We start from the raw sequence: 144,179 nt of genomic DNA on the forward strand, positions 1-144,179 counted from the left end.
AGCATGGCCCTTTCTCTGTATTTTCTACCACAGCACTCTTCCAAGTCATTTGTATGCGTGGAGACGTTATGTCAGGTTTAGGAACATGAAAGTTTGTTGAACTGTAGAGCCACACAGCAAACATCCTAAAAAATATGTCCTCGGTTTCCATGTTCTTGAGTCTTTTTTACCACCTGGTCTCCAGCCTTTCCCAATGGCCATCTTTCTCCTTGGCTTCCAGCCTCCCACCATCTCATTAGGCCCCTTGATTCATTCTCTCACTGCCTCCTCTCCCTACTTCCCTGCCCAAATTTTTATTTTACTATGCAAAATGAAGTTTTCTATACTTAACCTTTTTTTTAGCATCAAGCCTTCAGGCTCACCTTCCTATATAAAGAGGTTCTAAGTAAAGATAATTCTTTCTCTAAGAGTTGTAATGATATCTATTACAATCATAACTTTTTCATCATCATAATTATCACCTTCTTCCTAGTTTCTCTGGCCCTAAACCTGCTAATCATTTTCAACTCCTTCCTTTTCTTCTCTTACCCCCCTCATCAAATGTCTGATGACAACGCTGATGACTCCTCCATAAAATCGTTTTTTCATGCCCATGGCTCTAGAGCAGGTTCTCCAGGTTATTGCCAGGAGTACTTCAATGACTCCTTGATGAGTTGTTCTCCTTTGATTCCCCTCCCTCTCCTTAGTCATCTTGTACAGAGTTGCCCCTGTAATCCAGACATCATTGGAGTTACTTCTGTCCTCTAATTATTACACTCATTTACTCAACAGACATTTCTGAGATTTTTCCAATAAGCAGAGCTGAGGTAAAAAGACAAAGCCCATTCCTGATTTCAACCTGGTGAAAAAGAAGTGGGGTGACACATTGAGGTCCCTGGCTGTGGCATTCCTTAACTCAAATGTAAATTACTTTGCCAAGTGGAGCTGAACTTGCCTTTCCAGTCCTATTAGCCATGGCCTCTCTCTCTGTCACATGCCTTGTGTACTTCAGTTACAGTGAAGCTGTTATTTGCCAGAAAACTCTTAAATTCAGTCTGTGCCCTTTCAATGCTGACTGGCATTGCCACTCGCCCTTTGATGACAATGCTGGCTCCTTCTCCAAGGTTTTGTAAATGTAACTCCTACTTGCCTTCCAGGACCCACCTCACTCTTCCCGTCCTTCAGTGAACGTAAGCAGTGTCTCTCTCCCACTGTATTTATAATATAGCAATTACCCAGCTTGGCTTCTAGGACAGATACTTGTATATCTGTACTCTAATATTCAGTTTTGCATTACTCTAAAAGTGCCTTTCACATAACAGGCACTCAACACATGCTGAAGTCAACTTAACAAGCACACAAGGCGACAACATTGTGTTCAGCTCCTAATCAGACTGCTGATGTTACAAGAGCCTCTGAGGGGAGCAGAGTCCACTCTGAGAGCACAGCCAGGGACACGTCTGCTCAGTGAAAGTTTGTCAATTTGCTGGAGATGCTTAGTAGCCCTGGGAGTCCCTAGTCGTCCCTTTTCTTCCTCCACTCAGCCATGCGTTAGCCCATTTCCACTCAGCCATGCGTTAGCCCATTAGACCTAGGTGGGGGTCTCTTGAGCAGATTTTTGATCTTTTATATCCCCCACTCTATATCAATATCAATCACTGCTATTTTCAGAAAGGTAGATGGAAAATACTAGAAACCCCAACTCCTCTCACTTTGTATTTATCAATCAGCAAGTGAAAGAAGGCACAGGAGTCTGTAGGACCTGGTGCAGGTAGGGCTTGTCTGTCCACAGAGTCCCCACAGATGGGCACCCCCCCCCCCACTGTGCTGTAACCGTGGGCACTTTCATAAAAAGCAGTCTTACAGGAAGGACTGAAACCAGGGCAGAGGCGCAATATACGACAAACATTGTGTTATTCTTGGCAGGAAGGGCAAACAAGTGGTGGCATCGCAAAGACACTCAGTTGTAGAAAGGGCAATGCCCCAGGGAAGAGGATACCTAAATGTACAGTCACTAATGTCACATACAATGTATCAATTAAGATTCTAGACTGTGTGTTAATTACATGAACAATTTCATTTAACCACCCCAACATAAGAAGCAGTGGTAATGATGATGATGGTAATTCCCTCCACAGAAATGAGGGAAGTGTGATTTGACCAAGGCTACATAGCTACTGTGTCATGGGTTGGAGTTCCTGCCTTCAGAGCTATAAGCTTAGCTAGTTTCTGATGCCTTTTGTATCAAGTGGGGATGAATTAGGAAGTGGTGTCTTTTTTATAATTCTAAAGCAAACTGGCATGGCAAAGGACTTATCACCTGGTACCCCAACTGCAGAAACAAGTATTTATGCTGGCTAAACATTGACTCAGATACCTTTCTCCAGTTGGGGCAATCTCTGCTATGAACTTTTGGGTAAGTATAGCCATGTACTCAGCCAAAAGGCTGGCCTTTCTCTTGTTCGTATCTGTAATTTGTGGCCTGAGGTATGTGCAGTTAGAGACCTGGTGCCCCAGTTGAGCATGCCTAAATGTCACAGATGGCGAAAGTGTGGGAGCCAGGGCTAGCGGGAGGTGATACATCCACAAGAGGCAGGTAGAAATGTTTGGTGAGTTTTCAGTAAGTGTTACAAGAACCTTGCATCTCAAGCACACAACTCCATGCCCCACTGGTGTGGCTAACACTGAGAATCACCCACTGCATTCCCAGAGAACATGAGACAGAACACTGGAGGCTTTATATGGGCAACAGTCAACAGTCAGGAGACACAGCAGGTCACACACAGCAGGGTTTCCACCTGAGGTCTATGTACATATACAATTACACAGAATTATATTTCTGTAATTACTTTGTTTTGAAGTTTTATTTATTTTATTTTATCCATTTAAAGACGCCTTCCTGAGAAGGGTGTCTATATATTTCACCTGGCTGCTAGATGGATCCAAGGTCCAGAAAGCTTTAGAATGCCTGGCAATTAAGAGAAGAGCTTTCTAAATAGTGGAGCCAACCTGAAACACCAAGGTGTAACCATTACCAATGATAATCTTGCCTCTTCAGATAAATCATAATCCAGGTAATAGTCCAGTATCACTGCCGTAACACAACTACCATATGTAGAGCTGCCACTGGGTGATCAGAAGCCAGGGACCACATGGGGCTCTGATTAACTGATGTTGACCACCCTAAAACAGAGCTAAAACAAAAATCTCTAATGAATATGCTCAGATCAGTCAGGTCTTACAACATTACATATATGAAACAATTACTCAGAATCAAAACACTCCTGATAATTTTTATCTTGTTTGACTAGGTTTCCTGAATGTTTCAAAATAATTACTCAATTCTTCCATGTAAAAAAAAAATAGAAAAGAACAATGTGGACCAGGTCTGCTGGGTTTGATTCTTTCTGATTCTTTCCAGGAGAGTAAAGTATACTGACACCAACATGTAAAAAGAGAAAAGAAGAAAACAGAGCTAATCTGTCCTAGTCCCAATCCAAAACGGTGCAAGATAGCAGAACTTGGCTAAATCAAAATAAAAATTCATCCTTAGGTAATTCACATTTTTCTTGGAAATCCATTTTAATACTGTACTAACTCTGAATGTGTCTGACATTCTTAAATTTAATTTCATATTAGATTTACACACACACACAGACACACACCCTCAAAACCCTTTATCAGAAGGAAGGAAGGAAAATGGTCAGCTTTCCTTAATCATTTCTCTTGGCTCATGCTTTAAGATCAAAGTAAGCAATTATATACAAAATCGGCTCCAGAATAATAAATTTAGATTATGAATGAAGTTAGAGACACAAATAACAAAGGCAAGTACAAATTGTTAAATTTCATGAGAGTAGTATTTAAAATACTACATTTTCTGATACTGTCAATTTGACCCTGATGCAAAATAAGAAAATGCATTTCAATTCAAAACACAAAGTATTCTTATAAATTGGAAATAAATCAGGAATACTCAGGGATACCCTAAAAGGTTGAAAGGGCCAAGCGTGTTGACCTCTTGCTCCTCCATTTAAAGGTCCCAGGTGTCTTCCAAGCCTCTGTAGACACCAGACTGATATTTTATAACATCAGATTTATGTTCTGAGTTTCAGCATTTTAAGAATTAGGTTAACAGTGGCTAAAAGTAAATTGAGTATTTTTAAAATTCTGCCAATAATTCTTTTTCAGTAATAATTGATTTTATTAGCATTTTATGAATGTTTTCAGATGCTCTATTACCAAAAATGTATAGCTTTTATTTAAAACTGAAATATGCATTTTTGAAATATTTTTCTAAAAAATATCTTAAATTTCCCACGTTGTTACAAGAATCAAAGGAGATAGGCAATATTTTGCATGATTTTAATGTTTTAATGATTTGATGCTTTGTTTGTCTAACCTTTTTTTAGAGCAATGAATATCCTTGTCAAAAAGGAGGAAAAACTGAGTCACAGAATCCCAATAAAAACTTTCTAGATGGTCTCAGAGAGGTGATAAGAAAGGTTGGTTCCTAAAGTTTCCAAAACCTTTGGCTTCCATACTGATGTCACCAAAGTAAGAAACTGAAAAGGGGGTACGCAAAGAGAATAGCATGGATTTACCTATTCGGATCTTAACAGATTTTGCTTCTTTGATTTTAACAATTTGATCAGGTTGCATAAAGTTCTAAATAGCCTTCTAAAAGTACCAGCATGGGGTAAATGTGAAATATTATGGTGAAAATGTTACACTGTCACAGAATACATGCCACAAGAAAGCATGTGCAAATTATATAAATCCCCTCTATATTTTGATATTTTCTTAAGAACAGGCAGTTCCAGTTAATCCTTGAATGAAAAAAAGTAATGAATAATGTGCCCCAAAAGGTACAATACCAGTGTAAATATTAATAATTTAATATGTAATAAAAGTCATCCTGAAAAAAAATCAATATAGTTCAAAATAATTTTAAGCTGTTACCTTAAAATATGATTTGATTTTAAGGTTGTAATCTCAGAAAATGTATAATTCAAAATAGTTTTTAGTTTTATTAACAGGTTGTGTGTAGCTTCCTGTAATTGATAACTCGTTTTTATCATACTTCAGTTACAAAAACAGTATTGTAATTGAAATTCAGTCCACAAATCATTCTGAACCCCAAATTTTTTTCATATTTTGTGATTGAGAATTCTAACACTGCTATATTAAATAAGGCTAAAAAGATGTTTAAAATATGCATACTTCAAGAAAAGATTATAGTAATGTAAAATCACACAAGAACACACCAGATCATTTTTTCTGAGGTTTAATTTTAACTAATGAATTTATAAATGATGAAGGTAATACCAATCCAAATCTTTACTTATTTGTAATGCACAAACTATTTTTTGTAACTTGTAGGTGAAACAGATTCTTTTCACCATGGCAATGCTTTCACCCTTATTTATGGTCTTTCTTTTTCTTTCTTTTTTTTTTTTCCTTGAGTCTTTTTTCTTCAATAGTTTAACAAGTCACTTCTGGTTTGGCTAAAGTGCGATCCTAGCACAATAATGTTTCAACTTGCAAGGAAGAACACCCTTATTGAGTTGATAGAACTCCACGAGCTGGATTAGATCTGTAAATCTTGTGTGGCCATCATCCAGGGTGTGGAACATTTCACCATCGTCTTCCACCTGCAACAGGAAAAATGACAAACCAGTAAGAATGGCAAAATACCCAGAAAGTCAATCATACTCTATTGCAAACTGCATCTATAATTGCCAAAATTGGCACGTTTATCATACTAAAGGACAGTGAAAAGAATGTTATGGCATGTTCACTTCTTTTTATAACTTCACTTGCATCTAAAAGAAATATCATCAGATCCTAAGGTAAGCAGTGTGGCTCTACTTTCTACTTCTCCTAATGTTCTGGAATCAGAACAGTATGACGATTCTCAATCAATACAGTCTACAGTGAGAAATCTGCACTATTCAGCATAAAAGTAAACCAAAGACGTTAATGCTCCCACCTACAGAAATTGATTTTCATTTCTAATTGTTGTCTAACTAAAGCCTCACTTAGTATATTAAAAGTGAATATTCACCATAATTGAAATCAGTAAATTGATTCTGGAGCAACCAAACATTAGGTTAACAGGATGACAGGGCTTTTTTTTTGCAATGAGATTTTCTGTTATTAACAATTCTTATTTCCCAGGGATATCACTCACAAAATCAGTGAAGTAGGGAAGATACTTCATGTGGACTTGGAATAATTCTAAAAAGAGGCCATTCAAAAAAAAAAACAACAAAAAAAAACACTAGCAATTTAGCAATCTCATGTAATACTTTCCTGAAAGGAGACTGGATCTCGGTTCTACACTATCTGGTTCCAATATACACACACACACAAAAGTAGCAGAAGCAGCAAAAAAAAAAACCCAAAACAAGTTGTTCCAATCAGAAGTAGAATTACAGAAATTTTTAAAGTGTGCTCAGAATAGTTTAAATTATCTCCAGTTCTGCAGCACCTGTGTACCGATCCATAATGATTAAAAACAAAACTACCAAAAAAAAACCGCAAACATTTTGGGGGCAGGAGAGGAGAAAGGGCTCTAAAATAATGGTTTTTAAAGAACCACTAGTAGAATCCAGGAGAAAGAATGTTCTGTGGCCTTTTAACAATAGGTGGCATGGGGTCTATACAATACTACCAAATTATATTTCATGGGAAAAGAGAAATTTAATTTTTACAATTCCTGTATTTATTATATTAATCCAGACTCATAAAGCCATTTCTGTCAAACTTAACTCTAGTCAAAGTACAAGTTCCCAAATTATATTTAATAAAAGAACCAAAGAAAACTAAACTTTCAAAAAGCTTATGCATTAAGACCATCTCTAACATACAAATATGAAATCACAAATTACTTACTGGTATAATTTGAAAGTGCTTTATTTTTTGTCCATGACTCATTGACAGTACGAAAGTTTTGGGATTACTCTGACTATCCCGTACCAAGAAAACTCTAAAGAGAGAGAAGGAATTTCAATGTCTCTACATTTACTCATAGAAATACAGCATGTACCAAGTCTAGGAAGTATATTCATAAATGTAGCCAGTTTCCCTTTACCGTGAATTTAATGATAGGATTATCCAATATGGTAAAAATATAGTATAACATAATCTTATACTATAAAATTGTCATCAGAGCTAATTTAATTTTAACAGGAGAAATATACAGCTATTTGTCAGATCATTTGCTCATGATAACCACTATGCTGGCATCAGTGATTAGTGCTGGTCCTTCTTCCACCGGGAACCTGGGTATTCACATGTAACTCTGTGGTACAGAGCATGGGGCATTAGCATATCGTTACTTTAACTTCTGGGTCATGTTAAGAGTCTGAAAAGAGGAAATTATTTAGAATGAAATCATTTTAACCCCCCCTTCTACACTGGATCCTTTCTTTTGATTCTGGTTCCTACTATTACATACACAACAGAAAGTGAGAAATGAATATATTCTAAAAAATCAATCCTGAAATCATTCATTAAATGTTTGAGCAAAATATTTTAAGTAAAAGAAACACTCAAACAACACGTACTTTAACCTTGAAGAACGCAGCAGAAGAGCCTCTGAAGTAGGCTGGAAAAACGAGACATGGCCTAACAGCCTAAGAGGAAAATGCTGCCAGGCGTGGATTCTTACTTACTGGCAATTCAGTGCAAAACCAGCTTTGTATTAATTGTTGGCAAACAGACTGTGCAAAGAGTCCCCTCTGGTGACTCCAATATGAAACCTCACTGTGCCTGGGCAAAGACACAGCCAAATTTGAGCCATCACAGATGTCTGATGAGATCATCCATTTCATTTGTGGTGTGAGATTCTGACATTACATCACTGGGAGATGTGACAAAAGAGAGTTTCACTGGTAAATCAAGCTAAGTCTCTCCCCATTCCCAAGTAGATCACTAGTGCCACCTAGTGGACTGCCTGGCATCATCGCATCTTTCCAAAAAAATACCAAAATAATTTTTTTAATTAAAAATTTAAAAAATAAAGATACTGTCATTCTTTATGCAATTATTTCATTCAATTTATAAAAACTTGGCCCAGGAATAAGGGAAATTTTAGTCCTCCAAAACATTTTGAAAATTCTTTGTGGTTTGTTTCTTTTCTTGGTTTTACCAAATTGTAATTCTGCTGATTATTCAAATTTACATCTAAAAAGATCATGTTCCACACAGAGAAGTATATGGAAATCTTTTCTTATTTAGAGTCTATTGAAATGCTGACTTGCTATTAATAATCTTCCTGGGGAAGATGCATTTTTATCCAAATGTCAGTATTAAATCACCTTGAAATCTTGTCATCATCTTAAGCCAACTCTTGAAGATATAAGATCCCATCACCACTTGTTTAAATTGTTGCTGGTTTTATTACAACCTCCTTAATTTGAATTCCATTTGGAAAGAGAATTTATCTGGTATTATAGAGAGTATCTGAAGTACTTAGTAATTTGAGAAAAGGAAAATTCATTAGATCATAAATCTTATATATTTCCTATTTCTCCTGTAACTCCCCTGGTATCCCACTAAAAGATAACATGAGAGTAAAAAAGTACTATTTTCATAGGTTTTATTACTTTAAACTGTTAAAATTTAGAGAAAAGAAAATAGCGATGTAAACAGAAAGAAAAAAATAAAAGTCTAAATATATAAGAAACAGTTTTTTACTTTAACATACCCTGTATCAAACTTAAAAAATACATAACACATAAGATGATGTCATGGTCATGGCATAAGCCATACTTTGCAATCGCATTAAATTATATGTTCAAATCAAAATGCTGACACCCAAAAACAAGTTCAATTTCCCCCATCAGTTAATATCTGAGATGCACAAATGGCCAATATTAGCAATTACTGGTTAAAAGAGAGCATCCTACTCAGCTATCTGTTCCTTTTGCACAAATACCAAGCACACACTATGTAGCAGGGATTACATAGGTATTGCTAGGATTCAGTGGCAACCGTCCGACAGAACAAAGTCACTTCTGTTTTATTAAGCCAAAGTCATAACTCTGTCTTGAATAAATAATTGCTGATTATAGAAGAAATCAAAATCACTGCTATTCAGAATCAAACTCACCCATCCACTAGACCTTGCTGAATAATCAGTCGCTGAGCCTCTTCTCTAGAAATTTTGTGGTGAAACCACGGTTGGGACCGGTGGATCGCTGAAGAAATAAAGTGGAGGAATACAAAGATTTGTTTGGAACGACCATGCTTTCATCACGCACCTTCCACCACAACCCCTCAGCGAGTACATCGAAATGCACACCTCCACCCGTTCAGCCTCAGCAAGCGTCCACACACATACCCATGTTCGTGGCAGAGCTCTGTGAAGAGGCAGTGGGGCTACCGTGAGTGCCCAGGCGTAAACATCCTTTTTTCTGTGCAAGGAAGCAAGAAACAAATTTCAGCTTCTGGGATGAAACAAATCCAAATCATACATGTTTTGAAGAACATGAATCTGAAGCGTACCCTCCATGCTAGTCCTTCTTCAACTGCAACTGAAAGGGCTTCAGTGGGATTTTCTATGACTCTGCTTTTCTGGCCTGAGAAGTCCATTGCTACCAGGGAATTTTCTGATATACTTCTCTGGAAAAAAAACACACACACTTTTTTACCATGAAAATATCTTTGAAGTTACCTTTCAGTGCTTTGCTGACAATACATTTCCATTTTAGGATGTGGTTCCAAAGGTGGCTAGCAGGAAATTAAAAAGTTAACAAAACATTTTCAAGAGAAAATGGTGCTTTAAAATATTTTGGTTAAAGTTACACAGTTATTTGTTCAGGTCACTGAATTAAGTGTTGAATAAAGAGATTAAAAGCTTTTAAGGTAAGCATGTCTTTCCCCTGAAACAACCCTATCTCTTCACATTCTCTATTTAAACAGAAAAACACCAGTTTAGAAAGGAATAACTCTTTTTCTGCCTAAGATCCATTACTTCCAAGTTCATCTCTCTATTATGCTTTGAGGTTCATCAATTATCATTTAAATGTCAAATCTATCTACCTATAAAACAGCTATTTATTTAAACTCAACACACTAAAGCTGTAACAGACTGACTCAGTACTTCTTTAAAAAGAAATAGTACTCATATTTTATAAAGGAATGAAACACAATGTGTATTTTGAGTTTATCACATCAACTTTCCTCTTAAAAAATGAAATTTAGTGAAATAATTCAGATACCTCCATAATATTACAATTTCTATGACTTAATATGTGAATATTTTTCCACCTTGTGAGTATGAATGTGGTAAAAATAAGAGCTGCAAAAACAAGTGTGAATGACAAAAGAAGAACTGATATAAAAGGAAGACATTTTAAAACAAATATAATTTTAAACAAGAAATAAAGTCATCTTTTTGCCAATTACTTTCTGTATTCATATTCTCTGAAGGTAAAAAGAAAGCCTCCGAAACCTGAACCTTATTTTTGTATTTTCTTTGTTTAGGGCTCTACTTTGCAACCACCTTTTTAAAAAGTGTACCACCCCAAGTCATGCATCCTAAAAAACAAACAAATAAACAAAACCCAACCAGTTGTCAAAATCTCCAGTCAAGAGTGTCACTCAGCTTATAAGAATTAAAACACTCCCAAAGAAAAACCATCCAAAAACAGCATGGACAATGTTTCATAGTTATTCCCCACTCATCATTAATAGAAGAGCAACACAAAAAACACAGTTCCCATGGTAAAGGATGAGCCAATGTAGACCTGGAGACTTGTGACTTAAGACCATTTTCTCTCCCTTTACGTGGATTCAGCCGTACCCAGCTTGGTCTAACAGCTTCTAGTCAAATGTCTGTTTGAAATAAAATCTGGTCCACACAAAAAAGCTGGCGGGTGAGGGATCATTTATCACTGCATTACACATCCCACTTTATTAGCATTTGCTATTTCCTCTTGAAACCTTACTGTATGTAGTGGTCCACAGTCTTATTACAGTTCATCTTTATTTCTGGAGATCCGGCGTGCAATCTTTCATTTGTTACAGTAGCCTTTATAACTGACAGCTGCTCTTTCCAGCCAGATGCTGTCTCTGTAATCTCTATTTGCTGTCACACCTTACTTTGCCCTTCTCACCCCGTGATCTTCTGTGCCGGGCTGTGGACCAGTTGGATACACTTTTGCTTTGCTGACATTAATGAAAAGCTTCCACCTGCCCACACCACAGAGTAACTAATCTCAATCATAATGATAGCTTTATCCTTATAATATCTCTGCCTTCACATGCCAAGATAGGCTCTGTAATCACGAGGTCCTGATCACATAAAAAAAAATCGTCAGGAAAGAAAAATAAACATAACCAGGTGTTCTTACTCTTTTTTTTCCCCTACGAAATGACAGACTAAAATGTAAAACAAGATCCCATGTTCCATAATTACTTGACATAAGTAGGGAGTCTACAATGCAAATAAGTATTTTCATTAACTACATTAGAGGAAAACACAGGAAAAAATAGCAAATGTTTTCTACTGAATGGCAGGTGGTGGATGAAAAATTAATAGTTTACCTTTGGTGGACAAAGAAATGGAAGTGAAACAAAATCTGACTCGAACTAAAAGGTCATTTTCAGCTCAATTTCTTTCACACAGGAAAGTGATGTTGATAACATTCAGAATCAGTGTATTTCTCAAATATTTGTCCCTTTTTCTAGCTCTTTCTTCTGGTGGGAAAAAACAGAGCAAGCCCTAGAAAAGGGTTCACAATCTAAATGGTATTCCCCGCTTTTTAAGAGAGAAGAGGCCTGGGTACACCCTGCACTATGCAGACCACACCTTGGGATCAGATCCAAACACTTTCTGTGAGGTGGGGACATGAAATGCTTTTCAGGCAGCTTAGCTAAGTGGCTACTAGTAGCCACACACTCCCCATCACCCCATTTGAAAGATCTACATAAATGTGCAATCCAGTCCTTAACAAGAGGGCACAGAATTTCCTCAGATATTGTTCTCTTATCAGCTTCACATGAAACCACTGGACATCAGAGATGTAATTGATTCTTGGGACTATAAACAGTCCCCCTTATTTTATACTGCAGGATGCCAGTGACTCAGCCAAGGTCCCACAAAAAGCTTACGGTAAAAAAAAGAACAGGCCCTATCTAGGGGTCTTTTATGTAACACAGGATGGGAAATACAAGGAAGAAAATGCAGTTTGGAATGTCTAGCTCAGGGTCAAACGTGTGAAATAATAACAACTTGAGTTGACTGGTTTTTCCCATCCTCTTACTCCAGCCAGGGCCATATTAACAGATGCTCCTTTAAGTGAATCCTTTGTTTGCCCTAAAAAGGACCAAACATATTTGGCTTCTTGAAATGTCTGCTGATGTTTCTCATTTCAAAGGCCCATCAGGGGTAGCTATTATGTGCTATATATAGTTAACGATATTCATTATGCTATGGTACTTTTTCTCATTTCCTTTCTCGAAATGAATCCCTGGAGAAGATGATAATGCTGTTCCTTTGAAACTATAACCAAAGTATATTAAGTTTTCCACGTTGCTCCCTAAACATGGTGACTTGATGAAAACCAGCAGAGGTCAGTGAAGGGCACTGGAATCCAGGATACAGGTCACTGATTCTTTCATGATCATCAAGAAATTATCATGGGATTCTGCACAGATACCAAAGTAAACACAAATACCTCCCCAACCTTAGTTTCCTTCGTGAAAATTAAGAAGAGTAGAGAGAAAATTCTCTACGCTGTTCTCTCCGATCACGTCAACTGCCACACAAGGCAGGTCCTCCCCATACGGACACTTAAACCAAGGCCCTCCAATCCCTGATTACAGCCAAATTCACTCAAGGAGTGTCTTCTCCTAAATAAGCTCTTGAACAAGTAAAGCTACATTAACCAAACTGTCATGGAGACAACAATAGGATCACTTTCAACGGAAAAAGGCAAGAATTTTACCATTAATGGCAGCGATGAGACCAGAAAGTACTTAGTTTATAACATTTTTTCCCTATGATTAAGAGGGCCCTAAACAATAATTGCCTCCAAATCACGGCTGCTATTAACATGCTCATCCTAATAACTTCAGACTCTTTTAAAAGAAATTTAGAAGGATTTAGGAAAGGATTAAGATAATAAAATTCATATTCATATATATATATATGAATTAAAAGATTAGGGTAAGCTGACAAACTGTAAAAATTCTCACCTTAAAGCTATTGCTTTTATGAAAATTCATTACATTCCTTAGTTTCTTATTTTAGGGCTAAAAATAATATGACACAAAGATGAAAAATTACTCTTCCATAACTTAAAGCAACCTAACTACAGAATTGGAGTTCTTTTTCCATGTGAGTCTATCAGGCTTCATAATCAGCATTATTTCATGCCTCATTCCTAGAACTGAGCATATCTGCTACGTTACATGTCGGGAAATGTACCTTCCTTGGTCACAGACATGAAACGCGTATTTTTAACCTAAGGGGAAATGCAGCACATTAGCTGATTTGTAACACAGGCACGCACATCTGAATCCCTAATGTACTCAATATTAAGAAGCGTAAGCAAAAATAGCAGAACATAAACTTTAAGTTCAGAAATAAACTTCTTGTGTTCATGCACAGGAAATTAAAATTAGGTCCCAAAGAAGGGAAAAGATGCATCCGTGTGTAAATATCCAAGTGGCACTTAGTATAAATCTGAGAAGCAGTACTAGTCTTATTGCAATGCATGACCTATATTTGGCTTGCGGCTTTTAGGTTTCCTAGAGAGCAGTATGCTTTTCAAGGACCTGGAACTTTAAAAATTTTATTGTTAGAAAGCCAGAATGCAAAAGAGCTCACATGTGTATACTGTAGCTTTTAAAATTCTAAAACAATGGCGTCTTTATGCTAGGCTGTGATAGTCCCAGAATTAATATTTAAAGAAATAAATAAACCTACAATCAAATCAATCATTAAGAAACGTCTACAACCTCAAGGAAAATGTTCTATAAATTATCTCATTAAAATCTAATCCTCAAATGTTTTAATCACACAGAATGACCCTCATAACACTTTCAAATATTTAAAATTTGTTTCTAACATACAGCATGATCTATTTTGATTGAATAGTTCATGTATACTCTACTACTGTGATTTTATCACACAGGCTGCAATCATTTAAAAAAAAGAAATCACAAAATAAATAGTTTAATAAACATGATGACAGGATGATACCAAAAAGTTACTTTACTTGACCAAAAGGAAAGAATGGAAATGTACTGTAATGTACATTTATAATGGAATGTAATTGTAGATTACTGTAATGTAAATATAAAAGAAAATGTAGGTTCAAAAACGTGGTCCTTACCATGGGTGATACACTCTGAGAACTGCAGCCACTTCTACCTTGATATGGATGCATGTAATTCTGGTACAGCTGCATGCCATACTGCAGAGTAAATAAATAAAAACACATGCCCAGCACTTTTACTACACAGAGGACTTAGGAAAATCAACATTTTCATTAATTATATATCATCAATATAAAAAATCAGAATTATAAGCTTTCCTTAAAACAAATAAATGAAACATATAAAATTTTGAAAGATAAACTTTTAGTGCCCTGAATAGTACAGTTTAAAAGACTGGCTTGCTTTCTTTTTTTTTCTCTGGACCCACATTTAAGGTCTAGGTCACAGTATAAAGATCTGGAACTGACATGCCTACTCATTATTCTTAGCATCAATAGCACCAAAGCCTTTTGGAGTGGTATATCACCTCGCGATAAAAAAGCTCACTTGGAAAGGGTGCCTGGCTTTATGGTACAAAGAATCTGAGATTCTTACACATATCCTAAGCAAGCTTGGATAAAATTTACTATAACTCAATGACTTGATTGATGGATTACATTGTCTTTTTTTTTCTTTTGGTATATATATATATACACACACACACATATATATATATTACATTGTCTTTTGTAATCCATAAATTTGACACTATTTTGAAGACCCTCGCACTGTATCATTCTCTGGTAACAGTACTCTTATGGCATTGTTTAATTTTTGGCTTTAAATTCAGAGAAATCAAGACGGTAGGGAATCAGGCTGATTTCAGACAAAGGGTCACGGAACGCAATGTAAAGAGCAGTAGGTAAGAACTGCAGTATCTTTACTTTCAGGAAATAGCATCATAAGAACTTCGGGCTACAGATGGTAAATGGGCCTAGATTATAACTGGATTATGAGTTTGAAAAACATTAAGAATGCCAACTGCCCTGGCCAGAGTTATCTTGCAGGGGACCCCATCTGAAATAAGAAGACAAGCCCCTTAGACTTAAGTCACTTTGTTAAAAAAAAAAAAAAAAAAAAAGAAACCAATGGAACAGATAGGCTTCTTTTTCTCCCTGCTGCCCTCTATAATTTTTTCCATTTCATGGAACCATAATGAACTTGAAAATAGGTCCTATATAAAAGAGACACCATGGAAACCAATCTTACCCTTAGGATGAATTCCATTTAAACATTCCAACAGAGCTGCTTCTCTTCTAAAAACTATTCTTCTTAAAAGCAATTCCAGCAAAGTGGATATATTTGGTAATTAGGCAGAAAATCAGAGGGGGGCGAGGGGAGTCACTGTTTTCAAGATTTTGCTTTTAACATGAATACAAACCCACAGTCATTTAAAATTCTCTGTGTTGACTTCTTTATCCAATTATTTCCCAACTTCTAAAAATTATTTTTTAAGTTAAGGTTTGATTGACATTAATAGGACCTAATGAAATTTATTTTAAATCAACTCTAAGCCTAGAATAACTTTAAAAAGAAGACAGAGGCGCTTAATTCCTAGTCAAGTTCATTTTGGAGAATATACAATAGACTCCAACCAACATTTTCACAAGGTACATGCTGCTTGGCCACCTTTTATTTACCTGCAGTGAAAAGCCTGCTACCTACTAATAAGACTGTTTTCTTCAAAGATGTATTGTCCCTGGTACCCGTGGTGTTAGGTACTTGCTTCTGTGCTGTTGGAAGTCTTTAGTAGGCAGTTAACTCTGGCCAAGGGGTAGGGCATGGGTCACCTTAACATTTCCCTGTCCTATGGAGGGGCAGATAAGGGACTAAAAACTGTTAAGAGAGAAGCTAGCAGAGGTCTAATTGAAGGGAAGGGGAAAAGACAACATGTAACTAGGACACTGTACGTGAGCAAATCTCCCCTTTCCTAAGCCTCTGATTTTCTATGATTCTGTATGTAACTGGAATTTCTCCAAAGAGAATGGGAGTATCTCTAGCTGATGTTGCATGAAGTGTTTACAAGCGTATATGAAAAAGAAAGGAAAATAAAACAAGAGGCCAAATTCTTAGGGGAGGTTATATCTAATAAATAGTATATAATGAAAACATGAGGGGCGCTTCTGGTCCAGCCAACATAACATAGACTAGTCTTTCCCTGCTCCTTGCCACAAAGTACTAAGATAAGACAACCAAAGGAGACGATCAAGATGCCTCTAACACCAGGTGAGCCCAGCTGCACCACCCAGGGGGACCAAACAGGTACCCCACTGACAACCTGCCAGCCTCAGTGTTCGTGCTGGCAGGCCCAGGCTTCCTGTAGCTGATTATGTTAAAGTGTAAAACAGATCACATCACTTTCCTGTTTGAAACTGTTTGGTGGTTTCTCATTGGCTCCAGGATAAAGGACCTCACCTCCCTCTCCAACCTCATCTGGAAAAGCTTTGCCATAATTGAAGCAAACAGGGAAGACAGATGTGGGAGCAGAATAATAGTCCTCATGTATGTACACATCCTAATCCCCAGAACCTGTGAATATATTAGGCTGCCTGGCAAAGGGGAATAAGGTTGCAGATACAACTTCAGGGTGCTAATCAGCTGACTTTGAAATTAGGTAATTAGCTTAGGTTATCCTGCTAGATCCAATGTAATCACAAGGGTCCTTAAGAGAAGCCAGAAGGGAGAACCAGACAAATGGCAGCATGGAAAGGACTCAACCAGATATTGCTGGCTTTAAGGGTGGAGGAAGGGGCCATGAGCAGCCTTCAAGGCTGGAAAGGGCAAGAAAATGGGTACCCCCTACAGCTTCCAAAAGAGAATGAAGCCGTGTTGACACCTTGAATCAGCCTAGCCTGATTTCTAGAGTTCTGATGGAAGGGGAGAAAAAACCCTCAAATTATTTTCTCTACCATAACTGTGATGGAATAAAGTCTTCCAAAGAATGCCAGCTTCTTTATCTGTAAGAGAAGACTGAATGAAGTCAGTGGTGCTTCATCAGCAGACACCTGGAATTCATCCACGAAATCAGGATCCCCTAAGATGGGGCTGGGCACATGGAACTTCAGAAAGCGCCTCAGGTTATTCTGAAGCATATCCCTAGTTACCTGGTTACTAGTCCCTTGACTGGTTGGTTTCCAAGACCCTCTAAAGGGATTTTCTTCATTTTGTTTGTTTGATTTCCATTTTATGATAATTAGAGCAATGCAGAAGCAACTACTTATCATGAGGGTTTCAAAGAATCAGGACTTCTAAGATTTGCTGAAATCAAAATCATAACAGTCATTTTAACAGTAGACTATTTGAGAAACAAACCTCTAACAAAAACGTAACCGTAGTGGCTTTTTGCCATTAACAGCAAAAGGAAGAACATGTCACACTTAATCCAAAAGCTTCCTTTAAATCACTTTCACACCCATTAGGATGGAAAATAAATGTTGGTGAGGATATGGAGAAATTGGAATTTTTTTTTAAATTTTGTTTTGCTCTGGGGGGGTAATTAAGTCTGTCTGTCTGTCTTATCTATCTAGCTATCTAGCTAGCTAGCTAGCTATTTATTTATTTAATGGAGGCGCTGGGGAATGAACCCAGGACCTCATTCATGCTAAGCACACACTCTACCACTGAGCTATACCATCCCCTACCCCAAAATTGGAATTCTTACACATTGCTGGTGGGAATGTAAAATGGTTCACTATCTCTAGAAAACATTTTTGCAATTCACTGAAAAGTTAAACACAGAATTACTATATGACCAGCAATTCCATTTCTAGGTATGTATCAAAATAATTGAAAACTGTTAAATAAATACATGCATAGACATGCTCACAGCAGCACTATTCACAACTGCAAAAAGGTACAAACAATCCAAATATCCATCAATGGATAAATGGATAAACAAATTGTTTATCATACATATATAGACAATGGGATATTATGCAGCCACAAAAAGGAATGAAGTATTGATATATGATACAATGTGGGTGAACCACAACACATTATGCTAGGTCAAAGAAGCCAGACCGGAAAGGTCACATATTGTATGATTCCATTGCTATGAAATATCCAAATTGGTCAATCCACGGAGCCAGAACATGGTTTAGAGGCTGGGTGCAACTGCTTACTGGGTACAGTTTCCTTTTGAGGTGAAGAAAATGTTTTGGAGCCAGATAGAGGTGGTGGTTGCACAGCTTTTTTTGCACAACAATGTACTCAATGTCTCTGAATTTTTCACACTAAAAATAGTTAATTTGGTTAATTTTATGTTATGTGAATTTCACCTCAATTAAAAAAAAAATAAAAGAATAAAAGATAAAACTTTCTTCCAAACCTGGTATGACAACTAATAATTCTGATCAGATTATTCTGCCCTTCTTAAAAGGAAATGGTTGGTAAGTTTTATAATTACAAATTTAAAGTTGTTCTAAATTTGCCAGCATACAAGTTTTGAAAATAAATGTGTTTTACAGACATTCTGGAAGAAATCAACTCTGTGCCTCTCTTCTCTACCTACCTGTAGAACATTCTTACTCCTTTCAAAATGCTTAACAACAAATTTTGCTTATGGAAGCTGCAGTTTTTACTTAGCACAAAGGTAGATGCTTTAATAATTATATCTCCAGTAAAATTTATAAAATAATTTGAGTTAACCTAGAAAGCAATTTACACAACACTTAAATAAAACATAAAACAACTGCACCAAATATATCCAGGTGGGCATGTTTTAAAATACACTTCACATTGGATTCACGGCACTGTTTTTAAAATGTAGACTAAGTCATGGACAGGAGAAATTTTAATCAGCTATATACTGGCTATATGTATAATACTCTTACAAAAAAATAAAAATCAGAACATTTCTAAAAATGGAATACTCCACACACACAAGATAAATGTATTAGATTATTCCACTCTACTCTGCAAATGTTTATCTTTTAGATAAAAAAATAAAATACACACTTATGATAGGGGTGATTTTTCTTCTTTCTCACATACCTACATGGATTCACAGTGAATCTTCTGAGTTTTGAAATAAAGCTATTTTCAAACTTTGATGGTACTCCCAGCATTTAATTGAAAGTCACACCTGCGGCGAGATTACCTTAAGCAATCTAATCGCGGTCACCCAGCACGTCCTACTCTGCTCTTCTTCTGCACAGAGCATTTTCAGGTCTCGGGGCCCTCCCGCTTTGTTAGGCTAGAAGGCCACAGCACATTGTTTATCGTTAATGCATATCTTGAAGGTAACACCTGTTGAAATAAAAGCCACTAAAATTCTCCTATATATAAGAGAAAGCTGTCTCTTTTTAAAAGAAATTAAAAGAAACTCAAGCTTACCTAAAAGGCTGAGGCTTGCTTTATTCATCTATCAAAATATTAAGCCTGTACCTTAAAGCAGAATCCATAGTTAGTCGGTGCTCCATGTTTTTTTTTGCCTGCCAGTGACACATAAATATCACTATTGCCAAATTCGCTGAAAAACTGCAAATGCCGTGGTTCCTTTAAAAAAAATACATATATGTGTGTGTTGAAATGGATACGTATTTTTACACTATCTTTTATATTTCTATTATATTACATAATTTATACCTTGGCAACAGTTATTCCAAATATATGTCACAGAAACAAAAGGAAAGGACAACTAAGTCACTATATCCTTAAATAACCAGGAGCTGGACACAAGATTATTGAATTTGAGAAGCAGTGATTCATTTATAATTTAACTTGCAATATACAAAAAATACATCTTCCTATTTTAAAATTATTCTCTTTAACTACCATTTCAAGGAATCTGAAGGAGAAAAGAGTGTGAAGGATGGCTTTTGAAAATGTTTTCCTTGTCTGAGTCTCAAATAATGGTTCAACAAAGGGAAGAAGGTTAGATTGAGCTTCTGCAGCAAAGGAAAAAAAAAAAAAAGACGATTCCTGCTTCATTCAGGAACCATCACCCCTCGTGTTTGTGTGCTGCCTCACACATCACAGCAAGCGACGAAACAGGCTGCGTGACTACCTTCCTGTACAAAGAAGGAAGCCTGAGCAGAAGAGTTCAGAGAAATTACTGGGCAGTGGATGTGTCTGATTTTCAAGCAAAGGGGAATCATGAGGAGCTATTTCTTCTCCGGGAAATCCATGAGATTTAGAGCCGGTCATGGGAAATGACTGGGTCATACCGTTCTATGACAGGTTAATAACTTGGAGAAATGCTTAATTCTGGAGCTGAATGTATAATCAAAACTGACCAAAATGCATTTGTTCTTTAAAACCTCGCTACTGGCAATGTGGTCCCAGGCCAGCAGTATCAACATCATCTGGGAGCTCATCAGAAATGCAAAATCTCAGGCCCCACCCAAGACTTGCCGATTCAAAATCAAAATCTGCGTTTTAACAAGAACCCGGGTGATTCATATGCACTGAAATTTGAGAAGCAGTGCTCTTAAAAAAAAAAAAAAAGCAGAACACTCAGCAGTTTGAGCTACCCATTCAAATCCAAATCCAAAAAATTCAGTCATTGGCCAGGAGGCTGGCTATTTCACCAGTGAAGATCAGTAGAACAAGAGTTTCTGTGTATGTAACTGTTTCTTTGTGTGACACTGTTCTTTAGGCATTTTGATCTAGTGAATGACTCTGGTTCTCAACTCCATGGGAGAATAAGGCAGAAAAGAAAATTGTTAAAAGAGATCCAGACCAAGGCCCTTGGAACAAGGGAGAAGGAAGGAGAAAGGTACTCTTGTTGGCATGGCCTTTAAAACTTTATTCCTTGATAGAAACTAATTTGCTAGTAAAAATGTCTGACTTCTATGAAGAAGTTACTGATACTGTAAAAATCAAGGTAGTTGAGTCATTTGGACGTGAGAAGAAGGCAGCTCAAGAAATACTGGAGGCCGTAAGAGGCGTGATGAGTTTCCTCTCTCGACTGATTTTTGTTCCATTACTGCAGACACATCAAGGCTTATGACACTATAAGACTACAGGCTGAGTTGGCATGATCAGCAAAAGCTAAGTATGCACATGTCTATATAAGGTGGGAGAGCAGAGTACTTAGACGTTTCTCTGTAAATGTAAGTCATAGCCACATCTCCAAGGCATGCAAGTGTTTAACTCCTATGCAGCGTAAATCTTTAGAAAGTGAAATAAATCAAGTCCCTTCTCATACAAAAAGGGCAGGAAATGGTCACTTTGTCAGGTAGAAATGTCATATTAGACATTATATAACCTATATAATTTGTATCAAGGTCATAATCCCTGAGGTTACCTAATACTGTGAATTTCTTTTTTGAGGGGGAACTTCAAATCATTTCCATGTATAGACTACAGGACACAAGCTCCTTAGGCACAGGCTGGAGAGAAGAACACTATGCATGATGCACAGCAAAGTCAGATACACGGTAAGGAGAGCTAAGGTGCAGCCTGAGTATAGAGGTTTGATGCTTATAATGTTACCTTGCCAAGGTGGGGACCATTGCAGGGAAAAGAGCATGGCTCCACGGACGGAATAAGAGCTATCTTGTTATGTAATAGGTGGGAAAGGAAAGCAGGTGAAGAGTGAAGTAAAAAGACAATGGGCTGTGGATTTTTCATGAGAAATGTGTTAAAACAGTTAAGAATTTAGGAGATATTATCATATCTTCCAGTGCAGAATCACTGGGAAGACAGTAAAAGAAACATGATTATTAGATTTAGAATCTACTTTTCTCTGTTGTTAAAAGTAAAAAGATGATCCAGCACATGTTTGTTTAAACAATGCCTTCAAATGTTATTTCATAGATAAGGAACACTGGGAAAGAGAAACTTCATTACAATAGTTAAGAAAGTCTAAAACCTTAATTACAAAAATGGGTAATTATTCATCTTAATATTATCTATAACATTTAGAAAACTAGTTTTAAATCCTCAAGAAAAATTAGTTAAATGCATCTGTATGATAGAATATTAATTATTAACGTATGCAAACTTAGAAATTAAAGATTTCTGTAAAGGAATGGTTACTAAATAAACAGAGCCCTAGTCCATGAAGTATTCCACCACTAAAACCTCAAAGAAACACACACATACACACCTGTACACATGTGTGCACACACTTGTGTGAACAGCAACAAAGGAAAACTGTAAATGAGGGAAAGGAAAGAAACTATACAAGAACAACTGGGGAAAATATGGAAAGAAGCACATCTTTGGAATTCCACGTCTCCTGTTAGACTACTGCCCAAATGTCTAGTCTCCTCACTAGCTGTGCTCTGGGCATTTCCATTTGGGTGTTTCACCATCAACACAATGTATCTAGAAATAAGATCATTATCTTTCCTCTAAGATGGTGACCTTCTAACAAATCTCCTAGTTATATTTTTTCTATAATTTTGTTTTATTTTCCTTACTTCTTTCTCTAAGAACATTATGAAGTGCTTCCTCTCAGTCAACGAAATCTGGTAATTTGCTACTTCAATCTTAGGTTAGATCCTATCGCCTCCACCCTTGATTACTGAAATGATCATCTAATTAACGCTAATTAGCATCTGTGCTTCAAATCAATTTTTCTGTGTCTCTCTGTGTGTCTCTCTCTCCCCACTCCCCTTCTCCCTCCCTGCTTCCCTTGCTCCCTTCCACTCTCCATTTCTTTCTGTTTCTCTACTGGATTTTTTAAGCTTTCTATGGCCTTCCTAATCTTACAGCTTGATCACTCCACTCTCTTGCTCAAAGTTAAAAGATGTGTCCATGTCCTAACCCGAAGAGCCTGTGAATGTGACCTTTTCTGGAAAGGGGGTCTTTGCAGATGGAATTAAGTTAAGGATCCAGAAATGAGATCATCTTAGATTATCCAGCTGGGCTCTAAATCCTGACAAGTGTCCTTACCAGAGACAAACAGAGAAAGGAGAAGGGGGTGAAAAGACAGAGGCAGAGAGTAGAGTGAGGCAGCCACCAACAAAGGGACACCTGGAGCCATGATTAGCCAAGATGGAAAATCCTACCAAAAGTTTAAAGGATCAAATATGGAGAATGAGAAATAAATAATGAACATTTTCAGCATAAAAGAAAAATATGAATTTGTGGACTGAATGTGTATGTTGAGAATCAAGCAAGGTTTAGCAGAATACATTTGAACATACCTAGAAATATGTCAGGAAAGTTACTAAATATCAATGATGATAATAAAATTTGAAAAATAGCCTCAGAAAAATGATAGATTATCCATAAAGAAGCAACAGTGTTGTCACTGACAAAACAGATGCATGAAAATAGAATTAAACTCTCATGAAAGCTCCCAAATAGTTTTACTTGAAAGATACAGATGCATTGCATAAAATGTCAACACTTATAAAACACAGGCATATGGTATAGTCAGCAACAATTGCCAAAATAGAATCAGACTGTACAGTGCTGAGCACCATGGGGTTACATGCATAAGTGACTGTGTATGTGTGTGTGAACATCTGCACGTGTATGTCTATGTACCTGTATACACAGATATGCACACAGACACATCCACCCCTGATCATAACACGCTAACTTCCTCTAGGAATTTACACTCTAGGTAAGGAGACAAAACTAACACATGCAAAGCAATAAACAATTGCAGCTGAGCGTTACTAACTGCATCGGCATCAACAGAAGCTCAGAAGTGGGCAAGATCAGTAGTACGACCTGGGGGAAAAAGAAAAGGTGTGTATATGCTGGGCCTCAAAATCTCAGCCCGGATGAGGACAAAGAGGGTGAATTCAGAGTAGGGAAGAAATGGGCAAGGAATGTGGTACTGAAACCAGAGCATCTGGATTCCATGAAAGGATGTATATTGAAATTAGTGGGAAACAAAGCTGAATAATTACTTTTCAAGCAGATGGTGGCAAATGTTTGGAATCAAAAAAAAAAGTACCAAGTACTGACCTCATGTAATACAGTAATAAACAAAGTAAAACCCATTTTAACATACAACTTCTACGTAATTTATAACATATCATGGATACTCTAATTTACCTTTGATGTCCCTTTAGTAGAAAAATATAAACCAGATCTTCTTAAAAGGAAGTAAATCCTTTTCCAGGACTTCTTTCCCTGTTCTTTTGCATGTAAGAAGCCATGGATTTCAGGATATGTGCTTGAACTCAGAAACATCTGGAAGAAAAATTAGACACTCTCATGCAGTTTCTGAATCAATGATACTGTAGCCTGATATTTCAAATAGAAATGTGCAAAATCAAACGGCACTGATACCACTTATATACCGTTACAGAAATGACAATGCGTATCCAAAATAAACCAGTCTTGTGAGAACCTGAGGCAAGTTCCAAATGAAGATATGCTCACAAGACGCACATTCTAAGTGATCAGTACTTAGTCAAACACCAAAACTATAAGCCACTTGAATGTCCATTTGAAACGCTGAACTTCCTCTAAGTTAAGTCCTGATACTTTTCATCCCTTTCTATGATTTTCTTTGAGATTACAGATTGACCTATCAGTTTCAACTTCATAAAGGTAGAAGACCAGGATCCTGACTTCCATTATTCAGTTATTAAAGAAACTGAGCCAAGTTCACCTCCTTGATGAAGGTAAAGTAAACCATCTCCTCTCTATCCTCTGTGGTTCTCAGGTGTGGGTGGGTAGAGTGGGCTGTGTTTTACAAAGAGAACTGCAACAATATCTTTCACTACACACGTTCTTCTACAAATGTGATGCTGCCACTGAACCAAGAGGTGAAGCTTCTCCACCCCCCTGAAGCTGGGCAAGGCTTGTGACTGGCGGGAGGGACATGCTGCCCGTTCTCCCTGCAGTCCCTTAACTAATCTGATGGCTTCTGCTCCTTAATTCTTGGAAGCTACCTGTCATACAAGGAACTCGACTACTCCAGGATGCCTATGTGGTGAGAAGCACAATGCAACTGGAAAAGCCCTGGAGGGGAGACACCATGTGGGAAGAGAGATGGGGAGACTGAGCTGGGGAGGAGAGAGGAAGAGAGGGAGAGGGGGAGAGGAAGAGAGAGAGAGAGACGGAGAGAGACACCAAGGAGTTACCAGGTACACGGAGTGAAAAGCCATCTTAGAAAAAGGGGATGGACAACCTCTTTGGGAGTCAATCTGCCTCCGAGTCCCACCCAGTTAAACCCTTCCCAAATCCTAACCAACAACACTGTTGACAAAACGTGAGTGGGTACTTAAGCCAGCAAGGTTTGGAATAGGTTGTTACTCAGTGATAATTAACTGAGACCATGGGCATTTGTTAGTCGGGAAATCAAGAATGAAAAAGAATAGCTCTCTCTGAATGATCGTGATCAGCATCCTTAATAAGATGGTGGAAATGCATTAGTGTCTCATTAAAAGAAGTAAACAGAAATCCCTATGAATAAACAAATGCAAAATGGAAAAAATGGAAACTAAGTGAAAGCATTAGCTAAAACAACGTAACGTATTTTAAAAGCTACTCGGGGAAATGCTGATAGTAGATAACTATGTTTTTTAAGTAAATTAATAAAAATTTTTAATTTAATGAGCCACAGATATTAATTAATTGACATGTAAAACAGGCAAGTAGGTTTTTTAGTTTGAGTGCTTTCCAAGTTATTAAACCAAACCAATTAAATTTTAAAAAGGGAGTCATAGAGGTCAACTAGGAAACGAAGAAACATTTTAAAAAGTAGAAACATTGCCTCAGTGGAGAGAAGAGGTCAGGGGCACATGCAGGACTATCTGATTCCAAAGCTATGATTTTTCTTGCTTTTATAATTTAACATTAAAGTAATATAACTATATCACAGGAGAATTTGGGAAAGGAGGCAGGAGAAAAACTGCAATCTACTGCCCTGTCACACTCCAATGCAAAGTATCAAGAGACCTGAGAGCGGGGGATCCTGGGGCACTGCTGCTGCTGCCATTCACCCCATCACCCCCACAGGGTGTCGGTGAAAACCCAGGAGCATACAAGCAGCTTTCAGAAAAATCTCAAGACTAATCATATTTCTAAAAATTTTGAAACACAAAAATGAAATATAATCTGTTAAAAATTAAAAGCCCATAGAAAACAAATCTGTGACACCCAATACATTTAAATGCCAATATATTTAAAGTAATATCTATATTGGAACAATTAAAAGTTGTCTTCATTAAAGATCAGAGAATACTGAGTGGGTTGGGGGGTGCCTAGTGCTTAGATCAAAGAGCAACTATTGTATAGACATTGCTCACCATTAACCTGTTAACTGTAGAGCTTCTGATGTGAAAGCTACTAATCTATCAAAAATAAAGTAACTGAAATCATTCTTTCATTGTAATAAAAATGTCTTGGAAAATGATCACCTACAGCCACTGTCAGTTTGGAAAAAATGATACAAAACTAAGGAAACTTTTAATAAAATTACTATTTTTTATAACTAGTATTTTTAATTCAGCTAAGATATTTCATATTTCAATCAAGTATTTCTGTCATAGATAATATTTCATTTAATTGCTAAATATTTTACCACAAATAGGATTGAGGGCATTTATTATAAAAATTAATAATTAATATCTGCCAGTAAAACATCTACAATTTACTGGAAATTTTGATTTTCAAAGACTAATATAAACTTTAAAGACATCACAGAGCAAAACTCTGCAATTTTCCTTTCATGATACACATTTTTTACATGCTTAAAATCCTTTGATAATTGGCCAAAACTGAGAAGAATAATATAGTTAGGGGTCTTTATGGATTTAGGGAATTCTTCATCCAGATTTTGTTCTTTCCTTTTCTTTCTTACTCTTTTCTTTTTAATTTTACCTCCAGCAAAAATTAATCATTCAAGGCATAACATTCCAAAATCTGGACATGAATTAAATATGGACCTTAAAGTTTCCCTTTATTATTTATTACTCACATATTTTAATGAAAATATATTTTACCTGCAAAATCTGTGTGGGGGATATTTCACCATTGAATTCAGTTGCAAAAGACACCATATGCTCTGGAAAAAAATACTGACGAAAAGATACATGTTACATTATCCCAAAAGCCATGCCAGAAAAGATTGAACTCTGTATGACCAACACAGTAAACTGAAGCAAAGCTCTTTAAATCAGTGTGATGAAAATTCACCTGAAGCACTTAAAAAAATGCCAGTCCCTGATTCTACCCACAGATATCTTAATAAAAAGGTAGGAGCAGGGCCCAAAGGTTAGCCAAACACCCTCAGATGGTGTTGAGACACAGAGATCCACGTACCTCCAGTCACAACACTGCCCTCAGGCTGACCGCAGTCACAACACTGCCCTCAGGCTGACCACGTGCTAGCTCCTGTATCTCTTCGCTGAGTCCTGCAACCACTCCAGCAGGTGCTGAAGGACTCTCAGCTCCATTTTATAAAGTTAAGGCTCACAGAAGTAAAGGATATATACAAGGTCACAGCCCACAGTGTACAGGAGCCAGGACTTAGAGGGCTAGGGAGCTAAAAGGACAGTTTTTTCCACCTAATCTTTCTCCAAACCTGTTTAATCATAAAATTCACCCAAGAAAGCTGTTTAAATTAGGAATTCTCAGACCTCATTCCTGGAGTGTCTGATTCAGTAGGTCTGGGTAGGACCTGGATCCTGTGTTTATAACAAGCACTATTCCCTCTCCTCAGGGAATTTTTATGATCGGACAAGTTTGGGAAAATAGATTCCTCTTTACTTCCTCTAGGACAGGGTTTTTGAATAGTAGTTCTATTAACATTTGGTCTAATAACACCGTGTTGTGGGGGGCTGTCCCGTACACCATAGGATGTTTAGGGCATTCCAGGCCTCTACCCACTAGCAGCCCTCCCCAGCCCCACAGTATGACAACCAAAAATGTCTCCAGACATCATCAAATCAGCCCCCCAGTTGAGACCCACTGCTCTTGGTCAACAAAATGAATCTACAGCCTTGTTTAAATTAAAAAAAAAAAAAAAAAGATACAACCAAAAATGAGCACTAAACCATACATCTTTAACTATGACTTTTAAATTCCTGCTTTTAGTAAAGATTCACAACAAGAAAACAGTTAAACAGTTTCCTTTCAAAAAAATTCTATTTAACTTTTATTAGGACTCTTAATTTCTTTGTCAAAGATCATTCCATTATGTTTCTATTAATAATAGGTTCAAATAAAAGAGAATATTAGAGGTCTTTCAGGGTTTGAAAATATTTTATTATAGTGTGTATCATATATTTTTCATAAAGTACCATTTCAACCTAATTATCCAAAACTTAGTGTAAAAATACGCTACAGCTGCAGAGACAAAAACAATTTAAAATAATGAGCCCAGAGGCTATTTTGACTCCTCTAGATCGCTAGTCTCCATTAGAATGTGACATACATTTATTTTCTTTTAAAAAGAGCTATAATGAAAGTAGTATTTACTAGATAATGCACTGGTCTTTATCTCATTTCTGCTTAGCTCAGTAATTATTGCACTGAAAACAAAATAACTTGAAACAGCAAGATGCATGTCAATCTTTAATTCCTGGCTAAGTTTTAATACTCCCAACAAACATCAATCTGTTTTTCCTTTAGAAATTTTCTTATTTAATTTTCTAAATTCTGTGAAAAGAGTTAAGCCATAATATTTGGAACTTGCATGGCGATATCTAATAACTTACTCACCAAATCAAATGCAGAGCAGGTTTTTTTATTTTTCTTAAAAAGCAAGAAAAAGAAGCAATAGTTCCCCCAAAACACATATCTGAACTTCTGTGGTGATGTCAACTAATCATTGTTAGAGTAAGAAGAAATGTGATCATAATTTAAAAGACCAGAATTCTTACCTACTAATTTACCAAACAGGGAATTGTATCTTATTTATAGTGACCTTTGTCTTCACATAAAGTAAAATAAAATTTAACTCATTTATTTTACAAAACTATTAATGGGGATTTAACTTACCATTGGGTTTTTAAAGAATTCATATTTGGCGTAATTTTTTCTAAAGTATAGCTTATTTTCTTCTTCCATCCCCCAGTTAGATAGCACTTCAATCACCAGCTCGTGGTCTTCTATTGTTCTTTCTGTAAAGAATGTTTCAGTGAGCGTGTCATCAGGTAGATGGATGGATGGATGGATGCGTAGAAAAATAGAAAGATAGGTAGACAAATATATATATGGACATATATATCCATACAAATATACAAAATATGTATATATCTTTATTAAATATAGTGAAATTTCAACTCAATTCTGAAATAGCCAGATTGATGAAATTTTCATCAATTTTCAATTAGTAATGTTGATTTTTATACCAAAGCAGGCTGTAACCTGAAGAGAAAAACGACATAAAATATCACAGTGTCCTTTTTACTAATTCTCAATCTCCTTTTATTGCTAAGTAAATTATAAGTTTGATATCAAATCTGCATTAAGAATATGGGAGCTATTTTTCTCCAACTCATCATGGTGCCAAAATTAAAATATTTGCCTCAAGGTTGGACAGTTCACCCCATTAAGAGACGAAGAATTTTGACAGGTTCAATAATTATTTAAGACGCAGCCTCGACAGTTGAGGAAAATTAAATACTTTAAAAAGAAAATTTTAATGCAAGTACATACAACTTTTTTAAGAAACCTAATTTCTTGTGGCACCTTATACTTTCAAAACTAATGTTCAGGCAAATATAGTTTGTATTAACAATGAAGATAATTAGGTAGGGTGGGAAGGCACTTAGGAGGAAGGCACTTAAATGAAAAAAGCAACGACAACTTTAAAGAGGTAAACATAGCATGCAAAATTCCTATTTTAACAAGAAACTGTGATGTCCACAGCAGTACTCTTCATAATAGCCCCAAACTGGAAATTACCCAAATGCCTATCAACATGAAAATGAATAAATATACTTTGTAAAGGACACAATGGAATATATACTACAATACACAACTGCATAGATGAATTCCACAAACATAATATTAAATGAAAGAAGTCAGACACAAAGAGTATATACTATGTGATTCCACTTATGTAAGTTCAACACAGATACAATAAATCTATGGTGTTAGAAATCAAAATAATGAGGATAGTGGATGAGTGAGCAGGGGCATGAGGGAACCACCGGGTATGGGAAATATTCTGTTTCTCAATTTGGGTGTTGGACCCTCAGGTATATACAGTATCTGAGAATTCATCAACTTGTCCACATTTGCTTTGTTCATTTATGTTAAGGTATGTCATTCTTCAATAGATGGTTAAGGAAAAGTAACTGTGAAATTACTGATACAAAATAGGAAATGGAGAAAAGCCAAATAAGAAATATAGAAATCCTCTTCCTTTTTTAGGTGCTTCTAGGACCTTTTTGAAAAGTATCTGTGTCTCAGAAATTCAACACTCAGGAGTAATCTGTGACCTACAACACCCAAACCCTTGAAAGTAATGTCATACTTAAATAGAAGCCTATTCATCTGAAAGGAAGTTCTTGAAAGAGTGCTCAATGAATATGGATGAGTTTGAGCTAAGTGTGCATCAACACTCAGGGTTCTGTTCCCAACTCCGACTGCTCTTTTTCTGTCTGACTAGCTCCCATAGCCCCTCTCCCTCCTAAGATGCAGTCCTTGGCTCAGCTCTTTTCTTTCCTTTTCTCTCAACTAATTCACTCTCCCATCTTCGGCTATCATGTCTGTCTTCATTTCACTGAAGTGAAATCCCCAGCTACAGTTGCTTTCACTCACGCTCCAGTCCTAACTGCTAGACTTTCCACCCCTTCAAACAGTCTATCTAAAACCAGTCAGTATGGTAGTTCCTGAAAATATTAAATTCCAGCAATTCCACTTCTGAGTATATAACCAAAAGAAGTGAAAGCAGGGACTGGAACAGATATTTGCACACAAATGTTCATAGTAGCATCATTCACAATAACCAAAAAGTAAAAACATCCTAATGTCCATTGAAAAGTTAATTAGGAAACAAAATGTAGAAGAGATATACAATGGAATATTTAGCCTTAAAAAGGAATGAAATTCTGACACATGTTACAACATGGATGAACCTTAAAGATATTATACTGTCTTATGCTGTAAGACAGGCACAAAAGAACAGATACGATATGATTCCAATTTCATGAGGTACCTAGAATAGACAAATTCATAGAGACATTAAGTAGAATGGTGGTTGCCAAGGACCAGGGTGGGAGGTGAGAATGAAGAGTTAATTGTTTAACGGGTTCAGAGTTTCAGTATGGGAGGATAAAAATGTTCCAGAGATGGATGGGAGTGATGGATGCACAACAATATAAATATGCATAACGCCAGTGAATGTACCCTTATAAATGGGTAAAATGATCAATTTTATGTTTTGTGCATTTTACCAAAATTTTTTCAAAAGATGTAAAAATGAAACAAAGTATCTTCCCTTTTCCTCCTGAAACTGCTTTTTCCTGAATCCTCCTATGCCCATTACATCTTTCTCTATGTCCATTCCAATACCTCCACTGCTCTTACCCCAGGTATTTAAGACGCTTCCTCCGAGCGTCTCTCACACAACCAACAGCCCCTGACTCATTCCTGCTATCACCATTCCAATCTGGACCGTTGCTTTTTCTTAACTAATCTCCAAACCTCTGTGTTCTCATTCTTCCCATCCAATCTGGACACTGATACCACAGGAAACCTCTTAAAACATTTGTATCACTGTGACCCCTGCTCAAACACTTGTTCACTTCCTACTTGTTATAAGATAAATCCATATTGTCCAGCAGTTGTAACTTATTCGTTCACCTATTTGCTCAACAAACATTTATCGAAGGCCTACTATATGTCAGACATTCATCTTGGGGCTTGGAATTTAGTAACAGACAATCAGAAACCATTGCCTCATGTAGCTTCCTTTCTAATGGGAAGACATGGACAATAAATAAAATGCACATCTTAAAAGGTGGCACTAAACATTACAGGGAAAAATGGAGCAGGGAAAAGGGGGAGAGGGGGGCACAGGGTAAAGGAATCCATTTTCTATAGCTTGCCAGGGAAGGCCTTGTTGAGATTGTAATGTTTGAACAAAAACCCGAAGGAGAAGAAGGCATGAGATAGGCAGATAACTAGAGGAAGAACAAGAGAGCCCTTGAGGCAAGAGCAAGTCTGGTATGTCTGAAGAAGGGCACGGGGGCCAACGTGGCTGAAGCTGAGTGAGCAAAGGGGAGGAGAGTACCAGGACGGGAAGTTACGGAAGTGAAGGTGATGAGCTGGGGCACCTGGATAAAGCCCTGCAGTTCAGAATAAGGATCTGGCTTTTCCTCTGAGTTAGATGACAAGTCATTCTGAACAGAGGAATAACATGAGCAAAGCCTTTGCAGATGTCATTAACTTAAAGGTATTGAGATAAGGAGATTGCCCAGGATTACATTGGTGGGCCCTAAATCCAAACACAAGTATCCTTTTAGGAGAGAGACAGGAGATCTGACAGAGATAGAAGAGGAAGGGGCAATGTGACCACAGAGGCAGACACTCAAATGATGTGACCGCAAGCCAAGGAATGGTGGCAGCTACCAGAAGCTGGAAGAGTCAAGGAATGGACTCCCCATAAGGCCCCTGGAAGGAGCGTGGCCCTGCCAACACCGTGATTTCTGCCCAGTCAAATTAACTTTGGACTTCTCACCTCCAGAACTGTTAAAGATTACATTTCTATTTTTTTAAGCCACCAGTGATTTGTTAGAGCAGCCTTAGGAAACCAAGAGGATAGTCTAATGAGCACACTCTATCTCCATTTTACATAGAATGAATCTCAAGTCCAGAACAGCAAATGTCTCAGGATTTGATTGGCAACCACATGTCTGACCCCACGTCTCCGCTCCTTCCTCTGCAAGGCATGGCCTCTGCCTTCACCTCTGCCTTCACGGCAGTTCCCCCTGCCGCCTCTGCTGGGTCTACTTAGATCTTATGCCTTCGTTCTATACTGGCTCCTCTCTCACATTCCTGGAATTCTCAAGATTCGACTGCCTCAAATTCTTTTAGTTTGAAATGTGTTTGATAACTATTTGCTAATTAACTGAAAACAACCAACCACATTTTACATATAAGAGGAAAGAATTTAATGGGCAGTATTTCAAATTCTTATCAGCCGTAACCTCACATGAAAGTAACATTAAGTATACTGAATTTGGATTACATCAAAAAAGAAGACAGAAAAATGGAAAAAGCCACATTTGAACAGCTATGACAAATGTGTCACAAAATACCTAGTGTAAAATGTGTAGTCACCAAAAAAGCAGCAGTTCAGTTGGGTTTTGTTGACTACACACAAATAAAGCCCAGCATACCAATCTAGAATGGAAAATTAAGGGATACAGTATTTGCAGAAAATTTTTATAGTTCATAAAACCTAATATTTAAAGAATGCAATTACTAGCATCAGAAAAATAGTCTGGTAATCTTAAGCAGAAAAATGTCTTCAAATAAAGCTGGCAAAAACTAGAGTACGCGAGAAAGTGAAAGACACACTTTACATGCCTTCAAAGATTTCTGGTACTAGTCTATTGAAAATTCAGAAAACATATAAAAAGCAACCAAGTCCAGAGGATCAAATGCAGCTATAGGTTTTTAACCTCTTATAACTGGTACAACTTACTTATAGAATCTGGCGTTTAAAAATTATATTAAATAATCTTTCTACAGGCATACATCACCATCCCCACTGAGATGTGCCGTCGCAAATACCATCCCCCAAACAAGTCTCAGTATGTTAAAGAATTAATGCTACTATAATCCAAAGAACCTAACCAAAGGGGCCTAACTGATTATCAGCTAATCACATACAGAAAATGTGTGGTTTTTTAAAAAACACAGATATCAAACTAAACACAGATCTTAATAGGAACACAGTTCAACATGAAGATACAAGATGCCTAGATGCGTGACTTTGAAAGGCAAAGAAAAATGTTCAAGGAGGGGTGGAAAGTGGCTGAAGACCAGCCTTGTTTTGCCAAGGCCTAAGCACAAGGTAAGACATCGTCACCAAAACCTGAGAAAGGAAAAACAGAACAAAACAAAATGCTTGTCTAGCGGCTTCCAATAAACTTTCTCTTGACTCTTCCTCTACAGTCCCATCCTAAAACCAAGCAGGTTTTAACCGAGTAATCCTACTAAGTAACTTATAATATACTTTCTAAATATCAAAAGAAATGATTAATTCCATAATTAGATGCTCTTTGCTGCAATGTTCAAAAACAAAAGCTGCCACTCAGAGTGAACTCAGATAGTTTTGGAGTTACCATTTGAGAAATGACCCCAGGTAACGGTTGCATAAATTCCACAAGCTTTTTTTAAAAAACCTTACTTTTACTTCATAAATTCATCTAAAATACTATAATAAGACACATGAGTAAAACTTCACAGATACAAGTCTTTATTTTAAAAAAAACTTTCTAAAGTAAAGTATTTTTCAGACATTGGAAAGTGAATTATTACAATAATCAAATAGCACTCTTACTGTAGGTAGAAAAATAGGAGAGAAGCCATTTTAAATTCAAAATTGCAACCAAAAAGGAGGAAAAAAGGAAAAACCCTTCAAAAAGAGTGAAAAAAAGCTTTCTTAAAAACAAAAGCTTCATATCACTCTATGTTTTACTTTTGTTTCTTATAGATCAGTGAAGTCTTTAGGTTATAGAATAAAATATTACCAAATTGTGATAACCACACATAATTCTGTTTCCTATTTAATTTTGAAAAACTTTTCCTTTAAAAAAGAGGAGAAGAGAAGAAAGAAGTTTCTTCTGAAACTGTTGCTTTAACTTCAAAGTCTTTTTAAAAACCTCAATCCTCCCAGAATGGAAAGTGTTCACCTGTGACCTTCTGCCTGGATTTCTTCGCTGAATCTACTGAAAGTACAGTGTGGGGCTCAAATAGAAACCGGAGTCCCTACTCTTCTCATCACTTGATAAGAGAAGAAACAAAAGTGGCTTTTAGCTCTAATTCACCCAGAAAACAATTCTTTGTATACCTTTGTTACAGGAAACTCCAGGAGACAAATGGTCCTTGTACTTCTCTGTGCTGGGTGGAAACTACATACATTTTGTCAATCTTATTTTCAGAAAAAATGAACAGCCTCTGACCAAGCAAAACAAAAACTAGGGAAGCAAAGAATAAAGCCAGGCTCAATTTCTAAAAGGATCCCTAACCTAAGAGAACTGCTTAATACCATTAAGATCCTCCAGAAAATTGCCGCCACTAGATTCAGCTCCCCAAGGGCAATAATAGGGAAATCGTGTCTTAAACTTGATGGGTATAAAGGCCTAGCGGGTCATTCTTCCCCAAATCAACACAGTCCTTATATTAATTCAGACTCAATGATCACAACCTGTATTCATAGAAAGCTTTATTTTTCCACAAAATGTCTGCATATATATTATCTTAAGTTGATGGTAAATACTTGAAGAGCTTAGAAATAGCTTCTACAAATTCTAAGTTATCCAATACATCCTTGAAGGACTCGGAGTAAATTTCCATCTGGGCATAATATGTGATTTCTTTGGCTTCCTTTCCAAGTCTCCTCCTTCTATGTACTTTGTAATCCATCCTTTGAACAGCTAGATATAAATACTTACAGTTTAGTACAGCTTAGTTCGAAAACCATTTATTTGTCCTAGACCCTAGGTTACAAAGATGTATGTATACAGAGTGTTCCTTCTCTCATGGAACTAGGGACTAGCTTTGATAACATGATCACTAATAAGACAGTTGCAGGAAATGTTACAGCAGCGCAGAAGATGGGCACTGGATCTACCTTGGGGCCTCAGGAATTTGAGCTAAGTCTTTAAAAATCTCTTTAAAAGTTTTTAAAATTTTGTTTATCCCTTTCTTTTCTAATTACTAAAATAATACATTTCCATTACAGAAAATCTGAGAAACACAAACAGCTGACAATCACAATCCATCTTTAAACCTGCCAATCAGGAATAAGCACTTAACATTTCAGTATATTCCCTTCTGGTCTTTTCCTTTGGGCCTATATGAGTTTATGTGTGTGTATTTTTCACATTTAGGAAACTGTATACATATAACCATACGAACAATGTTTCCTATATGTTGTGAAAAATATATACTTTTATTCAATCATCATTACAACCTTGTATTTGTCCACATCAGTCTTCAAAGGAAAACCTCCAAAACTATGATCGAAAGTTGTATAACTTAACATCTCGTGAATGTACTATAATTTATAACATTCTCCTATTATGACAGCATTAGGTTTTACTTTTCTCATTAATTGATACTGTACATAATCCTGCTTGGACAGCCTTAAATGTATTTTTTATCCAAATTTGCTTGTTTCCCCCACCCACCTACAGTGTGTATTGTGGGAGCATCGCCTCCCAGGACACAATTCATCTCTATCACTCCTAGTGCTTCCTGTACCACTGTTTGTGGGGGGAGGAGGGCACTGCAACTTCCTAATGGATGTATGAGAAGAGGTGTTGCCAGCAAGTATGCTGATTGTCTCAAGGAACATCTAGCTTCTGAGCAGCAAGAGTCTGCGCCCAGGCATATGGAAGAGGCAGATGTGTCTCCCTACCTGCTCTCAAATGAAAAGGCTGACTCTGCTTCATAAAGCTGAGCGTGGGATGCCTCCACCTGCTCTCCTCTATCTCCTTCCCTAGACTGGGGCACTGGGTTAGCTGTCAGTCAGCTTGGACAGCTGAGGGTTTTCATCTTACTTTATTTTTATAGGTATTTTTAGGAAGGTGCTAGCAGTTATTACACAGTTATACTTTATTGCCATTTCTAACTAACATTCCAAGTAAGCCTTGGAAAATGCATAGCAGTTAGCCAGGTAAAGATGGATGAAAGGACTTCCTGAGAGTCTCAACAGCATGAGCAAGGTAACCAGAGTAGAAATGTGCTATAGGCAGTCCTCTAATGCATCAACTTAGAGGAGGGAGGGGCAAGACACAAGGCTGGAAACAGGAAGGGTAGTCAGGTCAGAGGTTCTACAAGCCCTTCAAAGGACCTTGGGCCCTAACGCAAGGTGAACCAGGGCTGCGCTCAGATGGATAACTTTGCTATGACCGGAATTAAGAGGAAGGACCAACTGTAAGGCTAATGGAAGTCCCAAAGAGAGAGATTATGAGACCTGAACTCAGGCTATGAGAATACAGAGAAGGAAAAATCAGCTGGAGCAGGACGCAGATTTAGTTATGAGCACTCTTTGCTGGTTTCACATTTTCTGTCTCCAGCCTTAATGTGCTCCCAGAACACATGTCACATCAAAGCTCAGGTCAGGGCTACATAATTCTCAGTACAAGAAGGAAGCACACGTATCCTAAGGGCTTCACAATTATTTCTGCTGGTTACGAGGGTGGTCACAACTCCGATGGCTGGGAGGTTCCAAACAGCACAGAAAGTACAACCACATATCAGTATCAGGTCCAGACAGCAGGGAAAAACACTTGTGCTTCTTCAGGAAAAAAGGAAAAAAGTGAAGGAGCAGCTTCAAGGCAGGCGGCTGTGAAGCGTTTCCCCACCGCTGTGCATTGCATCAGTCTTAAGGAGACCACGTGGGCTTAGCTGCACACATAAAAATGGTTTCATTAAAAGCCTCCAGTCATTCATTTTGCCTATTAAAGCCACTCCACAATGATATTCACAATGGAAATCTTAGCTGTCCCTAGCAATGACACTAAAATACAATTAATTCCACTTCCCGAGGAGTCGCTAGGTATGCGCTTGAGGTATCGTATTAATTGCCACTGCTTCATACGGTGGCTTCAATGAGGAATCAAAATGGGAGCAAGGCAAACATGGATCCCACTAAGTTCCAGAAGACTTAAAACTGAAGTTTTTCCCCCAGCCATCCTCTTAACAATGATTATAAAAGCGGAGGACTGCATCTGGGGAGCTACAGTGACATCCAGTGGCTGTGAAGTGAAACACACCTGTTACAAAACGGCTTGCTGTATCATGAGAGAAGGGGATTTACTGACATGCTGATACTTTAAACCCCGTGTCTATAAAACCGTGTGTACAACTGAAGCTCATCATAACACGACCCAAAATCAGGCACATAACCGATTCATAACAAAACCAGGATGTATAGCTGCCTTCGATGATTTACTCCACCTACGAAAATTCTCAGCAGCATATATTAATAATTATGGACAGAGGATATGAAATAGTGATACTGTACTCAAAGTTCTAAATGTCATATTGCCATTCACATTGCATATAAATTCAAGAATAAGTCATTTACAAAGCACTTCCTCTGTTACAAAGTGGACCAGGTTGGATCAGTTTGATCCCAATAATTTCAGTACTACCTCGGTAAGGAAGGTTTATCCGAAAGTGTTCTTGAGGGTTCGAAATTTAAATTTATGTTTATAGCATGCAAGAGAGAGAGAGACGGAGAGTGAGACAGACAAACCAACCACATGATCCTGAAAACAGCTGCCTGACCTACTGGGGTGAGGAAAAAACAAACTTGCTTCCACAGAAAATGCATATACTTGAGAATCTGACAAGACCTAGATATGTACTAGGTTTGACTCTGGACCAGGAATTTTAGCACCAATTCTCTGTATTCTTATATGTAAAATGGAGATTAAAAAACATGCCTTCAGGACTGCTGTGAGAGCATCTATCTAGATGAACGTGAAACCTCTCACGAGGTACCCTGCACGTATAAGATGCACGTTAGCAGCTATCACACGTATGCATTCATATTAAAAATACCAAAGATTCAAGTTTTCTTTGCCACAGAAAGTGTCACTCTGAAAACAGACTTTAGACTCCATAACCCTATCATATTTTGTATGTCATGTGCTCTTCCTTCTGAGTTTAGTAATTTGTGTTGTGCTTTAATGGATCAAAAGCAACAAGAGTAGCCATCTGTTAAAAACATAGAATGTCTCTGAAACTTTCCTAAGCTTATCTGGGATACTGAAGTGAACTACAGTGCAGAAAACCCCCAACTCTCATCTCTCCCCTAAGTCAAATGTTGTTGCCTACAAGGCTTCAGGATCCCACCAAGACTCAGCCCCGTAAGTGTGCAGACCAGGGCGTGAAGACACTACAACAGGGCATGCACAGTTAGCAGGGATGAGAGATGGGCAGGGATAAAGCCAGGAAGTCACAGGTAGTTTGATGTAAAAGCAAAACATCGTTGCTTAGCCTCCAAATGGTCAAAATTTGTATTTGAGTCTTCTTAGTAGTAGCCTTTAAGTCAGATCAGATCACACTGCTCTCCGACGCAAAGACCTCCGGTTACATTTCCCCTCACTCAGTGTAAAAGACAAGACCCCTCCACAGCCTGGGAGGCCCTGCACGAGCTGGCTCTGCGGTGGCTCCACGCAGTTGTCCCCCATCACTTTCCACTTATGACTCCACTCTCGAAGTGCTGGCCTCGTGGTTGCTTCCAGAACACCAAGCATGCTGCCACACCTGGGCCTTTCCAGTTGATGTTTCCTCTGTCTAGAACGATCTTCGTCCACTGCAGTGCAAGAGCTGCTCCTGTCTGCTCCAGGGCTCTACTTGGGCATCATGCCTCCAGGGACTCCCTCCCTCCCTACTTAAAGCGCACCTTCCACTCATGCCCCACACTTCCCATCCCTCTTTCCTGCCCTCCTTTTCTCCCTGCTGCTAATCATCACCTAAGGGAGTATGACACATTTCAGTCATGTATCTCTCGTCTTTTTCCTCCCACTAAAATGCAAACTCACGAGGGCAGTGTTTTTGTCTATTGTGTTCATACTGCACACCCCGAGCCACACACACACACAAAATGTTTGGTGCAAAACAGTCAATAAATATTTGCTAAACTGAGGAAAGGAATAGGGAGAGGCAGAGAGAGTTCCTAGTTTGGGAGGAATCTGTAAAGTGAAAAGAAAAGAAAAAAAACAACGAAAAATACTCAGGATTTTTTTTAAGAGCACACACATACAAAAGAAGGTAACCTACAAAAGTGAATACACAGGATAGAGATTATGTTAAAGTAAAGAAACTAAAAATAGTTATCTTAGTGTTGTGAAATTATGGATAACACTGTTTACTTCTTACACCTTTATTTCTAAGTTATCTACAATGAGCTGAATTATTTTTGTATTAAAAATATTTTTTAAGTAATAGACCACCTCTTCACTTTTAGAATTTTATTCATTGAAAACTCATTATTTTGATCAAAGAGAGGTCAAGAATGTCTCCTGAACAATATACAGTGCTTACTAGCTGGTCACCAAAGCTTTGGCAAATAGTTTGTCCTTTGGCTCTTTATGTCAATAGCACTTGAAGATTACAGGTGAATGTGGTGATGCTTCCTTCTATTGACAAAAGGATCTGCTGCTGTACATCATACTTAAGGGGCAGAAACACCCCCACTTTAGTTCTTTTCATTCATGTTAATATGCAAATGGCAAAAAAAGTTACCTAATATCACTATTAGGTTGAATAGATATTGGAGGAGTATTTATAAGATACATTAACTCACAAATAAAATTCAAAAACACATCCGTTTTATATTTGATACTGAGGAAGATCACAGTGCTTTAATAGTGGTTATTTTCTTGTTATATTGTTAGATAAAGAGGTGAAAGAAAGAAAAAGAAAAAAAAACTGTTCCTCAAGAGTTTAGATGGATATCCATCAATTATTATCATGTAACATTTCAGTGCATCCTTACAGAAATGAAGTAGCAGATTAAAAAAAAAAGAAATAGAAGGTGGTAAATCTAATACACACTAGTATTTTGGTAATATTAATGTCTGCATTTTTTTTTACTGTTTAAAGATATTATCTGAGTAAAAACCAAAAGCCAAAAAAAAACCAAAAACACCACATAGAAAAAGCTCTGGAACTAAATTTCTTTCTCATAAGCTTTGGTCTAATGCATGGTTAATGAAGCCATGGTACAATATTCTCACATCTTTGATTTTATTTCAGCAGTTTCCAGAAAATACAATAATGGAGAAATATATTTCCATTCAATGGCTAAAAGTTTAAACTCAGTATGTAGCTCAAATTAATTCTCAATGTTCCATTTTAAGCCTCTACATTAAAAGACTTGCACAAGTCTTTTTATTCCTTACTATAAATTGTGGTAGTCTCCATGAAAACTGCTGCTTGATTTACGGAGTAGATTTTATTACTGAACTTCAAGCCATTTGTTAGGGATAAATCGTAGTTACTATAACTCCAAAAATGTTTAATGATTTTTAAAGCCTCTCCAAAAGAAAAATTTAAGAGTATAAAATACTGTAATTATACATTATGCTAATTAAAGCTGTATTTCTAGAAGCATATGCGAACACAATAGTTTGGAATTATGGCAGATATCTATTGAGAGTTAACACCACACTTCTAAGAGATTAATGATCATGAATAGAACTTAAATTAGTCACAAATGGCAATGAAGGAAATATATGTTGAAGTTTTTCTGCCCTACGAAGGTAAGACAGCCAGTCGCATGGACCAGTGTAGCGTACCTTCAGAATTCAGGTTTTCTTGGCAGGTATATCTCAGCTGTCGAGATCAGCTGACATGTTGTAGCTCATCAACTATCAAACAAGGGGGTGGGGGATGGGTTGGGGTCCTGAATTCTTGTGAAGACTGTCGAACTATCCAGGCTTCTTTTCCACAGGCTTCACTTTGTTCTCTCCCTGAGGTTCTGACATATCCCATGACAGCAGTCTTCAAACTGGAAGTGCTACAGACACTTTCTGAATGGTTCAGAGAATGCAAGGACCTTTAAACGAACCACTTTCCAGAATCATTCAAAAAAGGATCCTCCAAAGAAATACCTTTTCTGCCAACATCGTCTTTATTCCATTTCATAAGACAAAGGCAAACTTCTCATCGTAACTGAACCTTACTTTGGCACACTGCTCTGGGGTGTAAACTCTCTATGTACCAAACAAAGGAAAAATGTTATATATTGGTAGCTAGCTATGCAAGAAAGTGAATGTCTCTCATGACTAGGTATAAAATTCTCAATTATTTAAGCAAATTGAAGGAACAAATTGCACTGTCACTGATCAATCATTTAAAGTAACTTTGATGATTTATTACTAACAGTTGTTTGACACAGAAAGCAAAGGAGTTGGTGGCAGGATAAATAATAACTCCCGAAAGATGTCCACATCTTAATTCCTGGAACCTGTGACTGTTGCCTCACATGGTAAAAACAACAAAACAAAACTTTGCGGATATGATTGATTTAAGGATCTTGAAAGGAGGAGATCATCCTGAATTATTCGGGGTAAACCCTAAATGCTACTCTTCTTAGACAGGTAGAGGGAGACCACACACAGACAGAAGAGAACAGCACAGACATGGAGGAAAAGAGGAGAGAGAGGCAGCCGTAAGCCAAGGACTGCCTGCAGCCACAAGACGCTACAAGAGGCAAGGAATGGATTCTCTCCGAGAGCCTCCAGAGGGAGTGCTTCCCTGCAGACGCCTTGATTTTAACCCAGTGTCACTGAATTCAGACTTCTGGCCTCCAGAACTGTGAGAAAATAAACTTAGATTGTTTCAAGTCATCAAGTCCGTGATAATTTGTTATAGCAGCCAAGAGAAGCTAATACAGAATCCAAAGAACAGAATGGAGTTGCCACAACAAACTCCTTCCTTTCTCATCTACTTACTGGGAACAGTAGTATCTGCAAAAAGTAAGAAAGGGGAGACAAAACCAATGCCAAACTCTGTCTCACTCAAACAGAAGAATAAAAATTCTTTATAACCTATTAAAAGATTTGAGGAAAAAAACCTCTACAGTTCACAGTACAAAGATGCATTTCCAGTTGGCAAAAAATAAGATTGCTTTTTATGTTTATGACTTTAAAAATGTGAAATTACTTATTTCTTCAAGAAAAATTGGGGGTGTACACTCTCATAAGGAGAACCACCACTGAGGATATTTCCCATGTCTGCACTACAATCAACACAAAAAGTAGTTCAAATAAGAGCTTATTTTATTAACCTCTCAATAAATGTTCATTGTGCTACTAAAGATTATTCTGAAAGATTAATATGAATTAGTATTACTAAAGATTATTATGTGCTACCAAAGATTATTATGAAAGATTATTATGAAACTTTAGACCCTATGGTTTAGCTCCCAAATTTCCATAGGTCATAAATGATGAGAGGTGTAAATTTATAATATTTCTATCCTCATTTCCATTTTGTGCTACTTTATTTTTCTCTCAATCACCAACACCAAAAATAAAGAATAAAAAAAAGGACTATTCATCATTGTGCTCTGTTTGTTTTTCTACAAGTAAAGGAAATCTTTGCCATATGATCAAAACTATCAGGGACAGAGAAGCAGTACTATGCTATGATTTTATATCCTTACCTAGACCTATGTGAGGCAGGTGCTCAAAAAGGGTCCAGCTGTGGTCATCAATGTAATGATTCTTCAGGATCAACAGCTGGCAAACATCTCGGGCAGTTATGTCACTGGGTACCTCTAAAGCCCTGCTGGTTTCATCTTCACTGTATACTTTAATTACCTGTGTAGGTAGAAATAAGAAAATGAGCTAAAATAGTCTATTAAAAATATCATTCTAGTAAGTCATCAAACTTATTGGTTGAGCTAATTATATGAATTCCTTACACAGTTTCTTGTATATCTAAGTTTCTTACACATTGAGTGAATGGTGCCCATCCAGGACTTGTTAACATGTGTCAAAGTCACTTTGTCCAACAACTTCCACTCCTCTTCAGTGTCTAAACTTGAGGCCATTCAATGACCCGTCAGTGTCATTTCCCTTTTAGTAAAAAGCTACGTATCTCTTATCAATATTTTAAACTTTGCATTCCCTATTTAAATCTGTAAATAATCCAAGTAACATAGGTAATTTATTCTCAGACATACAAGTAGTAACAGCAGTAAATAGAATATGAAAATTACTCTATTTCAGGTTATAGAAATGTTGGCAAAGACTGGCTAGATGTTCACCAAATCCTCTTTCTTTCCTCCCTTGCAATTAGTTGTATCTATGGGATTGAGTTTTAGTCAATGGGATGTAGGCACATGCAGTGTTGCACTTCCAGGCTCAGTCCATAAAAATCTCCCATATACTGTCATCCATTCTCTTTACATCACCTCCCACTGAATGGAAGTAAGGACAAGGACCTAGAGGAGAGGAAAACCACAAGACAGAAGGAGCCTCTGTCTCTGGATGACCACAAGGAAGGTGCCCAACTAGGAACGCCCATATGAAACTTTGACATGAGCAAGAAATAAACTTTTACTGGGTCACCTCACCATGAATTTGTACTTACCTATTACACAACACTCCCCTCAACATTTACCAAGTTGTGCTATGTGCTAGAATTTCCACTATGAACTATGCTATGTCATACATTAAACAGATTAATTATAGTAAGCTAATTATCTATGAAAATAGTACAGTAAGATCAACATACACACACAAAAGTGAGAAATCATAAGAAAATTCAGTATGAAAAATGCAACTGTTATCAAAATATAGACATTGAGATATTTTTAGTAATTCAAACAATAAAAATTAAAATGATGTATCAACTCCTTCCTATTGATTATTTTTCTAATTACATGTAATGACAGTGGAATACAATAGTTGCTCTCTTACAATAACAGAAATGATATAAGTGAACCATTTTGTACACTTACTGGAAAGTATTAATCAAAAGCATCGAAAGGTCTATTCCTTTGACTCAGTCATTTCACTTAGACAAACTATCTCAACAAATCTGTCCTAAATGTGGAAAATAGCTTTAGGTACAGACACGTCCAGCAAAGTATCATGTATCATTCTATCAATCTAAATATTCAACACCAAAAGAATAGCAAACTACAGTACTTTCACAAAGTGGAATATTATATGCTGCTTAAAATGTTATTCAAGGAAATGATATAAGAACTTAAAAAAAAATTCTTAAGTAAGAATTTGACACTGAAGTAGATGTTATGCAGTACAGTGCAGACTTATGCAGTACAGTGCAGACTTCCTGCTACCAGGAAGCTACTCCTCTTCTAACAGCATCCTGGTTGTCTTTCAGAGAACCACTCCCTCCCTCACTATCAGTCTTTGTGATTCCAGCAGCTCTACCTTCAGCTCTTCCATGCTGTGTGGAGCTGCTGGAACTGGCCTGTTCAGAGCTGATGGTTAAACATTCAGGAACTTTGCAAGCCAGGCATCTTGAAATCAGCCATGGTGGGAGTACATATACCAAAGAAGTTGACAAATGCTACAAAAAAAGGCCTTTAAAAATTTTTTTTTTACAGCCAGTTTACTAGTGCATGACTGCCTCAGCTCCACAAAGAAGATGTTCTTCAGACTGATCAATCAGCACCCAGAATCCCTCAAGCAGGAGCGATTATTATCAGACATGGCACATGACCTAATCAGAGCCACTCAGAGGCCACTGAACATCTATTCACATAACCATAAAGTGAGACTTCTTTTCTTCTGGACAGATGTAGGGTGAAGCTGTTACTGTTCACAAACAGAAAGACTGTGGGAAAATGGGGCACACATGGAGTGAACCATGCCAAGAGATGAAAAGAGTCCTGAGTCCCTGAATCAAGAAACATCTGAATTCTTTGTGTTCTTACCACATGTGTGCCATGAGGCTGTAAGCTTCTAATGGTAATACCCACCTACCTATCTGCTTTGTTCTAGCCGTGGACCTTTCCCAGTTCATTCTCCATACTGCTAGCAGAACAAACTTTCTAATAGCAGGTCAGATCAGGTTGTTGTTCTACTAAAATTCTTCAATGGCTCTTTGTTGTTCTAACTCAAGCAACTCATTGTGCTTATTAAGACCCCATGCAAAGTGCACGACATTTTCTAAGTGTTTTAATATAAGGCTGTTGTCGACAGAGATGGTTGTTGCCCTCAGAGAGCTAAAGTCTAGTGGGGAAAGCAGTATTAAAAAACAATAATTACAAAGTACGGCATAAAATAGCAGTATGCTACTAAATCATAAAATGGGGGGTTAGGAGAGGCCTGAAAGATACCCAGGAAAAAGTGATATTCAAGCCAAGACCTGAAGGGGGAGTGGGCAGTAGCTAGGCAAAGAGAGAGTAAGAACATTTCAGGCTAAGGGAACAGAAGCCATGCAAAGTCCCTGGGGCAAGAAGAAACTTGGCAGGTTCTAAGGTTTAAGAGAAGTCAGGGATGGCAGGAGCAGCAAACAGGGAGAATCGTCCTAAGGAAACTGAAGCTGTAAGCATGACGGTGGCAACAGGATTGTAAGATCCTAAGTTCAGAAATGACTTAAGAATCATTGAACTGATAGGTGGTAAACAAACACCTGGACATGGACACATCTGCCAAGGGAGAAAAGGAAGAAGCATGAGACAAAAAAGAACCTAGGACTGAACCTTGAAAAATTCCAATATTTACGGGTGGGTTAGAGGTAAGAAAGTCTGAAAGATAGAGACAGAAAGAGACTCAAGGAAGTGGGGCCCCATGGAATACAGCCTAACACACAGTATGCACACTCCCCAGCAAACCAGCCTATAAAACAAATATGACAAATGTGTACAGTCTGTTCTTCCTAGTTGCATGTGAGTTATCCTCTACTTGAAATCACTGTGTCAACCACCAACCACATGCTTTTTTGGCAATCTGCTACTTACCATTTGGCCCCAGTTTCCACGGCACTTCCTCCAAAACGTCTTCCTTGACTGCCCATGGCTTGGAAATGTGTCTCTTTTAGGTGCTCTTATTGTGTGATTTTCTATTTGAATATCTTTTGCCTCAACTGTATTAGTAAGCTCCCTTAAGGAAAATTTCTGTTTGTTCACCATTTGACATCATATCCCAGGGACCTACCGCAAGCCAGTGTATGGCTTAATAAAAATCTTTGGAACAAATCCACTTTGCATCCCTGCAAAGTCTATTAAAATGTTTTGCACATAGTAGGTATTCAATACATATTCGTAAATTTTAATTTAAAAATCTTTTCTGTCATGAAGTGTGTGATTAGTTAAATTTTAATACTCAGGAAATTAAAATTCTTCTCAACGAGCAAGAAACATACAATTTTTCTTACAGACAATCCTACGTAAGAATTGACTCAATATTGCTTTTAGCAGGCAGTTCTGAGTTTTGAAATCATTGAGGCATCTATAAAAGGCTATAAAGTCATATGAAAAAGGCTATGAAAATACACTGCCAAAATCAGATGCAACTGTCTGAGCTTTCAATTCAATTCTCTTTCGTTGTTGTTGTTATTAAAACATATGGTTCACTAAGGGCCCAAGATCTCTTTGGAATCTGAGTGTTTCCCATGATTGTTCTAGGTTGGCTACTGTTCTCAAGTTCATACGTTCAGGATCTGTCTCAGTGCCAGACTATTGGTGGGATGCCAAGGGATGCTGTCCACTATATATCCGTGCTGCTGCGGTTAACACTGACTGGGTCGGTTAACACTGACTGGTGGCCACTCCTGCTAAGAGTAATGTGAAGATGACCAGTCCTGAGAGGACAAGAAGATCCAACCTTGGAGATGCTCCTTCCTGTGGAGCAGTGATGAGCTGCCGTTTTCAGAGCCACTGCACATTCCACGCCAGGAAATGGGGGGGCGGGGATTGGGAAGGACCTGGTGGCCGCTGGACAGGTTCCCTGGACTTGCTGACTACCCCATGTTTTCTCACAGAAAACTCTTATCACTTGGGGTAACAGAAGTGTGTCTCTCATTTTTCATACTCTATCTTATTCTATCAGAGGAATTAAGAAATGAAAATCTGGAGACATTCTGAAACCTAAGCCAAATTCAAGAAGACGGCAAGAAGAGAGAAGAGGAAAAGTTAGGGAAAATGAAAAAAATATCTAACCAATTAGGAAATGCCATTAATTTCTTCAGTTGGTGTTGCTGCAAATTTGAAAAAAATAAATTGCCAAGAATTGAGACACATAAATTTAGAAGGACAAGGCTAATTTAAATTTCTGAAATAGGTGCATGTACTCATTTTTTAAATAAATAATACCTGTTAAGAGAAAAACATCACTTGTTTGAACTCCATTTGAAACCCCTCTTTAAGAAAAAAAAAATTCTATTTAATGCTGGCATTTATCCAATTACACATTCATCTATGAATGATAAAATTATATTTTAGTTGATGTTCCACAGCAGTTAAGTCCCTGCCATCTCCCCGATCTATTCAGTAATTATGAAAAAATCTTTACATAACCAATGGGAAGACTTTATTAAAGAGTCTCTTTTTATTTCTATTTATTTCTCCTTGAAATATGTGAAAAAGGGAAAGATAATCTAAGCCTTAACTCTCCACTAGAGTTGAATACGCCCCTTGCCAAAAATACTACTACAGTAAACCTTCCTATTTAAGAAAAAAATTCAAGTCATAAGAAAAGCTATATGACTAGTACAGATTAAAACTAAGATAACAAACTTTTGTGATCATGTAAAAACCAAACAGCAGGGCTGTTCTTAAGAATCATTAGAGCAAAATAGTGGGATCCTATTTCCTCTACACACTGAGAGGTAAAGAAGAGATTTGAAGAGCATATAATCATGCTATTTAATAAAGGGATATTATACATTTCCAGGTCAGTGGCCCAAATTCCCAGCTTGCTGGATAAAGTAAAAAAATAGACTGAGAAGGATATTATTCATATCAATTGATCTACAAGATCATTTGAAATTGTACACCAGCAGGAAGAAAACCTACCTGAACCCTAAAGAAGAACAGGAACTTTGTTTCATCAATGAGCAGACACCTGACTAGCAAAAGAGACACGCATTGATAAGATCTGTTTATAACGTCCCACCAGCATGAACAGAAAGAGCTCCCAAGGACAACCATCAGTGTACACGCAGGCTGTGTTAAGGAAGCCCTAAGTGTCACCATAATCCTGGCAATCGGAGTAACCTTGGCCTTTAGAGTAGTTTGCAGCTTCCAAAACCACTCTGGCAGCATATGGCATCTAGTAATGAAAATGTAATATAAAGACACAGTAGCCCCTGCAGAGAATATGCTGGAATGTGGGTGCAGCGGATCTCTGTTTTGGCTGACGTCTTATCAAGGCAGTTTATATATTTTATACCTCAACTCCCTTAGACTGCCCTCTGTAAAAAGTGGAGGCAAGAGGTTAAAAATTAACCCATTTTGAAAGCACTAGACACAACAATGTTCAAATATACAGAGAGCAAGAAATGGTTAACTCTTCAGAAAAGAAGTTTGAGGTCCCTAAAGCCTAGGGACTAAAAGAGACGAAATATTTAAAACATAGACCAAGGCCATCTTTGAAAAAAACAGAAGTTGAATTTCAAAATCAATTCAATATGCATTGCCTTGTCCCCAAAGCACACATAGTATTCATCTGTTATAATCACTGGAAATTCTGATTCTCAGAACAGATTAGGTGGAAAAGTCCCAGGAAAGCACTGAGTGGGGGCTAAACAGTCAGCCTTCCTTCTCCTCCCTAGACCCAAGAAGGTGATAGAATGGGATAGCTAGTCCTTCCCAAACTGGATTCACCCTAGAAAATGTGGGAAAAAAAAAAAAAAAAAACAAACTCAGGGCTGTCATCTTGTCACTTGGCAATGCATTGCAGAAAGGGGAGCTGGACCTCTTGGTAAGTAATTAGCTACTTGAAAGCTTACTCTCACTTATCCTTTGGTTCTTCAGAGAAGAGAGGAGGAAAAAGGGATAATTATTCAGCAGGTTAAAAAATTGGTGTGGATTAAGCATAACTACATATGCAAGAATCCCCAGGAAGAAGTGAGATTTTTTTTTTTTTAAAGAAGAAAGAAAGAGCAAAAGAAAAGGAAAATGATCATCGGGCATGGTTATCTTCTATGTCAAAGTTTCTATTTTGGGAAAATTTAAATTTAACTTTTAGATTAACTATATTTAAATAACACGTTTAGCATTTAATTAAATATTAATTCTCATTAATTATTTAATTTAAAATAATTTAAACACCATTATTTGAGTATCAAGATCTTGCCATGATGAGAAGTACATAACTTTTCAACAGAAAAATAAATGCATTTATTATATCTATTAATTATCTATGTTGTTTATATATAATTAATAGAAAAATAGGGAATAATATCCATAGGAATTTGATTTCAACTAGGTCCCAATGTAAAGCTTATTTCTACAGCTCTTTAAAAGGTTATATCCTAGTACAGTAGGATTATAAAGCTATCTTTTAATGTTTCAGATTTTTTATCCATTATTTTTAATAGATAGGCAATGTACCTAAATCAGTGAGATATTTTTATAGAGAGGTCAGAGTAGCCCTGGATTTTTACATTCTTCTAAATAAGGAATGCAGTGTCCTAAGATAAGAGGAGACAGTCTTAGATATTTTGAATTAAGCAACTCAGTGTGTTCCCTTGAAGGGAAAGGAAAATAATATATTCATTATTACTTATTACAAACCTCTAACAAAATGTTATATTTAAAAACAAAGACTGTTCCAAAAGATCCTAACAGCTCAAGAAAAGCTGTTGCTTCCTTCTTGCCATCCTTTATTATTTCGTTCGTTGTCAAACATTTATTAAGAGCAAAATAGTACATAATTTAGAGGAATCAGGTAGTAGGGAGTCTTAAATTTTCTCCATTTAAAGACATATTCAACAACATATTTCATTTGAGCATGAGCAGTCCATGTTCAATTAGTCATTACATATTAACTCAAAATAGACAGTCACCAATATCAGAATCATAGGAATTAACTGACATAAACAGGTCCATTTCATATCCCTGTGGCCCCTTTCAACTTTATTCCTTATAGTCCTTTCCTTATTTTCTAACTGCAACTATATTTTTTCTCAGTTTCTTGAAACAGATATGCCCCTTCCTGACACAGGACCTTGGCACCTTCTACTGCCGCTGCCTAGAACATTGTCCGCCTAACTTCTACTTCTCATCCCTCAGATAAACCATTCTTTCTGTGGGGAAGTTTTCAATCCATGCCCTTTAGTTTCATGTATGCATATGTGCAACTATGTAATTACTATTTATCAGCTTCTGCTACTCAGAATGCTGTGTGACACCAGGGGTGATGTAGTATGTGCTTCCCACTGTGTCCCCAGCAGTCAGTACAGTGCCTGGCACACAGTGGACAATCACAGATATTCCTTTAGTGATGACTGAAACCATCATGAAAGGCCCTATAGGAGACAATATTAGGGTGCCAAAACAGGATCTTGGAACCCTCACAGGGTTTGAAAACTTCTAGGGGAGAAAAGACACACAGGAGATGAAAAAGAAAACATAGGCAAGTGTTCAAGGAAGCTGTGGACTGAGTGAAGGTGGATAAGGTGAGTTCTCTGGCCCCTTTTAAGTCTTGGGATGCTGTGCGAATTAGAAAAAAAGAAGGTAAGAACATCTGGGTGGAACAAATATCATAGGCAAATATACTGAGGGCTGAAAAAGCAAAAGCTATGCATGGAACAGTAGGCAGACCACTTCTCTGAGTCAGAGGGACTGAGTAAGGAGGAAGAGGTGAGGCAGCAAGGTGCTGGGAGGCCTGTGGCAGGAATATCTTCGCCCAGCACTGCTGGCACAGGTTTCCATCAGCGCAAACTAGCGTGGCGGTGACCACAAGAGGGGAGCATTTGTAAGACACAAAAAAAATGACAAAGTGTCTTTTTTCAATGACTGGAAATAGAGAATTAAGTTTTAAAATGACAGTTTTTCCAGAACAAGATTATAAAGTGGTAAGAGAATAATGATAAATAACCACATGGTGACCTAATCATTTAGGAACAAGTTGTGCTACAAGTAACAGAAAAATCCACGCTACAATGACTTGTTAACTAAATGAAAGGGGTTTTTCCCCCTCACATGTGAAACCAGAGGCAGGCAGCTCAGAGTTCGGTGAGGCGGTTCCATCAGGTCACCACTGTTCCAGGCTCTTTCTGTCTGTCCACGATTCTCAAGGTCACAAGCTGGATGATCCCCACACCACCTCTGCAAAAACTCTGAACTTGTACACATTTGCAGGTCATTACATCTCAATGGGAGAATTATAGGGCATGCCTGGGTAAGGAGATGAACTTTTTCAGAGTTAAAGGAGCTGTGTTATTGGGGAGCCATACAGATCTTCCAGGAGTTCCAGATATGAACTGAAAATGCAAGGATGAAGTTTTACGCTGTATTGGTTCATTCCCCAAAGAGGCCCAGTGTGGCCCCCCACCTGGAAATGCCCCCACCTGGCATGGGGGGCTTCACACCACCACACCCGACAGCCAGGGTCAGTGACACTGCAAAATCATGCCACGTCTAGGCCTCCAAACAACAGAAGAGAGCCGGGCTGCAGGCACAGGGAGGCCTCGGTCTCCCCAAAGCCCTTCTACTCTCCTTTCTCCCTACTCTGTTCTGCCTCCTTCCCGCTCTCCTGCTCAGGCCAAGAGCCCTGCAGACTGCTCCTTCCTTGAGCTCCCTTTCTCCCTACAGGAGAGCAGGACCCTAGCTCAAGCAGGGCTTCAATTTTATAAAGCAAGAAATCGGAAGCCCTTTCAGCATGCTCTGTTAAGTGGTAGGGAAAAAAGGCAAAAGAAACAGCTCCAATTTCATTATAAAAGAAGGCGAACATTAAAAACTAAGTCTAAAAATATCCCAGACCATGGATACACACATATACATATGTATATATTCATGTTATTTTAGGACCTAAATCCAACACGAATAATAAAGAGGATCAAATCACAAATCCCACCCTAGTGTTTCCAGTGACTTCATCAAAGGAGCATTCCTCTGAAGCCTGAGTGTTTTTGAAACTCATGTAATTCCTGTGAAGATGCCAGTGCTGACTAATTCATCTTTGAAGTTAAAAAAAAAAAAAAACCTTCACAAGTGCTAATGCTTATTCATATTTAAAGCAGAAAACCACCGGTCATGCTTATGTTGGACACAATGTTATTCCAGTATCTCATTTCAGTTTTTCAGCAGTCGTTTGTTCCCAGAATAACCATAAGACCTGTCTAAGCGAAAAAGTTAATAACTGTTTCACACAGTGAGAAAGGACAAGGTGGGGAGGGGTGGGGGGAAAGAAGAGGTTTAAACGAGAAGGGGAAACATGAGGGGAGGAAAGAGAATATTTGTTAGGTCCCAGGACACACCAGACTTTTTACCGCGATTCTTGAGCTGCCTGGCATCAACTGAAGCACATTTAGGAACCACATTATCTCACTGATTTTTAAAAGCACATCTCACATTTACCTCCTCTGAAACTTAGATGAAACTTACCATCAGTTGTATGTCATAGTTTAATTGGAAGCATATCAAATAATGATACTTCTTGTAATTGAAGATGCCAAAGAATCAAAGAAATATGCTATATTCAGTCTTTCTGGGACATCTGGGGGGTATTATTTTATGAACTTATAATAGCATGCAAAATGTCACTTTCTAGACCTAACATTCCCATGCTGCGACAGCACTAGGAAAAACTGACTTACATCTATTTCTGTCATTTTACCTTTCCTTCCTTTCTCTAAATATTTATTTTATATCAGTGCAAAGCATGTATATCAGTGTGAAACATGTTCATTCCTATAAAAGAAATGGAATCAATTCTGTGAGAATCGTAAAACACTGAAGTAGAAGGACGCTTAGAAAACGTCCACTGACATCTTCGCATTTTACAAGAGAAGAAGCTGTGACTCAGAGGATCTGAGACCTGGGGACCTCCAGCGGGTCACTGGCAGAACCCGCCAGGGAGCCTCATCTCTGGGCTCCCACCTGATCCTGTTCTTTCCACTCTGCTTCTCTGACTTTCCCACTGCTTTAAGCTGCTGCTTCGACACGATATCTTGGACAAAAGTATTAGATAACTAAAAACCAGAACATAAGTTTGCATATATGTCCCAAAGCACCTAGCTATTTGAATGTTAACAAAGGTCGTTCTTTGTGTTTCACTTTTTTCAGCACAACCTGCCAGAAAAAATTGTATATGCGCGGAAACAGCCAGCAGAGGGAGTCTTTATTTCTCAGCGCAAATAGAGAAAGAAAATAAGATGCTTTGAAAATTTCAACTTTAACATTGTTAACCCTGTGGAGGTCCTTCCTCATATAGTTGTTAAGATTCTGGTAAGTTTAAATCTATCTTTAAATATTCTTTACTATTTGAATTTTTAAGATAAATCATGTTTATATCTTTAATAAAAAAGATGGAGGGGAGGCAGTAGTATATAAAGTCACTTCAGCAAGAACCTTTCCTGGAACTCAAGCTGGAGGTCCTCCCTGGCATTTAGAATGATGTCAAAATTTTTCTTCAAATCTTGGTAGAACTACCCAAGCTAATTTTAGACTTGTGAAACTATAAAATAATATTCCTGATATTTTCACAAACCCAACTGAATGTCTATGTCCAAATATGCAGGTCCTTCCTATTAGGAGGCTATAGGCAATTTAGGACAATGCTGTTCTTGCCAAAATGGTTTTTGAATTCCTCTTTTGGAACTGTCTTAAGAGGAAGCATTTTTAATATCCTACAGGGGTAGAAAATCTTTATCCTTTCAGAGGGTTTAATATCAGAAATTACCAAAAGTCTTACTTCTTTTTTTCTGCCTAAAAGAGATTCTATTTTCTGGATTTGGCTTAGGGTGCTGGGGCACGGCCAGGAGAGCCTGCCCTAAGACCGCCCCCGAGCAAGAGTCTTAGACTGTTAATCAGCCCAGCTATTTTTAATCTGCCTTCATTGCCAAACGTGGACCAGACATTGTGGTTTGCAAACTAACATGAGGCATGGCCCTCATTCTCACGGAAATGTGTTCCAGTCCAGGTGCTTGTGGCGATGGTGGACTCCAGAATCTGCTCTGTGATCAGACCCTAGACCACCAGCTTATCAACGATGAGTCTTGGATTCCTCACCCTGTAAAATGGGCAAAATGCTGGCAAACTGACAGCACTCAATTCATGTTCATGACTACTATAAATTTTTGAAAGCAGAATGAGTAAGTCCCAAGAGATTCCTACTGAGCTCTAAGGAACTTTGACATGTGGCTTAATCACTGTATCTTTGAGGCAAGATTTGGTGCACAACAAAGGAAAAATTACCAGGAGGGCAAAAGATGGACGGGTAGTAAAGGTGGGATTTGTCCGAGGAGCAGACTACACAGAGGTGAGGCCAGGGCGTGGCAGCTGCGCAGTGGAGCCCAGCTCTGCAGCATGCGGGTGCCCACCAATTCTGACAGGCAGCCCCCCATGCTAAGGGCCCACCTGGAGCTCAGTCCTGCCTTGTCACTCATTAGCACTATGCTCTGGGTAAGATATTTAACTTCTCCAAGCTGTGTTGTCCACCAACCTTGCAGTGTTCTTATGAGGATTAAAGAGAATGTACAATCAGTGCTGAGTGCAGTACGGCTGTTTTTATTTTTACTGCTGTGTGCACCAGGCAGGGAGTGCTCCAAACTGCCCATAGCAGCAAGCTGGGGGTGACAGAGGTCATGCAATGGCAGCGTGGACCAGCTGAGGTGGGCCCTGAGTGCACAGCTTCTCACCACAGGGTCTGGAACCCGGGAAAAAGGAAATGAATGCCACAGAGAGACAAATGCAGAGAAGCAAACGCCACTGACAGGTCAATATAAAAAAAAAAAGCACCCAATTTTGCTTTTTCCAAAATTGTGTTTATTCAACAAATAGTAATTATATACCAACTCTGTACCTCCCCTATGCTGGACACTTGAGTCCAGTGGCAACCAAAAATGACACAGCCCCTACCATCATATAGCTCACACTCCAGTGATGTCATCTTTGTCTATCAAAACAATGTATTAACACTAAGCACAATTGCACCTCTTTCAAATACATAAGCCAGAAGTCCCTGCCTGATACTCCCTAGGACAGTGAAAGAAGTCCTCTAACCACCTCTCTTACTATATTTAAATCTACACTCCCAGATTTGTAAAAGATATTTACCAGCATATAATACTTCGATTATTTTTTTAAATTCAAAACTGAAAGTTAGCAGAGGGAAACAGAATTTGAAAGGCATAGTCTTTCTTCCCCTAACTGCACTGTATCAAGGATAACTACTTTTTGTTTGATTCATTTGCTACAAGAAAATTTTTGGGTAACTACCTTAATAAGATAGGGCCCCCTGCAAAATTTGAAATCATAGTCATAGGGAGATTTTAAACTGTTTATGAAACTAGCAAAACAAGCCATTCCACAGATGAGGGGGAAAAAAGGAATTCACATTTGTTGAGTTTCTACTATGTGTCAAGTACTTCTAAATGTTTGTGCTATTTAATCTTCACAACTATTCTGTGAGGAAGCGTCACTATCCCCAAGACTGAGAAACTGATTCTCAGAAAGGTTTAAAAGAAGACACCTAAAGTCACACCACAGATCAGTGACAGAGCTGAGCTCAAATTCAGGGCTTCCTGGCTCTAAAACACACACAATCTCCACTCCAACACACTTCCTAAAATCTCACTTCCAGCAAAATTCATCTGTGTAGCACTCTTCCTGGATGAATATGCAACTTGGTTACCCTGCCTGAAAAATAAAAGGACAGAAAAAAGATCAAGGTTTAGCAAGAATGAGAGCTCCAGGTAAACAGCAATGACGATACTCACTACCATCTCACAACCACCTTCCAAGCAAGCCAGCCGTCTAAACTCAGGTCACCATCTGCGATCTCCACTGTCCTCCCCTACTCAGGAAACCTGCTCTTACTACATGTTCTACTATCTCCAATCACATAATAGAATACAGCTGTTCAAAAAGCATAACCATATTTTGTATCTGGCATGACAATAATAAAAATCCAAGGGACAAGCATTTTCTGAATGCCTGGTATGTTGGAGGCACTTGTGGTGGAGATGGCTACTTGCTCACCAAGATCCATCCTCCCCATCTCCATCCCTAATGAGTCCTGATTCTGGTAAGTGTGAAGCTCAAGGCCTACATCTATTTCCTGGCTTCCCTATACCCAGAGCTGACCACGTGACACACCCTGGCCAGTAAGATGTGAGTAGAAGCTCCTGGTGACTCCCCTGTGGCACGTTAACATCTGACAGAATCAGCTGGGATGTCCTTGCTTCTTCCCATTCTGTGTGCCAGGAACGTGAGTAGGATGACTGGAGATTTGCATTATCTTTCCATAAAAGGAAAAGGGACCCACACTAAGGAAGATATAATAGAAAGCAAGGGGCTTGGTTGCCCAAGGACATTGCCGGACGGCTACGTTAGCTTTGGACTGATTCTTCTCGTAAAGTGAAAGAAAAATAAATCTCTCCCCTGTTTAATATGCTGTCATTTGAGTTTTCTGGGTACAGGAGATTAAATTCAGCCTGTAACTGACAAAGCACTTTATTTAAAGAGCTGTTCCCTTCAAAATGTAAAATCTAGTTTTAGGACAAAAAAACAGCAAATTTGGAAAACCAAACAGTTCAGGACACATAAAAAATACACAAGGATACACAGGGGAAACTAAAAGTCAAATTTGAAAAGCCAGAAAGCAAAAGATACACACCTAAGGGTAGCTAATAAGACTTAAATGCCATAAAACGTAATGAGAAAATTATGTCACACGGCAGCAGTGACTGAACTGAGAAATGAGTAACAAGGGTGCATCCACTGATACCTGAATCAAGACACCATTAAAATGGACGAGATGAGAGTCTTAGAAGGCTCCAGGATGGTACCACAGTCTGAGCTGGGACACAGACATTAGCCTTTGGGAAAGCAGGCAGGATCCTGGGGTCGTCTGCAGGCCACGGAGCACAAGACTGGGGGCAGAAGTGCAGAGGGACAAATATAAAACCCTGTTCAGAGCACCGGGAGAAAAACGGAGACTTCATACAAAGCTGGGACGCCGCCCTGCATCCGGGCCCTGAAGCACAGTGACCTCTACGTGAGCTTGCACTAATCTTGTGTGTATTTAACAGTTTCCAGGTAAAAATAATGATGTGATGATCTGTATTCTTTCATTCTTTACAAGATTGTTTTTAGAAATTCACAGCAATAATTCTAATTGTACGAGGAAGGAAATGAATATAACCTGAACTCTCTCTCGTATAAATGAGGGCATGGGATCTTTTCAAAAATGGCATTGCTCCACATTATACTCAAGAATTTTGGATTTTCAAAAGGCTTTGAATCTTAAGAAAAACATATTCTAAAAATTATCCCTTTTTTCTCTGATTGAGGAAGACAATTCAGGATTTTGTGTGCTTATGAAAATCTCTCTTAATTGTAGTATGGATAAAGAATGTAGAAATGCTTGTAAACATAATTTGCAAAACAATTTTAATCCAATAGAGATAGAAATTTTCCTACCCATAGAATCAGAATATGGACATCTGGTCTGCTGACCTTGCAGCCCTTCTATTAAAAGAATGTGAATTTTATACTGCACTTAGTGTGAACCTTACAATGCTTGAGCCTTTTGTTAACTCTCTAAGACCTTAAAATAGTCTCTTGATGTAATGAACCCAATTAGAGCACTGGGTAGAACAGTCTTTCCATCTCTCCCTCTCTCTCTCTCTCTCTCTCTTTCTCTCTCGCTTTCCCTCTCTCTCTCTCTCTCTCACACACACACACACACACACACACACACACACATACTCACTCACTTTGCTGCTTACAACTGCTTTCTGAATAAAACGTTTTTGACACTAGAGTATATGGGGCTTGGTGGAGGTACAGAGGAAGATGAAAGGATTTGCCTAAGATAATTCCAGACTAGAAGATGAATGGCAATTATACACCATAAGGCAATTTCATTAACATATTAATTTCAGGAGGTAACACATATCTAATATGAGAAACACCCTGGAAGTCACAAGACCTAGATTCTATTTCTAGCTTGCCATTGACCTTCTGGGTGACCTTGCATAAGTCACTCAATACCCAAGAGACTCAGTCTTCTCATTTGGAAAAAAAAAAGGTATAACCTAGTAGTTATCTGAGAAAAATGCTATGAGGTAAAGGATTCATTCAGAACATTTGCTGAGGATGTGATCATTTCTGAGAGGTATGATGAAACTTTTTTCACTAGAACCTTGATTAACTAGTTCAAGGAAATCAGACCCTAAAAGAATTAGAGAAAGTCAAAAATTTCTTTCAAATTTACTTGATAGTCTGCCAAAATACCCTGGTCCTCAAAGATCAAAGTATATTTGATCTGCTACAAAGAAGACTCATACTATGTTAAAGGCCATGTTTAGAGTTCAAGTTCCAAACCAATTTCAGGAGAATCTTATGCTCACTTAGATAAGATACACCAGCTGATAAGAAAATTACTCCCAGCGCTATTAGGCGTTTTCAGAAATGCCCTCCGCCTTTTAAACAATTAGGATTCCAGCTGGCAAACTATTTTGCAAGAGCCACTCATTCAGGATGAGCAAACTTTATGCCAAACCTATGGAAAAAGCACCTGCCTTCCTGGGAAAACGAAAAGCTGCCCCCAAATTACTCTGAGAAATGCTTGTAATAATTTGTATCATCTTAAATTATGGTGCATATAGAAAATGACAAGTTAATTACAAGTGTGGAATAATTTCCTATCTTGGAAAAAAAAGGCATGGTGTGAGCAGAGGGGTATTTTTTAGCCAGAAAAATACTCAGTTCCTTAAATAAGAGATGCTAAGATTTTCAGAACAATCTTATACACAGTGGCTCCTTTGGGGGTTAAAATGTCGGGAGAAAGAAATAGCATGAGTACTTTCAGCAAATGATGTGCTAAATTATATGAACATTTAATATGTGTACTCACTGGAAAGGAATAACATGGACTTGGGCTTACGGAATTTTGACTTATGGAATTATTGTAATAGAAACCTGACTAGAAGTTTAATATAAAAGACCAAGAGAAATCACAATGATGTGTCCATTGGCAGCTCAGCCTAACATCAATTATAATCACAGCTTTCCAGAGTAATTTTGTTTTGCTTCTTACCAATCAGTGCTGCATGTTATTTTCTAGCCAAGTTTTACTCAGACCAACTTCCCCTAGACTAATAATGGCTCCAAGTCCTTGAAAATGATAGCATCTTTTTCAAATGTTTTATACTCTAAGAAAATAAGAAACTATTTAAATATTTTACTGTCATTATGAAAATATGAAATACACTATCTGATTCACAGAACTGTAGACACAAATAAGATTGAAAAAGAGTATTTAGTGAAAATCTCTTAACTATTACATTGCAGGCGAGGAAGTAATGACTCTAAGAGTTTAAGTGACTTGGCCAAGGTCACACAGCTAGGAAATGGAGAATCCGCTGGTGGTATGCTTTCCACCACACCAACATGTCGTGCAAAAGAAACAAAAAATGCTGAAAGCATTTTCATTAATCCGAACTACAACATAATGGGTAAAGAAGGGTTCAAACCTAAGAACATAGATTTGATATATGCTAATGTATCTTTTCACATTCCCAAAGAGTCAGGGACTCTATATGGTCATTATTAATGCACTGCTAAGTCTAAATCAAAATAAAGATTCAAGCTCAAAGCAAAATATTTTTAAATAAATTTGCTAAAGATGAGAGAAAGGCATCAAGAGCGATAAAGAACAAATGTTGGCAAAATTATCATATACTATTTCACTGCCAAGTAAAATGTTCCTGGTGAATAAACAGTCAATTGGATAGGAAAATATACTAAAAACCTAAAAATTAGAAACAACAAAAAGAGACACTTCTTAAACAAAAACAGTCTAACTGTAAGATTTGTTATTTTCAAATAAATTAAACCATGACCTTTGACTTAATGAAATACACTAGTAGTTAACGATTAAAAGTTGGGTGTGGAAATAAATATTACCGTTTCTAGTGTCACCAAAACCACTGGAAAAGCACTGTGCCAAAATGTGCTTTGGTGCTTTCTCTTTCTACACAACAGGTTTGATTCTTTAAGGATTTCAATACCCTGCTCTTATTTGGTGTATTTTCAAGAGAAGTTTAGTATATTCAGTTTTACTGAAATGCTACATTACATGGTGTATTTGTTACTGTATAAAATAGGCTGCTGCAAGTAAGACACAGAAATAAACTTTACAAAAAACAAAATATTTTCACACACAGGACTGACTGCATTAATAATTAACAGAAAAGCCTTCTCGCAAGGGAATTTAATGGAAAGTTTCTCATAAGCAAGCTGGCAGAAACTCAGTAGAAATGGGTAGAAAACCAGAGGATAATAAACTGGTGCCATATGTTTTCACAGTAAAACAATTATATTGTCCGTTCAACAATGAAGATGGAGGTATTATGAATTACAGTGAAACAAAGAAACTGCTCTTTAGTAAACAAATATAAAACATAACAGCTAGCAGATTGCCTACTGAACTGAAGGCAAAGGGGCCTGAAGTTACAGTAAAAAGGAAAAAAAAAAAAAAAAGAAAAGAAAAAGCCTCAATACAGACTCTAAATCACATGCCCTGAAATCGAGACCAAACTGCTCTCACATGGAGCTTTTTTACTACAGAGATGTTCTTGCCCAGCTTTTTTCCCCTCAGTCTAATTTCCATAATCTATCTTGCAATCACCTAGAGCTTTAATGAATTATTGTCTCTCTCAGGGTATGTAATGAAAGTTTCCAACACATTAATAAACACAGTAACAGGAAAAAAAGAAAGCAAGAAAAAGAAAAGGAAAAAAGTAAAAGAAGCCACATACCCTTTTCTGTAGAACTATTGGCGTTATCGCAGGCAGAGTGACCCTTCTTGCACTCAAACTCATGCCTGCTCTTCTCAGAATGATCCCCTCTTGTAGATCATGAACGAAATGAAAGAGATCTTTTACAGTTACTCCTTGGGAATCTCGGGGCTCAGTGCAAAGAAACAACTAGGAAAGTAATAAATGTCACTCTGCTTATGTGATTCCAATCTACTCAAAGCCAATTAAGGATGGCTGTGGGACAGGACAAGGCAGCGACCAATCAAAGACCAGAAAACTCCGCCTTTGCCCTTGGAAACACATTCTGATACTTTTGTTTATGATATTTAAAGAACCAGATTAACAGGCACCTAGTTCACTTAACTTTTCTTTCCAAAACAGTGCAATTCAATGCCATTCTTTGTTGACTAGGCAGTTATGTCTTTACTAAAACATTTCAACATATGGCAGATAAGAAACTGTTTACATTGGTCTATTTAAAGTGTATAAATATGCAGATGCACTAAATTTACTTATGCTACTCATAAAATTGATAAATGGGTCGATTGAAACATATTATATGAGGCCCCAAAAATATAATCCTAAAGTTAGAATTGGTCCAAAAATGTTAATTTACAAGTTATAATAAAAGGCTTTGAATAGACATTTATGCATTTCATCTCCTAAACAGTTAAAATTTTTGTATCATGGACCTTTCAGCTACCCTTGAAGTTACACACTTAAGTATTCCTGCTAAATATTACCTTAACAATCAATCTAAATAATAATGTTAAATATAAAGATGGCATTAAACTACAATATGTGAATTGCAAATGCTTATGTTTTTAAAAAGCACTCATCTGTGTAATTGAGCATATTTCATTCAATTCAAGGCATTTAAAGAATAATCATGCTCAAAGCATTCTCAAAAATTTAACAGCCATTTTGCCTTTTTTCTTACAATAACTAAAAAATTGTATTCTCATATTTTTGAGGGTTGGAGAAGGGTCACAACTAAAAACGTTTCTGGGGAGGGAGAGGGATATAGCTTAGCAGTAGAGCTCTGGATTCATCCTCCAGTTCCACCATTAAAAAAAAATAAAAAACAAAACAAAATAAAATAAAAACATTTCTAGTTAACGAGAAAATTTTCAAAAAGGTCTAAATAAAGAGTAAAAGAAACACTCAAAATGACAAAAAGTATTGTAATATCAAAACTGATTCGAGTTTTTATAATTATAAAACCCCTCCTGACTGACACCCTCTCAGTGCTCTTCAGTCAGGACACAAGGCGTGACCCAGTGCATCTGGCACTTCTCGATCACAACGTGGTGATTGTAGTAACAAAGCAAAATGGAAGATTCTCAGCAACTCAGACACAAACTTTCCATTTCACTATCTAGACAGCTACGAGGCAGGGTTCACTCGGGTGTGCTTTATATGCACGGTGATCTCATATTCCTCAAAAGAAAAAGAGACACTACAAACTCTAGGATTCCCTACTCCGAATTTCAAAACCTACATAGGTCCCTCACGATGGTAGCTGGGGGATGGTGGAGATTCAGTTCATAAAAAAGTCACAGACTGACCTAGTTTGAGGGCATGCATTTGGTCCTTATCCTATCAGGTTTCTCATGGTCTTTTGAAATAAAACTAGCAACAAAAGTCTACTTATACTGGGAGAAGAGTTAACATTTGTGAAGTGGAAGATTCCGGTTTAACCTTGAGTCACTGTTTTGGCAGGCACACATTAACAAAGCCCACAGTAACTACAAAATTTCAAGATTACTATCTACAATTTTTGGCTTTTTCTTTCTTCTTTACTCAATTTAGTCTTTGAATATTACAAAGAAGCGTTATCTCTTGTCCCCAAAAGGGTTCCACCATAATCAAAGAAATTCATTCACTAAATCATGAGGCAAAGTACCCACTATGTGCCAGGCAGTATGTTAAGTATAGGAACATGCTATTGAATTAGATACAGTCACTACCTCATAGCAGAACAGAGATATTCATTTTTAAATTAAAAAAATCTCACTCAGTAGTGGGCTTAATCTAATCGTGATTAAATTCCAAGTACCAGAGGTGCACCAGGGTAGAAGAAATTCCACATCAGAGGTGAGATCACGGCAGGCTTCAAGGAGGAAACAACATTTGCTTTGCAAGTGATTAGGAGAAAAGAATACACAGAACTTGGTAACTAATGGAGATACATTGTGAGGTTCTCAAAGCTGACTGCAAGTTTTGAAGTCCAGGCGAGTGGGGAGGCAGAGCTGCTGTTTTACATCATTCTATAGGAGCTTTTTAGACACTAAAATGAATCATTCACGTCAAAACAATGTCCAGGCTCTATATTCATTACAGTGCAACACACCTGCCGGTGAAAAACATCTGACAGACAACAATCTGCTAGAGTCTAATGGGTCATCTCTTTCGAACTCTTGAAAATTAATGTTTATAAATTTTCAGTGAAAACCGTGAAAAGCAAAGTGTGCCATTTTGTGACTCTATTTTGCTAAAAAGGTCTTTGAAGAAAACCTCACATACACTTTCCATAGTCAACAGGCTGAAAGACTAATGAGATGACATTTGCACTTAATAACACAGGCAGAGTCTCATTTTTCAGCCACCCTTTACAAATGTTCCTGGTGACTGTGCTTTATCTTTCTTCCTAGTTACTGTAGACACACTTTCTTTAATCATTATTATAAATGACTTGCATACTCACTAACCCTGTCACCTGAGCCTTAATTTCTTCAGCTGCCGTTGCATGGGGTTAAAAAGCTATGGCCAACAATTCTGGGATTGCTATGATGGTCAAGGATATCAATTTTGTGCAGGGCCTGAAACAGCCCAAAGCAGGTGCCGAAAAAGACTCCTTGAACTGCTCCTGCAGAGGACTGGGCCTAAGCTGCAATCCTCTTACAGTGAGTCACAGATCATTGTTTCCAAATTAAATTTTGATATAGCAGGGTTTCAAACTTAATACAGCAGGGTCAACAATGAACTATTATGGAATAGCACTGTATATGATTTTGAGTTTTTGCTTTATAGTTTGATAGAACAAGAGCAGATTTTGTCACTCAAAATATGCCTATCAAGATTTCGATGTGAATTAAGAGTAACAACAACAAAAAAGAATAACAAAAAAATACTATATAATAATAAATATTAAGATGATAATTAATAATAATTAGCCAGGCACTGAGCTAGTTCTCACTAAATCCTCATGACTCCTATAAGGTAAACAACAGGTATTCAACAGATAAGGAAACTAAGGCCACAAGAGCAGACAGTTGACAATGGTCTCAGATATAAGTGCATGTTGCAAAAACTCACCCCAGTTCACAAAGTATATAAGTCGATCAGCCAAGGTGAAAGCCACATCTAGTCCTCTCCCAGACACTCCCTTATTCTACTCCACAGTAGTCTCTCCCACACTGTACTGTAAAATTTGATGAAGTATTAGCATGCAGTGTCATCTTCACACTGCCCTTGTTTCTGATGTACTGAAGTATTTGTTTTACTAACTCACGTAATAATTATGTATTGGGGGCCTTAATATGTGTTAACTTCTCTGCTATTCACTAGGGGACTTCAAAGTTGAAAATTCCTGATCCCTGTGTGCCAGAGCAGCTAACACGTGGCATATGTCAACACTCAGTCGAAGCGGTGCACAAGGAGGGGTGCACAAGGAGGGATCCGGGCCACACGAGCGCCAGCCAACCTCTGGGTTCCAAGCCTGCCCTTCAGACTCTTCTCCCACTCAACATCAACCAAAGCTTCTTGGAGCTCCCCAAAGCACGTTCAGTTTCCACCTCTTTGCTCATAATGTTCACTCACTAAAATCCACAAATGTTTCAATGCCCAAGACCAATCACATCTCCTCTGAAAGTTTCATTGATCATACATCTTTCAAGCATCTCTCTTCTTTTTTTTTTTTCTTTTTTTTTTCGCACAAGTCACCTTAGAATTGAGAGGTAGAGAAAGAGGAAGAGACAACAAACAAAGAATACATCTTAAGTGTTAGGCACTGTACATATGGTGTTTCATTTTCTAACAACCCTGTAAAGTAGGCGTTATTTGTTCCCATTTTACAGTTTCAAACCACATCCATCTTTTCCAGACTGCCCCTTTACCCTTTGTCATGTACCAGTTTAGTCAAGCTTCCGCTACCGTTTCCTATGGGCAAGCAACTTTTATCATTTAGAATGTAGGTTTCTTGAAAGTAGGGACATGACTAACTGCTCTTTAACTATCCCTCTGTCTACAGAAGTGGCTTTACACCTGGGGAAAAATGCTTAAGGATGCTTCCTGAAACCCTGGATCCCGAATGCTTGTCGGGCAGAGCTGTTAGCGTGCTCTCTCCTCTACCAATGCACCTGACTTCTAATGTTTCTTCCCTTTGCCTTCGGCCGGTTAACATTCAAGTAACTTATCTCCCTCAATAAAATCATTGGTTCTTATCATTAAAAAAAAAAGAATGTTTCCTGATACAAAGTCCTACAAATACTTCTTTAGCCAACCCATTGACCAGTCTCCTCCCTTACACAAAATACAGCTGCTTCGCCCCTCGGTCTTCCCCCTGCATACTGTGCTAATGGATACCCATTTGGGGTAGCTTATTGCTCTTCCAGACTCATTCTCTCCCTCAAAGACTCAGGATTAAACTTCATCCCTCCAAGAAGTCATTCCTCCATTTAAATTATATCATTCCTTATTTTGTACTTTTCTTAGGACTTAAATTTTTCCATTTCTCATGTCTTTCTCTGTCCATACTAATACATTGCTTTGATAACTAATAAATCCTTTCAGAGGCCCAGTTTATTGCCTAACAAAAATATAATCCTTAGGTTTTTGCTCTTACCTTTTGCTCTTTTGCTCTGTGGCTCCTAGAATACCTAGCAGGGTGCTCTCTGTACACAGTAGGCCTTATGTTCACTTACAGTCAATGTGGAAAGACTAATCACTCTGGTTACATAGCGGACAAGCCTCCTTTCTCGTCTTAACAATTGTTGCAAGCCTTATGATTTATTCTGAACAAAATCACACAGTCTTCACAGGATCACTTGGATATTCTTTATCTATCTGGCATAGTTCTGCTAGCGGTCAGGAGTATTGACACTAAATATAAGTGTTGTCCTAAGAACACTGGTCTCAGAAAAATCTTAAAATAGTGGGTTATAGCACTTAATAGCAATAAACAGTCTAGATCTTTAGGCAAAAACCCAGTCCCTCAAGTTCTGTCAGCTCATCTTACTCTCAGACCCTTTGCTCCCCCAGGTGTATGACGTGGCCTTGGTTGTGACACTTGATGGGCCTGGTCTGATCCTGCCCCATCCTCCTTCCCCCTCCACTCTGACAGCTCTCTTCTTCCATCAAGAAGGCCTAGGATTTCTTAGTGATTTCAACTCTGAAAGTTTCTTCTTTTAAAAATATTACCGAGTGAGCTGCTTCTTTGAAAGAAAGTAATGACATAAGCTTTAGTGATAAATATTACCAATCCACAGTTCATTTAGGTATTTAAAAAGTGCCTATGAATTCTCCAGCTGACATAGCTTTCTAGGAGCATTACGTCTGCCTACCAGGGAGACATAATGTATTGTACTGTTGACAGGAGAGCAGATGGACACTTAAAAATAATTATAACAATGTGTTAAGTTCTTTAACTGGGTATAAATAAAGTGCTCGAACCATGAAACAGAAAGAGCTTAATTTCACCATGAGACAGCAGACAAGTTCCCCAAGTGGACAAAAGATTCAAGAATGAGGGTAATTCCAGGTATTGGAAACATATACAAAGATGGATCTGGAAAAACATGGGCCAGACAAGGATGGTCATTCTGTGCCACACTGAGGAGTCTGACTCGAGTGCTCAAGGGCAATGATTTCTGATAAGATGTGAATTTCACCTCACAGAAGACAAACTGTGGAATGATGACTAGAAGGAACAAAAACAGAAAGAGGGAAATGAGTCCTAAATGAGTCCTAGAGAGAAATGGAAATTACCAGACTAGAACGAAGTCAAGATTTCAAACATGACAAGGAGGTAGAAATACAGGATCAAGTGGCCAAATTCATTAAGAAATATAAATTTAATTAAATTAAATTATATTTATCCCTGTATATGAGCCTGCAACATAAATTATAATTAACAAAAGTAGAGGCTATAAAAAGATAAATGTCTTATCTATACTCTTCAAGTTTCATATACTTCAAGATTCTCTGAAGAAAAATAGTTTAGATGGAGAAAGTAGACAGAAAACAAGCAGCTAACTTTCTTCATGTCCCCCAAACCTTAAAATGACAAGAAGAATGAATCAGAGAAGGAAATGAACAGATAATTTCTTTGCTAAGAAAGAAGAAATCTTTCTTTTTTTTTTTAAACTGTGCTTGGATATAAGAAAGGTACCTTCAGTAGACCATAAATTAAAAGAATTTCTAGAAGCTGGAAAGTCACTGGGATTAGATTGATAAGAGTACAAGAAATTACGGCCAGAATTTGTGTATAAGAGAAATGATGGTGAAGGCAGATCCAGAGAACTTAGGTTTAGAGTATATCTAGACAAAATATAGACTCACTTTAAATACCATGTAAACACTTAAGAGAAGAGGAATGCAGAGGCTGAGGAAACCCAGAACTTCCAAACATTATTATAAACAAAGCTAAAAACTAATAAATGGTATAGAAGATAAGATTGAGAAAGTGTCTCCCATAACGTGAAGGGAAAAGTCAAAGAAATTAAAAAGAAAAAAACATGGAGGAAGTCTAGAGAGATCAACACACATAGACTCTGAGTTACAGAAAGAGTAAGAAAAAGAAGTACGAGAAATAAGAAAGAAAAGGCAGAAGTCCTCTGAGCTAAGTTCCAAATTATAAACTAAAAGTGCCCACAGGTGGCTAAGTAATTGAATGAAAAAGGAGTCATGCTAGACATTTATTGGGAAATGTGGCAACTTCAAAGAGAAAAGATAAAATTCCTAACACTTTCTGAGAGAGAAATTACTGTTGACCTGCAAGGATTGAGAATTAGACTGGCATCAGAATATGATCCAATTTCTTATCAATACTCTCATGAACATAGCATGAAAACCCTTAAAAACTAACAGAAGCCAAAGGCTGTCAGAAATCCATCTTTGCAGGAACACCCTACCTCTGCAGCAGTGGGAAGTCATTATATTAAGAAAAATTTCACAACTTCCCATTTCCCTTAGCTTAGAAGAATTAAAGACTGAAAAAAATTCGAACACAAAAAAGGACGAGTCTTTTTAACTTACTACTTGAACTATGACTGTCTTCTTCACGAACCTTCCATAAATATGTTCCAAGAAAAACTACTGCTTTGAAGACGAATAATAAAACAGAGCAACCATCGAATCTGTACAAACATACTATGAATGGGAAGAAAAGGCATAGGAAAAACAAATGGCAGATGAGAATTACTTGCAAGAAAAGTATGGCCAAAGAACAGATAAAATTTAAGATCATACATTAAATCAAGATTATAAAATCATTAATGAAGCAAAATCTTATCTTTCACACACAAAGCAGAAAATTAAAAGCACAGGAAGAAATATAAAGACAATAAAAGGAGAAGAAACATCAGCAGGTAGAGTTTAAGAGATTTAACTGCTAGGTATTGAAATCTATAGTGAAATCAAAGTCAAGGTAAACAGATGAGAGATACAAGAAATGCAACCAAAGAGAGAAGAAAAACTGTTTTAAATTTAAGAAGTATTAGAAATAGAGAACTAAAGACAAGTAAAGGAGACTGATATACATGGAACTGGAATCTCCACAGAAGAAAATTAAAATAATGGAAAAGAACAAATACATGAAAATAAAATACAAGGAACCTTTTTTACAATAAAATACCTATTGAAGGGCACACTTCCTCCAGAGAAACTCATTTTAATGGTCAACAATAAGACACCCTAGTAAAGTTACTGGACTTGAAATTTAAAGAATCCTTTGGACATCAAAGCAAAAAACGCTCTTATCAGCTTATAAGAGGGAAATTAGTCTCTTGCAGGATTTCTCCAAAGAACATTCAAGTTTCAGTGGACCCCACTGTCCTTCTAGTAATTCCTCTGGATGGAATAATGCCCACAACATCCTTGGGGAAAGAAAATAGAAATGAAATTTTTATATCTAGCCAAACTCATTGATTATAAAGGTAACAATGTTCAAAAGTTTTGAACGTATGAAGGCACATAAAATCTTGTTCTCATGGGACATTCTTGAGAAACTTAACAGAAGATAAAGAGCAATCATCTAAGGGATAAATGGAACAATTAGAGTAAAAGGACTATATTAAATACCAAGATTAACTGTGGGACTAATCCCTATTTGATTATGTTGCTATAATAAAATATAAATAATATAAACCTTAAAAATGCAGAAATGATAAAACAAACAAAGAAAAAGTTGAAGGAGGGAAAAAATGGAATGTTACTGAGATCAAAAGATACTATTTAAAACTGATAAATCACATGAGAATTTAACTCAATTATTTTATTATATTAAAATCAGCTGGTAGAAAAGGGAGGCAGAAGGGGAAAAATACTAATTTTATTATTGCTCCTTAAAGGGGATTAATAGATAATGCTTAAAGAAATAAGAGGCCTATGGGTTTCCATACAGCTATAGTCATAGTAACAGAAAAATAAGCCTTTCCAATTAAAAGGACACAATGCTAAGAAGGCAGAATACATCGTACATTTTTTTCAAAACCTATAAATTTAAAACATAATACAGAATAGTATAACAACATTAACACCAAATTTCTGTTATGTCAATAGACGTTAGAGAGTCAAACTCATCTCCTTTCCATCTGAATGGCAAAGCAGATTCCACTCTATTCTGTGGGAAAGAGACCCCCCCATAACCAAGTGACTGAGAAAGTTTAACAACAAAGAATGGGGATGGAAGCTGACAAAGGAATAAAAGAAGGAGGAAAGGAGAAATGGAGAAAGACCAGAGGGAAGGAGGGAAGGAAAGAATGCAGTGGTCAGCATCAAGCGAGATTGAACTCAGGCCTGAGAAGCACTAAACAAGCAATGAAGAAAACTTTAATGCTAAAAGATATGATTCACAATAAAAAATATATTGATTATGAATACCTAGGTGTTGTATAATACACATTTGTAAAGCATACCTTATAGGAGGTATAAGGAAAATCAGACAGAAACCCAATATTAACAAACTATTATCCAACTGTCTCAAACCATGAAGTCCTAATCTCTGGAAGCTGTAGCTGTGTATATATTAGCTTACATGGTAAAAAGGGCTTTGCAGATGTGATTAAATTAAGGATCTTGATAAGTGAAGATCATCCTGAATTATACAGGTGGTCCCAAGGTATATACAAGCATCCTTATAAGATGAAGGCAGAGAGGGTCAGAGTCAAAGACGGTGATGTGCCAATGGAAGCAGAGAAATAGAGATGTAGAAACAGAAGCAACAGTCAGAGTGATGTGGGACCAAGAGCCAAGGAATGCAAACAGCCTTTAGACTCTAGAAAAGGCAAGTAAATGGAGTCTCCAGAAGGAATAAGGCCCTGCTGACACTTTGATTTTAACCCAACGAACTAGTTTCAGACTTCTAAAATTATAAGATAATAAAGGTGTGTTGTTTGAAGCTACTACATTTGTTGTAATTTGTTACAGCAACAATAGGAAAATAATATTTCCCCCTTTTCCTCCAAGCTTCTTATGCTCTTTTCTTTTCTTACCCAGATTCCTCTCACTGGCCTTTAGACAGAGCAAAGCCCCTAGATTTAAGAACAAAAGACATTAAAATTTCTCTCCAGCTAAAATATCTATCTTTTCTTTCTTTTACCAACAAACTTCTCCAAATATTATCTAAGGCTTCTACTCTGAAGGTTGTAATCCAACCATTTTACCAATGATCTTGCAGCTAAGCAAAATGAACATTTTTCATCCTCCTTTCTATTTGTCCTTCAGCATATGTGAACATTCTTGGCTAGCCTCTCTCTGTTGACTCTCATTTGGCCAGCTCATTCAGTCCAAAGATTTCAATTACCAACATATAAGCAGATGCTCATAAACTTTCATCTTCTGCTCAGATATCTCTGTGAAGCAATAGATTCATATATTTAATTGGCTATTTGATATCCCCATTTGGATGACTCAAATGCATCCCAAACTCAAAAAGTCCAAATCAACTCACAATGTCACTATCTGACACCCAAACCTGGTCTTCTTCCAGTGTTTCTAGCTCAGTGAATGGCACCACCATCCATCTACTCAGTTGCGAAAAGCCAGAAATTTGGGAGTAATTTTTGACATGTCTCATTGTTCACACTTCATATCAACTCTATACCAAGTCTTGTTAATTTTATTTCATAACTAGTCTCCAGAATCAATTCATTTAATTTCATCTCTTATAGTTCACCCTAGAAATTAAATGAAAGCCTCCAATCTTCATGACCACACACCTCTGCTTCCACACTGTCACTGCAATAGCCAATAGTTGTGTCCTGATAGATTCTCCCTCCTTACAGTTTTACCATGATTATATGCCTGAGTCCCTCAAGACAAATCTCTTTATGCCCTTTTCCCTGTTTACGTCAGTTACTCCGAAGCCCAGCGCTCCCAGGTCATCTATGCGCAGGCCCTCTACTCTCCGCCTGGGACAGTACATCCCCTCCTCTCACCTCATCACGCACACTTCCCCAAATGCTGAAATCCTTCCACTATTCCTCTGGATCTCACAGTTAATCATGAACAAACTCTCACAAAATTTAACCTCTCCTCTCAACTCCCCCTTCATTCTGACTGAATCTTGATTACCACTGAAGATCACTGTCCCACACTTCTCATGGCCCAGAGGTGGGCAGAGCTTCTTCTTGCTCCTCAGTGCCATTTTTAGACAGATTCGCCTCCCTCTTTTCTAAATTTACCTAGCTTTAAATCTTTTATCATTAAACTACACCACCCACTACTCCTCCTTGTAGGAGTTATCTTTGGTCATCTCAGATACTGTCATGAAGAGATTGAGGTTATCCATCCAATCAGAATAAACAGATGAATATCCTCAGGAAGAAGATGATTTTGAAAACTTCTTCAACTTTTTATACACAATGTCCAACATTTGCTTTTAAAAAATCGTATTTAAAAAAAAGGCTTGGTGGGAAGGGGAGAAGACCATAGAAAAGGATCTAGATATTGGAGTTATCAGAAATGGACTTCAAAATAATTGTAACTAGTGTATTCAAGAAAATAAATGACAAAATGGAGAATCCACAAAAGAACTCAAAGCTATAAAAATAAATACAATCAAAAGCTCAAAATATGCCCCTAATAGCAGTTTGAATATATCCAAAGAGAAGATTAGTGAACTGGAATATCTCAGTAAAAACATTCAGACTGATATAGAAGAGCAAAGAGGAAAAAAAAGAGCATCAGTATGTATGAAGCAAAGAAAAAAGATCATGAGGGCAGCAGAGAAAGAACTGAAAAAAAAACATTTAAAGAACTTTCTTTATATGATCAATATACTCCAAAACTGAAGAAACCCATCAAGCCAAAGAATTAACGAGCATTACGTATGTCAAGCAGATACATAATTTAAAATAATAACAATAACTAGGCTCACCTAAAGACAAAGGAAAAATCTTTGAAGCAGCCTGAGGGGGGAAATGTCTTTGAAAAATCAGTAATAAGATGGACAGCTAATTTCTTAACAGAGATGACAGAAGTCAGAATGCTAGGAAAAGACATCTATAAAATGTGAATAGAAGATAAAGCCAATCTAGAACGTTAAACCCAGTGAAAATACCCTTCAAAACAGAGACATTTCCAGTCAAAGAAAACCAGAGACAATTTGTCATTAGCAGAACAGCATTAAAATACATATAAAAGGGAATTCTTCAGGCAAAAGGAAACTGATTCCAGATTTTTTTTAATGCAGAGTACAAGGAAGAGCAATAGAAAAAGTGAATATGTTGGCAATTCAAAATGAACTTTGAATAAACATATTAATGCCTGAAGAAGTTTAAAATATGTATAGGATTAAAATACATCAACACAAAGGGTGGGAGGGCAATAGAGTTAACTGGATACAATAGAGTCAAGGATACATGTTACAAAGTCTAGGATAATCACAAAGGAAACAGTAAAACAGCATAAAACTACACACTAATAGAGTGAAATAGTTAAATAATTTTAATATACTTGATTAGTCCAAAAGAAGTCAGGAAGCAAAAAATAAGGAACAAAATATTTGGCACAAATTAGTAAAAGTGTAAACAATAAACAACCTGAAGTTGTAAAACATTGTACTCATTTTTACAAATTTGAAATTGAAATAATTTCTTAATAGATTTTCTGACTGTAAACATTCCAGAGAAGTTCAACAAAGTGGAACTTTTCTTATTTGAGGGAGATTTCTTCTTTACTGGTGCTGAAAATCACACTTGTTTTGTCTTCTTGGGACTCTAACATGGTTAGGTGACCTCATATGCATTTATGCATTATAATCAAACTGTATATTAACACCCAGAGTTTAAAATGATTACACTGAATTCAACTTATAAACTACAAAAGGTTTAACCCAATTTCAACTTCCATCATATTTTTATTCTAAGTAAGAAATTTTTATTTAGCCTAATAATAGTTTTTTTTTATTCTGTCTTTTACGAATTGTGACTTAAGTATGCTCTGCAATGAGATGAAATGACATTTAGGAAACTATTACTAATACTAATGCTATGATGTTAGGTTTAAAGTGAATCCTTATTTTCTAGAGCATTTAAATGCAATCAAAAGCTTTATTTAAGAAGTGAAACTGCAGATTACACATCTCAAATACAGTTCAAATGGGGTTCAAATACAGATCGACTCAAAAGAAGACGATCTGTATTTGAACCCCAACTCTACCACTTTGATAGTGTGATCTTGAGCAAGTTACTTAACTGCTCAGTGCCTCAGTTTCCTTATAGTAAGACTATATGAAAATAATAGGCATTATTCATATGAGCTGCTATTATAGTTGTTGCTGGTGTTGTCACTGTTGTTAGTTATTATTAAGTTGGAAGACTTGAGTTTTGGTCCCAGGTCCTCTACCAGCTCTCACAGTATCTATCCTCTGCAAAATGAAGTATTTGTACAAAACGGTCTTTAAGAATTTTTTTCATTTATAAGGAAAAAAATAAATATAAACTTGAAAACACACTCATTTCCTGAAAGAAACTAAAACATGCATACTTATCAGAGCTCTGATTAGAAGTCAGTCCCTACAATTTAAAAGTTCTTTTCAGAAGCCTTAAGTGTTTTTCTCTTAAGCATCGTCATCATTGCAAACATACAAAGGAATATGTCGACTTGCTACAAATCAATGCCACTCTGCTGACTGAAGACACAAAATTATAGCAGCTCTTTTCCCAAATATTATAAATCACACATAAAAAATTGACATGTAATGCCTTGCCCTACTCCTCTTCTTCATATCCATCAAGAAACTAGGGTTGCATTTATAAAAGTTACTTACTTAGTTACAGGGAATGTTGCAATTTAAAGAATAAGATATTTTATATCTTCAATTTCATCAGTGGAAAAGCAGTTAGAAAAGAGAATGCATTTTGAAATAGATCTCAACTCTCAGTAGATTTATTATGGTCAATCCCAAGTAATAAGTCGGTTCATTTCCAAACTACGTACACTGTGAAATAAGTTAGATAGTATAAGAAATTTCATTAAAATGCACAATATTTTCACTTACAAGCATTATTATATCTGATTTTCATGTCATGCATACACTCTTAAAGGAAAAGGACTAAAAGCTAAGTAACTATATCCCAAATACTTGACAGTATTCCTGTGTCACTAGCAAGTACTTACAGCTATTCATAAAAATCAATAAGTGATCACATAACTGTTATTAAAAACCTCTAATCAAAATAGTACAAAGCACAATTATGGTCACCAGCCAGCTCCAGCAACAACAACAAAAACACAAAAAACAAAGGAAAAAAAAAAACAAAACCCCGAAACCCTCCAAATCTGTTTTGCTCCAGGTGAAACATTGCAATGCAGCATGACTGCAATGCCTCCATTCACTTATTCATTCAACCATATTTACCAAGCACAGGTTACACAAGAGACATTGTTGAATCTCAGTAAATTACAGATGAGTATGACAATAGTTTCTAAAGTCACTTCTGCAGTATGCTAGGAGCTCTAAGAGATGTAGAAATCCTGTGCTCTGGGCCACACTGAGAGTTACAGAGGTTGCCAAAGGCTTAGTAAAGGAAGACACTCTGGAGTTGGACCTTACAAGAGAAGGATTTCACTAGGAGAAACGGGAGTCAGGGAGAATTCCAGGCAAAGGGAATAGCATGGGACAGATTTGGGAAACAGAGTAATATATTTTAATTAGAATGAATGAATATGTAGAGAATAGTAGGATAAAAGATTGGAAAGTTTTACAGCAGCCAGACTTTTAGACAACTTGAAAATTAAGTTTAAGAACCTGATGTTAACTTTGTAGGCAATGGAGACCCAATGAAGATTTTTAAGGAGTGGTGACATGACCAGAGTTCTTCTTTGGGAAGATTAATCTGGCAGCCATTCATCAGATGAATCCACGTGGAAATATTGTGGATACCACAGTTTTCTTGTACAGACTTCTACTGTATAACAAACTGTCACCTTGTTATTTAACATTCTATCCCCCTTTTCTACATATACTTTTACCTTTTCTCTGTGCTGATCTCTGTATTTGCCATATAACACAGACTACAGTACCCAAAGAAGCCTTTAGAAATGAGCTACCTTGAGGAAGACCAGAGTCATGTCCAATAACCTTCATGCTAAAAACAGCCCAGACATCACTTTAAGAGCCAGAAGTCTATATTTAGATTTAAGTGCCTTGATCAAAACGATAAGCTTAGAGAAGCAAGGCATCTAAAGGAGAAAGTATAATTACCATATTGGGTACTGGCCTCCTGGGGATTATAATTCCCACTTTATAATAATGCAATTGATGATCAAAGATGCTAGAGGTTAACTAGCTCAAAACCACAAGGCTGACATAATGCTTGGCAAAATGTGGGCCCAGAAGGGGAAAACAGAAGAGAGAAAATAATGAAACACATAATGTTCTCTTAGCTGAATGAAAGACTGTGAACTTGATATTAAATGAGCCAACCAAGTACAAGGCAGGAATAGTGAGGGTTTTTAAAGACAATTTTTAAACATATTTTAGCTTCCCAACAATAAGAGAAAAACTGCAAAGCTTCCAGAGAGGAGATTAAAAACCAATAAACAAATCAAAACAAAAAGCCTTACGAATATACAGGACTCAAATTGGCAACATACTTTTTCCCTTCAAAACTGGATGCTGAGTGACAATGGATTAATATAGTAAAAGTTCTGTGGGTAAAACTATTTTGAACCTAGAATTGTATACCTAGCCAAATTAGTAAACAAGAGTGAGGGTGAAGTGAAGACATCCTTAAAACTAGAGCCCTTTATCAATGATAGATGAAAATACCCTTTCTGTTTCAGGCATGGTGCTGGGTACTCATTATCTCAGGAGAACGACTCTGCCCAAGACAGTTTTTCTGCATAAAAAACTTACAGTTTCTTAAAGTGAACAAACTAATTTCAGTTTAGTGGAACACTGTATCCCCCAAACATGCTCAACTCCAGTATTTCTATAAATGAGGTATTTTTTTTAATACTGGAACTGACACAATAATGTAATATTGTTTATATTGACCAACTCTCACACCACAGACTGACAAATAACAAATAACTACTGGTGGTAAACAGAAGGAAGGAAGGAGGGAGTCGGTCAGGCAGTGAATAAGTTGAAATTCCAATAAATAATTCAAGCCAAATATTTTTACTCATCTTTATTTTCCCCAATTCAGAGTCTGCTAATCTTACTGATCAGAAACTGATATTTAGGATTATCTTCCAAAGCAAATTTTTATTTGAGAGATCAGGACCAACTATGAAGAAAACTGCACCTGACATAAAAATGTTCTCATAAAAAGGACTACTATCACGTCGGACAGGGGTACCATGGAATCACTGCAGACAATGCCAGAAGGAGGTGAGCACACAAAGGATCTTCTCAGCGACGGTGCTTGTCACAGCAACTTCTGGTATAAACATCCAGTTCCAAAGGGAGTCCTGGTATGTGCTTAGGACCTCACTCCTACTCATTCCAATCCTTCCTCATTAAAACCACATTACTCACCAAAATATGTCCAAAGCTAAGTAAGACGGTCAACTTTTCATCAACTGTTAACAGATAAATCTGTTCTAGGCCTCACAAACCTTCTGCAGGTAACAGGATTTAAACGTAAAGCCACCTTTTAAAAATATTATGCCATGTGGGAAAATGATTCTATTATTTAAATGATTCATTTAAGGGTTTTATAAAGACAAGACAAGTAATGACAACGCCCAGCCAAGGGTGGGCAAGTAAGGCAGAAATGTTGCCAATGTACCTCATCTTAACAGCAGCAGCCTTATGTTCTCTCATTAGACTCTCCTGAGCAGACTGATGAGAAATGCTGAGTTAAAAAAGGGCCAAAGAATTTCTCCACTCAAATCAACAGACCATCTGGTCTGCTATGCTGTTTCTGCCAGCGGTCACAGCAGAAACTTCCAGAAAGCAAATGTGGACATCATTATAGAGCTGTATGTAGGTGGAGAGAGAAAAATATTCTTAACTGCAATTGTGGGAGAATATGCATTTTTTTTTGACCACAAGTTCAAATATTTATGAGGTGTGACTATGAGATAATGATCCTGATTTAACAACTATACCAGAACATACGGATGCAGCAAAGGAGTGAAATCCTCCAGAAGTAACTGTCTCGGAAGTTATTCAGGTAGATCTCATCATGCGGAGCTTCCATCCAAACTGTTTAAAATAAACCTGTATTTTTATTTTCAGCCACCTTTATCCACTTGACAGTTTATTAAGAATGGAGAGACCATTATTTTCTGGCCTCCATGGGGAGGAGTCGCAAGCTATTTTAAGTGACATGGTTCTAAAGTCACTGCAGTAGTTTTAAATGTTCAGCTTGCCGCAGGGAAAGCTATTTTGAGAAGATGGTTTCTCCCAGACACGTTGATTAAAATTCCCAATTCAGATAAATCATTCCCCAAATTTCTCCTGAAGAGCATTCATTAAATGGTAGATATTAGCTGCACGACAAATCTGAGGCAGGATCACACATTTGGTGTGCTGAATGTACCCATCACAGCACATAGAGGTCTTTTCTGGAGTCAGTGTGTACATTACAGGCATTTTATAGTCACTGAAATATAAGACTGTATTCCGCTTTTATCTGTAGTGATTTATGATTGCTGTGTTTTTGCTTTCACAATACTGTCCTACTAAGATGTATTTAATTCAAATTACAACTACAATAATACCTTACTCTTGGGAAAAAATACTATCCTCATTATACTATTCAACTTTGAAGTTTCAAAAAAAAAAAGTTACAGAAAAAGTTTTAGACATCGTATATCCTAACTAACAATGTTACTCTCCGCAAGCAATTTTTTTATTCTTCCTAAGGAATACCAAGGTGTTCAGGTCAAGCAAGAAACTCAGAGCCTAAAATTTCCTAGCTTGAGTGTTCACATCATTTTCCAGAATTTGCTCTAAACAAGTTTTTGCTATTTGTCAAAATCAAATGGTCTTCAGGAATTAAGATCAGTCACCAGTGGGAATGGTTAAAAGATTGTGATCAATCTCTAAAAACAAGCCAGTAGTTACAAACTTTAGAGCAGTAACACCATCACCGGAATCAATGTCACTTCCCAGTGATTACCCTCAATGAGACTACACTCATTCAGATCTATCAATTCCAGGATAAAATAAATAACTAAATTGTATAGCCTTAAGCCACACCCAAATGAAGATAAATCCAATAGTTTGGAGCGGAAAGAAACAACAAAACCATTATTTAGATTCTACTAGTGCTCACTGACATTTAATTTCTATCCCATATACAGTACATAGCACCCTGGCACTGGATGAATCCTGCAAGACTTAACATATGTCTTTCTAGTGTATTACTTCATCCGCACCTATGGCTGAAACTGTTTTCACAGTGCTTTGTAAAGGTGGTTTCACTTTTTTTTTAATTTTCACAAACAAGATACAATCATATTCTTCATTTTGTGAAAAGAAAATGTTAACTCCATTATTTTGGCTCTAAATAAACACTGCACTGGTTCTGTTCTAATCCATATTTGTAAAACTGCCACTTGATTTATTTTGCAAACATCTACATCATGTGTAATAACACAACAATACTTGGTTGTAATCCTGTATCAGTTATGCAGTCTGTTGACCCAGTAAAATTATTTGGCCCTAATGAATGACTATCAGCCCTTAGAAATCGCTTTCAGTTCTAATATTAAACTGATTAGAATTAATACATAGAAATTTCTGTGTATTTAATTGAGAGTTCCTCTAAAACCCAGCAGTTGCTCACTTGCTGGCACTTAAAAATCAGTTCTTCTTCTTCTTCTTCTTCTTCTACATCAGTCTTCTGTGTAGAATGTAGACTCTCCAAGACTAAGAGTGGAAAAGGAGTACAGAGGGAGATTATGCCAACATTTGCTTCTTCTGTCAGTGTCTCACTAAGATGCCTTCCACCCCACACCATTAAGTAAGCAGTTTTGACCAAAACATGGCACTGAAAGTGTCTACTGGATGACAAAACTCTTAGAATGTTTCATGAGTCAAGAAAAAAAAAGTCTTCTCTTCCTTCCCCCCGCCCCCTACATCAATTAACACCTCCAGTAGGGCCTTGGGACCCTAATACGACCTTAGTGCCTTAATTTTAACATACATTCTCTAATAAAAGAGGGAAAAGGAAAGGGCTATTCTGCCCAAGTCCAACTGAGTCCTGAAACACCATCCTACACCTATTTTGCTAATTTTCAGAGAATTAGGGGACAGATGTAGGAAGGCCTGGTTTCCTCCAGTCCTCTGGCCTTGGGGCAGTTCACTTTCCTACCACTCCCTACTGATCCTCAGAAACCATTTCCTGATCCCACTGCCTCCTCCAAAGCAGCATCTATTGTTCTGGGTGGCTGAGTGGATGTGCTTGGTAAGCTTGGCTCAGAGCCTCTGCTTCACAGGCCACTGATCCCAGTGAGGTCTCTGGGACCCAACCCTGAACAGGCAGCTCTGACTTGGAGGCCCTGCGTCTTGGGCACCACCAGGCTGGGATCCAAGCAGGTGGCTGGCATCAGGCACTAGGCACACTGCGTTCAAGCAGCCTTCGTCTTCACAGTCTGGCACTAGTGTGATGGCAACTTGCTAACAGTCTGAAAAATTAAAGATAGAGTGTGACACTATAGAGAGATCATCGGAAAATCTAGGATCTACTCTTGCCTCCATGACAGTTGATAAAGGATCATGGCCAACTACTGGCAAGTAATTCAATTCACTTGGGTCTCAGTCTCTACATGTGTAAAACAAGAAAAAAAAAATCATTAATAGGACCCCTTCTGCTAAAAGCTTATGACTCTAGATCAATATACAGTATTTGATTTAAAACCTTTAAATTCTGTTTAGATGCATTAAAAAGGTGGAAAAAGATAAGGTACCCAAGATTTCAGCAGGAGTTATTTCTAAGCAATGGGACTACACTTTTCATTTTTGTTCAGTGGCCTGGTTCAGTGGCTTTTATTTGTATAGAGTTTATAGCTTTCCACAATATTTAATAATTTAAATAAAGATGAAATATTTACTTTAAATTGAAAATGTAAAATAAAATTATATTACTTCCCAACTAAAAACTGATGTTTAAGATCAGGCAGGAAGAATTTTTCCAAATCACCAAATGTTCCTCATGCTGTGTTTTGTGTTGTGCAGACCAGGAAGCTGTTTTAGCAGAGCCTCCTCATGCACACATACACAAAGCACGATGGAGCTATTTAGTCAGCATCACTAACTGAACTGCAACTAGCAAAGTCTCTGAGTAATTATTTTTGTATAATGTTGAAGTATATGCAGGGAGAATAAATTCCTTGAGGGCATCATCCTTATTTTGAATCACTGAATGCACATTTATTGCTGAACATACACGTACAAGACAAAAGTTACAGAAATCCTTTAAAAGTCTCAAGTCCATCAAAACTTTTCAAGATGTATACTGATGTGTGTTCTCTTTTAGAAGCGGCAAGACTTCCTAGTGCAAACCTGACTATTCACCACAGATATTTTAGGACACATACAATAAAACTCACCCTCTTCTCTGCTTACTTTGTATGTGTTCTGCATGTAGTTGAGCACTGTACTTACAGACTGTTTTTTCCAGATGTGGAAATACTCCTGGTTTACAGAAGTCAGCCTAAATAACCCACCTCCATTTTTCTTATTACATTTCCACATTGTGCTACTTCTCTCATTGCACCTCAGCTCTGCCTCCATGCCCCTTCCTCTGTGCTCTGTTCCTCCCCAATCTTCTGCGTAATCCCCATGATAATCCTTGAGTTTCATAAAACTGTGACTGCAAGTATACAAGAATGAATCCTAAATTATAAATTAACACAAATCACTTTACGATATACAGTGGTCTGTACCTTTTAAAGTGTTTCCATGTAAAGATATCCAGAGAGACTGTCAAGCCAAAAGACAAGGTAAGTAGGGTATACCTATAAATAAATACACATTTATAGTTATTAATATTTTCATAAGTAAATATGGGGGATGTATGAAAGACATTAACAAAAGTGCTAAACCAATGGATTCAAGACTAAGAGCAAACTTTCTTGATGAATAATTTTAATATAGTTTTATATTGTGAATTATACGTATATGTACTCAAGAGAATAAAATTAAAAATTAAATGGCTAAATGAATGAATGCACTTTCAATGAATTTAAAGTTTCAAGACTGTAGTGTAATTCATTTTCTCCTCCTTTTCAAATTCCCCCAAACAAGAACAATAATCTTTCCATCTACAAAGAGATCAAGGAGCAGATTGAACCACAAACTTTAATATATGAAAACATAAAATGGCTAGAAGAATAGTAGATGACTTAGGAGAATGGAGGGAGGTCAAGCCTAAGGGCAGAAGCAATGAGAAGCAATCCATTATGTCCTGCAAACTCCTGATATGTTCAGATACTAGAAATATAAGGTATGTACAGAAGAGGTGCTGTTACTAAGTATTAAAAAAAAAGGTTATGGTCTGAAATTTTGTACAAAGCATCTTTATATTCCCACATTCTCCTTCCCCATGAAGAAGAGTCAGGGTGCTACTTCTGCCATGCCCTAGTGGAGAGAGAGTTCTACAAGAAATGGAGTTGGAGAGGCCCCAGGGCCAGAGGAGGCTGGCAGTGAAAACCTATATCCCAAATAATAAGACACCCACTCTCCAAGCACTCTGTCCTCACCTAGCTCCCACACACTGACGGTCAGACTTATATCCTCAAGCAAAATACTAGAGGATCCCTGTCTGAATGAACTAAATGGCCTCAGATAAGACCTTTACAGTCATGTGGGTTTCCAAATAAGCTTGATTAATAACTGCTCTACCATGAAAACTACTAGCCGACAAATCCAGTTCTCAATAATCATTTTATGAGCTCATTTTTAAATATGAGTGGGCAGCCAAAAGTCAACAGACATTTGATGAGTATCTCCATCACAGAAGAAAGGAGCACAACAAATAAATAGAGGAAAAAAACAGACACAGTGCTTGAGACAGAAGATAACATCAGAAAAGCTATAAATGATACCCAGAGAGAGATGGCAGAAATTGCATTAAGATACTATAAAAATTAAAAAGAAATATTTAGAATAAAACAAGGGTTCTTAGAAATTAAAGATACAATTATTGAAACAAAATGTTTATATCAAAATGGAAACATAAATTGAGAAAATTACCCAGAAAGTAGAACAAAAAGTCTCAAAAAAAGGATGAAAGGGGAGAAATTTTTTAAGTTAGATCAACAGGTTCAACATCTGACTTAACATAATTCTGAAACAGAGAAGAGAAAACATGAAGTACAAATATACCACAGTAACATTACAGAAAAATGCAAACAGACAGATTAATCTCCATATTACAAAGTGCCCTACACAATAAAATTTCTTTAACCTCAGATCATAACATTCCATCACTAAATTCTAGAACATCAGTGACAGACTATCTTAAAAGCCCCAGAGAAGAACAAACAGGTCACAAAGGGCTGAAATTTTGAATGAACCGGAACTCTCAACAACAATCTAACAATACAAGACAATAAATAAGTCTTTAAAAGAGTAAAAATGACTAGAATTCTATATTAATAAAACTAATGCTGAATTTTAAGTCTAATTATGAAGCCATTTTCAGGTCAGCAGATTCAAAAAATAATTACTCCTCCCTCTCCCAGCTATGTACACCATTACCAAAAAAACAGGGAAAATCATAAGACCCAGGAAATTCCAAGAGGGACACCTGGGTTAGGGGAAAAGACTAATAAATGATCTATACAGTTAACCACATGGAAGGCTGTGTTAGGAATATTTTACCAGTTTGTTGGAAGGGATGAATAGATTTAGTCATAAGACCAAAGAAAATGAAGCAAACAAAAAGCGAGGCAATTAATAATTTCAGAGCAAAACACAAAAAGTTCTCAAAATAAAATAAATGTAACCATAATACTATGTAGCAGTAAATGATATATACACAGTCATATTAAGGAAACTACCAAAAACTTGTGATGTGACCATGCTGTCAGTAGGGGAGGTGGGGAGGAGAGGTTGCCAAAAAACTAAAAATTTCCAGCTACCATAAAAGGAAGTCAGTAGATGACATCTAAAATATCTTGTCTATCTATCTAATGTCTATCTAATGAAAAAACCTATCTTGTGCTAATTCACAAGACAACAGTTTATATATAGAGAGAGAGACGAAAAGTACTATGTTAAATAACAGAGGAAACAAGACTAATTCTTTTGGCAGTATTTGCCCCTGGGGTAGGAAGACAAAAAAGACCTTCTTTTCTTTTTCATAAGACTTACTTCTTGACTTTTTAAGCTTCTTGCATGTATTATTTTGAAACAAAAGAAGTTCATGTGTCCACATGACTATTTTCATATTTAATCTTCATGGCACCATGAAGATATCATCCTCTTTATATTAATGATGAAGAAACATGCAGTATGTCTGCTGACTTACTCAAAAAATATCTAGCTAATCAGAATCAGGGGCAGAATCAACTTCTTGCTTCTTACTCCAGGATGCTGTCCACTGTATTCTTTCTTTCAAATAATGATCATCATCTGCCACAGGTACACAGGGGACTTTGGACTAACTCATAATTTGACAACCTCCAAGGTGTTAGTTGAGACAGTCATGGCTAAGGACAGAAAAAGAAGCAACTAGTTTTTTCTTATATTTCTTTTTTAAGTGACTCTACAACTACGTTTTCTACCATAAATATTTTGGACACATTTTAACCTACCTACTAGATATTTCCCTGTTAACTTTTGTAACAAGAGGATATTGACAAAAGTAAAAACAGGGTTTAGAGGAGGAAAAGGAGGAAAGTACTTGCAACGTCTTCAAGGTCAGACTTCACACTAAACATCAACATTGGTTTCTGTCAGGGTCAGACAAAGGTTCTTCACGAAAATGGCCTTAACCCTCATATGCTAAATCAATATCTGACTCATTAATATATGTCCATGTCTGCTTCATTCACCAGGGAACAAAACACATATTTATGAAATAAATCAATGAAAAGACAGGACAAGCCCACATGATCAAATAACTTGAGAGTATGCAAAAGATTTTATAATAAATCAATGTTTTGGTAATCAATTGGACATTTTTAATTTGGGAAGCCTACTCATTCTTTCATTCAACAGGCATTCTGTAAACCCTACTGTGTCAAGGGCTATGTACTAAGGATCCATGGATGAGTAAGACATTATCTTGTTCTTAAGAGTCTGATGGTCTAGTGGTTGAAAGAAGCAAACATTAAAACTATGCAGGCAGAGATGTTATAAACACTATGAAACAATGCATAGGATACAGTGGGGCCTACAGAGAATGTGATCCGTGTTTCCTGAGGATAACAGGACATGTCCTAAAAAAGGTGATCATTCATTCTGGGAAGGCAAGCTATGCCTGAAGAGGAAAGTAAGATTTGGTGTGAGATGAGATGGTTGGCAAGGGGGAGGCTGTCAGAAGTCAGATCTTGGAAGACCTTGTGAGGAGCTTGGGCTCTACTCTACAGGCAGTGAAGAGCCATTCAGTGATTAGCACAGAAAAATGTCATGTTCCGATATAGGTTTTTAGAAAGAGTACTTCAGTATTAACACAAAAAGAAGAGAAAGGTATGGTCTGGGAGACCACTTAATGGCATTTAGAGACTATTGCAATAGCGCAGAATAAGGTTATGAGTCTAATTAAAATATGCTCAGGGAAAATGTAGGCAAACACTGCATTTTATATCTGGTACCTACATATGAACTTCCAACTTGGGCACTCGTACTTGGGAATTACTACCGGGAAACCAGCACTTGGGAACTAGTACTGGAGGTATTCCACTCCATGCACAATTACAAATGAATTTTTCCCAAACCTAAGTGATTCAGCAGTGATAGAAGGGACATAATAATTTTTATCAAATCTGGAACAATAATAAGTCAAGTTTTAGCAAAGCAAATAGAGCTAAGTTTTATCTTTTGAAATACCGAGTGTCAAGAATTTGTGTCCTCATGGATGTTGGAAAAATCCTGAATCCTAACGTAAGAAGTAGGTAATTAATACTGCTCATCATTAAAATGCCAGCTTGTTTTTTTTTTTTTAAAAAAGGACTAAGAATTAGTGAAGGTCCTTAATAAAAAGTTTCCTTACATACTATTCTAAGTTTCTCTTAAAATTACTATTTGCGATTCTCTTGTAGTTGTGTTTTTGATTACTTGAAGAATTATTTAAAGTACAGTTGGTCTAAGAAGATAAAAATAGCAAATAGTTCAGAATGGCTAGGGCAAAAAACTGATAAATACACAAAGATAACATTTCGTAGAATAATATGTTCTTCAATTTGGGACTTCTTGGCATCTTATTTTTACACTTCAAATCAGGCTCAAGGAAACATAAAACACAAAAATTACCTTGAACTTTTCAGCACAACTTTCGTCTTATCCTTGAGAAAAGCTAGAACTGCCACAGTGCAAATTTTTCTTTTTAGTAAAGAACTACATAGTTCACTTGTCATCAAAAAATCAGCTGGAAAAAAAAAATGATTCCCGGTTGTAGTCTTTAATCCCTGCAGTAACCTGACAAACCTTCATTTGTTTCATCTCACTCTAAGGAACAGAAGTATTTAACGTCAGGTATTGCCCTTATTATTAGTGAATTAACCACACCTCATCTATGGCTTTACACAGTTCCACTCTGACAATATTGCAACAAGAAAGTCAAGCAGTATTAAAGGTAAAAGAGAAAACCAAAGGAAAAATTTAACTTTAAATCTTCCATACACTTGAATTAAACACACAGGCTAGAAATATGGGCAATATGCAAGTATTCACGGGATTTTAAAATACTTTTCGGGGCATTTCACCCTCTTTCATTGCACAGATACATAATTATAGAGAGGTCATAACTGTGATCTTTAATCTTTATTCATTTATACAATAAATACTACTAAGTATTTTTAAATTATGTGAAAAGGGATTACAGAGAAAAATCAGATGTAGTCCCTCCTAGCAAGGGCTTATAATCTAGTAGAAACATATAATTTGTCTTAGTTATATTAGCAGTAAAGATGCCACTCACCTTCCCTAAATCTAAAAATAAACTGAAGGACTTAATTAACTATACTAGATAACAATTCCCAAGGCAAAAAAGAAATTAGGTTGATTTTAAGAGAAATATGATAATGGGTGGGACAGAGGGAAGGAAGGAAAGGGGAGAGAGAACAGAAGAGAGAAGAACTTAAGGGAAGAGTTGGAAAGAAAGAAAAGGAAATTAAAGAAAAAAAATCACTGTCCTACCTTTAGAAATAGAAAGTATAGAAAAATGCAAAGACTTCACCCTGTTCTCTAGTGAGTTTAAAAACTGATAACCTTGGAAGGAGGAAGTTATTGGGAAGGATGGAAAGGGAAGCAAGTAAACCAGTCTCTACATTGCTTAGAAGAAAGAGGTGAGGGAAAGCACCAGGAGCTGATCTGAACTAAGAATTTAACCAGCAAGAAGTCCTGAACCATGCTGCTGGCTCCTTTCCTCTCCTTATCACCAAGTAGAGCGCACTCTCCAATTGCATAGAGCCCTCAGAACTTTCTCTCCTTCCTCCTTAGGCATAAGAAGACACCTGCCACCAACTGATGCCAAGGACAAGGTAAGGTGCTCACTCCCACTGCTCATGGGAGGAGTAGAACCTAGTTCCTCTGCCAAAGTCAAATAAAGGGAGAGGGTAGACGGATGGGTTCAAAGATACCAAGCTGGAATTTGGAAAGCATTTTCCCATAGAACAGTGATTATTTAAAGTACTGTATATTAGGCGTATTACATGTTAAATTGAAATTTGATTATCATTGTTTCCATAGGAAAATAGTTTCCAAATTTACCAAGGAATTTTTAGAATACAAATTGCGTAAGTGTTGAGATTGCCTATATAGAAAATGAGCATTCACTATTTGTGCACATGCTTATTTTTCTAGCATTATTTACTAAATTTGAATATTAACTGAAACAACAACTTACACTGAAAGGTAACTTTTTATAATAGTCGTTAAATCATACACAGTGGTTGGGCTGGGTATTACTGGAACAAACACTGTTTGAGGATCCTTTCTGAGGTTGCAAAAGTTCTTTCCGTCATGTTGCTATTCTTTATGTGTCTATTGGCCAGGTGTAAAGTGCAAAATAAACGATCTTCCAGGGTCTTCCAGTGGCAAATGCAACAAAGCCAGATTAGAGTTCTGACTGTGACCATGACTATCCAGATGACCTTGAAATGAGCTTGTCACTTGTCTTCTCTGGAATGCAGCTTTTCCCTACAACGGGAGTGGTTAATAAGATGTTCCTCAAAGTACCTTCCAGTTACCAGTATCTATTCTTCTCTCAGATACTTTGCCTGTGTGCTGATTATCCAACTGCTGCACTAACAAACTGCCCCAAAATACAGTGACTTAAAATAAGAATGCTTTTATCGTATCTGATGACTTTGTGGATCAGGACAGGAATTGGCTAAGCAATTCTTCAGTTCTATATGTCAGTAAAGGTCACAAGGTATTCAGCTGGAGGATGGGCTCATCTGGAAGATTCAAGATTGCTTTGCTCTCAGGTCTAGCTCCTTGGCAGGGATGACTGAAAAGCTGGGCTTAGCTGAGACTATCAGAGAGCCTAAACATGGCCTCTCCAACATCGTGGTCTCAATATAGTTGGACTGGACTCAGATAAGAAAGTTAGGGGCTCCCAAAGAGAGTATTCCAAGAAGTAGGAAATGGAAGTTCCAGTCTCTTAAAGTCTTGGATCAGAAACTCTTACAGTGTCACTTCCACGGTATTATATTGGCCGAATAATCAGATCCCTCAAGGATTCTAAAAGAAAAGTTATAGATTCCACCTCTCAATGGGGGGGTGTGGGGGTGGGTAGGAAAGAATCCATAGGCATTTTTAATCCAGCACAGCCTGTATCTAGGAATTGACACTGACAGTGACACTCATTACTCTCCCCAATGTTTCACAGAAGACACTAAAAAGATAAAAAAGAACGAACAGTTCCTGGCTTCAAAAAAGGTCACAATATGACAAAAAGAATGGCAAAGGCAGCATTCCTTTTTTGCTTAGTAACCTAACTCAAGTTGATTTATTCTATTGTTACTAACAGAATATTAATTGATAATTAACAAAAGCATGTGTGGGGAAATGCCACTTAAAAAAAAAGTTATAAACAAAGTGTCTACATATGCACTAAGTCTGGAAGGAAAGAAAAAAGTTTTAGGATATGGGATTCATTTCCAGTTTTTTAATGATATAGTTTAAATGACAGATATCTTCAATTCCTAGGCAAAACACTGCAAAACTTTATTCAACAACTAATTTGTAGGAGGTATCTGTCAATTCTAATTTTATAATCAACTAACCATTTAGCTTATCAGACTCTTAATTCTTACAACTGAAAAAAAAACCCCTACCTATAAAAGATGCTAGATGAAACCAGTGTTCATAACATAATGTGAAAATGTGAAAGGAAATCAGAATTATTGAAATACATAATTAAAATATTTTGCCTCAAATAATTAACTCATAAAAACTTCTGATCACATGGTCCTTTCTTAAACAGACCACTTGTTTCAACAAATGATGTTTACAATGGTTGAAGTAAAATGAATTCACAATGCAATCCAGAAAAACCCATATTGAAATAATCAGGTCACAGGTTCTTTGGGTCACTTAAAGCACACCCCCTCTGCTGTCTATTTTTGGAACTAACTACAGACAAAAACGTATCTCAACAGCGCCCTCCTGTGTGAGCTACTTCAGCAACCACTTCAGCAGTCACCAAGCCATGTTCCCATTGCCATCGAGATTCTTTATTAAACAACAAATACACTTCATTTTTAAAGGTAATGCAATTTCAAATCAGCTTTGAGATGAAGTAAAAATATTTAGACAAGTGTTATCCTTTAGAAAATATATTACAGAACCACAAATTATATAAAGTATGTGGATGTATGAGTAACACTGCCACCCATAATAATGGCGGATTGCCCAATTCCTCCTCTGTAAGAGAAATGTTCTTCCAACCCCTAATTCAATCAGGTGATACCAAGGTTTCCTCAAAAGTGGTCTACATGCATCAGACAACATGCATCAGAGTCATAAAGATCTCCTGAGAGGTGCTTGTTAAAATTTCTAATACCTCAGGCCCACTCCAGATCTATGGGAAAAGACTCCCCGGGGATAAGACCCAGGAGCCCATACTTACAGCAAACATTCTATGTATGTGGCATGAGCCATGAGGTTTGAGAATTGCCATGCAATTTTAGATAAAACATTTTTCTGAGACTGGAGGGTAATCATATTAATAGATGAAGGATCGCTAACTTTTTTTAAATGGAATTTAATTCAATCTCTAAACACTTGAACCATTTTTTGATCTCATGCTTTAAAGAACAGAATTCTCTGCAATGATATTTAGAACCTCACATTTATTCTAATAATGGGTATTTGGCTTGCTGAAGGTGGCCATGCAGTGGCAGGACAGGTGCACTACCAACCCTCTACTATCTCTGCAGGCGACCTGGGTTCTGTCCAATGTGACACAAGGTTGAGAAAAGACACTCCTCTCCACTTCATCTACTTTGTCCAATTGTTCTCGAGATTACAGGGCAGGATTTTTAACAACTTAAATCTCAATTAAATCCCAGGCAAGGGTCTGTCAATAAAAATTAATTTAATACCCTAGAGCACAGCTAAGCTCTTTCAATCAGAATACATCCTGATTTGACAATGAACCAATTTCTCTGGTAGTTTCTAAAAATCATCCAAAATCCTACAAGTTAAAAAATAATAAGGATTTCTGATACTTTCTGAAATCATAATAAAAAGGATTTTTTAAAATATTTCCTAAAGGCAATATACCAGTATCATAGGAAAAACACTGGAAGTCAAGAGAGATCAGAATATAGTAAGGTTGGGTTTTATGTGCAGTTTAAAGGACAACTTTTTTTATTACTGTCACAATCTGTCTCACTACATAAAAATTGGTGATATTGAAAGCACAAAGGAGGTATTTTGCAGACTTTAAGTAGAATGCCACTTACCAATTTTGTGTTAGGCACTCGGGGCTGGAATTGAAATCTAAAAGCCTGGGTTCAAGTCGACTATGCAAGACTATACATGATTTATTTAACCCTTGATCTTTGACCCCATTTCTTAACATCTGTAAAACTAAGATAACACTAACTCTTCTACTTACAACATTCAAATGTTAAAAGGATAAAAATGATAACATATTTGAAAGTACCTTGAAAACTGTAGCATCACTAAAACAGTCAGGAGGCTCTACGCACCGTTAGAAACCAGCAGAAGAGAAGTTACCTGCTCTAAACTCCGTGGACCTCTACAATACAGGGTTTAGCTTAATAGTTTTGAAAAATCATTTTTCTCAAAGAAGTAAGAAGCTTTTTCATATTTAAATTTGTGAAATTACTATAATTTTATATATCTAGATATACACTAATCAAGTTCAAGCTATGTTGAGTGAAAGGAACTTCGGGGTAAATCTAAAACTGGCTCCATCAAGGCACACTGATTATACCACGTAAGAGAGAGGTCTCAGCAATGCCTACCTCTAGAATTCTACCCTATTAAAAACATTCTTTTTTTGTTTTCAAAAAACTTTTTAAGCGAAAAAAAAAAAAAAAGAACGGAGGGAGGGAGGAAGAAAGGAAGGGTCATCAGGAGTCTGCAAATCTCACTCATACAGAACATTCTGAGTTTGGATCCTGCCCCGTCACTTCCCAGCTGTGTGATTTTGATCAAATAATCTTTCTTAAATGGAAACATCCTCCTACATAAGATGGATATGATGAAAGTATCTACTTCACTGAGGTTTTTAGGAAAAGTGGATGTTATAAAACTTACTTACTTTTTAGCACAATGCCTGGTGCATGGTAAGGACTGAATAAATATTACTGATAACAGTAATAATTGCTAAGCTATTATCATTAAAAAAGCCTCTAGATTGATAGGTCAGAGGACTATCCAGGACTGAAGATCTCTCTATTTCTACAGGATAACAGAACTATCTCATGACACTCCTGACAGACAAAATGGGAATAAGACTAGAATGATGACACAATTATACCTACACCAAAGACAAAGGGTAGTACAAAGCAGACACTCAGTAAATACTGGTTGAATGGATTAGCAACATGTTGAGAAAACTTGAAGTGTTGACTAGTCCATTAGCATCACCTTTGAAGCAGGCTAGGGTAGCAAGCTTTGTTTTCCACTCTTGAATGAAGACACTAATGTCATCTCTATCTCTGCGCATATGAAGTAAAACTAAGAGGGACAACTGCTGTAATGAAAGAACACAATTCCATAATATCCTGACATGCTAGAATAACGCATCAAAATGAAGATTTAAATAGGGAAAGGTAAAATCTCACCAAAAATTTGCAATTAATTTCTAACAGTTATACACACCCTTGGTTTATATGCAATTCATAAGAAAGAATTTATATCAGGATTTTATTAGTCACAAGCAAATTAAGCTCATCATTGAAAATGCTCAAGGGGGAGACTGTATGGAACATCTATCACATATTTCAGAGACAAATTCTACTTTAGGTAAAAATGTTATCAGAACCATCTGTTCAATTCAGCAAGTATTTATAGAGTGCCTACAATGTCCCAGGCACAATGCTGGGGTCTGGAAATGCATAGATGTCTAAGGCCAACTTGGTTCCTGCTGCCCCCCAGAGCTTCCTGGAGAGTAGAACACTGATACGTAAACAGACAGATAATGCAAAGAAACTGACCTAGTGGCAGGGCACCTACCACCGATCTGGGAGGGGAAAGGAAGGCTCTCTCAGCTGAGTCTTCAAAGCGACATAATAGGAGCTAGCTTTTTAAAGATTAAGGAGAAAAGAGATGCAGAAAGATCGAACATCTTATGTAAAGACCTGATCCTCATCGGGTTAGATAAGAGAAAGAATGATGTACTAGAAAACTAAAAGGAGTTTAGTGCGGCTAAAGCACAGAGTATAAGGAAGGAAAGGTGGGTGACAGGATTAGAGGGTTGGTCCAGAGATGCAGTAGCCCAAGAGCCCTGTAAAATCAGTATTCACAGCCTGATGGGGATCTGAGGAATGGTTTGAAAGAAGAATGAAATAACCTGATTTGCTCTTTAAAACTATCACTTTACTATAAAAAAGAGAACTTGATATGTGATCAAAGAGATGCAAAATGCTTTGGGAAGGAAGAAGTGGCTAATAAGTGGTACCTATATGAGTAAATATTCATTTGGAAAAAAATTAGAATCCTGTGATTATCATATCGAAAAATAAGTCATGCTGTGTTAAAGACCCAAGTATGAGAAGTAAAATGTTACAACGATTAGATGACGATATGTTCATGATGTAGAAGGACGAAAACATTTCTTAAGATGCACAAAAGTACAAAACTAGATTTAACTAAATTAAAACAAAAATATTCTGTATTATGAGACACTGTAAACAAAGTCAAGACAAGTCACAAGTACTGAGAAAAGATAACTGCAATGTTTACAATTACAAAAAGATTAGTATCCATACTACATAAAGGACTCTTACAAATCAATTAAAAAAGACAAACATAATAGAAAAAAGAGATATTCACACAGAAAAAATATGAACGATCAAAAGCAAATGAGAAGATGCTTGACCGTACAAATATTATCTAGCTAAAGCAAATTAACATCATAATTAAATTTCATACACTCACTACATTGGCAAAAACTTTAAAATCTGAAAATACCAGCTGTTGATGAGAAAGGGTGGAAATGGAGACACATATAGTGCTGGTGGGTTTACCACCCTTGAGAACAATTTGGTAATATCTAGTAAAACTGATCATGTACCTCAAACAATCCCATTTTTAAATGCATACAACAGAGAAGCCTTTGCCCATGGGCACACAAATGTACACTACAGTGTGTTTAATGACAAACATTAAGAAGATTCTCTATTTTCTTCAATGGGGACAGGATAAATTGTAATATATGCATATAATGAAATAAATTAAAAATAAACTAGATCTACATTTACTAACATGGATTAACCAAAAATGTTGAATTAAAGAAAGTTGCAGATACACATACAATATATACCTTTACATAAATCATTAAAACACACTACAGTGCTGTATAACACAAAAACATAAAAACATGGAAGGAGAGGATACTCACCAACATCAGAACAGTGGTTCCCTCATAGTAGGGGGAAAGGAGAGACGAAACTGGATTGAGAACAAAGAAACGAAGAGGGGAGCTACCATATATGAACAAACTCCTATTTCTTCAATAGAAAAAATATGTACTTCTCTATATGCTTGCAACGATTTCATAATTAAAAGCATATTATTTCATAATTAAGAGCACATGCTACAATATGGATGAACTTCAAAAACATGCTAAGTTTAAGAAACCAGATACAAAAGGTCATGTAATTCCATTTCTGTGAAGTATCTAGAATTAGCTAAATGCATAGAGACAGAACGCAGATTAATGGTTGCCAGGGGTTGGGGGGAGGCAAGGATGGGAGGACTGCTTAATGGATACAGGGTTTCCATTTAGGGGGATGGAATTAAATAAAGGCGACTGCTGCACAACACTGCAAATGTACTAAATGCTACTGCATTACACGCTTTAAAATGGCTAACTTTATGTTCTATGAATTTTAGCTCCTCAAATGAAAAAAATGTTTTAAGCATATTACAGAACAAGACTAAAAATAGGACAATTGGTGAGGAGACTCTCAAAGTAATTATGAGATGATTTGGCCTGAACTATGATAATGGCAGAGAGGTCATTAAAAATGGATAAATTCAACAGTTGTTTTTCCAAGAGGGCTTTATAACCAATGGAATGAGGAGACAGAGGAATAGTGAGGAGCCAAAAAAAAGAACAAAGATCTCTGATTTTCTAGTATAAGTAGAGAGCATGCTATTCCCAATGAAGGGAAACACAGGAGAAGAAGCAAGTTTAAGAAGAAAAGCATTAATTTGATTTGGAAGATGCTGAGTGTGAGATGTCTATGGACTGTACAAATTAAGATATCTAGCAAGCAGCCCATGATAACCTAATCTAGACTTACATGTAGACTATAATTGAGGCACGGGAGGAGATGAGATCACCCCGGCAATAAAATGAAAATAAAAAGCTTTAGTATAAAACCCAAAGGAACACCAACCCTAACATCCTACAACAGAGACCTATAAGAAGTAGAAGCCAAGAAAATGTTTCAATAAGGAAAGAGTAGTCCAAAATGCCCCAAACTGCTGAGATAGCAAAATAAGCACTGAAGTAGGTCTTTAGGAATATGGTGGTCTTTAGAGATCTTGGTGAGAGCAGCTTCCTGCCAAGCTGCAGGAAAGTAGAGGAGGAAAAACACTTTCAATGTTTAACAACCCAGTAACCTCAATATTAATGATATAAGTACCAATAAAATCAGAGAAGCTTTAGAGAGAAAGAACTTTGGCTAGAGAAGAACTGAGAAGGAAAAGAGAGATGATAACCCGTCCTCCTAAGGACTACACAAAGCCGCTTCCCACAAATCTGAAAATCATACGAGCGTTTCTCAAATTTTTCCACCAGAACCACCAAAAATGCAAAAGAAAATCACTGCACAGCCCTTGCCATCTCAGGGTAGGCAATGACTCTAAGGTATTTGTTTAATTTGCTCCTAAAAATCCATGTAATTGTGCATTCGACTAACAAAAACAGGAGTGTTTATTTTTTAATGGAAAAGTGTTTTTCCCCATTTTCAATTAAAATTATTGTTCCAGAAAGGTGTTCCATGTTTATCATGCAACTTCCCATATGGCCCTCCCACAGTCTTCACACAGCCCATATGCACGTATACATCATATATACTCCCACTTGGAGAAACATGGAGGAGGTGCTTCATTCCACAAGAGTGATGTCCTCTGGAAATCTCTGCAGAAAGCATCTGCCAGGGCTTAAGACTCGTAAACTGCTATAGGCCCTGTAAACACTTCTTCCTTTCATTATTCTTAAAACTCTCTTCTTCAGCCTTCAAAGTATGTTTCAGATTTCACGGAATTTGATGGCCACATCCATGTTCAGGGAACTTTGAGTTATGCCTCCTCTTCATCTTTCTTGACTAAAGCATCCTAATTTACCAAGCACTCTTCACATGGAGCTTGTCCCAATGCTTTCAAATGACTTCTCTTGAAACCTTTCCCATGTATTTCTCAGGGTGCTGACATGGTTTGGTAAAGGGGCCCTTATGCCTTTGGGACAAAGACAGGTTCAGCCTAAATGAGGTCATTAAAACAAAACATCAAGTTCCCAGTGCCCTAAGATTCTAAGCCAATGACCTACAGTGTTCCAGCTGATCTTAATTTCCCTGGCACAGCACAGTAGGCGTACTGTAATATAATGCAAAATGTCTCTAAAGAGAAACTAGATACTGGCCCAAGTCTTGCCAATACACAGTTAAATAATACCAAAGTACCCCTTTCATCTGAATACTGGGCTTCACACACATATGTCACCCTTCCCGAGAATGAAAGTAATCTTCCACTGTGAATGTGGGTTGATTGAAAAGCTTTTACTGGACTCAGTCCCATAAAGCATACGTGCTTTTTAACTGGCACACATGGGCCAGTAAGACTGAAAATGCTTACAAGGGGACCAAAGAGACAAAGAACGGCACTTATTCTGAGCAAGGGTAATCCAAATTTAGAATGTGCTCAGAGTGGTAAATTAATACTCAAACGTTAGGAATATCCTGACGAGGATCTCTTTTTACATCCAACAACATCAGACCCCTCCCAGTAACTAAACTACATTTCACTTTCCTAAATTTCCTTCCCTACTCTTTATCATTTATATTCAACTATCAGTACATTCTCAAATACTCCCTCATTGCTTCCATTTATAATTACTTCCTCCACTCCTTCCTCATGCACTCTTTCATTCATTTATACTTTTATTCAGCAAAATTTACTGAGGACTATGAAATGCCAGGAATTGCTCTATCAGCTGGAGACTGAGTAGCATATAAAACAAAGTCCCTGCCCTCACAGAGCTTATGTTCTAGTGGGCAAAGGCAGAGAATTAACACATACATGTGTGAACATATAATATGCCAGATGATGCCAAGTGCTAGAGAGAAAAGTTAAGCTGGGTGAAGGAGAAAAGAGTGCAGAGGTGGTAGAAGGCAATGTCAACCTTCGAATTCTATCTGAACTAAAAATCATTTTTTAATGATCCATCATCCAGTAAATCAATTAGGGCCTTTTATAATACAACTGAAAACAATGAATTGTAAACCGTCTGACCTGGAAAAGATTTGTTACTCAGATTCATTCACTTTCTCAACTTCTGGACAGTTTATCAACAAGGCTTTACCATTAATGATGTGGTACCCTTTCACTTAAGTGCACTTTGTTCAAAGTAAAACACTTGGAAATGTATGTGGGAAAATGTTAATTTTATCACACCTTGGCCAAACCAACATATTGATGAAGGTTTTGGATGATTTCTTTCCAAGTTTTTTTCATAAAATGCTTTTGTCTTATAATGCAGTTTAAACATATTTTCATCAAAAGTTTAGAGCTGTAAATTTAGTTCATTCAATTTAAGAAAAATGTCAACCATGTAACTGGAACGTTAGCCCTCACTCTCAAATCAATCAGCCAAATCAGACTTCTGTTCTATCAAAGTTCAACTTCGCTTTTCAATTCAAAGAGAGGTATCAATATGCATTCTGAGAAGAAAATTATAGAAACACTAAAAATTAATTATGGATTATATCTTTTCGGAGAAATAGCTGAAAGCAGTCAAAATTAAAATCACCCAGAATTCAGAGTTCTGAGGAGTATGACAAAATGCTAGGAAAGGGATGGAATTCCTCTGGTAATTGGTGAGTGTACATTTCCACCTTGATTTTCTGCTTTTGGATATAATTTTTTTTAAGTAAGTATAAAATTAGAAATCACTTCATAGGTTGTAGTATTCATCATGATACAATTTTCTTATGGTTTTAATGAAAGCAAATGGCATATACTTTTAAAAATTACTCTAGCAGCTAGTATATTTTATTAATAGAAAGTAGAAAATATTAAAGCATTTTATGATAAAATAGGATGGGAACTGACTGGAATAAATATTTCATATCATTTGATATAATAGGTTTTAACCACAATATTAAATAAGACATATAAAATCTGAAAGAAATTATGTACAAATTATATCCTTGAGTTTTATCCAATTTATCTTCAAAAATCTGGTCGTCTCACAAAAGGATTTCTGTTACACTTAAAATAATCAGAATTACTAACTACTGCAGATGCTGTAGCACATCATCCAAACCTGTCCCCTTCAGGACTGAAGCACAATTAATTCCCCCAGCTGGCGGGGTGTCAGCCACTAAGACCTGGCTAAGTCCTCCCTGCCTGCTATTGCACTCAGCTGAAGAGAGCCACCAAGCCCAAGGTCAGGCCCTCGCTGGGAGGCCCAGCCTCTCTACCCTAACTCTGAACGGTCCTGTAGGGCCATCCCAGCTCGAGGTCCTAGGGAATCAGCTTGTGCCTCTGCTGTGGCTGCACTGCAGCCCGGCTTGCCCCTCTGTTCATTCCCACAGGCACTGCTCCCAAGAGCTCTGGGCCCCAGCAGGCTCCAAGTCAGTTTCCTGGGGACCTTCCCTCACCTGCAGCACTAACCTATATAACGTCAGGTGTTTGTAGGTACGTTTTCTTTCAGCTCTGGATGTGTCCCAAGTATTGAGAATAGTGGAAAATACATTTAAATACACGACAAAAGGCCATTTTCAGCGTTCGGTATTTCCCATGGAGGCGCCATTTGCTTTGTTCTTAGGAAACTCTCCCACAGAGGTTATCTATTCTTTGACATCAGTCAGGAGAAGGAAGAACTGAGGTCAACAAAAGAAAATTGAAAAATAAAAATTAAAATTGTTATTATCCCATTACACCATCATATATCTGAATTCAGAATATTTCAACACAAGCCCAAGATCCACATTTCTAACGTGTCTTCCCTTAACAGAAATATAAGGCATAAAAAGACAGGAACTCCTCCTGATTTGTGGTACTTGATTAATCATGTAGGAAGCTTTCCCTGTGTGTGATGCCTTGGAGGTTTTCGTGCCCCGGGGTAATGCACCAAATGAGAAGGTTACTATAAATATAAGTGGGTTCTCAGGAAGATAAGTTTAAGGGAGAAGTACATATGGAAGATGAGGATCTGGAAACTGGTTATCTTAAATCTCTTGAGTTTGTACATCTCTTGGAAAATCTTCTTGTATTTCCAAGGGGTATATGTCTCCTCATGTCTACATCATGAGCACTGGCCTAAATCATTCACCAATGACATTTATAGGTAATAATTAAAACATTTGCTAACATTTACCCTTGCTCTGAGAGACTCGTATTATAAACCCAATTGATACTTCCACTTAATTTTTTCTAAATGTGTGGCTTTTTAACACACAATAAGCTGAAGGTTTTAACAATTCACCATGTACTTTTTACTTATAATTCCATTAAATAAGAATAATGATTAAAATCAGAAATACATCCATTCATTTCATTACACATAATCAAACTTTCCTATATGTGTAATGAAAGCAAAAGATACATACTGTTAAAATCTCACTGGTCCAAGATCCTAGGATATAATTTTATTTTTGTTAATAGAATCTGTTAATAAAATTAGAAATATGTTTTAAAATTTGATGAAGACGAGGATGATGACTGATCATGATTAGAATAAATACGTCAAAATATAATTTGTTAAACTGGTTTCAACTACTTATCTTTAACAGTCCACTTACTCATTAATTCTTTTAATCAAAGAACCCAAAGACAATGAAACCAAAATATTTTATTTGGAGAGAAAGACAGTAATTAGACCAAATAGATAAATGAGACCATTCAGATTATGGTAAGTACAACTAAGGAAATACACTAGGATACATGATAGGGTGGAGAAAAAAAAAAAAAAACCCAGTGTAGATAATACTTTAGGTAGACTAGTGAAAAAAAGGCCTCCTTGATAAGGTAATCTGATGCTGAGACCTAAAGAATAAAGAGGAGTCAGCTTCGTAAAGAACCAGGAAAAAAGGTTTCAGACAGAGGAATCAGCCAAACCTGAGGCTCTGAGGTAGAGAAAAGCTTGCCAAGTTCACAGGCAGGTACAGCTGCTTCTCCACTGTGGCTTTGTACACTGAATGAAGAGTAGGATGGAGGTGAGGGTTATGACCCAGACAGAAGCCAAACCACATAGAATCCTATAGGCCACAGTAAAATTCTGAATTTTATTCTAAGCTATCAAAAAGTTCTCAACCAGGGAATGACATAACATGATCTACATTTCTAAAAGTTCATTTCTAACAAGTATATGCAAAATGGACCCAAATGGGCTAAAGAAGAAGCAAGGAGGCCACTGACAAGGCTCCTAGACATCAGAAGACAGTGGCTCAAGTTGGGATGGTAGCAGTGGCGATGGAGAGAAGTTTATGGACTCAAGAATACTGTGATGAAAGATTTAGCACTACTTGACAAAAGGCCAGAAAGAGGACTCCTTGGTTTTTGGCTTGGGCAACCAAACGGATGACCTGAGAGTGGAGCATGAAGACTTTAGAGAAGGACTTTGAAGTTACGACCTCCGCAAACCCTTTAAGCCAGGCAGAACCAAGTGCATTCTGAACCTATGCCATTCTCAAATATTCATATCTAATCTTATATCCTTATTTCTAAGTTCAAGCACGATTTCACCACTTGACCTGGCCTCTTCCAGATGTGATACCTTTTCTGACTCTCTATTATTGGGACCTAGACTTTGACGGACAATTCCTAGTTTAACTAGCGCCACATAGCCCCCATCATCTCCATAAAGGTGGTGCCTGTGCACCTTGCCCCATGGCACCCAAATGTTCTCTTTATCACAGAAGGAGTGGTAACTATGTGAGAAGATCTGAACAAAGGCTGAGAGGGAATTTCTGAGGCCAGTGGGGCCAAAAAAGCCTCCTAAGACACCTGCACACTAAGGAATCATTCGTATTTTAAGAGCTATTAGAGTCACTTGTTCTAGGAATAAAATGAAATTGTAGTACTCTCTGGCCCAGAAAGTGTAGGAAATGGCTCATATCACATCACTCACCAGCAGCAGGACTAGGTTTGTGGATTCCCAGTCCAATAGCTTTCAGTTCCATCATACTGCCCCACATCTTCCCATAGACACCATATTAAAACATTATGCCCAGGATATTGGAACTTTCACTGACTGCCCTAACAACCTAACCACCACAAGTAATATTACATCTATGGAAAAATATATGTGAATAAACAGCCAGCCTATAAATGATCTTTTGGAACTGACAGAAGCATTTGTAAACTAGTTAAGAATGTGAATCCCCCTACTTGTGTTTATTTTCTCCATGACTTTGAAAAATACTAAATGAGTGGAACCAAAGGGAAGGACAAGAAGTAAAGGATGCTCGCCTTGTATCAGCTCACCCGTTTCTCTTCTAAATTGATTCTGAAAGCTTCCCTTCTGCTCCCATTCTTTGGCAAAGACTGGTGGCCATTTCCCAGGTTCTCCATTGAGCTATCCTTTACCTAGAGTCCCAAAAAGAGAATTCCCAAGTCTGCTTATCCTCGCTCAAATACACATCAGTGTGTGTGTGTGTGTGTGTATATATATATATGAGTTTAGTACCATTCTATAGACACTGAAATATTTCAAAGCAACATCCGTAAGACTGCAGAGAGCTTTCTTACATTAATTAAGGCCCACATTTATATTGAACTATGAATGACTTCAATTTTCCTTCTCTTGATAGAAATAATATATGCCCCTAGGGAAAAACAAACCAGAAGCTGAGCTTTCAAAGAAGTAAGAAAAATAAAGTCATATTGCAGATAAAAGCTGGACTGCAAATGTATCCTCCAAATTAACTAAAAATTAGAGGCAACCTTCAAACTGGAAAATAAAACCTTGACAAGCAGAAGATCTGCTACAGGGTTTCAGTTTTAAAACAGGAAAAGACAGCTGCCTTCTGCCTCAGACGAAGGTAACTACCATGAAGTAGGGACGATCCTAAGTTGATAGCTCCTGTCATCAGATGCCAAGGTCAGGATAAGGATCAAGGATGATGACCATCACTGAAGGGTGGCATCAATTGAAACCACTGTCAAATAAATGCCCTTCAAGTGAATTAAGTGATTCGAGGCAAAGGAGTTGGCCACAGTGAACTGTGCAGGCTGAGTCAGTCAGATTAATTGATAGGTCATCATATATCATTCATACGTAATAAGAATTTTGTCCACAATTTTTGTTTGAGACTTTTTCCCCCTAGGGCACTAGATGCCCATTGTTTCCTCCCCACCTCCATATGTCATACCTACTGAACCCACACTTCCTACTCACAGAATTTGTTCCACAATCCTTCCTCAGTGAGCAGCAGTCCATATCCCTGTGCCCTCTTGGCCACAGCTGACTGAATAAAAGCTAGACACACGGGGCTAATGACTCCCTCCAAATATAGACTCCAGTCCCTTATCAAGTACCGAGCCACTTATAGGAGGAAATACTTATTCCAATGGGGTGGCCATTTGGGACCTCAAGCACTGACACACAATCAAGATAAGTAAGGCTGCAGAGAAATGTCAGAGGATGAAATGGATTTAGGAGAAGCAAAGACTTTGTGCTGTGTTTGTGGGAAAACAAAAGAAAGAGAATGGAGGAAATGGCTGCCTTGATTTTTGCTGACTTTCTGATTCCCAATTCCAATCTCTCACGGGGTCAATGAACTTTTGGCCTCCAGGTACCATAACATAACCTTTCAGGCTAGTTCATGTGAAGCTGTTTCCTCCAAACAATCAATACCTGGATAAAATACCAACTAAAGTCCATTTGTAACATTCCTACCTTTTCTCAACTAAATGAAATTGTCTGCAATTTTCAAGTGTCAGATTGCCCCAGAGTCTGAGAGCAGCAGAGAATCAGAGTACCCCTGATTTTGTACATATGTCAAAAAGGAACAAAAAGAAGTCAAATTCCTATGCCCTTCACCAGGACATTATTATTTACTGGATTTTGCAAGAGGCCCAAGTATCTATATTTTTAACAAGCATCCCTGCTGATTCTGAGGAGGTTGGTCCAGTGATTACACTTTGAGAAGTACTGTTATAAAGCCTACTTTAATGTTGCTACAAAGATCTGTGTTGTTTTCAAACTCCTCCCAAGAAAAATGATACTCATCAAGCACCAACATTCAAAAGTAGCAGACTGCTAATGGAAACACATATTAGTTTGAAACCCTAATAGGAGCAAGTATTGTTTCTATTATATTTTCTGCATATATATATTATTTGCATCTCATTTCACATTAAGTAGGATTTTGTAAAATGGCCTGGGGGTGCTAAATACAACTTATATGCTGTTTCCATCTAAAAATGAATTTAAATTGCCAAAGAGCTCATTTAAAGACTCTGAGATATAACCAGTTTGTAATTTGAGGATTTCATGTATCATTCCAACTGAGAAAATTTGATTATGGATGATTTTAAATGATACCAAGGAATTATTAATATTTTTGTTAGGGAATAGTGGCATTTTGGTTAAATAAGAAAATATACTTTTCAGTGATGCATACAAAACTAGGTAAATATGCAATGACAGGATGTCCAGGATTATCTTTAAAATGCTTCAACAAATACAATAAAAATTTCAAAAAGGAACAGATAAAGTAAATGAGGCAAAATGTTGGTAATTACTGAATGCGGAAAACGAGACCATGGGGGCATATAGTTCACTGCCCTCTACTTCTGTGCATATTGGAGAAACGAGTATGTGAATTTGGTTAACGCAACAGCCACACAAGAACCACAGGTTCAGCACCATACAAATTAAGATCATTACTGACAAAACAAAGAAATGACATCAGAGGCCCTTTAATTTAGGGACAGAGATGAACTTATCATTTGATAGTCCCTGACATGTGAGAGGAAAACAAAATCAAAGGCAGAGCACGTGGAAAATAATTTCTTAATTATTTGGAAGACATTTTTTATTTTCCAGAGATATACAAAAAGGTTTAATTCAATACAGAATATACCAGAAACAGGTTGGTGAGGGGCAAAGCACAATCAGCAATGACATTCTTTTTGATTTCCCATCATCTAAACTGTGGAAACAAGGACAAATCACTTCCGGTTTTTGTACTTTAAAAAAAAAATCTTAAAATGTGCATGACAGGCCCACTTCCTGGCATTCTTGTGACTGTGGACTATAAACTTCATAGAAAATCTAGTTATTAATAATACTAATAAAACTTTTTGACGATAAACCAATTATTTGATAGATTTTTTTCATATCAATCTTAAGAAGAAGACAGAGAAGCAAGCTAGAGAAAAACACAAAGAAATAGCTGGACTAGAGGAAAGGAAAAAGGGGGAATCTAGGTCCGTAGGTGAAGATTACCAAATGCCATTTGTTGTCCCTGCTCTTGTATTATGGGCAGGGTTGTAACTAGCAACACTGATACAGGTTTATTACTGTAGAACTCTAATGGTTCTTGATTTCTGTGGAAATTGTACCTCCCTAAAAGAGGGCTGTCAAAGCCTCAAGAAATCCAGTTTTCAGGTCCTGGCTGTGACACCATCAGCTGCATAGCATTTCTTAGCCTCAACTTACTCATCTGTAAAAGAAGAGCACTTAACTAGATGATCTCAAAGATCTCTTCCAGCTTGAACATTCCACAACACACTATTTTTCATAGGTGATTCTTTTATCTTTAAAATCTTCAGAGGCTTTATTTTGGACTAGTTACACTGCATAGTTCTGGAAAGCAATTACCCAGAGCTACTACACAAGCTGATCCAAGCACAAAAATTACCTGGGGGTAGACAAACTCGAGAAAAGAATGGATTATTTTACAGGGGCAAGGGCTAAAGATCTCTTATTCTTTCCCTTTCTTCAAATAATAAGTGCTAGGGTATGATTTCCTAGTAAATTTCAATCAGTAATAGAAAAAAAAGAAAGATCCCTAAATTCATAAGTTAAGTCACTTTTAATACATAATTTAAATCACAAGCAACTTTTCTGGACCATGTATATGGAAGGTACATTTTATATCTGCTTTGTTGGTAAACACAAAGAAATATGCTTAAGAAATATATCTAGTCAGTATTATTTAAAAGGAGGGGGGGATAAAGAATCTAGATTCTATGTCATTCTAGCTCCTATTTTAAAATAAAAATACTGAAAGCCTACAGTATTATATGCTTTTTATATTGCAAAAAGATATCTTATTTTCAAAAGTAGATAAAGCATATCCTACTTATGGCTTCAATGCATTTTACCACTCATGCATCATGTAGATATCTCAAATTGTAAAAAAATACTTATGACCTGTAAAATGAATTTTGACTGTGATTTTGAAAGACCACGTGAAACTTAGCATTTCTAGTCTGGATTCTTTCAAATTTTCTGGTCATTTATTTGTAAATAACAAGTGCAATTCTTCACTTTTTCTATGGGGAGAAAAGAATTACTGGAATAGTTAAACAAAACAAATGAAAAGAGACTATAAAAGAATAAGACATCATCTCCTATAACGTTTCAACCATAAATAATAGAAACCTATCGAAAATAGTCATTTACATCACCTCTGAAGGTCAGAGATAATTGGGCCTGAAATACCATCTTATAAAAGGGTAATCTGTGTCACAAAGACATTGAGCTTGAAAAAAATTACTTACATAGAGTCATCTGTTCCCAAAACCTCCCTCATTGCAAAGAACTGAGCATATACAAAGGAATGAAAACAAAGGATTGGTTCTAAATGTAATAAAAACAAAGGATCAGTTCTAAATGCAAAGTCTAGGTGGAGAAAAGGAACCATAAAAGAATGCAAAAAGGAACTTTCCTCTTCCCCAACTCTGGAACATCCTTCTCCTCGGGGAGACCCGAACTTTTGGGCCAAGGACGAGATCAGCAGTAAGGACACTTCTCAGGTGGGAACACCCCTTTGGGACTCCAGGAGTCAAGCCAGAACTCTTTGCTCCTGAAAGAGTCCAGCTGTCTTTGAGGGTGCAGTGTTCTCTGAGAAGGTCACTGTGGAAACTGGACGCAAGGCCCCAGCAGGAAACCAGCTGGAGTCAAGAGTAGCATGGCACCCGTTTCCCGTTTTTGCCAATTTGCTAAACTTGGTCTGAAGAAATGTTATCATTCCCCAAGGTAAAATGTCTTCCCCTAGGATGATGACTACTGATGCTCTGACTTAACTCTGACATTTGGATCCACTCTCTCTTTTTACTCCCTCTATTAACTTGAGCATAAAACACTTATTCTCTCTCTATTCAAAACAAACCCTACCCTATGGGCACATCTGACAGACACAGGCATTCTCCCGGAGCTCATTCATGAAATTAAAGTCAGAGTAAACCCAGTCCTCTCTCCCTCTTCTCCCCTTCCTCTGTTCAACTCCTAACTCCTAACCCAACCCCGAATCAAAGCCCCACCTTGATAAACATCCTTCGGATGGAATTTTTGCTTGGCTCAGTGCCTCAGAGCCTAAGATGGTTCAAGAAACATAGCAGGCCCTTCCTAAATAGAGAAACAATCTATTAAATTCCTCAAATGACTATTATGCCATCATCAGGCATTTCCTTTTCCCATTCTGGATCACATGGACAATCCAGAATCAGTTTTTTCCATCACCACGATGCACAAACAAATCTATCATTCATATTCCCATCTTAGATCTCAACCCAAAAGCCAAACTTTTAAAAGGCTCAGGCATTTAAGCAGCACTCTGGCTTTAAACTTCACCCTGATAATAAAGCTCCAGAAAGAGTCTCCTCCTTGATCATCTCCCCATCCACAGTCTCAGTCCTACTCACTTAAGGACTTGCCACCTCCGCCAAAGACTCTAATTCAGAACATACCTCTGCTCTGAGAATATTTACTCCCACTTTCTCCAATCCTTATCTGAAAAGCACATGTACCAATTCAATTTCAACCCCTCTTCCCCCAAAAAACAAGTATATAAGCCTTGTTATAACAGATGTCCATCAAAATACAACATCCCATGGGATGCTCCTCTACTGTCTCTACTATTGATGTATGTTATCAAGAATTCATCTATTTCCTGGGGGTAGTTCCTTCATTCCTAAAACTATAAACACACATTACTGAACCCATCACAGGCAGTAAAAGTGCAGGAAAAAGGAAAGAGAACAATAGATGTGGGAAATAATCAACTGTCTTTTCCTCTCCATTCATTATGCCTCTCCTCACTGCAAGCACCTAACCATTTAAATTTATTGCTACTACCCTTACAAGAATAAGGTACATTTTGCCTAGTGAAGCTTCTCTTTGTTTTGCTGATTCAAAATTGGGCAGATGTATATTCAGAAGAGCTGGGATTATCCTAGGATACATAGATTTTTTTCCCCCAAAAAAACATATAATTGTGATGGATCTCCCCATAGTTGCTTGGTCCTTGAAGTCTAATTTGCTTAAGTCAGTCCCAAACTAGAAACTTGAAAAGAAAGGAAATCATAAAAATTAAGTCCATAAGCTAATCATCACTTACAAGTCATCTGCTTTCTGCAGCCAGAAGCCTCCGAACTGAGGAATTCACTAAAATGAAAGAAGACCTGTAGAGTCCTAAACTCCAATCACCTTTCACCACAGATTCACCATTATCACTTTCCTTTAATAAATCAGGTTGACTTGGGTTGAAAAGGTGAAAGGTTAAGGAAGGTATTAAAGGAACCAATCAATCCCTTTCTCATCCCAATACCACTGATCTCACGTTGACTTACAATTCATCATCTACTATCATATATAACTCTCCCACCTACAATGTGAATAATAATAGTTCCCAGGCTCTGTACTTTCATATATTCTTTCGTTTAACCCACCCCAAAAGCCTGACAGGAAAGTTTTAACATTCCCACTATACAGATGTGAACACTGAGACCCTAAAGGAAACTAATGGCAAAGAACTATGTCAGTCAGTAGTTATTTAAAATAGGCCATGCTAATCCTTTGTTACTAATGTAAGTTACTGAGTATCTTAAAGACTAAATGGACGTATAACTCCTAAGATTTTTGAATTTGAACATTTTAAAATGCATACCTGTTTTTTCCTTGAATTTGCTTTGGGAAACAGGCCTGCTGACAACACAGATGTAAATGGAGAGCAGCATAGCTCAGGAAAAGGGTTTGGAATAGATGGCATTTCCAGAACATCAAGATCTTTCTTTTTTCTCCTACACCAAGAGAACATAGGATGTAATTTACATAAAACAGAATGTAAAATATAATTTCTGTCACGATTAAAAAGTTAAGGCCAGCACGTACCACTCTGTGACAACACTGATATTATATAAAGTATACAGCAAAGGTCTGTGATGTACTTTCTGTGGGTCAAAATAAAACATGTCAATTGATATAAATCAATCTTCCATAGTATTCTTTTTTTTTTTTTTTTTGGCTAAAAAAAAAAAAATCACTGGGCCTGGAAACCCCATTTCCAGCACTTTTGATAATTTTCCTGAAGCTGAAATACAGACTACACAATTACTGAGGCAAAAATCATCCCGAGGAGTTAGGCACTGTTTTGTATCCATTAAATTGACAAAGTCCATAAACATTTAGTGAATTCATCCCTATTCTATTTTACTAATAACTTTTGAAAGTTATGGTTTATTAATTATAGCTGTGGTTCATCTCACTTCAAATTTCATTCACAATGTTGCCCACACACAGTCTGTTGATTTTTCAAGTGCTTATAGATACTAAACTGCAAGGCAGTGTTTTTGAGGAGGTAAGTGAATAGAACTTGCTAGTATAAATGTACTCGAGTCCACTGCAGAGTAATTTTAACTTCAGTGAAGTTGAAGCACTTTGAAAATCTGGGGGGAAAAAAGTGCCATTTAAATGTATGAATATAAAGGACTATAGATTTTTGTATTGCTGCAGGCTTTTTCTTTTCTAAAGTATGTGCAAAATTGTTAACTCTACAGGCACTTAATGCTGAATGCTATGGAGATTGGGAAACCTTTTAAAGCCTCTATTCTTTCCTGCTGAACAGCAAGACTGCTCAAATGTCAATCCGCGCTTTGCCTCTCCAGGGTCGCTGTAAGACTCTATGTGGGAGGTGAACTCATTTATTCTATGATTTTTTAAATATATAAAAGAAAAAGAATTTTTTTAAACGCAAGACCACGAAGAAAAAAGGAAGGGGGCGGTCAGCCTGGAGCCTGGCCTCCTAGTTCACACGGATGGGCAGAAGCGAGAGAGATCCCGAGCTTCAATGAAACGGTGATGCTATTTATAAGGCGCTGGGAGATCGCAATGTCCTGCTGATCCGGTAGGAGCCAGCTCAAAGGGAATTGTCTTCAGAGACTTTCACAAACTTGGCCCAGCTCTGGGCACATGGCTCACCCCCGAGGACCGCCTCCTCACCCCCTCGCCAGCTGCCAACCCAGGACACTCCCCCGCGCCCTCCGAGGGCTGCCTACCTGTCTGCAGCACAGCCGCGAGTCCCGTCCGGAGGGGGCAGGAGCGCCCGCGCGTGCAGCCAGGGGGCCGGCGCCAGGTCGCGGGCGTCGCCCCTCCCCTGGGCAACGCCGCACACCTGAGTAGCCAGAGGCGAGTCCCGAGCAGCCGCCCGACCTGCGGCGCTCTGCCCATCTTGCAGGGAAGTGGTCATTGTCGCCGGCCAGGGGGCTTGGGCGTCATGAGAGACCCCGCGCGGGATTAGAAGAAGGTCGGGCGTCGGGAGGCGAGGTGCCGGCTCGGCAGCCCGAGCGCGCTGCAGGTGCGGTGGCCTCGCCGCCTGCGCTCCGGGCCCGGGTGGCTCAGACGCGCGGCGGAGCAGTAGGCGAGGCGGCGGGGGAGGGGAGGGGGCGGAGGAGGAGGGTGGGGAGAGGGGAGGAGCGGCCGGTGGGTGGGGGCCGCGGGCGGCGGGGCGAGGCGCGGAGGGGGCGGGGAGGGCGCCGGGAGCCGGGCGTGCTCCGCGCGGGGCCCGGGGCGCTGGGGTCGCCGGCGTGGGGCTCGCGCCGCCCGTGCCGTGGCCTGGCTGCTGGTGCCCGAGGCTCGGGCAGCCGCCTCCCCAGGTGGGCGTCCGAGCGCGAGGCTGAGCTCAGGGTCGGGGCGGGCCCGCGCCGCGGGAGGCGGGACCCATGTGAGCCGGCGCTCCCAACGGGCCAGCTTAGCCGACCGCAGGCGGGACAAGGGTCTGGGCAGCGCGGACCCCCAGACCCTTTCATTCTCCCTGACCTGCCATCTGAGATCACCTAAGCTGACGCCGAGCCGCCATGACAGGCGCCACCGTGCCAGGAGGCCAGGGGACCAGGTTTGTCCCGGCCCTTGCCCCGCGTGCCTCTTCTTCCTTCCACTCCGCTGCTAAAGACAAGGGCGAGGGGAAAGGAGTGGCCAGGGCAGCAGGGATTACAATCATTATAGAAAACTACTGAGACGTTTGAGAATTCTCAGTGAGGTATGAGTAAACCTGACGGCGTCTTAGGAATTAGAAAAATTATTAATTTTATTCTGATAAGTGCAGCTCTCATTTAATGAGATTGGGAAACCTTTTAAAGCCTCTATTCTTTTCCTGCTGAACAGGGAGAACCCCACCCTGCCTTGTCCTGGTCCACCCTCACAACAGAATGTTTGCCCCATTTTACAGATTAAAAAATTGGGGCTCAAAGTCTCGGGGTACCTGGTACAACAAAGCACTAGTAATTGGTGCAGTCAGGCTTCCAACCCATTAGATTCCATGCCCAGAATCCAGACTATTTGAAGCACTAATTACATTGTGCTCACCCTCTGAGATGCAGCAACCCTACTCTGAATTCTGGGTGGTAATTGTTTCTGCTCTTCCAGTAAGGACCTCCATCCCAGCGCACTGTTCAGGATTTCCAAATGTTTTACACACCCTTTGTTCTTTGACCAAATTAGGTAACATCTGTCCCTGGCATCTGTTTCACCAGGTTTTCTTAACCTTCACAACCTCTGTCCAGGGAAAGGCAAACACTGCCTCCTAAAGAAACTGGCAAAACCCTCTCCTCCATATCCGTGCGCGCGCGTGCGCACACGCTCATCTTCTCATCAACCACTGCTGACGCCCAGGGGTCACTAACCCCCAGCCTGTGGGAAACCTAGAGTACTTCGTGGAAGAAGAAAGTCTTTGAGTCAAAGAGCTTACAGAATCCAAGTTCTTCATTTTCTTGATGTCAAAATTAAGACCCAATATAGAGCAGTACTGCCTTGGGTCACACATTGGGCATGGCCTCCAGGACACTTTATACAATCCAATGGCTAAGCCAGGACAAAATGGTAGTTCTCCTGTGGGATAAAATTAGTAAATACTAATCATAATGATAGCCAACATATATTGATGCCAGGCAAAGCCCTCAGTCACATCCAGATCCCTGAAGTATGGTCTAGATTCTGTGTGTGGGTTTTAAGAGAGTTTATTGTAAAAGCATACAGATATGTTGAGATCATTCCAGCAAAATAAAAAAAAGAGGCATGTATTTGCAGATTATTTGAGCCAAAGACATAAAGAAAACTTTCATCATAATCATCATCGTCAATCATTCCTATTTTCATCCAGAAGTCTTGCAGGCAGCCATTGCTCCTTTCTAAAAATGATACAATTTGAGCATTTTAGCAGGAGAGTGAATCAATGGCTGAAGTTTGTTGTCCCTTCTGTACTCTCAGCAACACCCCCCCCCACACACACACACACAGCAGGCTGTCTTTTTTGTCAGAGAAAATGGTAGGTGAAAACTGTATCTTTGGAATCACTGGAAATACTATTCCCAGTAGAGTACTCTGCTCTATTTCCCAGCATAAATTCTTAACCTCAGGAAAGAGTATTCATTGGTTAGAATGAGATCCCAATTGTGTCTCCCCTCTCTGGGCGTTTTCTCATTTAGTGGAAATCCTGGGATTGTCTGTATGCAGGCTGTAAGCTCCTCCTCTAACCCCCATGGGTAAAAATTGTAATACCTGCAGTCATCAGGAGCAAAAAGGAAAAGAACAAATCTCTGAGGAATGAGAACCTCAATAGTTTTGTCTTGTAGACTGGCATTAAATATTGAATTTACTTCCAGACACCTAGAGAATCTATACCAAGAATGATAGAATTCCCTCATTCACGCTTTTGAAGAAGCCAACAAAAGAGCTAGTTTTTGTATCTAAGAGGTTTACCCCCAAAAAATGATTCTAAATAGAGAACTGTTTGCAATATAAAAGGTGCAGAATACTATCAGACCTAGTACAGCCTAAGAGAATATGGAGGCATTTTTCTGTCAAAAGGGACGTTAAAAAGAGAGATTTTCCTCCCCGTAACTAACAAAGATATCTGAAACAATAAGGTAGATGTGGTACCAGAGAGCGAGTTCTCCCCTAGTGGCTGTTGTCTCTTTTGACTTGAGCCAGTAAAATTGCTAAGGAAGCAGTTTGTCTTTGGCCCCTCCCACATTTGTAAGCCTTTTCTGCCCCCTTTGTCTCTCTCCAGGGATCGCAGCCTTCCTGCCCCTAAGGAAAACGTGTCCACCTTTGTTTTCCTCTCTCCCTTTCTCATCAAATGAAACTTCTTAACCCTTTATATTGGGAAAGATAACCCATGTACAGAAAAGAAGTTCAGAAACAAAAATGTATGATGACTTATCACAAGGTAAACGCTGAGTTAGGTCGTGTAATGCGTTACTGTCAGTCCTCCAAAAGCCTTGCCCTCCATTCCAGATTTTCATAGTAATCAACTCAGTGTAACCGTAAATAGCCATCCCTACCCACAATAGAGTAGGTTGTCTGGTTTGGACCCTTAATATAAGTGAAATCATGCAGTGTGACCCTTTTGTGCTTGCTTTGGTTCCCTTAACATATTATTTATGAGATTCTTGCATGCTTTTAGAAGCAGCTGTGGTTTTTCCAATTCTTCTATTGTATGTAAATACCACAACTTATTTACCCTATCTACTACTGATAAGCATCTGGGCTCCTTCCAGCTTTGGGCTGTTATTAGCACTGTGGGAGTGAACACTTAACACCATTCTCTTGGTGCACATATGCATGCATTTCTGCTTGGCTTGTACAGGAGTGGCATTGTGCGGTCATGGTGTGTCTATGCTCATCTGTAGATACTGCTCGTGTCTCTAATTAATTGTACCGATTTTTCACCATCACCAGCAATGCATAAGTTTCCCTAGTTCTTCACATCCTTGACAATTGGAACATTATTAGAATTTTTGCAGTGGGCATTCTGGTGAACATATAGTGATATCTCATGGTGGAATTTGACTTTTCTTGATGAGTAAAGAGATTGAGCACTTCTTTCACTTGATTATTTGCTATTTGGACATTCTCTTTTGATAAGTACCAATTCACATCTCCTTCCCATTTTATGATGGGTTGTCTGTCTTTTTCTTATTCTTTTAATATTCTAATTACCAGCTCTTTGTTAGTTAAGTTTTGTAAATCTATTCTCCCTTTTTGTGTCTTACATCAAGACCTCTAAATGGTATCGTTTTATAAAAGGAAGCCCTTAAGTATAATATAGCCAAATTTATCTTTTTATGATTGTATTTTTATATCCTGCTTAGAAAATTTCCCTATATATTCCAGAAATTAATTGTTTTGCTTTTCACTTTTAAATCTGTGATCCACCCAAGACTGATTTTTTTTTTCTAATGGTATGAATGTGTGAAGGTGTGGAGTATAGAGGTTGTTTAATTTTTTTCCCCATAAGTTGGTAATTGTCATGGGCTCATTCATTGGAAAGATTATTCTTTCCTCACAACTGTGCAGTCCCTCTTTTGTCATAATTCAATTGTTTATCTTTCCATGGGTCTTTTCTGGGCTCTTTCTTCTATTCCACTGATTTATTTATCAATATTTATACCAATATCTCATTGCTTGAATTACTATGATTTGTAAAAGTTGTCAATATTCAATAGAACAAGACTTTTCATTTTATTCTTCTTCAAGCTATTCATTTTAGGATTAGATTCACAATTTCTACAAAGACCTGCTAGGATTTTGATTGGATTGTATTAAATCTATAAATCAGTTAGAGGAGGAATAATATTTTTAAAAAATAATGGCCCAATCCATGAAATTGCTCTATCTTTCCTTTTGGTTATATCTTTAATTTGTCGCAATGATGTTTTATGGCTTTCTGCATATATACCTGCATATATACTTTTAAACATGTTCTTAGATATTTGATATTTTTTATACTATTTTGGATACCTTTTTAAATTTTGATTTTCTATCATCTGTTGTTGACGAGAAAAACAACTGATTTGTATGTATTGATCTTTTTATCCACATTGCTTTCACACATTAATTCTAAAAATTTCACTGAATGCAGTGAATTTTAGGTTTTCTATGTAAATGACCATATTATCTATGAATAATGACAGTTTTATTGCTGTCTTTCTAATTTTTATGTCTTTTATGTCTCTTTTTTAATCTTACTACATTGCTTAGGAATGAGTACAATATTGAATGTGAGTATTGATAGCACAGATTCCAGTCTTATTCCCAATCTCAAAGGGATAGATATTAAATATAATATTGTCATACCCTTACCATAAATATCCTTTTTCAGATAAGGAAGGAGGGTTCCTTTATATACCTTGTCTGCTAAGAATTTTTATCATGAATGGATATTGAATATTATTAAACAGTACTTCTGCATATATTGAATTGATATGGTTTTCCTCCTTCATTCTATTACAGTAATGAGTTATGTTGATTTTTTAATGGTAAACTAGACTGCAATCATAGAATAAACTGTATTCATTTTTAATATTTTTTCAACATTTTAAAATATGTTTTTGATAAGTTTGCTGATAAATATAATTTTTGCACATATGTTCATGAATGAGATTAGGCTGTAATTTTTCTCTCATAATATTCTTATGAGGTGCTGATATAAGGTTATGCTGGCCTTGCTAGAGGTGAGAAGTGTCTCTTTTTTTCTTTCCTTAAAGAGTGTTTATAACAGTGGTGTTATTTGTTCCTTAATAGTTGATACAGTTTACTTACAAAGTAATTTGACCCTGTGGTTTTCTTTGTGGGGAAAGTTTTTTTTAATATTTTTTAATTTTTTAATTTTAGGACTATTCTAAATTCTTATTTCTTCTAGTGTTGATTTTGATAAGTTGTGTTTTCTAGGACTTTATCTCTTTCATCTAAATTATCAAATATTTTAGCAGAAAATTATTCATATTTTCTTCTTAGCTTTTAAATACCTAAAGGGTTTACCATGTCAGCCTGTTCCTTATTTCTAGCATTGGATATTTGTGCCTTCTCTCTTTTTTCTTGATTATATTCACCAGACTTTGAATTGTAAAGTTTTTCAAGAATAACCTGTTGTCTGTTTATGCTCTATCTTGCTTATTTCTATTCTTTCTTTTCTATTTCCCCCCTTCTATGTTCTTTGAGTTTATTTGCTGTTCTTTTTTTTGCCCCCTAAATGTTTGACATGGAGGCTTATAGCTCATTGATATTTAGCTTTTCATATTTCTTAATATTCACATTTAAAAACATGTATTTCCTTTCAGTTATTTCCATAACTGTATCTCTCAAGGTTTAATAAGTCGTATTTTTGTCACTATTCAGTTCAAAATATTTTATATTTTCCATTGTGATAGAGATTTTTCTAGTTGTCTTTTTGTTTTGTTCTTTTTTTAAAAATATATAGTTTAATTACCTTGTCACAGAATGTACTTTGTATGATTTCAATCCTTTGACATTTGTAGAAGCTTACTTTTTGGCTCAGCATATGGTCAACACTTATAATAATAATATAATAATAGTTGTTTTCTGCAGTTGTTGGATTTATTGTTCTATACGTAATATGTTAATTAGGTCAATGTGTCAACCATGTTGTTTAAATTCTCTGTATTCATAATGATTTTTTATTTGTTTGTTCTACTATATCCTGAGAGATGTCATATTGAAATCTTTCACTGTGATTCCAGTTTTTTTTGTTCTATATCTTCTATTTTGCTTCATATGTTTTAACGCTGCATTTTTAGAAGTTAATTTTAGTGTATTATTTTACAAATTTAGAATTAGTAGGTCTTCTCAGTAAATTGAAGCATTAAACATTTTGAAGTGACCTCCTTTCTCTAGTAGCTTTTCAGCTTTCAAGTCTGTCGGATATTAATACAGTTTGGCTGATGTTTTATGGTGCATCTTTTTTCCATACTTTCAGCGTCAACATTTTTTAAACTCCATGTTTTAGAAGTGTCTTTAGTAAATGACATATGATTAGGGCTCTTTGCTAATTTGGTTTTTATCCAATTAGATGATCATTGCTTTTACTGAAGAATATTTGGGGTTAAATCTCTATCCTATTAAGTGCTCTCTTCTTGTCTAACCATTTCTGTGTTCCTTTCCCCTTCTTTCTTATCTCCTCTTAGATTACTTTGTATTACTCCATGTTTTCCCCTCTGCTTATCTGTTTGTCCCATCTGGTTCATTTTCGGTCCTTTTCTACCCTGCCTTGGGCCCCAGGAAGGTCAACTTTATGGATGACATCAAAGAACTTTCTTGCTTTCTGACTTCTAGTTGGTTTCATTCAGTGGAAGACATCAGCAAGAGATTGAACAGTGGGAAGAATATGAAGTTGGGATATTTATTCTCTTATTCCCCTGTCATGTGGCATGGCTCCTCTCCTACAGTGCAATCCACTGCATGTGTAAGAGTTACCTGACCTCTTTATTTAACCCTATGGGAATTTCAGGCTCAGAGAACTGCTCAAATGCTGATACTCTGGCTACTGCTGTTGCTGTGAGTGACAAACTGTCCTTTGTCTCTGACCCAGGAGTTTTGTGTCTTCTGCCAGCCTCCTTAAAACTACAGCAGGATAATTTGTCAACTTGCAAGTTAAGTAAAATCTCTGACCCTTCACAATTCTTGACACAGTGGAGTTCTGCACTATCTCCTTTTGTTATGTATTGTGTTGTTTTATTTAAACTTGGTCACATATTTATAAAGAGCTCCTTTATTAACCTCTTTTCAAATTACCCAGCTCGAGTGTGCCATCTATTTCCTGCTTTATTAACTGGGGACTAATGTACATTTTTACTTTTCTTTTAATGAATGTATCAGAGATTATAGCATATATTCTTGTATCAAATTATATTTATTTTGTTTCACCATCTTTCCAGATAATGCAAGGATATTAGAACATTCTTATATGGAATGTGCAGGATAAGCAAATCTTACAGACAGAAAGAAGATTAGTGGCTACCTAGGGCTGCATAGATTGGGGTGAAATGGAGAGTGATTGCTAATGGATATGAGTTTCTTTTGAGGGTGATGAAAATGTTCTAAAATTAATTGCAATGTTAGTTGCACAAATCTGTGTATATATTAATAACCATTGAATTGTACATTTTAAGTGGTGGATTGTATGGTATGTGAACTATATCTCAACATAGTTGTTATATATGGTCTTTTTTATTGAAGTATAGTCAGTTCACAATGTTGTGTCAATTTCTGGTGTACAGCATAATGTTTCAGTCATACATGTACATACATATATTCCTTTTCATATTCTTTTTCATTATAGGTTACTACAAGATATTGAATATAGTTCCCTGTGCTATACTGTAGAAACTTGTTTATCTATTTTATATATAGTTGTTGGCATCAGCTCATCTCAAACTTCCAATTTATCCCTTCCCACCCCCTTCCACCTCCACCCTTGGTAACCATAAGTTTGTTTTCTATGTCTGTAAGTCTGTTTGTTTTGTAAATAAGTTCATTTGTGTCATTTTTTAACATTCCACATATAAGTGGTATCATATGATACTTTTCTTTCTCTTTCTGGCTTACTTCACTTAGTATGATGATCTCCAGGTCTATCTATGTTGCTGTAAATAGCATTGTTTTGTTCTTTTTTATAGCTGAGTAATATTCCATTGTATACATGTATACCACAACTTCCTTATCCAGTCATCTGTAGATGGACATTTAGGTTGTTTCCATGTCTTGACTATTGTAAATTGTGCTGCTATGAACATTGGGGTGCATGTGTCTTTTCTAATTATAGTTTTCTCAAGATATGTGCCCAGGAGTGGGATTGCTAGATCATATAGTAAGTCTATTTTTAGTTTTTTGAGGAATCTCCATACTGTTTTCCATAGTGGCTGCACCAAACTACATTCCCACCAACAGTGGAGGAGGGTTTTCTTTTCTCCACACCCTCTCCAGCATTTGTCGTTTGTGGACTTTTTAATGACGGCCATTCTGACTGGTGTGAGGTGATACCTCATTGTACTTTTGATTTGTATTTCTCTGATAATTAGAGATATTAAGCATTTTTTCATGTGCCTCTTGGCCATTTGTATGTTTTCATTAGAGAACTGCTTATTTAGGTCTTCTGCCCATTTTTGGATTGGGTTGTTGTTTTTCTGTTATTAAGTTGCATGAGCTGTTTGTATATTCTGGAAATTAAGCCCTTATCAGTCTCATCATTTGCAAATATTTTCTCCCATTCTGTAGGTTGTCTTTTTGTTTTGGTTATAGTTTCCTATGCTGTGCCAAAGTTTGTAAGTTTAATTAGGTCCCGTTTATTTATTTTTGCTTTTGTTTCTCTTGCCTGGGTAGACTGCCCTAGGAGAACATTGCTAAGATTTATGTCAAACAATGTTTTGCCCATGCTTTCTTGTAGGAATTTTATAGTGTCCTGTCTTAAGTTTAAGTCTTTAAGCCATTTTGAGTTTATTTTTAATGTATGGCGTGAGGGTATCTTCTAATGTCATTGATTTATATGAGGCTGTCCAGCTTTTGCAACAACACTTGCTGAAGAGACTGTCTTTTCTAGATTGTATATTCTTGCCCCCTTTGTCGAAGATTAATTGACCATAGGTGTGTATGTTTATTTCTGGGCTCTCTATTCTCTTCCATTGATCCATATGTATGTTTTTGTTTACGGTAGCTCTGTAGTATTGTCTGAAGTTTGGGAGTTATATGGTCTTTTATGACTGGTTTCATTCACTTAGCATAAGTTTCGAAGTTCATACATGTTGTAGCATGTGTAAGTACTTCATTCTTTTTTTTACTGAGAAATAATGTGCATTTTGTTCATCCATTCATCGCTTGATGGACATTTGGATTTTTTCCACTTTCTGGCTATTGTGTATAGTGCCACAACAAACTTTTGAGTACAGGTTTTTGTATGGACATGTGTTTTCACTTCTCTTTGGAATTATGGAGCTATACGGTAGCTCAGTGTTTAATCATTTAAGGAATTGCCAGAGTATTTTTCCAAGTGTCTGCACTATTTTGCTTTCCAATCAGCAATGTGTAAGTGTTCCAATTTCTCCACATTTTGACTAATACTTTTATCTGTCTTTTGAGTATAGCATTTCTATTGGGTGCCAAGTGGTATCTCATTATGGTTTTGATTTGCATTTCCCAAATGGCTAACAATGTTGAACATCTTTCCATGTGCCTACCAGCCATTTGTATATCTTCTTTGGAGATGTCTATTCAGATCCTTTCCCCATTTATCAGTTGTGTCATTTGTCTTTTTATTAGTGACTTACAAAATTTCTTTACATATTCTAGATACAAGTCAGTTATAAGATTTGATTTACAAATATTTTCTTCCATTTGTGAATTTTTTCATTTTTTGATGATTTTTTTAATCACAATGTTTTAAATTTTAATAAAGTCCAACTTTTGGACACGTTTGCTTTTGGTACCATATCAAAGAAGGCCAAGGTCACAAATATATACTCCTATATTTTCTTTGATCAGTTTTAGAGTTTTAGCCCTTAAAGTCTATGATACATTTTCATATATGATGTGGAAAAGGAGTCCAACTTTATTCTTTTACATGTGTACATTCACTTGTCCCAGAATCATTTATTGAAAAGACCTTTTGACTCATTGAATTATTTTGGTATCATTGTCAAAAATCAATTGATCACAAATATAAGGATTTATTTCTGGATTTCCAATTCTAGTCCATGGATCTGTTTCTTTTGCTATACGAAGCTCTTTTTATTATTGTAGATTTTTAGTGTACATTTTGAAATTGGGAATTTCTAACTTTGTTCTTTTTTTTAAAAGATTGTTTAGGCTAATCTGGGTCCCTTTAATTTCCTTTTGAATTTTAAGGTCAGCTTGTCAGTTTCTGCAAAGGGACCAGCTGAGATTTTGATAGGGATTGCACTTAATCTTTGGTTCAATTTGGAGAATATTGTCTTCTTAAAAATATTGTCTTCCAATCTATGAACATGGAATATCTTTCTATTTATTTAGGTCTTCTTTAGTTTCCTTCAACAATGTTTTGTAGTTTTCAGACTGTAAGTGTTGTACTACTTTTTAAAAATTTATTACTAAGTACTTTAAATTTTGATGCTAATATAAATGGAATTGTTTTCTTAATTTCATTTTTGGATTATTCATTTCTAATTTATATAAATCAAATTGATTTTTGTATATTGATCTTGTATCCTACAATCATGCCAAACTCACTTATGAGTTCTAATAGTTTTTTGGGTTTTGGCAGAGGTTTTTGGGTTTCTCAGAATTTTTCATGTACAAAATCAGGTCATTTGCAAATAAACACAATTTTAGTTCCTCATTTTCAATATGGATGCCTTTTATTTATTTTTTTCTTTTTTCCTAATTGTCCTAACTCAAACCTCTTGTACAAAGTTGAACAGAAATAATGAGAACAGATATCCTTGTCTTGATTCTTATCATAGAGGGGGAAATTCAATCTTTCAGTATTAAGTATGGTGTTAGCCATGTGTTTTCATAGATGACTTTTATCAAGTTGAAAAAGTTAACTCCTGTTCCTAGTTTTGAGTATTTATTATAAAGAAGTATAGGATTTTGTTAAATGTTCTTTTCTGTACAGCTTCATGTTTAAAGGATATTTTGCTGGGCTATAGAATTCTTGGTTGACACTACTTATTTTCAGCATTATGAATATATCCTTCTATAACTCTGGCTTAATTGTTTATATTGAGAAATCAACTCAGTCATATTGTCATTTATTTTGAAAGTAATCTGAGTCCTGTTCACCCCCCTTACTCTTAAGATTTCCTTTGCTGGTTTTTAGCAATTTTACTATGATGTACCTAGGTAAAGATTACTTTTTATTTATTCTTCTTAAAGTTTGTGAGTGCTCTTGAAGCTGTGACATAATATTTTTTGTCAACTTGGAAATGTTTTCAGCAATTATCTCTTCAAATAGTGCTCCTTCCCCTTTCTCTCTTTTCTCATTTTCTGAGATTCTAATTATATATATCTCAGACCTTATTATTATGCCCTCCTTATCTTTTAACCTTCCTCATGCATTTACCAAATTTTTATTTTTCCATACTTTATTCTAGGTATTTTTTTTCCGACCTATCTTTCTTCAGCTGAATCCAAGATATTAATTAATCCATTCATTCATATATAATTTTATGTTATCTTATTTTTGGTATCTAAATACCTGTTAAAATTCTTAATCTTGTCTTTTATCTCCTTGAAAATAATAGGTGTTACTTAGAACATGTGTCTGATAATGCCAGCATTTGGTCCCCCTATGTGTCTATTGACTACAGTTCTCATTATATTTGATTCATGTTGTATTGTCTCTTTAAGCTCCTGGTTATTTATTTTTATTGTTTATCTGACAATGATTTGCAAAATAACTTTTAGAAATAATTGGAGGCCTAGAATGATGCCAGTTTCCTTTCAAAATGATTATAATTGCTTCTGACTGCTTCCTGAAAGCACTAGCACCCTGGAATTATCTCATCTGGTGATGACTCAAAAGTGAGTTCTAAGTCCTCGAAAGACTTACTACTTCTGATCCACCATTACTGCTAGAGTACATCCTTTCGGTGACCCATCCCAAATCAAGCGGTGTTAACCAGGACTCCTTTCTCTACCTTGATAGTGCCCTATTGTCATAGCCCTCACAAGAGTATAAAAAAAATTGCTCAGCCTTTCAGCTGTCCTCTAGAATTGACAGATGAATTTTTGTCATCAAATTTTAACCTATTCTATGTTTTATTCCTCTAAAACAGGACTTTTATAGCCCCCCTGCCTATAGCTAGCTGTACTAGCAAAGCAGTTAGTAATTGTGGGGAAAGCTTAAGCATCTTCTTTCTGATCTAAGAGCCATACATTTTTTTCAGTGGCTTTTGGAAAATAAAGTCCACACCTGAATAATATAAAGCACAGGATATAACAATAGTAACAATGTAGGTTCTTCCAAGACAGGAGAGTAGTGCCATGGCCAGTCAGTGCAGGACCTATTTTATAGGAGCGCAAAAGATTGGAGACCCCATTATCTTCTGTTAAGTGGCCCTCTGCCCTGAATGGCCATTTTACATAATCTTTGTGCCTAATTAAAAATGAAACTTCTAGGAGCAGCAATTGAGTTGACATGTAAAGCTACCTGCGCTTCTTATGAATTTATTCATTTATCTCCTATCACAGCCTTCAGATGATCAACCTGATTCATTTAAAAGTTTTGGCATGCTTATAAGCTCCTATATTGCCCCAGTTAAGTCCCATTACTAAAAATGTTTCAGCAAATTTATAATATCCCTGCCTGTGTTGCTCTTGCTTTGCAGAAAGAAATTTGGGGCTGCGAACCTATCAGTCTGACACTTTTATGAGCTACATTCAGTACAATATCATTTTTTTAAGTGGAAAAGAAAACCACAACAATACTCCAGGGAGCATGCGTTATTCTCCAGCCCTGGAGCGTGACGTTTGCTGCCTACCTGCCTACCAGCACACCTGTGCAGGCCTGCCTTTATTAGACCAAAAAGCTTCACTCTCTCAGACTCCTGAGCTCCAGGTGGCTTCTAGAGATTCTGCCACCGACTTCTTACATGAAAGTATAAAATATTTTATGTTTCAACTTTTATTACTTTCAGTGGCTCGATGTAGTTTCCTTCTCATTAATTTGCTTTGAAAAAATATATAAACAAATCAGGTATCTCCTATTTAAATAGCAATGGCAGCGAAGCCAAAGACTAGCCTTTGAATGAAAGTCTTAAGCAAGCATCAGTATTAGAGTTTTAAAGAAAGGAAGGAAAGAAGGGAGGGAGGGAAGGAAGAAAAGGCAAAAAGTTGAGGTAGTGGCAAAATAAAATAGAAACGAAAGTTCTCTTAAGGAGCATTCTGCAGGAATTGAAATCTCGGGTAACAGGTTTTAAACCAGCCGTACACCATAAGTTTAGGCCTAAGGAAATCTGACAGTATACTCTAAATAAATGCTAATATACTCTTCTTTCCCTAAAGATCCTCTTTTTGCTCATGTTCTAAGGAACTTGGATTTTCCAAGGAAATCAGAATATACCTGCAAAGTTCAAATGCTTGTATAAGAAAGCTCAGTGTCACTATTATAGCAAGTATACAGATCCCAAAAGCCTGCATTCTGTGTATGAATGATACTCCTGGTTGTAGCTTATTTTCCTTTCCTTATGCTTAGCGTCGACTTTGACTTCCTTTTCTATATTTTGGTGGTTGTTTTTATTTTTATTGTTATCTTGCTGTATGTGTGCTAGCCACCTCAGATAATTTTTGGAATGAACCTAGTGATAGGTAGCTGGATATATAACAGTAATAGTTAACAGCTTATTATGATTACACTGCACTCACACATTTTGTGAGGGGCTGAAAGGACTACAGAGTGAATGTGAACAAAGCTAGAGAAATGTTATTTTGTCAAGGCTATTTTGAGTCTATCTTTTCCCTTCAGTCCTGCCCAGCCAACGTCTCTTAGGAATCTCTCTTTTAAGAGACCCTAGATTATCAAAGGGATAGGAGGAAGCCAGAGATAAGATTTCAACCTCCCTTCTGGTGCCAACCTAGTACTACTTAAGTCTCATGCCATCTCAAGCCTACTTCTCAGGCTTCCATCTAAAGCCTTTTCCGGTCCTCAAACATCTCTCTTATCACCGGGTTTACCAATGTGGAGATGATGTCTAGATAATATGTATTCTCTTTGTTTAAGGATAAGATAGGCCATCCCTTCCTTTCTTAAGCATTGATGCCAAGAGTATTGTCTAGTGGGTATGGTGTTCTAACAGAAAGCCAAGCCAAGCTTCATCTCAGCCTTCAAGAAGTTTAGATACTATATCAGCAAATACATAATTTTATAGGAGTTCAATCCACAACTTAAAAATAGGTGTGGAAATAATGACCTTTTTTTGGCTTGTTAATGAAATCTCATCTTTGACCCTGGGCTGCTGTTTTACCTAATGGCAGATACTTAGTTGAGTTCATCCTTTTTTATTCAGTGATTTCTCTTTGCCTCGTGAGGATTCATAAGATCTGCTCAGAATTTAGTTCAGAGTTCTATCCACTTCTCTCAGCATAACGCCCAGCCTCACCATGAGCTAACACCTTGTACAGAGATTTAAGGCAAGCGTTTCCATCTCTACCTTTAAGATCCATAGGAATATTTGGGAACCTCTTCTACAGAATCTTTAGGAAATTGAAGAAAATAGGAGAGACGTATCATTCTGTAGTCTCTCCTGGACTTGATATTCCAGATGTCTTGTCTTTATACACGTGTATTAAGAAAGAAAGTCTGTCTTCCTGTTTTAGAGATTGGCCCATCTGGCTGTCAGAAACCAAGTCCATCAGATATTTGAACGTTTTCCCTTCTGATTCTAATTCCATATAGCTACCTGGTTAGACCATGTTGAGGAGTCTGTTTGTTTGACAGTTACATTTTCAGTATAAATATGCAATTGTTTATTCTGGTTTCATGTATCATTGTTAAGGGTGTTGTTAGCAAGTATCATATGCATTAATCCAATCAATCCAGGTCATTTCTGAGTCTGAAAAGTGGAGAACTAGACTCTGGGCTGAGGTGACTTTAGACTCTAAGACTCAGAAGAGGCAGGGACTGTGTTTATCTTGCTCATCAGTCTTTATTTTAAAGTGCCTGGTCCTTAGTTGGTATTTGATACATCTGAATAAATAAAAATTTTACCTTCACAGACTTATTGGTAGCTACTCAACTAGACTCTCTCCTGGTGACATTAATCACACCACACAGGATTTCTTTTGAACTTCTTGGTAAGCTATGTTATTTCATTTTCTAGATGTAAAAAACCAAGACTTAGTTAAATGTTTCCTCTGTAACAAAGCTAACAGAATGACTTTGGAACCTAGATGTAGAGAATCCCAAATTACCTTTCCATCGCCTCATGGTGCCCATGGGAATATATCAACAGAGACCACAGCTAAGCTAGAGTCATCAGGTAAAATTTCTCGGAAAAGGTTTAATTTGAACTAGGTTTTGAAGGTTGTGCAGCAACACAATATCAGCAAAAATGAAGGGGTAGGATATTCCATGTTATATTGGGGTAATATTAAGTAATAAAGCTCAACTTTAGTGTATAAGCTATAAGTTATAGGATGATGGGCAATGAATCTAGAAAAGTATGACTTACGATGATTTAATGATCTCATTAAATTCTTGAATGGGAGACTGAGGAATCTGAACATTCTTTTATAAGTAAATAGGAAGCAAGCAAACGTTTTTAAAGAAAATATGAAACATGATTAAAGCCATGCTTTAGAATGATGATACAAATTGACATGTTCCTCAATTGGAAATAAGGAGACTAGTTAACATGTTATTGAAAATAGTGCATGTTATGATAGTAAAGATGGGACAGTAAGGGAGGAGGCAGATAATTCAAAGAGCTCCAAATCTCAAGACAACATAGGTAGGGGAATGTAGCAGTATAGAAACGGAGACATTAAATTGACAATGTAGAAGGATCATGCTTTTGGTTTTGTAGACATTAAGTTTGTATTGCTCATAGTGTAGTCAAATGTTGGTGACCAGCTTCCTGGGTGGGATGAGACAATAGCTTGAAAAATCTCAGCTAGAGTCACTTATTTGGAATTCCTCTGTAGACAGGCAGTGATTGAAATCATAGAATGAATGAGATTATCAGAGGCAAGGGTATTAAAAGTAAAAAGTAAAGACTTGAACAAATCTGAAGTAGGAACATTTAGGGGACAGAAGGAGGAAGAAGAAGCCTCAAAGTAGACAGAGAAGGCGCGGTCAAAGAGGTAGGTAGTTATTACTTCCCTCAGGGGGTTATTTCTGCTAGTTTCAAGACTGAGAACTACTGTCTTAGTTTAATGATAGAAAATGATGAAAATAGCTAGGAGGAAGTAAGTTGGTAAATATGGATTAGGCCAAGGCAAATTTGATGAGCTGAATAGAATTTTTTTGTGGCCATTTACTTTTAAAACTTTTTTTTACAATGCTACTTCATAACTGGCTTATTTTCCCAGGCATCCCCCAACCCCATTCTGAATAAAAGTAATAGGCAATGCTAATGCACAAAGGACTCCTGGTAAATTCTTAAAACATTCAGGAATGTTCTTCTAAGCCAAGTGTTAGACTTAATTCAAATATGAATTGCTAGCAATTGATGCTATAGTAGACTTTGAATTGAAAGTAGTAAACTAATGGAGTTACTTTATCTCAGTTATTAATGTTCCCTTTTCTATTTCTAATATTTTGTCTCTGAAATACTAATCCTTCTTTGCCCTCTGGTTTCCAGTCTTTAGTAAGTTAAGTAATTTTTTTTGTTTTGAAAAATTATTCTATATTAGAAATTTTTGATTGATAAACACATAGCATATTTCTATTGTATCAGTATATGATGCTTTTACAGAAAGCAAACAAAAAGTGAAAAAATATCTTGTTCAAGATCAAAATTTGCTCAATCTTTTTTTCTTTTGAAGTATACTTGATTTATAATATTATACTAGTTTCATGTGTACAACATAGTAATTCTATATTTTTATAAATTACACACCAAAGTTATTATAAAGTATTGGCTATATTCCCTGTGTTTGCTCAGTCTTAATAAGAATATACATATTTCATAGCTTTCTGAATTTTTTTTGCTAATCTAGGCTTGTTTTTTTTTTTTGAATAATGAATAGAGGCTTTGGAAAATCGCTTTTTAATTGCAGAAAGGATTTTTTTCTTCAATTAATCTCTATTATTAATTTCAACTGATATGAGATGCCCTGAAAAGAATCCTTGTAAATACACAGACTGTTAAAAAGTGTCAGTAATCTATTTTTAAAGAACATTTTGATTGGCAAAAATTAAAAGAAGAATTGATGTCATTGTGAATATGTTAGGAGAAGACAACTAGAATAAAAATTTTTTTAAAGATGAGAAACACCCAATGGCAAGTTGGCAGAGTGTTAATCAGAGTCAAATAATCCATTATAGTACAAGAAGAAAATATCAAGCCTTCTATTTATAATTATTTCTTGTCTTAGAAAAATAGAAAAGAAATTCAGCTGTATTAATTGTTAATATAGATATTTACACTGGTACCTCCCCCCCTGAGTATTGGGAGGTCATGGGTCATACTATGAGTGCGAGGTGCACACTATGATAACCAGCATCACTCCACCATTCTTGGGTTCCCTTTCAGCATTTTGCCAGGTATTGCAATTTCCTTTAAAAGTTGTAATACTTAAAACAATAAATTTAAAAATTTTTAAATTATTTACAATTATTTTAAAAATAAATTTTAAAATTTATTGTTGTAAGTATTATAACTTTCAAATATTTTGTAACGAGAAAGACAGTGACCACAAATTTTGTCCTACAAAGATATTCTCTAGTTATCTCATTGAAGTATTTGAAGTGGTTGTCGAAGTAAAAATTGAGTTATACATTTTTCTTTTACAAATTAGATGAGTGCTTCAAATTTGCTGTCCTTTGCTGCACTGGTAGGTGAGTCTCAGTAGAATGCTACCTTGTAGATATTTTTTTGAAAAAAGACATATTTTTATCCAGCCCATCAAGATGAAGTGGATGCTTCAACAATGAGTGACTCACTAACTGTTCTTGAGAGAAACTCACCATTCATACAGAGAAAGCATTTTGAAAAAGGATCTTCGGAGATGTTTCTGTCATGTGATTTTGCTGCATTTCAACAACAGTTGTAAATATGACATCTATAAATACTCTCATAACTACTCCTTATTTTTAAAATGTTTTATTGAAGAATAGTTGATTTACAATGTTGTGTTAGTTTCAGGTGTACAGCAAAATGATTTAGTTATGCATGTTATATATATTCTTTTTCAGATTCTTTTCCATTATAGGTTATTACAAGATACTGAATATAGTTCCCTGTGCTGTACAGTAAGTCTTTGTTATTTATCTATTTTATATATAGTAGTGTGTAGCTGTTAATCCCCAAATCCTAATTTATCTTATTTTTTTAAAATAACTAACATTTTATAATCTGTTTAAAAATCTCCTTAATGAATATTTCAGTGGATCTTGAACTCATTGCTAAAAATATAACAATGCTACAACTTCTGATTAGGTGTCAGAAACAAGTGATTTTTACCCAAGAAGACACCAAGTTACTGAATTTCAAAAAATGTTTATGTAATTGGTAGACAAGATTGAAAAGCAAGTATCATGATTTCCTAACTATTTCCCTTGATGTGCTCATTTCATTGGAATATAACATGTTTGATAAAGTATCTTCTTCAACTGTGTTAGCCTTTGAGACCAGTTTAAAAAGTTAAATCTTTAACTTGACTTTCAGATCACTAAATGTTAAAATAAGACTTTCATAGAAATTCAGCATATTCAATTATATTTTTTTCACTGAAGATAATCAATAACTTTAAAAGCAAAGATTTTATATATCATTAGTAACTTTAAAAATTATTTAAACATTTCATCTTTAATCTAGACTTTAAAATCTTCTATTTATATGCTTATAACTATGTATATATTATATTTCATATCATATAATCAAACTGTAGTATATATATATATACACACACACACACACACTTTGTAAGTAAAAATACACCTATAGGATACACAGAATTATTTCCACTGTTAAGAGATTTACTATTCAAATACTTTGGAGTCTACTAAAGTAATAAACTAGAATGAACCTGATAAAATATTTTTCTGTGAGGACAATAATTGCATTGAAGAGTAAGCAGTACTTTAGTATCTATTATCGCATAAGCACCAACAAGGGCTGCATTATGACTTTCATGGGCCCTACACACTTTGCTTTTCTGGGCCTCTTCTTCTGTAAAAATATTTAAAATTATAGTTTATGACTGCATTGGCTTAAAAATGATACTCCTTGTTTTCTCTAACCTGAAAGTTCACTTTTTCTTCTGAATTTTAAGATAAATTAAAACACTTGTATGTTTTAAATAAAGGATCGTGGGCCATGGGCACTGTGCCACATGGATAAGCTGGCCCTGTCATCAACACCATAAGACGTGAAATACAGCTTCTCATGTTCAGATTTCAGTGCCATAACTAGTACACCTTCGTTGCAAAATAGCCACACATGAGGACCAGGTATACTTTATAAAGAAGGGCTAATGCACCACAGGGTATGTGTTTTCTCCAAAAAATCCCCCAAAGACACTACATCTTCCTGTTTGAAAGATGGTGCAGTCCTCAGAATGGCACCTGGGACAGGAGAAAAGAGAGAACCTGGACCTGGAGCTACACCCTAGGAGCAGGTGGAATACCTGTAGGTCATACCAGGATCAGTAAAACGGTGGTGGGGGATCCAATCTTTAATTAAGTTAAAACCCAACTGCTCCCTACAGCCTGCAAGACTGACTCATCCCTTTCACTCCTGTCGCCTTCTCCAGGCTTCTGTGGCACTGGCCTCCCTGCTGTTCCTCAGACACAAGCTCACTGCTGCCTGAAGGCCTGTCCTGGGATACTCTTTCCCCACATTAGGGCAAAGCTACTCCCCTGTGTCACTTAGGCCTCTGCTTACATGTCACCTCCCCAGATAGTCTTTTCCTTCTCTCACTACTCTGTTGCAACATCCTGTTTTATTTTCTTCATAGCACTGGTCACTGTCTCAGTCTGTCTTGAGCATTCGTTCATTTGTTGATTGTCTATCACCCCGTATGGAACCTAAGCCCCATAGTTGCAGAGGGTATCTGTCTTGTTCACCTGCTGCTCCTCAGTGCCTGGAACCATGCCTGGCATCCAAGAGATATTTATCAAATGAATCAACTGAACTCAGTGTAACAGCTACATCAATCCCTCCTTCCTCTGCTTTTGCTCAAGCCCTGCAGTTCATGGCTGTCTACTGTGACCTTTCCTTTTTAGGAATGTCAAATCTAGCTCAGCACCTAGTTTAACATAATATATCTGAACACTATTTTCATAATAGGATACAGGAGAGTGCAGTACAACGAGGCAGCTGAGAAAAACCTGCCCAAACATCTTAAATATTTATTTATATCTATTGATGCTAAAACACTTCACATGAGTATGTATCACATTATGAACCAACTGACATTCCATTGCTACATGAAACATCTTTGTGCTGCATCTATGACTTAGATGACAGCTTGGGTAAAATGACATAGCACGTACAGTATGCCCACTGATCATATATCTGCTTCTCAAAAGTGGAGACAGTAGCACAGAATGCAATGTCCAATGTTAAAATGTGAACGGTATCATTTTTAGGGCCTCTTTCTCTAGCCACCAGAGCTATTCCCAAGCAGGAAAGTTTTTGAAGTGCTTCACTGCCTGCTTTCATTCTCAGTGAGGCAGTTGTGGTAAGACTACTGTCCAATGGTCAGTAATTGTTAATATTCAGCCTTTAGAAACTGCAGAGAATGACATTCAAGCCCCCCACACACACCCCCAGACACTGATTCTGGCTTCAGTCATGAGTCCTTCTGCTGGAACCTCTTCAATTTTCCATTCTTCTTCTTTTTTTTTAAGTATTTATTTGTTTATTTATTTAGTTTTTTTTTATTGACGTGTAGTTGATTTACATTGTTAGTTTCAGGTGTACAGCAAAGTGATTCAGTTATACATATACAGATATATACATATATTTTCAGATTCTTTTCCGTTATAGCTTATTATGAGAACCTGAATATAGTTCCCTGTGCTATATAGTAGGTCTTTGTTGTTTATCTATTTTATATATAGCAACATATGTCTATTAATCCCAAACTCCTAATTTATCCCACCTCTCCTTTCCCCTTTGGCAACCAGAGTTTGTTTTCTATTATTCTTGCTCAAATTGCATTACCCAACCATCCCCACGTGCACTCACAAACCAATCAACCAAGAAGTATTTACTTACTGCTGATGGTGTGCTCAGTACTATGCCAGAGCTTTGAGGAGATGGAGGTGAACTGTAAAAAATCATTTCTGTTCTTGAGAACTTACAGTCCAGATAAGAGACAAAATTGCTTGGCATAAAAAAAGTATTGATAGGTGTTACCTACACTTATTGTGGTGATCATTTTGCAATATATACATATATTGTGTTATATACCTGGAACTAATATGTTATATTTCAATTATATCCCCAGTTTTTTTAAAAAGGTAAAATCCAATCAAATCAACAAATTTTTAAAAAGGCATTGAATCTTTTTTAAATTTTTTCTAACATTTTTTATTGATTTATAATCATTTTACAGTGTTGTGTCAAATTCCAGTGTAGAGCACAATTTTTCAATTATACATGCACATATATATATTCATTGTCACATTCATTTCCCTGTGACCTACCATAAGATCTTGTATATATTTCCCTGTGCTATACAGTATAATCTTGTTTATCTATTCTACAGTTTTGAAAAAGGCACTGAATCTTAAAGGACAAAATACAACTGCAGGAAGCAGACCATTCTCTAAGTAAGAGAGAAGGGCATTTCAGGCAAATGGATAAAGGCATAAAGAAAGCATGAATATGGCTTGTTTGTGGACTTTGAGAAGACTTGATTAAAATGGAGTCTATGTTGGGAAAAAAGTGGGAAATGCGGTTAGTTAGCAAATGAGAACGTATCATCAAGACGTTGAATGCTAGGCAGAAGCATTTAGATTTGTTTGAGCGGAAAACTTGAAATTATATTTACTCTCATCTTTCTCCTCATGTCCCAAATTTGTAGAGAAAATAAAAGACTTCTTTTTGTTGAATAATTCCTTCCTGGAAGTCTTCTATTTGTAGTAATGACAGTCAAAACCCTCTGAAGGTATGTTAAGAATAGTTGCTGAAACCTCAAGCTGAGATTTTTAGCATTTATATGTTTTTCATAAGGTTCTTTTGCTATTTTTAACATTAAATAATTTGGTTTGGAGGAATGAGAGAAATGATCTTTAATAAGAGGTGACTTTTCTGACAGCGAATGGATTTTTCATTTCAGCTGGTCTTAGGACACAGTTACTTTCTCAACTATTATAAGCTGCTTTTGGTTTGTCTCAGGACCTGGAATAAGAATACATTATATGCAGCTGGGTAATGCATGCCCTAAATTTTAATTTTTTTTTTAATTTAAAGCTTATTTCTATTACCCTGTGCCCTAAATTATTGTCAAAGGAAAAAAGAAAATTTGTGGAGGATTTATTATGGACCAGTGTATTAGGATAGACTAAGATAAATTGCTGTAAAAAAAAAATTTACTCTCAAATCCCAGGAGTTTAACAAAACAAAGATTTATCCCCGTGATAGGATGGCAGAGGTCCTCTTCTAACAGTTACTCAGAGATCCCAGCGGACAGAAGCATCACCATCTGAAGCTCTACCATCTAGGACTCATGGTCTCCTTGGTCCTAGCATCAGGTGAAGAGAGCAAGTCAAATTGCACCCTGGCTCTTATGTGCCTCGACATGTTGGCCAGAACTAGTGACAAGTCAGCTGATCTGTCTTACAACTAAATACTTAACAGAGCTGAGATCCCAGCCCAGGACCTCTGACCCACATATCTTTCTGCCTCACCACACCACTTTGGGTTTTTTCATTTGCAAAAATGAGGATAATATTACTCCGTAAAGCTTTTGTGAAGATTAGATAAAACTGAAGAAGTACATTGGCCGATGCCTAGTCTCGGCAGACCTTACTAGTGCCCGCCAGTACCTGGCTCTTTTACCTGTCCTGGATACTTGGAAGACTACTCCCAGACTCCTTGCAGTTAGGTGGGGCCATGTCCCCTAATCTGCTGGCTGTTTTTCCATACCCACACCATGGCCATTCACACTTCTGTGTCCTATATAAAATATCCCCTCTACTCAAATGCATATAATACCTCCCGTTGCACCTTCTATTACTCATTCCTTAACTCCATCTCCCTCTGGAGCTCCACAGCCTGGGAGCTTCTGAAAAAAGTAGAATCTCAGACTCTACCCAGACCTACTCAAGTGCAATCTGCATTTTAAGAAAATCCCCCAGTGATCCTTATGCACATAAATGTTTGGGATGTGTGACTAGAGATAATATTATCAGAGATTTAGATTTCTGTCTTTTACACTGAACTCTGAGCTCCTCTAGAGGAGAGCCACGTGTTTCATTTCTGAGACCCCTAATAAAGTGTCAGTATATATTGAGCACTTACAGTACGTAAATGAGTGAAACAGAAAATGGAAACAAGATGGTGCAGTGGTCACCCGAGTAGTAGTGGCAAAACCAGGACTCCCCAGACACCTATATATCAGAGCCTTTCTACCATCCATCCATGCTGTGCCACTTACAAAGTGTCTTTCTTTCCCATTTCTAAGCCTCAGAGATGTTGGATGACACGCTTACAGTCACAAGGCTATTTTAAGTGGCAAAGAGGATGCTAGGATACAAGTTTCTCTCTTGACACTTACTTGAGGATCTTTCCACTGTGTCATTTGGCCTCTTATCTGTCAGAAAAACAAATGAAAAACACACTAATGGAACTTCTGTTCTCACAAGTCAAATTTCAAAGAGCATCTGCCGTGATGAATAAAAATATATTTGTATTTCCCCAGTGTGCTTCCATTCATTTGGTCCTGCATTACAGTCCAGTAAGCCAAGCTCAGTGAACATGCTTATCTCAAAGTTAAAGGAAGAGGCCCTAACTGAAAAACCAGACAAAAAAGGTAAGAAATAATTATAAATAGAAACATAATCAGTTTGCCAATCTGATTTTTTCTATCTGGTTCAATAATTTGTAACATTAAGTGTATTTTTTCCAGTACATTTTTAAAATGAGTAATAATGGATACAGACTTTCATTTAAGGTGTATTTATATTCCAAATGCCACATTTACTTATGTATTTCCAGTGTACTTGACTATTTTGGGAAAAAAACAAATAGGACATTTATGTAATTGCCACCAGTATGTTTTGCTTTGTTTTCACTTTTGAAATAACAACCATATTATGCTATCCTATTCATTCATGAAGGCAGCAGATATTTATTACAAGTGCCCTATGTGCCAGGCACTGTCACAGGCTCTGCCCCCAGAAAATTTTGCTTCCAAGAATCTTATAGATTAATGAGGGAGAGAGCCAAAGAAGCAAGCAGTTACAATGAGGTTTTATGAAGGCAGGTGAAAACACAGGTACTACAGGGCATCTAGGCAGACAGAGCAGCTGGTCCAGGAGTGGGAGACCAAACAGCCTTTGCAGAGGAGACTATGAAGCTATGTCCTAAAGAAGAATAGAATTTAATTAGGCAAATTATGTGAAGTGAGACTTTCCAGAGGGAACAGCTGCATGTGCAGAGACCCTAATCCAAGAAGAAGAGTGGAAGGTTCAAAATAACTGCAAGTAGTTCAGTATAGCTAGAGAAGAACTTTGCTGGTGCAAGCGGGGAATGGTATGGAGAGTGAAAAGGGCTAACGCCAGACAGGAGAGCCAGGGCACAATCATGAGGGGTGCTGAGTGCCTGACAAAGGAATTTGGATGTCATTCTAAATAATAAGAGTAATTTGTAACGCATTTCTAGCACTTACTGTGGGCTCTGCATTGTTCTAAACTTAGCTCATTTCCTCTTCATAGCTGGTGTATGCTCTAGATACTGTTACTACTGCTGATTTTATAGATAATGAAACTGAGACAGAGAGACTAAAAGTACTTTATCAAAGTTGCACAGCTGGGCATTAATGGAGCTGGCTCTTAAAGGTGATGGGAAGGTGCATGATGTAATTTTTGTTTTGTAAAGATCATTCTGGCTCGAGAATGAAGAGAGAATTTGAGAAGACATTTCTGTAATCCAAGTGAAATAAGCTGAAGACCTGAACTAAGTTGAGGCCATGGGGAAGGAAAGAAGTAGATGAGCAGAGAGATGTTTGGGGCTAGGGTAGGCAGGACTCAGTGATGGGTCGATAAGGTGTGAGGCCAAGCATGTGACCAGATGGACCTCTCCAAACAGGACTGAGTGCCAGATTTTAGGACATATACAATTGAATACACATTTTCAATGATCATATTTTTCATTAAAATGGGTAAAATAAATATCAATTGATCTCTAATTGGTGACACATTAATTTGAATAGTGGTGTCATTTAAATGAATAAATTGAAAGACCTGGGTTTCACTTTATAAAAAATTTGTAATCAAACTGTGGGGTTACTTCATTCATATCTTCTGTTGTACATAATACAGCTCCCTCTCTCTCTCTCTTTTTTTTTTTTTTTTTTTTGCTGCCTATTCTAATTCCCCAGCAGAAGAACCTCATCTGTGACTATTCTCCCAATGCTGGCAGGAACTCAAAATTCAGGTGGTTCCCTGCAAGTTTCAGTCTATCCTTGATAGATAACTCAGCTTCCAGGTTGTGAATATCTTCCTTTATGCCATTCCTCTTTCTACCTTGTCTCTAGTTATCCTACCTTGAGCGCCAGTTTCTACACTTGGGCTTTTCCCCTGCAATGCTTGCCATTTTTTCTGTCTGGTTCAATAATTTGTAACATTAAGTGTATTTTTTCCAGCACATTTTTAAAATGCGTGGTATATAATGGTTACAGACTTCCACGTACCTTTGAACCTTGGCCTCTCTAGCTCAGGACCTGTCAGCTGCCAAACCAATCCATCAGCTCATCAACTTGTTCACACTTAGTGTTCTTTTCTCTTCTGCTCTGATTTTTTTTTTTTGTAACTTCAATAATGTTATGAGAAAAACTAACATTTTTCAAGCACTATGTTGTTTATGAATCTTACTCATAATCTGTATTAAAACGTCCACTAATCAGTATTATTTAGTTTTGCTCATTGGCCCAGTCCATCTCTGAAAAGACGCCTTTGCACTTTTAGAATTTTTGTCACTTATTCTAATGATGTGCCTATCTTTTTTCCTTGGATGTATGCCGAGCTTTGATCTCTCTTTCAATATCATATCTTCACCTCCTTATCATTTAAACAATTATCCTTGTGTGTTTATATTTCAAGTCTTCACCCAACTTTTAATCCTGCCTGTACTTTGGTTCTGCTTTTTGTATTCTGACCAATTCCACAAGGGCCAAAGTTCAGGATCGATGTTATAAATTGTTATTAATCCCCATTTTAGATTACATTATTATTAGAATAGCCAAAATTATCATAGTACATAGGCATATTTTAAAGATAAACTATCAGGAAAGAGAAAGGTGAGGGAAGAAAATGTTACATTAATAAGAAGACTGAGGAACACTTATTGCATTTATGAAAATCTAAAACTTATAAAATGACACCTTTCATCAGGGCAAGGATAAAGAAGAAGCTAATATATTCTTTGTTATCAATTATCTCAATAATCATTATCAATTATCTCAATAATCTTATCATAAATAATAAGAATATAGCAAGTCAGTGCAAATTTTGAAGAATATAGGATCAAGGGTAAAATGGTTGGTTGACAGTAAAAAAAAAAAATAGTGGATTTGGAAAACATTATAAATTCAAAAGGAGTAACAAAAGAAGATGAAAATTCCCAGCAGAAATTAAAGGCAAAAGTATAAGTATACTGATTAAAATGCCACTGTCTTTATATTTTTATCATTAACATTTAAAAAATAATTTAATTGGCAGATTTTTGTTGTTGTTTTTCACCTGCATCTGATTTCACAGTTTACTGCAAGAGTCAGCAAACGACCGCCGGCACCCGCCAGCTGAAAATGCTTTTCCCATTTATAAATGGTTGAAAAAAATCAAAAGAAGAGTAACGTTTCATGATACATAAAAATTAAATGAAATTTGAAATTCAGTGTCCACAAAGTTTTATGGGAGCACAGCCACAGTATTTGCTCATGTACTTTCTGTGGCTGCTTCTGTGTTACAGCGTTGAGGAGTTGCAGTGGAGACCATGTGGCCAAGAAAGCCTGCAATACTTAATAGCTACGCTTTACGGGAAAAGTTTGACAACCCTTGATTTTACGACTAAAATAAGTTTCATCTTTTTTGACAAAGACCTTTTAACCAACATATTTCGTAAATATTTATTCCCTAAAGCAATGGATGCCTATAAATATCCATTATAATTTGTAAGTGAATAAAGCAGCTCATTTCCTGTACAATCGCAAGTCAATTACAAGTCTATAGAAAAACAGTGGCTTTATTTTTTTGGCATATGTGATAGTTGGACACTCTAGAAAACTTATCTAAACTATTCTGTTGCTTGTTTATTGATTCCTGGATGCTTCTCTGGAAAATTCCTTTTAAAAAGACACAATGAGGTTGGTTTGGATATCCAGTAGGAAATAAAAATCCTCAGCAATCCTGAAAAGGAAGAGAAAAGTGGCAAGTGAATAAAGGAGACTATATAAAATAACTGTCATTTTTACAGCACGTAAGAATGTCCTTTCAGCAATAAATGTGACCCCTAAAAAATGACATGTATTTTTGGAACAAGTTTACCATGCTAGATAGAACTTGACCCCGGTATATAAAGGCCACCGAAACAGTCCCTTCAGCAAATCTTTTGTATTTACATAGGTCATCAATGCACTCAATAACTTCATTTAACCTTTCAAAAAATACAAGAGCTTTTGCTTTTGTTAAAATATAATAAAACTTGGGAATTAAGACAACTATACATCGTAATACAACTTCATGTATAAAAAGTTAACACAAAGCAGGCTGTGTCTGTATTAACCAACACATTTTATTAGTTTAGGAAGAATATCTTTTTGCTGAAATGAATTTGAGACACTAATAAAATAAATATATAAAATTCTATAGGAATGAAGAAGACGTTTAAAAACTCATAATCCAACAAAAAATTATGTGTTCTGTAATTTATGTGTTTAATGTATTTATTTCTTAAAAAATTTATATTTTTTTCCACCCTGCATCTGCCATAGGCAGTGGTGTGGCTAAACCCATGGGCTGTGGTAGGAAAAGACCTGAGTTCAAACCTCAGCCCGTCTCTAACTAGCAGGGTGTACTTAGGCAATGTTACTAATTTTTTTTGTCACCTCAATGTCTCTCCCTAGAAATAGATGTAATAATATGTCCATGTCATAAAGTTAACTAACATAAATGCTAGTTCATTGTTATGATCATTTTATGCCAAGCCCTGTGTGAAGAATTTTAATACAAGTGTGAACACTTACTATCTTCTTGATTCTGTCAGTTCATGAAGTAGACCATTATTACTGGTCTCTTCAGCTGTGATTTTTTTTTTTGTAATGTTGGTGAGAAAATGGACATGTTCCAAACAACACTATGTCACTTATGAAATTTATCCTTCATGTGTTCCTATTAAATCTTCAACTAACCAGTAATCTTCAGTTGCATCTATGTGATAAAATACACTGAGTGTTGTCGGCCATAATGTGGGATTTAATGGAGCTGGTTGGAAAGCAGCTTTTGAATGCATATTCTTGCTGTGTGAACCTCCCTGTAACCATGGAGCCAGTCCCACAGCAAGACTGTGGGAGCCAGTCTGACTGTAAGCTTCACTGAATGAGGTCCTGTTTTGATCTGGTGTTGGCTTGAGGAGCACACCCAGTGGTCACATCCAGGACCTCACTAGGAATTTCCCTTTCACAGGCATGACTCAGGTCGAGTAAATAAAACCGAAAGTATGGGAATTTCAGGTTGCTAGATGAACAGCCATTTCTGAATGCCTATTCCAATGGTCTGATTTTGCTGTTGTAACTCTGTTTGGAAATTTGAATCCATCCTGTCCTATAACAAAATGTGCAGAATTTTGGCTAATTATATTTTTGCTCAAAGGGCAACATGCTTCTCTGAATTCACAAAACATTGCCCACTTGTAAAAGTTCACTTCATTCACATAGGACTGTGGGAGCCACCGTGAGTGAAATCTTTTCTGAAGATTTGGTCTTGCTTCAGTATTGGCTGCCAAAATATAGATCCTGGGGGATTCCCTGTAAGCTTGAGAAACTCCCTAATAGAGTCACCATGAAAAGAGGAAGCCAGATACTCTGGAGTGCCATCATCTTTTCCTCCAAACCCTATTTGGGATCTTTCCCAAAGGAGAGAGAAAAGATTCTGTGTTGTCTTGAAAAGGTTGGATCATCCTCAGAGGTGACATCTCAGCCACTGAAGGAATGACTCAGATGAGGTGAATTAAGTGGAAAGTCCCCAAATTTCCTCCTGGAGAACCTTGGAACCAAGTTTTTAATGAGAAGATTTCTGTACCAAGAACCCACACTCTCTTGGGAAGGGTATTTCCTGAGTTTGCTGTTCTGCAGGCAATAGGCTATCTCCAGACAATCAAGCTGGGTTGGAGTTCAGAAAACAAAATGAGACTTTGTTAAAAAAAAGAAAAGAAATCCCCAAATTTCTGCATACACAGTGGAAAATTGGAGGCATAACCATTAAATTTAACCAACTTTGTTGAGTAATCTTCCATTATATACACACATTAAAACAATCCATTGTAACTGCAAAAAAAATTAGCCAATTTTGTTCGCTAAGAACTTCTTTAATATTATAATACTAGTGCAGTGGGTACTGCCAAGTCCTAGGCATATGGCTCCACCATGTGGATGAGCCTCTGCAAATAACACTGACAGTAATTTTTTTAAGTTATTTATAATGAAAATCAGAGATCAGAGGCCAAACCCTCACTTTATGTATGAGGAAAGAGAATAAGAGAGGTTAAATGATTTACCCAGTCACACAACAACACTAAGACTAGAAGCTTGGGCTCTTTTTATTAAAGCAGTTGCTTGCACTAATTAAATCTTACTGTTAATTCACCCATTCATTCATTTTAGTTATTAAATAATCAGATAACGCATGTTCAATGGGTATGTGCTTTATTTTTGTCTGCTTGTGATCTAAGCCCCCTTTCTATTTGGTAGGAATCCTGTTGTGTAAATGTGGTGAGACAAAGCCCCACGTCCCTCCAGGGAACTGGAAGGAGTACTCATCCCCTCTTCTCACCCCAAGAGGTAAGATGAAGTCATGTCTCCTGTGTTTGGCCAGCAGGAAGCTCTTTAGGGGAATTTTGGGTCTGTAGGAAGTGACAAAATCAGGGGTAATTAGGGGTTGTTCTGGAGGCAACTAAGCAGTTAAGTCAGTCTTAGGTGGTAAGTCTTCATGCTGCTAAGGGCAGTGTCCGATCCAGGCTGATCCTGAGATGTGAGCTTTGCTGCATTCTCTGCTTCCCAGTCTTCAATTCAGGCCCATTTTCTGAGCTTGGTTCTTTGGCCCTCCAATGGACTACCTGAGCCAAACTTTATTTTTCCAATGAAGTCCTTTTCTGCTTAGTAGGACCACAGTCAGTTTCTGTTGTGCTACCAAGATCCCAATTTAAACAGAAATTGTTACTAGTGAGTTGCAGCACAGAACCTCAGTGAAACTGGCAGAACCCAGGGCTTTTATCTGGCTTGGATAAAAGGAATTTAAAATCCTTGTCATTTTAGAGATAGAATTTAGATCTGCCTGATCCTAGTATGCAAAAGTGAAACAGCTAATTAAATTATTTCCTGCGGTCACTGGGAATGAAATCCTACCACTCTGTGGTCATCATGCTATGTGGTTGCCAAGAGAGGCCACATGTAATTGGTCCATTCACCAGTCCTCAAACTGAGTCAGCCCAGTCTAGGTACCATATATGCAAGTGAAGGAGCTTTCAGATGGTTCCAGCTCATAATCATCAAGTCATCCCCAACCTCAAGACTTCCTAGCTGAAGCAGCAGACTTCCTAGAGCAAAGTCATCCCCAGTGTCTCAACTGAATTCCTTATCCACAGAATCCATGATCATAACAAAGTAATTGTTTTAAGCTGCTAAATTGTAGGTTAATTTTTTTTTATGCAGCAAGGATAACCAGAACAAGAACCCATACCAATTCAGTGGCTAATGGAATAGTTGAATGGCCAGGCAGTTGGGAATAGCAGAGTTGGAGGATTATAGAGGGAATCTGGGGAAAGGGTATTTTGAAGGTGTATGAGCTCTCATAATGAGCCCAGAATGTGAGTACATTTCTTGTGAAGTTTTATGTTCACCACAAAGCCTCTAGTGGGGATAAAGTGAACCACTCAGTAAATACAGGTTAATCTCCTTTCTCAGCAAAGCCAGTGGATTCACGAACCAAATGTTTATCATAGAGAGAATGAAGATTATGCGTAATTTCAACAACATAGAGTTCTCATCAGTGGCCATCTTGGCTACGTTGAATGCTCCATTTTCGAGTATCGGTAACTGATCTAAAAAGGGTTCTAAAGAGCATTATGCCTAGCGAGACCAAAGAGCTATTTGGTGTCAAGTTGTCTACGTAGGATACCTATCATCTTTATGAGATGAGGAGTGGGGAATATCAGTTTTTCCTTATTGTAGTAGATATTTATTCTGGACTTGTTTTTGCTTTCCCTGATCCTTTTTCTCTGACATTACACCATCTGTAGAGTAATTGTTGCCTTACACAAGGCCATGGTGCACCACACAAAATAGCTTCAGTTTAAAGGAACTCATTTTTTACAGAAACAAGAATGGCAATGGGTTAATGCTCAAGGAATTCATTGATACTATTGCATACCCTGTTACTAGAAGGAACTAGTCATTGATTGAGATAAGCTTCGCCAAAAGTCAGCAACTTGGAAGTTTGATGTGTTGTCCTGCAGGATATGGTTTTTCACTTTGAACAAATGACTACCACATGGAGTTCTTTTTCCACTTGGTTAGAATATCCAAGTCTGGAATCATAGGGTTTGAAACTTGGTTGGAGATTCTCAGGATTATACTTACTGACTCACTTGCCAGTTATTTGCTTTTTATCCCTTTGATTTTGGGTTCTAATGAAATAGTACCATGAGAATAAGAATTCCATTGAATTGGAAGCTAGAGCTACACCTAATCAATTTGGGTTCTTCATGCCCTGTGTAAGCAGGCAAGGACAAAAACCTACAGAGAGAAGATTTTTACTGTTGTTACTATGTTACTGTGTTTGTTCCCGTTAAGGGAAAGTAGATTTACTGCCACACTTGTGGGTGGGAAGAAAATGTCAGCACACTGCAACCTGACTTAAGCAAAGCTACCAGGGGCTCAGATCCCTCACCATATTGGGTAAAGAATCATGACCCACTGAGGTTCAAGCTGAAGACAGGAAAGAATAGTGGAGGAAGGGAGTCACAAATTCCAGTTAAGACCTCAGCTGAAGAGCCCATGATTCCTTTTGCTGTATCATGTTGCTTTGTTGTTGTTGCTATTTATTTGTTTGTTTGCAGCCAAGAACTTTGTCTGATTATCTCCTAATTTGTTGTTGAGTCATTTGTCTGGAAAATGATAGAAAAAGCAATAGTCCAATTTATGTTTATAATTATTGGAATAATATAAATTTGCATCAACTTTAACTAAACTATATTACTTTAATTATAGCTCTGGGAAGAATTATTATATTTGAAATAAACAGGCATATAGAAAATTTCAAAATAGAATTTATTTAATTTAAACATTTCATCAGGTAGAGATTTAAGCCCTAGAGAGGTTCTTATTCCTAGATTTTATAGTTGTAGAGACTGATATGGGAAATTATTAATTTTTAGCATCATGGTATTTTTATGATTAAAATATTTATTTCTTAGCTTCACATAAAATCTTTTCTGTATTAACTGTAATAATGACGTTTCAACTATGCTCCAACATGAAACTGAACTTCTTTCTGAAATATTCTTAATAATAAAGCAATTGAGTATGGAAATACAGCATTACTAGTTTAATATATTAAATTAAGTAGCTTATTGAAGATAGGTGAGTCACATTTTTAATTCTAAGCATTTTTCATTATTGAAGAGATTGTAGCTTACTATGATAGTTAATATATTAAAGTAACATAAACATTCTGAGTTTTTAAAAATGATAATCAGCTATAGGATGGAAATAAGCATATTATGAATGTTAGAATTATTTGCTACAGGATAGGAAAATAAATTCCTGAAGGATACAAGCTTTGGATCATACAAAGAAAATAATATAATGATGTGGGGTTGTCAGAGTTTTTCAAAATAAATTAGTAGTTATGTAAGACTATTATTTCAATGTTTACAGAGCAATTTATCACAGAAAAATGTTCAATTAAGATCCCAAAATGATTTACCACAGACATTTTAAGCATATCCAAACGTTTCCACATAAATTAAACATGATGTAATTGAGTGTTACATTGGCAACGCACCACTGCTGATTCATGTGGAAACCACAGACGTTTCACTGATTACCGTCCTTTCACTGTGTATTAGTGTAGATGTCATAGGTATTTTCACAAGGATCATGTGGTAAATCAACTTGAATGTACCACTTTAAAGACTAAAGCAGTTTTCAGAATGTCACAGTTTATTTATGCAGATTCCTATACTGTTTAGAATTTAATTTATAAATAAGTACTATTAGGATTACTTCAAGTAAAACCATGTATTTAAATAAGTCATTTACCCATGCTGGCTCTTTGTGTTTACTAACACATGACTTGTTGTCTGTTAAAAAGTGATGCTTTTTTTATGG

At 37.1% G+C, this 144,179-nt stretch overlaps 1 protein-coding gene across 4 annotated transcripts; it reads right to left on the bottom strand.

Annotated features, from left to right (window-relative positions):
• Positions 1-5,250: 5,250 nt before the first annotated feature.
• On the bottom strand, positions 5,251-110,334 carry GRB14 (growth factor receptor bound protein 14). Of its 4 annotated transcripts, XM_032479587.1 has the most exons (14): positions 109,973-110,334; positions 108,586-108,718; positions 43,487-43,643; positions 29,116-29,237; positions 27,117-27,191; positions 24,217-24,354; positions 19,639-19,749; positions 19,352-19,447; positions 14,331-14,411; positions 9,493-9,609; positions 9,329-9,401; positions 9,098-9,185; positions 6,877-6,970; positions 5,251-5,633 (listed from the first exon to the last, which is right to left on the bottom strand). In XM_032479587.1, exons 1-14 carry the CDS (start codon positions 110,161-110,163, stop codon positions 5,487-5,489), a joined length of 1,623 nt encoding a protein of 540 aa, XP_032335478.1. In that variant the 5' UTR covers positions 110,164-110,334; the 3' UTR covers positions 5,251-5,486. The 4 variants fall into 4 exon arrangements, with proteins under 4 accessions (XP_032335478.1, XP_032335479.1, XP_032335480.1 ...); XM_032479588.1 differs by lacking the exon at positions 27,117-27,191 and having other exon boundaries at positions 109,973-110,312; XM_032479589.1 differs by lacking the exon at positions 19,352-19,447 and having other exon boundaries at positions 109,973-110,312.
• Positions 110,335-144,179: the final 33,845 nt, after the last annotated feature.

The sequence above is a fragment of the Camelus ferus genome, chromosome 5, assembly GCF_009834535.1.
Source record: "Camelus ferus isolate YT-003-E chromosome 5, BCGSAC_Cfer_1.0, whole genome shotgun sequence".
Classification (NCBI taxonomy): domain Eukaryota; kingdom Metazoa; phylum Chordata; class Mammalia; order Artiodactyla; family Camelidae; genus Camelus; species Camelus ferus.

Coding starts and splice junctions, on each gene's coding strand:
- GRB14 (XM_032479587.1), bottom strand. CDS start 110,163: ATGACCACTTCCCTGCAAGATGGGCAGAGCGCCGCAGGTCGGGCGGCT. Junction 9,610..14,330: donor CTCAGAGTGTATCACCCATG/GTAAGGACCACG, acceptor TTTTTTTTCCAG/AGAAGTATATCAGAAAATTC. Junction 9,402..9,492: donor AAGAAGGACTAGCATGGAGG/GTACGCTTCAGA, acceptor TTCCTTGCACAG/AAAAAAGGATGTTTACGCCT.